Below are 144,179 nucleotides of genomic sequence, written 5' to 3'. Positions count from 1 at the left end.
TAGTAAATACCCGTGTTAAGATTATGTGAATACAAGATATTTCAATATAATGTCATTCTAACCTCAATAAATGAGAAACATATGCTTTGATAATTATAAATAAAAATACGATCATACATTTTAATTCTAGATTGTTCTACATACGAATAAATTAACTTTTAAATTTAATACATCATTTTAGCCTATAGACACCCACTGAAAAGCACATAGGCTTCCCCAAAGATATCTATGGGAAGATATAGTTATACATTCTATAATCGCAACTCTCGGCAGTCGTATTGGCGATCGCAGTATAATAATATGGTACACAGAAAACGCTGTTGACCATCCTTTGGAAATTTATTTCTGAGCAGTGGCATAACTATAGAATTAATGCACAGTGTGAATTATATAAGATTGTATTGTATTCCGGTAATCGAAACTATGACCTACGATCACAAATCTAACTCCTCTACCTACCTCTACCTCAGAGCTATGTTGTAGGTGGTGGGTAAGTAAATATTAAATACAATTAATAGAATTATAATTTTTAATTTATTTATTTAACAGTTTATTGTACACAATAAAAACACTAAAGTAACAATACAAATATAACTGACACAACAGGCACTACTTATTTCTAACCAGAAATTTCTTCCAGTAGGCCTACGGAAGGAGATTCATAAAATGTAAGGCAGACACAACGTGCACAATAATTAAATTAAAATATTTACAATAGATACGACTTTTGACCATAGTTACATACTTAACATGAACATAAATGTATACTTACATATTATATACTTACATAAATAAGCATAATAAATAATATATATACATAATATAAGCATAAATACATATATAACTAAAAAAATTATATATACTAGACAACTAGCGATAAATAGTGCTCTTAGACTCGCTTTTTAAATACAGGTAATGATGGACAATCACGTACTTCGTAGGGGAGAGCGTTCCATAATCTTGCGGCATGGACAGTGAAGGAATAGAAAAAGAAATCAGAGTGATGGGTGGGGATGGCCAGTGACGTCCTTACGTTCGAACGAAATATATATAATATCAAGACATACTATTTTTGATTCACCAATTGCCTCTTTTATATGAAGCAAATTAAATAAGTGACTTTTTGTGTAGCTTAAAGAAGGAAAGGAATGGGGTCTGCACCTTTATCATCTTATGATATGAAAATGAAAAAAATAGGAAAAAAAATTGCAAATTAGCTGTGATATGGTTGATTTCCTTATATCTACATGTCGCCACATTCCTTATTCATTTCGTATAGACAATAGAACAATACAGTACAAAAATAAAAAGTTATTATACCTTTGTAATGATTGTGAGAGATGAATGAAGACGTCTTTAAGTTATAAGTAAGTAAAAAATGTAGAGATTTGAAGCAAGAAAGATGAAGAATAGGAGAAAAAATTATGAGAATTGAAAAATGTAAAAAATATCACACATTTTTGTTGACAACAAAATCCATTTACACGCGATACAATCGCATTTACACTTTATTGTAGACTCTAAAAAAAATACGGTGTAAATATATTAAAGTGCATAAGTCAGAAAAAATATTCGGAGTGAAAATCCTGAAGCCGCAACGCGTGAATTATTATCACAAAATATCCTACATGAGTACATCCTGGTGTCCGGCAGTCAAGCGCTGTTTATGTTATTGTTTTACACCGTACGACTACGATCCGACTACGATTCGAAACTTCTAGAAGTAACTAGCCGATTCAACCGACGTTGTCCTGTCATCTTCTTCTTTTAGGCTCATGAACTACCGCTGAAAGCTGCCTCGCATCCAGCAACTCTGTGGTCTTAACTATTACACCTAGTGGGGGGGGGGGGCACCCACCATGTCTACCGGCTTGTGGTATATGAATATAACTATGAACAAACAAAACGTAATACGTATTCTATACGTATTAAAAACTTAATAAATCAAAAGGTGGTATTTACAAAATAAAATGTTTATCATAATATTTTTTGATACACAACATTGTTAGTTCTTTTTTATGGTGCTTATACAAATAGCTCATCGGATTAACGTTGAAGTGGCCGATTCTGGAGTAAAGACCACGGTCTGCCACAAAGTTGACCGCAAAGCATATTCATATATTAGTGATATTGATATATTCTCGTGATCTCTCGTATTTAAAAGACAATTTTGTTCGAAATTATTGAGTACATACAATACAATTTAAACCATAATATAAATATATAAACAAACATAATATAAATATAAAAACCATAATCTTTGACCCCTGTTTAGTAATGTTTTTATTTGTTTTGTCATTGTTTGACTATAAATCATTAAATGTCCTTAGTGAGATAGTTATAAGGTAACAACTGTAACTAATTTTATATTTCTAAGCTTCTAAGTTTGTACTTTTTTACTGCCTTTTGTTACTGTTTATCTCCAATAATGTAAATAAATAAATAAAAGGTGCTTCTTACCGGTCGTATTAGAAATCTACAAGGAATGCCTATGTCAGGCAGCCTGGACAGTAGATATCCTAGGGCTGAAATGTTGATGTTACGCCACTTTTTTAGTTCATTAGCTAATAATTAAGCCTAACCAAATCAATACAAGGGTTGTCTGAAAAATCTTTTGTCGATTCCTTATTATTTCCTTGTATGATAATAAATTAAAAATTCAATTTAAATTTGTCTCCTTTTTTATACTCTATGATCAAAAATCAAGGTAAAGTTGTCTTTTAAAACTTCCGGACATTAATAACAGGTAATTTTTTTTCGTACATTGTTAGGACTGTCTATAACATTTGGCACAGCCGAAACCATTTTGATTTTTGATCAAAGATATTTTGCGGCTCAAACTCGTCAAGTCTCGATTGATGCTAAAATCGCTCAATTTTTGGAAAAAGCGCCAAAACCTCAACACATACCGTTCCATAACCACCGTATTTAGTTCTGATTAAAGAGATAAAACCAAAAACTAAATGGAAAAAGCTCTTGAAGTCTATATCGATAATGGACTATTCCGACTGTTCAAAAAATAGAATCATTGTTGTCAAAAGTGCGTTTTATCAGACAGGGAAAACTTTAAAGGAGATAAAATTGATTTGGAAAAATAGATAAATAATTTACTAATTAACCTCAGTTTCTTGTCAAACTATTATGATACGTAGCATCGTCCTGATTAAAATAAACGATATTCATATGTATTGAATAATAAAAATCTTAGATATATTTTTGTCGTCGAATGTAAAGGAGCTTTTCTCCCTCTTTGTGCGGAATACATTTGGCTTAGTAGATTTTTATGTAGACCTGTGCATAAAATACGCTTTTGCCGCACATTCACACTGGAATTCTCCACGCTTACACATTTTTGACGGCCAACAACACACTTAACGTTGTGTTGCTGTTGACAATTTGTTTCAAATGGCTATCCAAGGAAGATATACGTCTGTTTATTTTCTTACCGGTATTTCCTTATATATTTATAAATAGTATACTTTATAGAAGAAATAAAAGACACTTTTTATATGAAAAGTATTACTGTGAACAATCTCCTTTAAATGACTAAAAACTTTTAGTTATAATATTACTGTATCACTCAAGTTTGTTAGAATATTCGACTTTTCGAAGATATCTATGGTAAGATATACCATAAACGCTACGCTTGGGTAGGTTGGCGATCGCAGTATGGTATTATGGGACGCAGAGGAAGCTGCTTTCTTTCCTCAGGAAACATGTGTGACCTTGAAAATTCTTTATAATTATTGCACAGTGCGTGAATAAAAATATTGTATCCCTGGAATCGAACTCGCGACCTACGATTGCAAGTCAACTTGTTAATATATTAATGAATCCTAATTTAATAATAACAGTTTATAAGAGCGCCTATCTTCGCAAACAAAAAAAAACTGGGTGTGCACTGGAATTTTTTTTTTGTAAATATTTTGATAAATATATAAGTATGTTGACAATTCCGCATTATGTAATCACATATTTATTGAAAATTTATATTTGCATGATCGGGATTAGGGCAGTGATTCCCAAAGTGGTCTATATCGACCCTTAGGGGTCTATGATAACCTGCAAGGGGTCTACGTCAGTGAAAAAAAATTTGGGGGTCCATGAAATGAAAATGGGGGTCCACGATAGTGGATTTCAACACATACTCTGATAGTACCTATTTACTTACATCATACTATCTTATAATATCAAAACATTTACATTATTTTTAAAAGTACCTATGAAGTAAAATCTTATTATATATATTTATAAAATTGTGTAAGTTGTAGGATGTTGGTATTCGCTAAGTGAGTGCAATACATTTTGAACTTGTAAAAACCTGAAAGTCTCAGTCTTGTGTTTATTTAATATACGAAATTTTGTATCTGTTACGTAAAATATACGTATATTTTACGTAACAGATACAAAATTTTGTTTTGAGTAGTTTTAATTTAAATTCAATTAATAAATGTATAAATTAACATGTGTTTTTACTTTAAGTTTTTAACACTAAACTTCACTACAGTTAGAAATTTACAGGAAATTAATATCAGGTAAGAAGGGAGTCTACCCAATACGGAAAAATAAGGCAAGGGTCTACGACACAAAAAAGTTTGGGGAACTCTGGATTAGGGTAAGCACCAAATAGTGGTGTCGAAAGATTTTCAAATAGCGACTACGTGCCGGTAGATCACCACCAGGTGAAGAGACAACATAGTTGAAGTCACCAGAAGTCATCTGGATGCGAGCAGCGCAGAACCGGTCATCGCGACGATCTTGAAGAAATGCATACGCCCTACAGTAGGCGTATATCGACTGAAAAGAAGGAGCGCCACACATACCTTGAGTATATGCTATGCTGCGTTTTCCAGACAGTGGTCACTATTATAAAAAACTCAAGCCCCTAGCGTGCATCTGTTCTGTACGTTTTGCTCCATGTAACCTGCCAACTGCCAATCCGATTTGCAAATTCGCTGTGATATGGTTGATTTCCTTATATCTACATGTCGCCACATTCCTTATTCATTTCGTATAGACAATAGAACAATACAGTACAAAAATAAAAAGCTATCATACTTCAGGAATGATTGTGAGAGATGAATGGAGACGTCTGAAGGTTATAAGTAAGTAAAAGATGTAGAGAATTGAAGCAAGAAAGATGAAGAATAGGAAAAAAAATTTGAAAATAGAAGGTGAAAATAGATTGAAAAATTTAACCTAAAAAAATTATTTAACCTCTATAAACCAAGTCCCTATTCCATATGTAAATGTGAACAAGAGGTCACCAAAAACGGTGGCAATAAAAAAGATACATTGTAGTCCAAAATATTTAAAGTATTCAAACTTATTTTACTAATTGGTTCATTGTTACCGTGGTAATTCAATATTATAAACCAAATAGATTGTACAATCGGTACAATATACAACATTTATAATAGTAACAAAAGAATAAATACCACTGACACTTATGAAATATTACCGTGTACACGTTTGTAATTCACTCGGTAAATAATTAAAAAAATATTCATGGCTGTTTTGTCGAAATTTATTCGAGAAGGTTCTAATTCGTTGGCACTGTAATTTCCCGGAGGATTTTCCGGTGTAAGTTAAAAGAGATACGCGATCATGCTACGTATTCTTTTATAATAAACTTCTAAATTCTTACCCAAGACTTTTCTTATTATTTTGAATCATTGTTTTTTTTTTTCATTGTTATTTTTCAACTCTGAAATACTAGGTAATAGGTAATAGTAGGCTTCACCCAAAGATATCTTCTCTCTCTCGTTTGGCGATCAGAGTCTGGTATTATGGTACACAAAGGACGCAGCTGCCCATCTGGAATCTTGGTTGTAAACAGTGGCAATTCTATATTAATGCACAAAGTGTGATTTATATAAGATTGTATCCCGATCGAACCCGAGCCTTATGATCGCAAAGTTACTATCTTCTACCGCTGTGCTACCGCTACTCAATTTTTTATTTAATGATTTTATACCAAATTAAGGTTAAAATACACATTGTTTTGCACAATATTTTCGATGTCCACTTGTAATAATAACTTGTGTATCCTTTTTCGGTAAACTTCAAAATAAAAATTAGGCTCTTGAGTCTTTGTTTATTTAAGATGAATAGAGGGTGAAGGTATAGTTTAGTTAAATCATTTGATGAATTGGAAAAACGACAAGATGATCACCGGTCAGTCATCACGGTGATATTTGTCGAAACCCTATGTCTTTTAGTGGGCGTTTGTGAGCTGATATAGTGATGATGAAGTTGCCTAAAATTGTTTTGTTACAAAATAATACATCTAAACAATAAACAGATATCACAACAATTATGTATATATCATACGTAATTGGCTTTTTACTCCTTGCAAGTCGACAATAAATTGCAACAACTGTAAATTCAAATCCTCTGCAGCGCAGTCGACGCTGTCAAAGACAGTTTACCCTCTCATACGTTTTACGTAACGTACGATTTCTCTCTCTTGTCTTTGGTTTGCCTCTAAATAATGAATTCTCTTTGTAATACAATCTAATAAAAGTAGAAGAAGAAAAGTACATTTTGTACATTTAATTTAATTTTTACTGTAATAATAATACCTTTTGTAAAGTCCACATAAAAATTGTTGCTACACTTAAATCGATTATATACTACATATGAAACTGACAAACATGTCGTATTAATTTTCCAAAAATACCGTTTTTTAAATCTTGTGTTACACATGTTCCATAGATTCTTGAAAACTCCTATCTATTGTTTAAAATTGTACTTTGTTATTGTAACTACTTGTGTTGTAATAGTCAAGTGATTTTTATTGTTAAGGGGATGCCTAATATTTCTGGCGAAGGCTTTATAAACAATTAACTGTCCCACGCTCGCGTTATATCCTAATTTACATTTTATTTTAAAATGTAAAATCGCATAAAACATTTATATGCACAAAAGCAAGTTCAGTATTTTAAATAAAAATTGATTTTAAAAATTAGCGCCTGTAAGAAAACTATAGCAATTATCCATAGAGGAGTATTTGCTCTGAAAACTGACTAAAAATTGTTATTCTAATTTTGTACATATACAAGCTTTCTTTTATTTCCCGGTAGTTCTGTATTTGTCTGTAGAATGTCTAAGTAGGCTTTATTTAGGCGCGCGAACTTACAAGGGCGTTCCACGTGTCTGAGGAACCGGGATCGTCTTAGGGAATAAATTTAAAATGTATGTAGTCTATACTTGCATTATATACAAGCAAGATATACAGATATTTAGACACGTAATATTTTATTTATACATTCATATTCTAGGTTTTAACACTAAAATGCTTATATATTGGATATATTAGAATCGTGCCTGAGAAAAGTCTTCGACCGATCTGTGATACCCGTTATGACTTACGGAACTGAAACGTCTTTCACTTCTTAACCAGCTGATATTTTTTCTACGAACCATAGAGGGTTATTCTCGAAATTTCTTTACGAGATTGATTCAGGAATGTAGAGATCCATAAGCAATTGAAAGTAAGCAACATTGCTATGGACCAAGCAAGCGCAACATACGTCTCTTTTCATCCACGTTTTGGCGAAAAATCTTGTTAGTCGTCGAAAGACGCTGAATGTAGACAAATAAAGATAATGAATAAAAATCAGCGAGATCCCGTTATAACATCTCTTGATTATTAAATATTAATAGAGGAAGTATAAATACCGCCTCAAAGTTTTGAAGTGGAGACCAAAGTCCGACAAGCGCAATCTATAACGTCTACCGATATGATGGACAGACGTCATCGTGAGTCTCACTCTTTGTTTGGCACTAATCGGTGTAACATAACTCCTGAAGATGCCCCGTGGAGGGGTGAAATACGTGTTGAGTGATTTAACGCTGGCAGTTGTGTAATTCGCATTGTTTGTCGCATGCGCGTTTATCAGTTTTAACCTGGTCTTTAAGAAATCTTTGAAAGAGATCTATGTCCAGCCGTGGACCTTCTACTGCTGAAATGATGTTGATGATTGTGACTATTTGTTACTCTTTTTCCTCCTTACGACTTATCATTCACTAGTGAGGATCGTGGCTATCTTTTTTAAACAAACGGGATTAAGAAATAAAATAAAAATATTAAAATAAACGACTTTTTTAATTTTATTTTAGATACTGAATTAACAACAACATTTTCTGTACAACACGGTTTAAATATACAGTAAATCCTTCACATTAATCTATAAAAACTTCAGAGTAGCGAAAACTTGTGTAAAATTAAAACTACCGTATCGGTGAAGTATTATCGAGAAATTCGCGAGTTGTTTCAAAGTTCGACGAAGCACCGTATCCGGCACTAATTAAAAACATCGTTCTTTACCCGGGTATACCCGGTTACCGGTTTCGCTCGGGCCGGGTGAATAACGATTTGTGATCCTGGGAATTACGCGGTTTACTTCGGCTACTTTTCGCGTAGAACTCCGGTTAAATTCCACTTTAATCTAAAATAAAAAGAACCGTAGGTAAAAATAGGTGCTAACTTTTCGATGAAAACCAATCATTAGTTTTTTAAAGAAGATAGCATCCGCGTTTTCTTATTCTTTTTATACTTATTATGGATAGACAATGAAATTTACAATATTACATGTAAAAACAAAGCGCCTATATTTTACAGGATGAATTTTAATTTCAGTGACAGATAATGTTAACATGCGTTAGTTTAACAATTTTATTTTTAATAACAAATAAATACATTTATAAAACTTTTAAGTTAAACGGTTTTTTGATACCCATATTGTGGTGGTTGTGGAAAAATATGTACCTAGTCCGCCATATTGGAACGGCGTCCATCTTGAATTTTAAATTTTGACATATTCATCGTGTTTCACTAGTGTAACCCTTTTATTTAATACCCATATTGAGAGGGTTAAGGAAAAATATGTAATCCGCCATTTTGTATCGGCGGCCATCTTAGATTTATAATGTTATCGATTTTATTATATTGTATTGTCAATTAAATTTCAATTTCTAATTTTGATCTAAATAAATACCGTACGGGTCGAAGCCCTAAAACTTTGTTACCAGAAAAGAGCTTTTGACTGGAAGTATATTCTCTAGTATCATTATTTATTCCTATGTCCCCAAAATGGGTCAGAGGGTGTCCACAGTACGTCGCCATCTCGAGCGGTCTTGAGCCTCGCTTTACTTCGCTCCACGTCATTTCAACTGCCTTCACTTCCGCAGTGATCGTTCGCCACCAGGTTTGCAGTGGGCGGCCACGTCTTCGCTTGAGGATTCGATTCTGGGGCTTGCCTCGGTATGTGGTCAGGGTCCCTTCGGACCTATCCAGTCCTATCGTTTGATGATGCGTTTGATCTCCTGGTCGAACGACATCCCACCGCAGCGGTTCCAAAGGTCTACATTAGAGGCTTTCTCAGGCCAATATATAACGAGAATACGTCGAAGGCAGTTGTTAACGAAGACTTGAAGCCGACGCGTGATATCTTTGGTAACCTTTTACGTCTCGCATTCATAAAGCAAAACGGTTTTGACATTGGACCGGAATATTTTGAGCTTATCTCTCCTAGTCAGCTTCTGTGATGCCATATAGAACGGAGCCGTGCGAAGGCTGCCTTTCCCTTGGGGATTCTCGAAACGGTGTCCTATTCTCTCCTGATTCCGATACTTCGGTACCGAGGTAAGAGAATGTGTTGACTCTCTCCGTTCGAACTTCTCCGTTGAACCTGTTGCTCAGCACCTCATTTCTTGGGTCTTCCGGGTGTTAATTTCTTTCTTTTCTCTGGGGTGTTGCTACTACAATTTCAATATCTTTTTCTTAATGAACGGTTACTGGTCTCAAACAGCACGTGACGTCACGCTTTTGTTGCCAGGCAACGCTTCTTGTATTATACGCCGCGGACTGCGACTGACAAGCAGCACACCTTCCTTGAACGGCCTCTAGACCTCTTTACGCGGTTTTAGTGAACTCAAGAGTTTTTGACTGAGAATTTTCTGTGCCCTAAAGATCTATAGAGAAAATCTATTGATCCAGTTAGAAAACTAGGTCGGGAATTATTAAAGAAAAATCTACATAGATAATAAAACAAAGTATAGATATAAATAATTAATTTTTACTAAATTATTTAGGCATAATCTAAACTATACACAATCGGAGAAGTTAACACATTTGTTCGTCTTCGTGTCCCGGACGGTGGGTGCATTGCAGAAACAATCAGGAATATCGCAGGCTGCTGCGGAACCTGAGGGTAGGTCATGGACAGCTGGATAGTCGCATGAAGGCTCCGCCTTTTGTGGGCAGTACAACACTGAGTGTTCCCCTGGTGGGCACTTAGCTGGAATATAAATAAAACAATATTGAAATAAATTATGACTAAATAGTGAATAAATTCTTTGGAGAACCAAACTTGGCTCTGTTAAATATCAGCTCGAAGCTCTTGATTCAGATAAAGGACTTGCTGTTCGACTTATAGGTGATAAAGAGTTAGTTTATGAGAAACTTCATGGTCTTAGGGTAACGCCTTGCGGAGTTTGACGACCTTATTCAGCCATTTCCGCTTCTCTATAGGACGAGTAGGAAGTCGGCCCACTACCGCCTTCACAATGTAAAGTTTCCTTGGAGGTGTATCAAGCATTTCGAGTCCGAGTATGGAACGATCTTCCGGCTTGCTTCAGGACATATTTTGTAATATTTTACCAGCATTATATTTTGTATAATGTCAAACTTAATGCGGAAAACATTCTCTACCTGTTAACCGTTTAGGTAATGAAGAAATAAATTGATAGATGAAACAAGTAAATATCATGAAAGACGAAAAAAAATCATTTTGAGAAGGAAAATAATCACTAAGACAAAAATAACTTATATAAATTTATTGTATACTACTTACTAAAATGATTAATAAATATGCCATAATATATATATTTAAACATAGAACCTTCTATCAGCTTGTGAAGCTTGCTTGCTTTATTATTTATTATATTTATATCAATAGTATATGTTGACATTTAAATATGTATATCTTGGCATATTTATGTAATCTTCGTTTTAAATGCGTAAAGACTTTTAATACTTAACTTTATACGTATTTTTTTATGATTTTTAAGGAGTATTTATATTAAAAAATATAGGCAAGAGTACGAAAGCTTTTACTTTTAAAATTAAATAATCCTGCACAGTTTCGTGATGGTTCAGTTTTAGGATGTACTTATAAAGACTTATTTATAACAAAGCGTACAATAATGATATATCAATAGAATTCCGATATTTTTTTCAAGTACGCACACGGCTTCAATCATGTTAACACAGATTATGATAATAACATACTTATAAACATTAATGTTCACAAAATGTTTAAGTACCGTTCCAAGTAGCGTACCGCCCAAGTACGTTTCAAGTAGCGTACCGTCAGAGTACGTTTCAAGTAGCGTACCGTCCAAGTACGTTCTAAGTAGCGTTCCATGCTGACTGTTTTTTTTTTGGTTTTGTGGGGGAAATCTTCCGAACGTTCAAGATGCCCCGCCTCTGAGAGGAGGACAGGGGTATGTAGGATTCCTAGCCACTAAAACCCCCTCGGTGATCCTCCTCTGCGCTATACGGGGCACCGCGCCCGGGTATCTCCTGGTCAGGGATCGCCACTAGGTCTTCCCTCGTGCCGTGCTATTTTAGATAGCCCATCCCGGGGTATGCGTGTATGGTTCATGCTACCTTCGCAACCCTCGTGGTGCTATCACGATGGTTCGAGACATATCACATCGTCCGCCTCAGAGTCGCCGAAGCTAGTGGGAGTTTAGGGCCCCCACTCTAAACTCTCGCGACTTCAAAGGCCCCGTTTATGGTAGGGGAACACCATTTACCCGGGGGCCGTCGCGTATCCTGATTTAATTCAAGTGTACAACAATTTTTTTTCTCTTGGATATTCTTACATGGGATTCCCCTGACATTAACGGATACAATACTTTTATTGTTACTGCCACACTAATTGCGCTTAACTTTCAATTGTCAAAATTAAGGATACATTACAGACCATATTTTTAACGACATTGATTTTGTACTTCGACGGCTAAGAAACGAAATGGTGCTCCCAATCAGCAAACTTTGACATATTTGTAGTGGATCCCCTCCAAAATTAAAACTATTGGACAAGGACATGGGCATTACAGGAGTTAGACACATCATTTTCATCACATCAGCTGGTCGTCACCAACTGTAAGGCAAAGGTCTCTCTAAAAATCTGCCTGCGATCTATTTCCGGCGATATTGACAATGCCTTAGTTCACCTAGTAACACCTATGCACGCGTTTACCTGATCTACATTTGGGTTAGGTGATATTTTTTTAGGTTCTGGCAAAATAAATGCATTTGCAAATATGTGATGTACATGTCTGTCCTTTCTCAATATTTATGCATGTAGAAACATGAAACAAAACGAAAGTATATCAAAAAGTAGATGCAATAGAATATATATAGCCGATCCTTTGAACTAAAATTCAATCCTTTGAATTTCGTTTACATCATAAAGAGAATATCATAAGTAATAGAAGCTTAATGTGGTATAAAATTTAAAAGGTAATACTTTTATCATCAACCGAGAATCGAACGCGTGACCTACGATCACAGGTCTTAGTTCTCTAACCACTAGCCTACCGCTGCTCTAAGTTTTGGATAGCCATTAAAAAAAAATAGATTTATTAGTTTCTGAATTGATCGTTTAGTTTAATAAGACATTATCTTTTAAACAATTAAAAAAAATATTTTTTCCTTTTTTGCAAAACACACTGGCAAGGGGGAGGAGATAGTACAAAAAATTATAAACTATTGAGAATTATTGTGGTCTCAAAAAAAGGTAATAAGAACCTTTGAAAATAGCTATATGTAATATTGTACAGGTCCTCTTGTTATAAATTAGTCCAGCCAAACTATCTGAGCCAAGCTCAAAAAGTAAAATAAATTACATCCTGATTAAGTAAAGCGTCATTAATTGAAGCATAATTAATTAGATGTTAAATACGTTAGCTTTAGTGTGTCCATACCTTAACCACAAGCTAAAAGTAAAGCCACAAGTAAAAATAAATAATTTTAAAAACAGGATAAAATGTATTCAAGACAGCCAAGTTTCAATAGGATAGCAACAGTTCAGAAATTTTGATTTCTCATCAAGGGACCTTGGAGGTTTTAGGCGCTTAATTTGATATAATTACACAAATACAAACAGATTACATACATATAAATGCCGAAGAGAGTATGACCCTTACCGTAAGGTATTCCTTGACCCTGAACCATTATAATGGTGGTGATCGCCAGCAATATCACAAATAAACACTTCATATTGGCTTTGGTGTCGATGACTTGAATGTCGTAGAGTTTCTATAACCAATATTTATATATGAATTTACAAATCGTTGCGTCAGATTTAAGGTTGAGTTTCATTAAGGCGAACGTTTAACAATTATAAAAATTTAGTATTTATTATACGCTTTTTGTTATTTTTACAAGATAAAACTATGACATATACATTAATATAATCTATAAATTAACGGAAGAAACATAATCAACTTTCATAATATTCGAGACAAATCGCAATTAAAGTCGCTTTGTATTTGTACAGATGTTATCGGTGTTCAAATACAAGTGTCATTATCAAGAAACATACCTACATATTTTCGAAAATACTTTAATACTAAATAACTAAAAAAATGTTTTTGGGAATTATTTTTTTGGATAAATTAAATTTGAGCATAGCCGCGTGTACATTCTGTCATTTCCATAAGCTAGCAATGCTGTAACTGTTACATCTCGATGCTAAATTAGTTACATTACATATTGTTAATGTTAATGCTGCTTTCCAGGAGGTTTTTGATGTTTCATCGGAACTGAGTTCGCAAAACTGAAATGTGAACTTAACAATAAAAAAACTAGCCATTTTTTTGTTTTGTACGAAGGCGTTCGCACTAAGGAGGACGATACGCGTGTAAGTTTATAGTGTTATGTGTAACTTAAGTTAGATAGTCTTAGAGACCGTGTTACAAATAAATTTTCAATTTTTAAATAATTTACGAAATACATATTTTGGTTTTTAATTTTAGCTATATTTATTTTAACTCTTTAGTTATAGCAATTAAAATAACAATTATACCGTTAACAAGTAACTATGTAAAGTTCTCCTATAATGTTAAATTATCGTAAAATAATAATCATTGTAGCGTTTAAATGCTATAAAAACAATGTTAAATTTACGTATACAGTGAAAATTTGTTTAAAAATGTGACGGGAAAAAAATCACCATTACCGTGTGGAGAAATTAACTAAGTATTTTTTTTTTAAATAGACAAATGGCTTAAAGATTTTTTTATTTATTTTAATATTTTGTTGTCAATACGTTTCATTTATACATATAATTATATTAAATAATCTTTAGTTAATATTATTTTGTGTTCAATCAGCACCTAACTGATCAGTAACATATATTTTAAATATTTCATAATCCGTCTAAATCTTCAAATACATGAAGAAGAGTTTTTTTGTTTTGTACTGAGATAAGATGTTTGAAAACGAAGTTCAACCGTTTATTATATGAACCAACGCACAGATCGAATATTAAATATATATTTAAAAAAATTATATACATTTTTCAATTTTATGTTAGAATGCGTCAATCATAAGCATAAAAAAATTCTATTTTTTTCAACAAACTATGTGTTCAGTTTGTCGATTTTTGTATTTGTTTCTTTAATACATATGACGTTTTATTGCCGAGTCATTTATTAATGTCGATTTCACCGCACGGTACTCCTTTTATACGTTTACGAACAACTAGCGCCATCTGTTGATACTAACTACGAAGATTTCTTTTAAAATAAAAATGAAAAAGCAAAAATTTAATTATCTATTAACTCATTGAAGCTGCTTCCATATTGTTTTAAATGTTATTATAAATTAACAACTTATTATTGTATGATTTATATATCTGTCAATAATAAGCATAAAAACAGTTTGTTGTATTTTTGAATTAATCATGTATTTATATTCGTTAAAAAACTATAATTAATAAAGAGTTGATTCGTTCGCACGAAGAAATTCATATCAACGGGGATTAACATTATACAGTGACGACTTTATACTAAAGTTTTTTCCTTATTCTCTAACCTTTGATTTTCTGAGAAACTATATCTGAGACAATATACTAGTAGTAAAGAAATTAGTTAAGGAAACTTGTAACTAAATAGTAAACTGTGACGTCACTAATTCACTATCTTTCACCGAATAAAACACAGCAATAATATATTGTTTTTCATGGTTGATTAGAACCTGTTGCTCGAAATAACCGCATAAACGAATTTGATCTTTCTATGAAGCCTTTTTAGAATTTATATTGAATATCGTACCGAAAACAAAATTGTGACCTTTAACCAATTCGATACGAGCGTCGACTATATTCGACGGCCACATGTGTACGCGCAGCCGACTATTACCTGCCGTTTTGCACTTTAACATACTTGTGATGAAAGTGTTTTACATTACAAGCGGATACAGATAAGCATTACGTTCATTTAATGTTATTATAATCACCTGTAATTGTAGAGATAGGGTAAATTTTCTTGGTTGACGACTAAAGTCAACGTTCATATCACGGCCGTCGACTAAAGTTCGACGCTCGGTTGTGCGTATGGTCTTATGGTCGTCATGCACCGTACCGAAAAGGTTAAACTGGCTTCGATTGCGAACTCACATTGTTGTAACGCCAAATTTAATATCATCATAACCCGCATATATTAAAAAGCTAATGCGGTCTCTTTTTTTCTTTTTTGCTCAACAATTACTTTAAAAAATTAAAAATAAAATCGAAATTCTGCCACCGGACATCTAGTTTTGCTGGCGGGGAAGTAACGAGTACCGATTTTTTAATTTAAAACAGTGATACAAAACTTTATATCTGTTCAAGTATAAATGTTTTGATAGTCTGCTATTAAAGATCATAACTCATGATGGCTATGAAACGTAGACGGCTATATTTGGAATTAACTGTAGATAAACGAAAGCCTACTTAACCCAGTGGATTGGCTTGTCGATGCGGCAATAGGCCACATAGCGCATAGAATACATAGCCGCTGGAGCCTTAATATTTTTGACTGAAAAACGCAGGCAAAGACAATAGAACGTCCGCCCATAAGGTGCATAGACAACCTTGTTAAAGTCATCGACAGACATTTAGGAAATCGCGTTGTAAGAAACTTCTACAGCGCGCTCAAATGATTCCAGATTAACTTAGATTATTAAGTTAGACCGAATATTACCAACCGAAAATTAATTAAAAAGTAATTATATTAAATAGGCAAGAACACGTTTAACCAAAATTATCTCCAAGAACGCAAGTACCTTATCGCAAAGGGCAATTTCTTCCACACATCAATTTTATCGACTTGTTTAATAGGTAAACAAAGAAAGTTTTTTTTTTAAATATTCGAATTAAGAACATGTTAAATAATAATGATTATACCTTTATAGCTGTTATTAAAAGTAAATTTTAAATAAATACATTTTTAAGACGTAAGCGAAATTGAATATAAATTTTACAAATCGCGTTATAAGGGGGATAACTCTTTTGTTTTTAGAGACATAAAATCATATTATATTAGTACTGTGTTTTTATCGTTTTACTGTATATGTTAATATATTCAGTAGTATTGTGAACACATTTGCATCTCATGCATGAACACGTTTCGACTATGTCATAAATACGCGCTTTTGCACGTGTTCGAAATTTTAAAAGATAGTTCTATAATTTCAATTTAGCCTACGATATTTTAAAACAAGGCTATCTATATGAATATCGAACTAAATTTCAGCGCTGTTTAACATATAATTACTTAGATAACAACTAAACTTTACAGGGTGATTAAAGTTCAGTGAAATTCTTTAAAAGAGGTGAATGTATGGCTCATTTGTCAGAAAAATCTTTAAAGTTTTTACAGCTATTTTGAATCACCCTGTGTAAAGTGATCGCTCTGAAATAAGTTGCGTTAATAGACTTTTTCAAAGTGACACGCTAGCTATCACTACAAAATCTACACGGACAGATAGAAAACAATAATTAATTTTAATACGTTGTAATCCGAAATTTCAAAATGTTTTTCAGTTACTATTAAGATACTTAATTATTTTGAATCCATTAATTTTGTGAGTGGTGTAATACATTCAACCCTTTAATGTTTTATATCTATTACAAATCGCTCTGTTATTTTATATTATTGCATTTTATTATGCAAAAATGTGTATCGATAATTATTTCATTGCAATAAAGCACCAAAAGCAATATTTGCTATCTTAAAATGAACAAAACTAAAGTTTTAAAATAAAAATCTATAAATCAGACAAGTTCCTCTTATTAAAACTTTCTTCGACCTTCTAACCAATTACCCCGTTTTTTTATATTTTTTCATTTTAGTATGCGCAAATGTGTATCGATAATTGTTCTGTATCGATAAAGCGTCAAAAGTAATATTTGTTATCTTAAAATGAACAAAACTAAAGTTTTAAAACAAAAATCTAGGAATCAGACAAGACTCCGCACGTCTTACTTAAACTTTCTTCAACATCATTGTCTCTGTTTCACGAACAGAATTCTGATTGTTCGTTGAAATGAGAAGCCTGGAAAGTTGTAATGGCAGAAGAGTTTAGCGGTATCTAACAATTACGCGTATAAACAGACGTTCGGTTAGTTTTACTCCAGGTAGCGCGATCCTTTTTAGTCCAAAGTTTGTACTTTATAATAGCCGACCTCTTTTATTTAGGATAAACAGTATTAGCACTATATGGTTTTGGTTTATTAGCCCGGAGGCTTTTAAAGCTTCATCGAAACTGAGTTCACGGAGCGGAAGAGTCCGTGAATTTAAAAATAAAAGAAGCTAAACAGACGCATCTCAGTTGTAAGATGTCATTCGCACGTAGAAAATCACTCTACCCGAGTAGAGATTTTTAGTGTTGATGTTGTGTATGGCTTGGGACGACGTCGTGGACCACAGGCGAGCCAAGTATGGATCCGGATCCAACCTCGTTTCGCCCACGCTGTTTGCGTTCAGGAAGCGGGCAGCCCTAATGTCGAGGAGTATTAACTAGGTAAAGTTTGTCGAGTGGGGACACCAGCAGACGTGAGATAGGCCTCTGTTAGAGGGACCTACGACATAGTAAAGGTCTACTTGCGGGCGCAAGAAGGTCATCGTGGCTATCTATGAGGCCTTACAGTAGGCGTATATCGGATGATATGAATGAAATCAATCATGTAAGTCCGTCAATCCGTGTAAGTGTCATTCGACATAGACTTCTGACGTCAATTAATATATGGTTATAGATTAAAAATAGTTGTAAAAATCTTTATTTAAAATACATGGTCTCAGAAAAAATAAATTGTTTTAAAATTCGAATTACTACTGTTAAATCAATACTAATGAACAATACTATCTATGTTTCACATCTATTATTCGCAGTTGCTTTTTCACTCTGTAATTTTGTGTCTTGTGTCAAGCCTTCATCATGGCTCGAGCTTAAATATACAAAATTATATCAATAAAATTACGTGTAATTAAAAATATTGTCGTAGTATTATTCCACTAACTACTTATAAAGATTAATTATTTTGTAATAAAATTATCAAATAAATAAAAATAATTACGAAAAGAATAAAATGATACTAGTTTTAACAGCTCTTAATAGATACCGGACTGTATGTATTTCGTGCGACAGAGATAACGCTCTACGAAGCCGAAATAAGCCGATTGTCTCTTTCCAAAGGTCGACGTGCAATATTAATCGCTGGGTACTATAGTTTTATAAATATATTTATATTGACATTCTATTCGACTAGTGAAACTCAACTCTACGGGGAATAACAATATACTACAAGTGATATTACCGAAACGCGCGAGTTTGCGTTTTCCTCAAACGTTTGTGAAAAAGGAAAAGTAAACAGTATTTTTCATTCAGCCAGTTTACAACTTCAATCGGAACGGAGAGTGACGTAATAGATACACATCATATTAAACTTCTTTGCGTGACAATCACGCGACAAATGACGAAACCAAATGAGAAAAAGTTTATTTACTTTTTTATTCATATCACGTGTTTTTTAAATGTATGACTGATATATATGTATTTGTAATTGTAAATTATTAAGTACCTTCACAATTACTTTGTAGCGTATAGGAAAAGTTGAGAAAATAGGTAAATTTACAAATATTACCTTGAGTGTAAAAATGATTTTTTTTTCATGTAAATAATTCTTATTTTACGTTTATTCCTAATTAAAATTAAGTTCACTGTTTTACTACAACATCTATCCAGTGGAACCTTGCTTCTCAAAATTATTTTACATGATGTAGATCGAAGAGACTATTTAAAATAAACAACATGTGAATGATAACTTAATACTTAAGAAGAAAGTTCACCATCAACGTGGGTTATCAGATATGATTCATGGCATTGAAATGCATTCTGAACATCATTGGCAAAGTGAAATGGCAATAGGCAAACCACATATTTTACAGAACAGAAAGTCCGTCTGAAATGTCCCCATTTGACTGTAGTTCTTCTGCAGATTTCGTCATATCTGATTCGTCATATCGCAGCGAAACTCCGAGCATAGATTTCACATTAAGCAAGAAAAGGACCAATATTTAGCCACTTCCGCACATGCAGTGGTAGTTGTGCAACAAAGTGCACCGCCCGCCAGCCCGCTGATAAATGTGCCTGCGGCAAACAATGCGAATTACACAACTACCACCGTTAAATCACTCAACACGTGTTTCACTCCTCCACGGAGCATCTTCAGGAGTAATGTTACACCGATATGTGCCAAACACCGAGTCACACATTAAGCGACCACTCTCGAATCCGTATGTTTTCCTCGGCAACACACATTGGTAAGACCTTCCTTCGTCTTCGGGCATTTTGTACTTTGATCAGATGTCTGGGAGCTTTCCGATTACTGCCCATTTGAGTTTGATTTGGTGATATATCTCTTTCTTGGTTTATCCCAGGTATATATAATCGTTTATAACTTTGAACGCTGCCTTTACGCTAAGAAAAACAATACATAAATATTAGACGTCAACTTCATGTGGTCTATATTCATTTTAAAGCCTAATAATCCGGAGGCACCACTGAGATCATCGAACATTATACCTATGTATTTTATGGCCTCAGCCATTACGACTATATCATCGGCAAACCAAAGGTTACTTGCCGTTTATTTTTATGCCGAACCTGTTCCAGTTCCTACTCTAATTTTTAATAAAAACACAGTGTTTATAAATATCACTAATGGTAGACATTGTATATGTACTAGTCGGGTAAACAAAAATTGTAAATAAAGAAAACAAGTAAATATATATGCGAAATAAAAACCAATTAAATTAGGAATATAGACGAGGAAAGAAAGGAAACATGTGAAGGAAGATCAGAACGTGAAGAATGAAAGAGTTAGCACAGAACGTCTGGAAAAGAGAGAATGAATTTGTGAGGAAAGAAGGAGAAATAGCAATAAATAAAAAATGGGAACAAATATAAAAAAAAACAGATTATGCTAATACTATTTATTCAAGGTTCATAAATGTTAGTACACGTTATTTATTGTTACCCCTATTGGAGGTCTTTATTTAGTAAAATTCATAATTAACATAAAAAAAAACTTACATTATATCTTGTACTTGTGTAAATTCACGACAACCGTAAAATTAAAATAAAAACAGTGAAATCATTTCATAGTCGTATAGCAAGATAAATTGATTTCACGCGTAACATTCTATTTACGGATTACGATCTTTTTGATCTATACTTCTTCTTCGGTAAGATAACAATCATCATTATATCCATGGAACGTCTAATGCTGGAAGCCTTTTCCATATATTTCTAAAAGGACCGGTTAAGAAGCTGTCAGCATGCAGCGTCTTTCGACGAACTCAATAAGATCGTCTCTCCATACTTACCATGCACCAGGTATAGTTTTTAATTTAAAATAAAATATATATTCATTTAAAGCAGGTTCGAACGTCTCTGTATATTAGGTTACTATTATATTTTTATGGCACATTAACAATATAAACACAAATATATAAAAAAATACATCAAATTTTTGCGCTACTATTTTATTCAAATTAGGTACAACAAAACATCATCTTAATTTAGATTATAAGCGAAATATAAAAAAATATAATAAATAAAAATTTTATGGCTAACATTCCGAAAGCTGAACGCACTTCCCAGTTTTCAAATCGCGGACTGTTGGTGTATCGCAGAAGCAGTCCGGAATATCGCAAGCTTTTTAGGAGATTTCCTTCGCGACGAATGGACTGTCACACGACGGTTCAGTCTCTCGTGGACAGTACAGCACCGAATGCTCGCCTACCGGACAATTCGCTGTTGGAAATATAATATTCCGATGTATAATTTTGGCATAACATATACAGAATCGGGGAAATGTTATTGTCTAATTTAACTGGTCGATTATCATAAAATTCATTTCATTGTTTTACCAGAATCAATAAAATTCGTTTCATTGTTTTACCAGAAAAGTTTCATGAAAGCATTGTCGTTATAATCACATTCAGCTCATTAAATAAGACATTGTTAAAAAAATTCTATTAAAGTGTGATGAATTTATTAACATTTAATCACTATGATGATGATGACTGTTAGGGCCAGAAGGTGCTCGAGTACCACTAGGTGAAACTTCTAAATAGTGAAATTCGCAAGAAGTCTATGCCTTGCAGTGGGCGTCCATCGGCTAAAAAGAAGAAGTAGAAGAAAAAAGAAAAGAAGAAGGACATTCTAAGTGTCCACAAAACAATCCTGTCTGAATTTATTGTAGATTATTCTCAGATCGAAGTGCGTTTGATGATAGATTTAATTTGAAGGCGGCCATTATAGAGATAAGAAAGGACCAATATCTAGCCACCTCCGCACATGCAGTGGTTGTCGTGTTTAGCACTAATCTGTGTAACAACTCCTCACTCGGTGTTTAGCACTAATCTGTGTAACAACTCCTGAAGATGCCCCGTGGAGGGGTGAAACACGTGTTGAGTGAATTTACGGTGGCGGTTGTGTAGTTGGCATTGTCTGTCGCATGCGCATTTACGAGCGGGCTGGCGGGCGGTGCACTTTCATGCACGACAACCACTGCATGTGCGGAGGTGGCTAGATATTGGTCCTTTCTTATTTAGGATGGACTTCCGCAATGTAACGCCTGAATCCATTAAACATTATAGGGATGTTTAATATCATTTTATTTTCTTCAAAAATGGTCACGTTTACCCTTCTTATAACGCATACACATAGATGTAAATATATAAAAATCAATAAGTGACAAAATTTTTATATATCAAATTTTATATGCGTTATTTTTCGTGCCACCCCCGACATGTATATGCTATAAAAATCATATTTTATAAACAATCAAAATATGGAACACAGTTATAAACAATGAAACGAATTTAACCTTTAACTATGGACGTCATTTTTTTGTCACACTACCACGGACGCGCGGTCTCTCGGACCGCTATGTTCTGAAGTCCAATTATTACATAAATATCAATTTTATTTGTACACTTTTGTATTTATTGTTTTTTAGGTATATTGAAATTAAATAATTTCGAGGCTTTTAATCAATCTTTCTTTATTTGTAAATAGAATAAAGCATATTAACCATTAAAGGCACTTTTTGGCATACATTTACTAGAGATCAATGTTAGGACGAAAAACTGAACTTTTTAGAAAAAATAACAATCAAAACTATAAATCTAAGGTTCAACCTTTTATATAAAAGAGTAAAAGTCAACTCAAATTAAATTACAAAATTTTTGACATTGGTCCAATTGTTTAAAATTATTGGCAGTCCTTGCACAAGGGTTTGGAACACTGTAAACATATGACCTGCCTACAACTTATACAAGTGTATTTATATGTATTATTGCTCGTCTTTGCATATGCGGAACGACTAAAGATCGTGCTATTTTTTTTAGGAATACTCCACTTTCTATTTTCTTTTTCTCTGGTGCTCATTGTGTAGTACATGGGCATTTATACCACACAAGTCAAGAATGCGATTTAAAATGAGCATAGGCCATCTCCTCGTTCAATATTCATTGACATTTTGAATGAAAATAACATAAAACAATAAAATTAACAAAATCACCGCTTATATTATTTACGCAGGAAACGGGGACGTGCGGTCCGACAGACCGCGGTTCAAGTATAAAGTAAAATAACTCAGCTAATTTGTGGTCGCCGACACAACTTCTCGTCTCAACATACGTTTCGGCGCTAAAACTAAAGCTACTGAGAGCATTAAACGCGGGGAGCAAAGGGAAAGGTAAACTCAAAAATTACAAACTGCAAGCGGTCTGTGAGACCGCGCGTCCACAGTTAAAGGTTCAAAATTCAGAACAGAATGTAGTTAATATATATTTTTTTGGTTCAAAATAATAATAATATATATATATATATATATATATATATATAAATTAACATTACATCTTAATAAAATTTATTGGAAAAATTTAAAACCAAACATTACTCTCTTTTTGGAAAGTCATTAATCACATTTTCAAAATCAATAGTGTCGACTAGTTCATGTTCTATTGACATTATTGCAAGATTATTTAATCTATTTATCATTAAATAATCTTGCAATAATGTATTAATTTTTTGTTTTGTGATTTAGGGCCCTTTTAAAAAAAACACTATGTGTTTTGCGAATGAAAGGCTTAAAAACACTGTGTATATTATAATTTGTAACTGTTTACTTTTTTTAATGGTTATATTATTTAACAACTTTTTTAGCACAACTACTAAACTACTAACTACTTTAAATTATGGTTTTCATTTTTCTTTTAACATTTCATTATTCATCATTCAAAAAAAAAATTAAAAAAAATTATTTTCAACTTTGGTGCCCCCCTGCTTGTGGTGCCTGGTGCGGCCGCCCCGCTCGCCAACCCCTAGCTACGCCACTGATGCATACGATTCAACAAAATAAACTATAAAGTATTAAAAAAAAATTACCCAAAGGAATGGATTGCCCTGACACTGAAGCCATGGCGACAGATAGCAGGAGTAACAGAATCACGTTCTTCATATTATTTAACTTGCAAACAACTCATTTATGTCCGGTGAAATTCAATACAGTCTATTATATTTGAAAAATTGACGTCATCATTTAAGGTACGCTTCCATGAATTGTAACAAGAAACAATTTTATTTAATTTTCGTAACTGGCGAATGCTTTTTAAATAAAGACTGTGAACATACAACCGAAGGACGCCCACTGCTCAACATGGGCTAGCTCATAGATTTCAACTAAAACCTTGTTGAGGACATTTATTCAGCTTGTCTGTGAACGTCCTACGCCAAGTTTGACGGTTCATGTTTTCAAGTCCAGAACTTTAAGGCTCAAACGGGTACCTGTTCTACGCACCATTTAGCCTTCCAACTGCCCCTTCAACCTGCGAATCCCCTGGGCTACATCTGTTACTTTAATTCTTCAACGGCACACCTTGTTTCTAACTAAAATTTAGAGAAGTCTCAAGATTAGCTCTCTCCGTGGGTCGACGAGCAATCGTAAGCCTGCCAACCAAGTATTTATTTATGTATTAAGTACAACAGAAAATTTAGCTTCTTAAATGTGAATAAATAGTTATTTATCTGCAGAATTATATTTAATTTTTAATTAGAAATAGAGATATTTAATAAACATACTTAAAAAAAATTACTTCATATAAGATACCATTAAAGAATGTATAATATAATAATATAATATAATATATCTTAAATATATATGAAATTGTTTCAGTTTTTTTACTTAACGTATTTTATTAAAATCTAAACAAGTCTATAAATAAAAGAAGTCATTTAAAATTTTATTTGTATATACAATACAAAACTAGTATGAAATATGAAATATTTCCAAAAAATACTTTTATCTGAAATATAAAAAAAAAATACTTTTATTTGTCGATCACGACGTAACATTCGTGTAGTGAAATGCAACTCTACGGGGAATAACAATATACTACATGCAATATTATGAAAACGCGCGCGTTCGCGTTTTCCTCAAATGTTTGTAAGCAAGGAAAATTGTATAGTGTATTTCATTTTGGCAATGAAAACGCAATGCAGCCATTTTAGAGCTTTAAATGGAATAGAGTGTGACGTCATAAGTTGAATTGTACGATTGCCTTTTGTTTTATTTTTACAAAAACTTATGTTATTGACATAAACTGTGCCGATGATGGCAACAAAAAGGCACACAAAGAAAAAAATATATGTATTTAATTAATTAAGGGTATTGGGCAAAAGGCCTGGTCTAATTTTACATCGCAGCTCGGTACTCCCCTGATGGTGGTGGTAGCCTCGACGTGATTTCCCAGGACTGATCAGGTGGCAGCAAGTCGAGAGCAGGGAGCGCCGGTAGGTTGCAGGATGTGATGGTTCCGGTGAAAGTTGATATGAATTCTACCTCGATGATAGTAGGTAATTTTAAGTAGAAAACTCGCAGTGTAAAACTTGCAATGTAAAACTTGCAGTCTAAAACTCGCAGTATAAAAGTCGCAGCATAAAAGTCCCAGTGTAAAAGTCGCAGTCTAAAACAGGCAGTGTAAACTTTGCACCTGTGAATAAATGTCACAGTTATGATATACATATATAAGTATATGTACATTTTGCTCCGCTGACAGTAAACCCGGAGATGGCTTGCGATGAAGGAAGGGCAGAAACCGAAAGCAGTTGATGTGATTGTTTACTGTCAGAACGGAGTTACAAAATGTAAAGCATGTAAAACAAAAATAGAAGAGATAAATAAATAAACAAATCGAATAGTAATAATGAATACATAATGATGGAACTATGGACACAGACAAAATGTTGAGCTCTAACTTATAGATGAACGCTACTTAATAATGATGTCTTTATAATATTTGTTCAACACTTACCCCTTTGGGGTGCGAGGCGATGTAAAGGTTGTGGCGTGAACTAAATGATGCCCAGAGAATGAATAGGACCAAGGCGTGAATTTATAACGTAAATTCTAATTGGCCCCGGCGCGTGTGAAGACACATAGCTGGTGTACGCAACCGACACAAAGAGTGTGCATCGGTGCGTGAGACGACACCTAGCTAGTGAACGCGACCGAGGCCAGGATCCTTCTGCCTGGCAAATGTGAACCGCTGTCGCTGGTGCGCGGGCGCATAGGAATTTTTGTTATAAAAAACAAAGATCCTCTGAACCAATAGCACGCTCCCACGACCCCTCGCCACTTGAGATGTACCGTTACCCGCTAAGGGTTGAACAATTTTTTGCTGTATTGCGATTTATGAGACGTTTCTCGTGATTATATTTTTTTGGTTAAAATTTTAACTAAGATTTATGGGACGTTAACTTGCAACGTTACAAAACTAATACGTGACTATTATATTTATGCAAAATAGAAAAGGGGATTTACTTTATAATGTGTGTGAATAATTGTAACATAACTATTTATTTTCCTCTCGTACTCCCTTGCCATGTGTATGCAGGGAAATTACTTATAAAAAAATTTTCACAGTTTTTTTATTGTTCTCACGCTTCTCTTTTATTCGTAAAATCTTTTATTCATTTCTATGCTATCCTTCTTCTTCCATACATCGCCTATTTTCCTTCCCTCCATAATAGTGTAACAATTCTAAATTTTTATTTTTATCTTTTTTATATATATATATATAAATATATATGTGTGTGTGTATGTATGTATGTATATCCTACATCACTCCAGAAAGATCTGCCATTCTCACTTTTGGCTAAGTAGTGAGGCGATGTACTCCCTTCTATCGTTTCTTGCAAACAATCCGTTCGTTCCGTGCTAAATACGGTACACCTGGTGACGATATGCATCACGGTTTGGTCTACTGCAGGGTGTACGAGTACTATCATATATATAATCTGGGACATGTTTCGAAATTTGAAATTTTTCGCGAGCCGCAATTGAAAACGCATTTAAAAGATGCAAAAGAGTATTACTATTTTTTTTTCAGAATTATTTATTCTAAGTATAAAATAGGAATAAAAAATACAAATATGTATTTTGAACTTCATTTAATTTAATCAAAAATTGACATAGTTAATTGTTTAGATTTTGATGAATTTTGACTACGTAGTGAATATTTCAGATGCCTGTTAGTTAATTGTGAGCGGTGTTTTGAATTCACAAATTTTATGGTGGTATAAAAATATTAACACTAGTACTTTGTTTCAATTTACCAGAAACTATGATATACGTAATATAAATTTAAATATTGAAATAATTCCACAATCAGTCGGAACCAAAAACATTCGCCACCCCTGGTATAAGCATCTCTTATACACAGGTCTGCATTTACTTGTCATTGCTACATCTTTGAACAAGTGCAACACCTATTAGTATATCTATGTAATATTTTATGTATGTAACATATATGTGTAGATTATTTATATATAACATAAAAAAACCCGAATCGCGGTATTGACTTATAAAATTATCGACTGACGTAATGCGTGATAGTTAAAAATTTGTGGTTTAAGAAATAATAAATTACGTAATGCAAAACATAGAAAGTAAACACTTTTCCAAAACTTAAAAAAAAAATTCTGTAATTCTCTGCAGACTTCGTACTACCGAAAGTTGTTAGTCTGTCGCATTCCAATAAAAAAATGATTCAACTCAGTTCAGAGTGATCACTTTAAATAGGCATGATCTCTCGAGCAATGGTAGCCTGGCAGCCTAGCCTGGCGGTTTTTTTTTATGGCCCCCGCTATTGGAGGCCTCTCGTACCCCTATTTTGGGACAGGGACTTTATTTACAAATAATTTTTTCATGGTTTTATCTTTATTCTACACTCACTTTCATTCTTCTCAATTTCTTTTATTCTTTCCTTTTATCCTTCACAATATCTTGCATTTTTTTTCTTTCATTCCTTCTTGCTTTCATCGCCTTCCTTTACTCATCTTTTTACTCTTAGGTGGCTAGATACAATTTTATTTCTAATCTTTATTACATTCTAACATTTTATATCCTTATCTTTTATTAACACAGGTTTGTTTAGATAAGACTTTTTAATACATTAGGGTCTTGTCTTACATTCTATTATTATTTAATAAGTTCTTTTACATGTGCATATTAGTCATTTTGGTTCAAGTTTTCCTATTTGGTTTTGTTATTTTTTTTTGCATTGCTTACCACCCTGTGAGCAAACGACAGAAATGATGGGCGAAGGTTGTCGTCGCCCATCATTAAGGCGATGCCTGGCGGTTTGATGTACAGCCTTTTATAATTCAAATTTTATGCTTTAATCATATAGGATTACCTCTGCTCATAAACAAGTCTTCAGCGGCTGAGCAGCATTCTATGTTAATACCACACTATGATCGCCAATCCACCTGTCAAGAGCTGCGATTATGGAATTTATATGTATATCCCCCACTAGTATCTTTGGGGAAAACCAATGCCTTTCTGTATGCGTCTGTGGGCTAAAACGATAAATTAAATATAGAAGTCAATTACTGTTCTGAAAAATGATCTAAAATATTTTAAACATATGTTCGTACTATTGTATATTATCATCAAAGGATGTATTTCTCATTTATTGAGGTTAGAATAAAATATATGAAACATAATTATCTCATATTCTTAACACTGATATCTATTAAAATACAATAAAATTATTTGACTTCACGCAATATATGGTACGCAGAGGATGCTGCTCCGGGTAGCAATAATACCACAATGCGATCGACAAGTCGCCTTCCAAGCGGGTATGGTATATACCACATTAAATATCTTTGGGTAGGCATTTGCTTTGCAATAGTCATCCATCGGTTAAAACGACTTTAAATAAGTTTGGAAATATATGCCAAAACTATAGAACTTTTGCCTGTCAAACTAGCTACAGGTATGAATATTATGAAGCTTTTGCACCTGAAACCAACCGTACTGTATAGGTTTCAGGTGTAAAACATTTTTTTTTATTTTAAGAAGCTTCTGAAATTATTAGAGAATTGATATATCAAAAACCTCTATAATACTACGATATAAATTATAATTTGTAATCATCAAGAATGTTGACTAACTGTCTTATGAATGTGTAAAATGTATGTTTGTTACACAACTGCGGAAGTAGACAGACGTTAACGGTTAAATGCAACGCGAGCTCGAACAAGAGCACTAATTACAGGCAACATCTTGGACTGAAAGCGAATTTAACTAGCGGTCGCTGATTCCGTATAATTTACGAGAGGGTAGATATTAAATTCTTAACGCTAGAGCAAACGGAAATTTCATTTCCTTAAAAAGAATCTTATATATATACGACGTAATGCCACATCTCGTTGAGACGTCATATCAAAAAGATGACTTACGTCATTAAAAAATGACTACAAACATCGGTATATACAGGGTGATTGCTTACAGGTATAAGCTTTGGATGAGAATGTAAAGCTCGTTTGTAATGAAATATATTTTATTTGAAGCGTTTACACCTATTTCTAATCACTCTGTACAAATTACAAAAATTCATCGTGTTGTTTAAGGTTATAGATGTAAGTTTGAAAAGTCTAAATTTACAGCTAATTTATAGGCAAAAGCCTTTAAGGCTTTTGCACCTATTTTCAATCAACTAATAACTATAAAATATATAATATGAATTTATATAATAAATAAATAATATTTAAAATATATCATTGAAAATTATATTCAACCACTCTGCAATATTAAACTGAACCCCCAATAAACATTGCAGTGTATTGCACGGATGTTCCTGATTATATTCGAAGTTCGAATGCAAATCCCCCATTTGTAATCTCATAAAATTGTTTCCGAAACACCCTCCAGTTCCCGGGGTGTTTAGTTTTCCGGGTATTAACTGTATTCCGGAAAATATTCATTTAAATTTCCCTTTAAGTGTAACTGAAACAAATACATTCGTATGCTGTATACATTGAGTAAATAGAAATGATGTAATAAATAATGCAAAATACAATTTATTTAATATAGATAATGAAATAAATGAGTGTTTTGTTTAGTATTTTAATTAAACAGTGCTAGAAATGCGCCGCCGTGGGAGGTCGTTGAATGGGGGCAAAGAAAAACAATCCAATGACCAGTTTTAGGCAGCTCGCAAGATTGTTTTTGGGACATCTATATCTTTCACTGAACGCATTTATATATATATAAATTAAGTACCTATGATGTAAATTAGAAAATAGTTTAAGAGACTTAGTATACACTGTGACATGCAGAAACGCGATTAAAAAATATCGTACAAACAGTAATTTTAAAAACATAGGCACGGATGCTTATGTAAGAAAATGTAGCAATAGTAGCAATATAAAGTATAATATATATTCTTCCAGAAAAGGATAAATATTTAGCCACATCCACATGTGTGTCATGATCAACAATGTGTGTGCCAAACAGTGCCAAACACAGAGCACTAATCGGTGTACCATAACTCCTGAAGATGCCCCGTGGAGGGATGAAACACATGTTGAGTGAATTAGCGGTGGCAGTTGTGTAATTCGTATTGTTTGCCGCATACGCATTTATCAGCGGGCTGGCGGGCGGTGCACTTTGTTGCACGACTACCACTGCATGTGCGGAAGTGGATAAATATTGGTCCTTTTCTTACTTAGGATGGACTTCCGCAAGGTAACGCCCGACCATTAAAGTTTTACATATTATTATTTTGTATTCAATATATATGACGGTACGTAACCGTGTTTTAAAATAGATAATGTTATTATTATATATACGGGGAGCGATAGGTTATAAGTGAAAAAACTTTAAATTGGCCACTGTATAGCTCATTTGTTTTTAACTATGATGAAGTACATCCTATTCAGAGTAATCAATGGCTTCAGAAATAATATACAACGTAATAATAATATAGTAAAATAATGTGCTTTCAAATTTCCGATTACTACATATTAAACTTACTTATTACTCACAAACTGTCCTTCCAAAATTTGTGATATTTATGTGGTTTAGATTATATTTTAGTTAAGAATATTTTTGATCATAGTAACTTTTGGTTCAGGGAGGACAACACAGTGTATAAAAGTCGAAGGAGGGTATATTTAATAAATATTTAAATGAGATTTTCTTCATATTTTGTTTTCAAACTACATCCCACATACATGTATATATATGTGTGTGTTGTGGTGTGTGTATGTGTGTGTATATATTAACACCACTTATGTATTTGTAACAGATTCAGGAGTCTTAAAATAAAAGATCGATGATTTACAAGGAATATTGAGTTGATAGGAGATGAAAATTCAAGTAAAGACACGACATAATAATTGTTAATAAAACCTTCATAACGAAAGAAAGTGACTGTGATTGTTCGATAAATCGTATTCTGGAAGCGTTTCACTGCCGTGTCGTTAATAAAGTCTGTCTATTCGTCTTATACTGTTATGAAAGGCTCGCCAAATAACTGTTTGTCAAACTGATAAAACAAAGTATGGCTTATTTATTTTATAGATATTCTTTCAATGTTTTCCTCTTTCAAATCGTGTCGATGGAATTTAAACCTTATCACATAGAGAATGAAGTATCAAATTAATTGCGTACAAAGCACTCGTCGAGAACACCTAATTTGATTCTCTTCAAGCGAAACGAAGTAAAAGGATTCTTTTAATGCATGATAAGCGCTTTACTGATTCAATTTCCCACAACATGCTTACCGCGCGGTATATTTAGAACTGTTTTTCCTTTTCCTGTATCCGATTTTTTTTTTCTCATTACTATCGCGTATTAAGGTTTTACAGTTTTTTCGAATATTGGAGCTTGGGATAATGCAGAATGTATTAGAACTTTCTGTAGTAAAGCCTTTTTTCATTAAGAAATAAGAATATACAGGCAAATTGAATCTATAGCTTGGTGTGTCATAGTATTAGAAACTTTAAAGAGGTGAATATTTTGCTGTCAATTATTCTACGTTACACCTATATAAAACCATTGGCTCCAAAATATAAATTACGTAATGATAATAAAGAAAGATTAAAATTAATTAATGTTAACTATATTTTTATGTTGACTTTGTACAAGGAATTATTGGCCAGGCATTTCAATAGAAAAAAATAAATGATATTTCAAACTGATTACATTGTACAGGGTGATTGTAAATAGGTATAAAAGTTTAAAAATTTTTGCCGTCACGTGAATTATACATTCACCCCTTTAAAACTTTTGCATCAATCAGCCTGTATATGAAAGGATTACAAAAACGTCACATTGACGATATATTATCCGATGGTAATTCTCTATAATCAATATATGTATATAATTGTAGAATGCAAAGTATAGGCCGCTTGGAAGGCGGGACGGTGAATGCAGTATTATGGCGGCAAGCGATGCCATCATCCTTTGGAAACTTGTTTGAGAGTAGTGACAATCTTTTATAATCATTGCACAAAGTGTGTATCGAACCCACGACATACAATCGCAAGTCTCATTCCTGCCACTAGCTACCACTGCTGTCAATATAATATATTCAATTACCTATTACTTACTATCTGTCCTTCCAAAATTTGTGATATTTATGTGATTTAGATTTTATTTTAGTTGAGAATATTTTGATAACTTTTGGTCGAAGATGACAACACAGTGGAAAAATGTCGAAGGAGGGTATTTTATAATTATTTAAATGAGATTTGCTTCGTATTTTGTTTTCGAACTACATCCCACATACATGTATATATATATATGTGTATGTATATATATAAAAAGATTTGCGTCTCCTATTACGAGTCTATATAACTTAAAAATAAAGACAATAATTAGAACTCAAATTTTTACGTATAAAATTCACAATATATTTTTAGATTGACTTATAACTGGTTTTACATTATAATGTTCTCATATTTTTGTATATTCACTATGTCTATATAGTGTTAAATTTATATGAATACTAATTGTTATCCAAATTTAAAATAATATATTGGATTTGATTATTTGTCTGAAAAACTCTAATGAGTTGATTAGTTCGTTCATAGCAACATTATAGCTAAGTTATATTTTAATCTCAAATCAGTCTTAGTTAAAGTTTTATGCCTAAGTGTTCTTTCTTTGCAATAAATATTATTTAATGGAATCAGGCGTTACCTTGCAGAAGTCCATCCTAAGTAAGAAAAGGACCAATATTTAGCCACTTCCGCACATGCAGTGGTAGTCGTGCAACAAACTGGCGGAAGTGGCTAAATATTGATCCTTTTCTTAAATAAATATTATATTTATTGTGACGCTGTGCGGTTTTTATTTTTAAAACCCCATTCTGACGTTCAAATATACATATAAAGGAGTAGAATCGTTAAAAGTCATTAAAACTGTTAATATAATACAATAACTAATGTTTATGTGTGATAGTCAGTGTTTCGAGACTCGAAAAGAATACGACTAACGTATTTTTCAACTCAACGAGAGTTGAATAGGTTATATATTTTATTAATTGTGTATATACTGTTTTAAAAATTTTTGTTTATTTAGTTCAAAGTTTAGTCATAAACATATTTATGATTAAAAAAAAATTCTGTTATTATAAATTTTATAAGTAATATTATCTATATAAACAATTTGTAACGTTTTAACTCTACAACGTACTGCTTTCTTTAAGTAAAAACTAGCTTTCTGGTATTATTGTTAATGAGTATATATCTTCTAGCTGTAAATTTTTTATTACAAATAAAAGTAATTTTTTAAAAAAATGTCTTGGCTGTTCGCATTATATATGTAGTAAAATATTTCAACTCCATCTTATCTTAAATGATATAAAAATATGTTCGCATCATAAAACTACAAGAATGAAAGTCGCGTGGTTTTATAAATGTATAATTTAAATTCCGTGAAAAGACGTTTTCACAAAAACAAGACAAGATGGCAAATCTCAAAATTTTGGTAAACGCTATAAAAACTTAAAAAGCATTATATTTCAACACTAGATCTTGTAAGAAATATCTGTCATGGAGATATATACTTTATTCGACTTCTAGGAAAGAGGGATTAAGAGACGATACGTAGCTATGTTACAAGCATATACTATCTTTATTATACAATAATCAGCCTATAGGAAGAAATATTAGTAGAATATTTTTTTAATTTATACATGTGCATAAATAAATAAAATAATTTAAAATTTAGGGTTTGATTGACTCACGATTTCAGCTAACGAATCCAATATTACTCAACAATGACGCCATATATAAAAGGAATCTATATATAATAAGAACTGCCTTTAACTGAAGCCGTAATTTGGAAATGACTTTACTGATTTTTTTCAAAGATTCCTTATACTTAACAGTGGATTTGTAGGAGTGGTCGTAGTACTGTAGCTTCTTGTTCTTCTGTAGCTTCTTGTTCTTCGGTAGCCTCTTGTCCTTCGGTAGCTTCTTGTTCTTCGGTAGCTTCTTGTTCTTCGGTAGCCTCTTGTCCTTAGGTAGCTTCTTGTTCTTCGGTAGCTTCTTGTTAATGTTGACCGCACCTCCGCTAGCACTTACAATGAGCGCGGAGACTCTCAACAGCGCGATGCAAACTTTTGTTGCGTCTACTGTGGCGCCGTCTGTCATTTATCGACGGTCATGTGGGTAAGAGCTCATTGCTAGGCAACGCGTGTTTAAGTGGCGCGCGATATGCACGCCACAGATTTTTCTAGTTTATAGACTGCGCATTTGACGGTTCGACGTGAACTACGCGACTTTGACGGTTCGCTTTGAAGTTCGCGCATTTGACAGTTGACTTGCTGCAAATTTATGTTGTCATTTAACAGCAGCACTGTAGCCATCGATTGCACTATTAATTTATTTATTTCACATTTATTACGTTACATTAATTTATATTATCTTATAGCTCGACACACGGTGAAACGCTTCCCGATTAAAAAGAGGATGATCATTGGAATGCGACACGACAATAACCTTTAGCAATACAAAGTCTGTCTAGACGGCAAGTAAATAATAAAATTATACGAATCATTTTTTAAATTAATTTGAGAATAAAATTTAAATATGTTAAATACTCGACTCTGGTATCATTGTATACCCAAAGGGCACTATTACGTTTCAAGTTCGTAATTATATTTCATCTCATTATTTATTTTTCATATCCCAAAACACACTTTACCTCAATGGTTTACTTGTTAAAGAGCATTTAAATGCATCTAAGCTACACGAGCTCTTATTACAAGCGACATCTTGCGGTTAAGGCGTATATAACAGAGGTTGCTGACATCGGAGAGGTTACACAAGGTAATATTAAGTTTCAAACTAGCGAAGGATATCACTTTAAAAAGCACTTCTATTTTTATAACTGCAGCAATAGCTGGATTGAACGCTAAATTTATAACATTGTTCATAGTATTTCAGAGGTGGCCAAACTCCTTAATATTATAGTCATTTCTTAAAATTTTTGGTAGTGCTGCAATTATTTATGTAAAAGGTAGGCAAAAAAAATTATTGCATATTATATTGCAATCGTAAATGAAAGTTTAAAACGTATGTATTTCTTGCAAAGTTGCAATAATTATTTCATACTTATTATCAGTAATTATAACACACGCGGAATATATAAATATATATATAAACAGAACAGTAAAATAGGAACTCTGATACCTTTGTAGACAGGCACAAATAAACCTTCAAAGAGTCGCATACGTCCTGCGAGCCGCAGGCTGGCCACCCCTGGTATATATTATAGCATTTTGTCTTACAGTATTTTATTACAAGACAGTGCACCTGAACTTAATTCTGTATATTCATTTTACAAAATTAAACTGTGCGGTATATTTATAACATAAGCAAGAGATTCCGTGGGAGATGTTTTTGAAGAATTTCGACTCCTTGTGATGGTTTTTTAAATACATATTTAATAACACATTATTTATACGAGAAAAATTATATACTTTCAGAAAATATAGTAATAGTCTTATGATAGATAATAAACATGTGAATTAAAAATGAACACGTAAAATATTGTATTCTATAATTTAACAAACTTTTCAGACGTCTGTATGTACATATGTATAATAAAGTTCCAAAATATACTTTATACCTTCCAGTACTTAGTTCGAAATCTAAAATTGGAAGTATTATTAAATGAATCTTTTAATTGAAAAAAAATTTTTCGATCGAAACGTGCGGAATTCGGTTTTTGTAGTCAAACTAATTATCAATAATAAATTTAGTTTAACTTTTAATTTTTTTTCTTTCTTTAGCCTTTGTTAAGTTTTAGCACATTGAGCTAGTGGTAGCGAATCAAAATGTAAACTTGTATAAAGATATTTTGAATTTGAATGGAATGAAGTTAAAGGACTTTTTAAGGACGTTATTAAAATGTCGCAGGACGCTAAAGACTGACAGAGAAACAGGAAACCACAAATGTAAATCACAAGATAATGTGTATACGCTATTAGCGAATGGAGGTGAGTTATCATTAGAACGTTGGCGAGGAAGATGATAACAAAGATTGAGCGAGATGGTGTATACACATATATTGTAAGTATTTACAATTTACACGACAAAAAAGCAGAGAACACATTACTCTGATTGTGGTCGAATTCAAATCGGAGTTCGAATTTCAATTCGAATGCCCTAGAATGACTAGAATGATTTTTCATAAAAGTATTGTGACCGCACTGGCCATCAATTTGGAACGTCAACGCTACATGTATCACAAAATCAAATAATGTTTCCACTAATAGATGATACAAATATGAAAAGTAAACAGGAGCGTTAAATATATTAGCATAAAGTGTACAATAATAAAACAAAACGTTACACAATATAAAATTAATGAGATAATATAATATTAATAAATAATAATAATATAATAAAATTAAATTAAATCTGACAGACGTAAAATGGATAGACAGAACATGTTTTAAAGGGATGATATTTATTAGTTTCATGCCTTGCTTCTTTTTCTTTCCAGCTGATGACGCACACTGCAAAGTATAGGCTTCCAAAGATCGCCTCGAAAACCTGTCTTAGCTCGTTGTATGAATGTATTTAAAATACAATTTGTTTAAATAGTCGCTATAACAAAATTCGTTATAACTCATGTGAGGGCAAATAATTAGAAAAACAATGTTTTCTATAAATCTAGAATTATACATATCAAACGAAACTATGGAAAAACTTATTCACTTAATAAACACTAATATTTAATGAAACCTGCTTTATTTCACTCGTAGAGACGCTATATGAGAATTTACTTGAACGATTTATATATGTACGCCAAAATAAACCATATGCTATGAGTGATACGGATAAATTTTGACCGCAAATTGCGACCGGAAGGCACTTTATTCGCCTATAAGTAACGAAGTAAAAAGATCCTTTGAATGCACGATATTTTCTTTTACTAATTCAATTTACTTACGTTATAGCGTACCTGACTGTACGAACGATGGTACAGTCAGGTACACATGCATTGATTTATACATTTTTTAATCACGAACGATATCGTCTGCCTGGTATATAAATTAAAATATAATTTATAAATTGTTTAACAATTAAATAATATATCCATTTTCTAATTTAACACCAGTATCATCAACTTTTACGTACATAGTTTATCATACATACATAGTTATGTTACTTGTTTCATATAGAAGTAAAATTAGATTTATTTGAACATATGCTTTTAATTATTGGTTCATATCATCATCATCATTTTAGATATAGGACGTCCACAGCTGGAAATAGGTTTCCTCGTAGATTTCATAAAAGAAAAGCCTGTATTCAGCATTTTCCGACAAATTTAACCTTCTTTAAATGACCTTCATTTGTCCACCTTGTAGGATATCCAACGCTGCCTACCTTAAGGTTCTAGAAACTCGAAGGCTTCTGGAGGATTCTCGGCTCTGGTCACTACATACTGCTATTTTACTGAATTGGGGGCCGTTAGTGGAAAACTAATTTTTACTGTCATAATTCATCACTGACTATCACCATTATCATCATGCTAGAAGATAGACAATCACTTGTAAAGCACAGGTAATATGATCGCCACGATTAGCTATCTCGTTTTTCCCGCTTCTAACATCTTGACCCTTGACTATGCTGTCGGTCCACTAGGTTGAGGGTCGATTTATGCCATGTTTTCTGGCTGGTCGCCATTTGAGAATTATTGACAACATTTCCTCCTGAAATCGAACCTGTCGCCTACTATCCCAAGACTCAAACTTTAATTACAAAGTAAGAACTCTGTATTTGGCACCAATCGGTGTAACATAGCTCTTGAAGATGCCCCGTGGAGGGATGAAACACGTGATTTAACGGTGGCAGTTGTGTAATTCGCATTGTTTGCCGCATACGCATTTATCAGCGGGCTGGCAGGCGATGCACTTTGTTGCACGACTACCACTGCGTGTGCGGAAGTGGCTAAATATTGGTCCTTTTATTACTTAGGATGGACTTCCGCAAGGTAACGCCTGATTACATTAAATATTTAATTACAAAGCTACTAATGAATATATACCTTACCATACAAAACACTTATTCTTATTCAATGATTTATTATATACACTGTCTTCAACTTTAAGTTTTCCGGGACACAATTGTGCCTTTGTTATTCTAAGAGTTGTGCTTGTTCGGTTCGCTTGAAACTTTTCATTGTTTTGAGATACCCTTCTCTCCGACGTTAAGTGTTTCTCTCTGAGACCATTTGTATGGTAATATTTCGACTACATTATTATTAGTCGCTCTTATATTTCAGAGTTTAACAATAAATTAATCTAAACAGTTTATTATAATATATGACAGTTATTTTATTGTTTGACACAAATATTGTGATTTTCAATAATTTCTTTAATAAGTATAAATAAGTATAAAACCATAAAACTACTTTATAAAATATCAATATTCTCGGATATGGAATTATAATATTATACTACTACTACTACTCCGCTGGCTCAGTGACCCAAAGTGGGTCTTGGCCTCCGAAGCGAGAGACTTCCACTTTCCTCTTTCTTGCGCCATCGTCTGCCATTGATTGACATTCAATTCGCGCAAGTCTGCCTCAACGCGATCGATCCAGCGATACCTGGGTCTATCCACTGGTCTTCAACCCCTCAGTTTTTCCAGGTACGCTAGCTTCACGCTCCGATCCGATCCCATTCGCTCCAAGTGACCAAGCCAGCGGATTCGTTGAGCTTTATATTCGCCAATGATATGATATTTAATTATAATATTATAATATAAAAAAATATTTTAATATTTATTGTCGTCGTTTCAGCTCAGAGACATCCATAAGTAGGCATATCTCTCCCTCAAAGAGATCTGTGGGAGGATATACCATAATCGCCACACTCGGCAGGCTATTATTGTACGCAAAGGACGCTACTGTTCATCTTCTTAAACTTGCTTATGAGCACTGACAAACGTATATAAGTAATGTATAAAGTGTGATATATTTAAGATTGTATCCGGGAATTGAACCAGTGACATACGATCGCAAATCTCAGTCCTCTGCCACTGGGCTATCACAGACAAGTTTTATATATAAATGTACAGGTTTTGACCTTCTGTGACTTTAACTGTGTCGTCAGTTTACCGAATAAGGACTGACGCAGAGATTACCTGCTCGTGGTCGCCAATAAAAGACCTGTGGCGACATCTAGTATAAAAAATCGAACCTACCTTACGCAAACGTTCATTGTTAACTATACTACTATTTACTTTGCTCGGGAGGTAAACGCATGCTTTTTTTTACCAACTCATTTGCAACGTCAAGTTAGTTTTTTAAGTTAGTAAACAAACGGACTTTAACTTTAAACCTTTAAGCCATCGTTTGTACAATGACTTTAATATGCATTAATATAGTAGATAAGTTCTTCATAAATTCAACGAAATACCTAAAGAAATCCATCCTTAGAATAGTATATAGAAAAATCCAATCAATACACGTGGATAAATCAATCACGTACTTCGAAGTGGCTGGAAATGACTCGACCGAACTTCGTTATAATATTTCAATCAGTTTCATATTCTGAACTTTACGCGCATTGATATTGAGGTGATATTATAATAGGCATGAGAAATAACAGGTGAGATCTCTACCAAGCCGACTGTCAAATACAATGACTGAATTGAGCTCCGGATTTGATTTATATGCGGGTTCGGGATCCGTGGATTTACGATTGCGTTTGGTTTATGTAATCCCTTGCATAGAAACGTTTACTATATACATTACATAACTTTGATAGTTTTTTTTTACTAATTTCAACATCATTTTAAATGCCTTGTATCTAACTCACACCTAAGCCAATAAACAAGTTCTCATTAACCAAGGTTACAATACAGAAGCTGGTTGATAAACGCTCAACATCCAGGCTCAAGGGCTAAAGGCGAGGCAGTCATCGTTGTCCACCAAACAGATACTTTCGGGCTATATAACAGTGTACATCATGCGGTGATAGCGATATCACGTCACACGAACTAGTGCGTGTGTTATACGGATGAGAGTCAAGATTCATGGGTGAGGCGAATAAAAAAACCACCGCACAAATACCGGCGTACAACCTGAGGATAAGGAAGTGGTGACCGAAACGTAACTAAAAACTGGACATTGTAAGGGCACATACAAAAATGTTTTGGTTACGTCGAATCAATATACACCTCCTTCCTTCCTGCCAAGAACGCCCGCACGGTTTCCTCCTGGGTTTCTGGGATTATGGGAGAAGGGGGAAGGAAGAGCCCTCCTCCTCCGCCTCCGGCTACATCAGCTTAGACTAAGCCTTTCCATTCGAAAGACAAGCCCATCACTCACGCTCCCGAATCTTCAGCGGTTCTCTCTAAGCAACAGAAATTTTCGAAGAACCATACCGGGGCTCCGTTTCCTGCCGAGGAACTTACATCCCTCGCGCAATACTTAGGTAATATACATCTCGACGAGGTCTTTATTTAGCCGCCAGACTCAAAGCCTTTGGACCATCGGAGAGCGGCGAATCTCTTAAAGCGAAATTGAAATAAATTCCCATCGACATCTCAATACTACACAACGCACATCGAGCCCCCGTCGAGCGCGATGCATCGAACACGAACCCCACTAGACATTCGGAAGGGGCTCATGTTGCTCACGACCGTCGAGTAATCCTTCGCAATACTTACATCACACTACTATCACAACACTATACACCTACACGGGTATAGTTTTTCTTCGTGCAAACGTCTTCGTTGAAACTGAGATACGATCATACAGTGTAAAATTTTTAGCTCGCGGACCTCCTGTTCACGCGGGCTTTCGATGAAGCTGCACAAAGCCTAAACCGGCTATTAGCATTACATCTATCACAGGACTTCCTGGTGCCATTACCTCTGTGACATACCGGCCCTAGTAAGAATCAAACAATTTCTCTATTTCTAATTGACTTATTTTATGCAGTAAATACTTTAAGGTTAATACATACAATCTGAAATACATTTATATCAAACAATACTATTAAATGTAAAATGAATTTAGGCATTTTGTCATCACATAAGCTCTATTTATATTACATAAAACACGGTTTACATTAATTTGTCCCGAATACGCGTCTCGGAGTACTCGTACCATGTTAATAAATTTGATATACCCTGATAGAAGTATGTTATTAAATTGTTTTCCGTTTCGGGGGAGGAACGAAAATTTATAAATACAGATCACTCGAGTGCCATTCCGGAGTGAACGAATGATTTGATTCCGTATGCGGAACGGAATGAATGGGAAAGAATGTGTATAATGAATTTTTCTGACTCGATTTTTATCGACTTGCCATACTCTATACGTTCAGATGATTTCGTTCGCTTTAAAGGTTTATTCAATGATATATATGCAGAGTTATTCAGAAATATTTTTCGATGATTTCTTTATACAAGGTGATTGGGTTTGAAGGGCGGTGAAGGTATAGCAAATTTGCTCTCTATCAATTTATGGTAAAACAATGTAAGAAAAAGCGTATTAAAAATTAGGATCATTGCTTATGAAAATTAATCGCTATTAAATTTCTTCGCAGACTTTGTTCCGCCAGAAGTATTTGGTTTATCGCATTTCAATAGAAATAATAAATTAATGTAACATATTAAAAGCTATTAATTTACACAGGTTGATTGGAAACAAGTACAAAATCTTTAATGCAGTATTTTCTAAGCTCTTTTGTGCTATGTCCTTAGTCTTCCGCTCCCCTATGTAACATACATAATTTTTATATTAAATCAAAAGAGTTCAACCCTGTCGAATACACTTTCGAACTGCCTACCTTAACAATCAAATTGCCTCCCTGTGGGGCGTGGACCCCACGTTGGGAAACACTGGTTTAAAGCTTTTTGCTCACAAATCAGTTATGTACTTAACCCTATAGAATTGTTAAGTGTAATCACCGTATGATTCAATTTTGAACAAATTCGAAAATTATCGATATATCGTCCAGTGAATGAACAATGAGACTTTGTAAATATCTTGACATTATTGATGCAATTATAGAGGTATAAAAACTTGCCAAGTGACCTGGTATAATAAAACAGTGACAGAAAAAAACGTATTTTAAAATGATCACTTTTTTAGTTATTCACAAAATAGGTTTTATATTGTTTACAACCTATATCATTATTATTAATTGATTATACTTTTGAAATATAATTTGTATTTTTTTAGTTTGAATAGAATCTAGCGTGTCTTTTTAATTGACGTAAAATCGCGACATAAACACACAACACACAAATATGCTTTGTGGTCTGTATAGGAAAAGCAGTGTTGTTTTCACTAATTTCCTCGCAATTCAAAGGACATTTTTCATATATATGAATCATTACAATTGAAGTTCAAACCTGCTAGTATAATGAAATAAGTCACCGGGATTAAAATACAAATATTGTTATTAAATTTCGATTGAACTAACATGAAGTGTAAAAGCTTAACCAAATTCAATAATTAATGTGTCAATTAAATCAACCGTTAGTCTAAACGCAGTCAACGTGTTTTGCGGTTCGTTACAATAACTAACCACGCGGTTGACAAAGCAATTACCACTCCAGAATATATTTCTAACCTTTCATACTCTCTTTATTTACTTTCAAATATTTTACTGCCTCCGGTAAACGTGGCATGGGTAGGCGGACAGCTAGCAGACCGACGACATAGGCAAGTTATTTATTGTAATCAGGCGTTACCTTGCGGGAGTCCAACCTAAGTAAGTAAAGAACCAATATTTAGCCACTTCCGCACATGCAGTGGTAGTCATGCAACAAAGTGCCGCCCGCCAGCCCGCTGATAAATGCGTATGCGGCAAACAATGCAAATTACACAACTGCCACCGTTAAACCACTTAACACATGTTTCACCCCTCCACGGGGCATCTTCAGGAATTATGTTACACCAATTAGTGCCAAACACAGAGTGAGCTCAGTCTCTCACCGCTTTGTTCGTCTTTGTTGTCGTTCGCCACATAAGCATTTATCAGCGGGCTGGCGGGCAGTGCACTTTGTTGCACGACTACTGCATATGCGGAAGTGCCTAAATGTTGGACCCTTACTTACATAGGCAAGTTAATTACAAGATATAACAATTTTAGAGTGTTTAACAAAAATTTTGTGATTTTTTTTTAATAAGTGTAAGTTAGAATTCAGAAGAAGTATTTATTGCTATCAGTCTGCAAAAAACGTTGATCTATTTTTAAAAATAAAATTTTGTTGCAAATGGTATTACAATTTAGAAAAATGTTTTATTATTCGTTATCGTTGCAGTTATAGACACCCACTAAAAGGCATATCACTTCATTAAAGATATTTATTGGTGATATACCATAACGGAAACGCTTGGATGGCGTGTTGTCGATCGCTATGTAATATTATGGTACGCGAGGACGACACTGTCCATCTTCTTAAACTTGTGTGCAGTGATAAACCTATATAATTGATGTACAAAGTGTGAATTATATAACATTGGAAATCGGGCATTGAACCTGCGACCTACAATCGCAAGACTTAGTCTTCTGATCTACAACTACACAGCTTTGAAACAAATTTAAATTAATTGTTCTTGTTTCATATTTATTTCTTTTTTACTTCATTTTTTTATTTTATAAGCAATGATTAATAACTAAGTAATACATTGTAAGTTAAAGTTATAGACTTTACTTATATATAGGTCGCGGTTATTCTCTGAATGTCATTGTGGCAATTTTCACGGAAGTATAAGCCTTGCAATTAGCGTTTAAGATGATGACGTTTTTACCATAGATACAAATACTATCACTTAGATACTAAAATATACTGATACATATCACAGAGATACAATAGATCTAACAGATAATGTATCACACAGATACTTATAAGTCAAGAAAAGTCGTCAGATTATTATGGCTCCTAATAAAATCTTGAAAAGTTAACAACTCAATTGCTAGCCCGCGAGTTCTGGCTAACGACACACTTCAAATAAAGAGAGAATAAATCTCTTGTTGATAAACAAAAGACTTCGTGTAACGCCTAAAATGCAACAGGACATGGTTTATCAAACGAAGCCAAAATAGGCCTTTTTACATCTCGCAATTGTGTGATATTATTTCTGCAGGCATATAGCGATGAATCTTTTCTTTTTACAAGTGTTCAGTAATAGCGTTCCGTATGGTACAGTCCAATGGTTTACCTCAAAAAGGACCAATGTCTACTCTTAAGGTATTTAATGGAATCAGGCGTTACCTCGCGGAAGTCCATCCTAAGTAAGAAAAGGACCAATATTTAGCCACTTCCGCACATGCAGTGGTAGTCGTGCAATAAAATGCACCGCCCGCCAGCCCGCAGAGTTACTCTGTGTTTGGCACTACTCGGTGTAACATAACTCCTGAAAATGCCCCGTGGAGGGGTGAAACACGTGTTGAGTAATTTGGCGGTGGCGGTTGTGTGATTCGCATTGTTTGCTGCATACGCATTTATGAGCGGGCTGGCGGGAGGTGCATTTTATTACACGACTACCACTGCATGTGCGGAAGTGGCTAAATATTGGTCCTTTTCTTACCTACTCTTAAGGCTTTCAATACGTAATACGTTATCGTTACAATTATCAGGAATTGCCTATAAAATCTATAATTAATCATTTTATTGGAACATATAAATTGCTTTATTTCCAAACATTTGGAACGGGTCGAATGAGCAGGTAATTAAAAAATGATAAGCGCATTGGTCCCGGCGTCCCGTGTGTAGCAGACGGAAGTGATTGCTCTCAATTAAAATTTCAGTGTCTCGTATCGATGAGATGTTACATTTAATTAAACAATGTAGTGTCGTCTCTGATTTTATGTGAGTAAATTCAATTTGGTTCTTAATTAAAATATTGGAATTGTCATTTTGGGTATTTTTATTCAATGTATTCTTTATTTATTAGTGATTAGTGAAGCAATCTGGTAGAACACCCGAATATAATAATAACTGCTATTTGATGTCCATTATTATACATAATAAAATACCCTTGCATAGAATAAATACGTATTGTAAGTTAGAAGTAATAAGTAGAATTGTTTTAAAACAGGTATAAACCTAATTACTTTTGCTTGTCGATACTGGTTAAACATTGTGATATTTTTCATAAAATTGTACTAACCTCTTACATGCTTACGCAAATAAAAATATTTCATTTCATTTCGTTTCATTTCAGTTCATTCCATTTCATTCCATGTCATTCCATTTCATTCCATGTCATTCCATTTCATTCCAGTTCATTGCGTTCTGTTTCGTTCCATATCATTCCATGTCATTCCGTTTAATTCCATTTAATTATATTTCATTCTAATTCATTCCATTTCAATTCATACCATTTCATTCCAATTCGTTCCAATTCATTTTATTTAATTTCATTTAATTCCATTTCTTTCCATTTCATTCCATTTCGTTTCATGTTTTGGACCATAATTTTTAATTCAAGTTCAAAAAAGCCTTATTCGTATAGATATTTATAATCGCTTTTGGAACGTCAATTATTCTTAACATTATAAAAAGTAAGCGTAGTCAATTCGTAACATCAGTTCGGAATGCTATTTTACTGATAATAATGTTCAGAAACTAAATAGTCGCTCTCTTTTAATCAAATTTAAAAATCAACTCTGGAAATTATTCAACAAACCATGTTTAACAGATTTCAATTAAATAGAAACTCTTGAATGCTATAATAAGTTACATTTAGAGGAGTTGAACCCGCCACCTATGACTGCGAGTCCCCGTTGTCTACCGGCTACCACTGCTCATTACATATATTATATTTATGGCCTATATAGGACATAGTTGTAAAAGCTTGACAGGGAGAATGTATATTCATTCGAGAATTGAATTTTTCAAAAATAATAATTAACTTAATGATACGATACTAAGAAAAAGCGTTTTCGAAATTTGAAATTTTAATAGCTGTTCTGTTCTGTTCTCTGTTCTGATCTGAATCTGTTCCTCCGGACTTTGTACTGCCAGAAGTAATTGGGTTGTCGCATTTGAATACAGTTTCAGACTGGTCATTTTATGTTGGTTGATTAGAAATATGTAGTACATCTAAATTAACCTTTCCTATTGTATATATTTTACTAATTGTTTCCTATCACTCTTTACTTAGTTTAAAAAACATTATCAACGGTTCAATTTTAACAGAACCATTTTATAAAATCTAAATTGAAGAAAGATTTTTCTGCTTTTGTAATATCACAAGGAAATCAATGTAAGGCCTTTCATGTATCAAAGAGGAGCTCAATTCTGTTATTGCATTTGACAGGTGACTTATAATGTAGCCAGCACAATGATATTCGAAAATCAAAATTCTTTTCTAATATTCACATCATAAAAAGAAAATGTATTTTCATTTACACAATGATTGATTCGCATTCGATTCGTTATACTTTTTAATTACTTATTTTCTTTTTTAACAATTTAGTTAGTTCGTGATTTAGAGCATTTTATTATCTTAAACAATTTATGTGATAACACCTTTCTTTTTAATAAAAATTCCAAAAATTATAAAAATTTAAAATTATGTGACCAAAGAAGTTCTACAGTGAGATCCTAGGGTACATAAATAGTCAAATGTGTCATTGACTGCATAAAAATTACTTTAAATTAATGATATATTTAAATATTTTAGTTTTAAAAAGTATTTATTGAGGATAGACAAATATAGATTATATAAATAGTACGAACAAAGACGCACCGATGACACAAAAAATAGAAAATTGTAACATAAACCGCTAGAGCGTTGAGATCATTTTTTATTTCATAGCTTGAGATCTAGTTAAACCATGACAAATTTGATTAAGATAGGAAGTTTCTTCACTAAGAGCGATCAAATTTGTAGCATTTTGAATCCTTCATCACCTTCCATGAATACGGTGAATCACCAGTAACCCTGCATAGAATTAAATTTAAATGAACAAAATTTGATTCTATCAAATTTAAACAGAACATCGATATAAAGCAGACTCTGTTTATTATTTCCGCGTGGCGAATTTAAAGAGGGTGAATATGAAATGTCATTCAAAAGCATTCAATTATCGAAACGTCATACACAAAGCGATCGACGTAATTACTTGAGGTTTGCCTTTGCACGCGGCGCGGTTCTTCGACTTGGATGGATTTAATTAAGTTACTTTCAACGTTTGACGATGTTATTAATGGAATTACAATGCAATTCAAAATGACTTCACTGGAACTGACGTATGTCTTTCACTGAGAAGAACTAAAAATTTAATCTAGATTAGATATTTGTCTCAGCTCCTATGATAGCTTACATTGGTTCTACCACGAACTTATCTATGCCTCTTCGTTTATTGGAAACAAGACAGAAAATAGATAGAGCAGAAGAGAATATAGATAAGAACTTAAAAGAAGTTGACGTGATTGTAAAAGAATAGTATTGCCCAAAAATCACTCACAGTAGAAATCGCTTGTGTGAAGAAAGAAGTGAAGTTTTGTCTTTGAATATCGTTGACGAAAAAAGCTTCTGTAAAATGTAATCGTCTGTACCATCACAAGGTGAACAAACAAACTCAATAAGATCCAAGAAGACGAAGGTTGCAGACCGCTTCTTACCGTTCCTATAACAAGTCTCTAAAGAAGGCTTTTCCAAGTCCAACTGTGAATGTCTTGCGATGTAATGAAAGATATGAGTATCCACAGAGCACCTTAGTAACTTTCAAGTTATTAATGATTTTTTTTCATTCAAATACATTTGTAACACATTTTAGAAACCGTGTAAATCTCTGGCTAAATTAAATCAACAGACGATGGGAAGATAGATTTAGTATGAATTATACAAAATTACCTTCGCTCCCGACAGTAATGACATAAAGGGTTTTAACATTTCTGCTACGTAAAACTATGCAGTGGATCAATCAAAGACTTCAGTTGCATATTGAGGCGAAAAACCTTGAGTCACGTCACAAACATAAAGCATAGTGTAACGATGGCCACTTCAAAAGAACAAAGTAACAAATTCGATCGATTACCGATCTGCACTGTGAACGTTATTTTATCTCTGTTCGGCTATTTTATACGTTGCTGGCGAAGAATCAATTACCCATTAATATTCATGCAGCGCACCGCTCGTCGGCTGGCTGTGGCAATAAATCGAGCACCTACCACAGCTTCGCTACCAATGTATTCTGGATAACAGAAAACCTTTTGAAATTTTCGAAATATCTGAAAATCATGGATATATGCGGGACATTTCTCTTCCACGATTTGTGCAGAAACTAACAATTGTATTGCTATAAACGGTGGAACGGTGTGTAACGAACTAGTGGGAAAAAGTATAGAAAGAAGATGAGGAATTGATAGAGTAATTAGTACAAATCACTCCAACTCTTAATAATGGAAGGCTAGAGCATTGTCATGAACAGTGCAAACATATGTGAGAAGAAGAAGTCGTAAAAGGTGTACTAAGATTTGTTAAAACTGTGATTAGTGCAAACTCGTAATCAGAAGTAGTAAACATTAGCGATAAGAGATTTTTAAAAAAAATGATTCGATTGATTATGATGGCGAAGATAAAAAGAAAGAAGACGATAATGTCGGCACAAATAAGTAAAGCCAATCTGAGATGGTATATGGATAAAATATGGTAAGACGTGTATTAAAATTCGTTGACAAGTATAAATTGCGTACAAAAACTAATAAGGTAAGGTAAATCATTGTATCGCCAGAATCAGTGCAAGAATTTTTGAGAAGATTGTGTGAAAGGAAAGGTTGGGTAGTTTATAACATATGAAATGAAAAATATTCTAATGCCAACTTGAAAGTGGTAAGAGAAAAGATTCCAAGAAAAGTCACATCAGATAGGGATGGTATTGAGTGACCACTATGAAGTCCAGAATTGTCGCCATGTAACTACAGGACATTTACAAGAACAAGTCAAGAGCAGTCTTCTGCGACTCTCTTTACTTAATTGCTGAATTAAAGCAAAATATTCGGGAAGTTCTCTTTAGTGCAGTTTGGAATGTTCCCGGTGGTCTGGAGGACGACTTGACGATGTAATTAAAAAAAATTAGATTGGCGAATTTTTGTACATGTTTTTCACGTGAACTTGGTATAACCCACCCTATATTATTGTGGTATTGGAGTGTCAAGACAACTCAACCTGCTTCGAAGAATTTTATCTGAGTTATGTCATCAAAGATATCACTTGCTGAATCCGACAAAGATGGGTAGAATTTGGGCAGCACCAAAACATCTCGTCAAAAATACCGTAATTCTAGAAGACGAAGGTGGGACTAGTGTGTTTTACCGGTGATGACTTACGGATCTGAGACGTGTTTGTTTACAATAGGCCTTATAAGAAGGCTAAAGATCACCAAGAGAGACACGGAGAGAGCTATTATAGGAGCTGCGAGATCGAATTAGAAACGAAGAAATTTGCAGAAGAAGCAATGTCACCGATGTAGCTTGAAGTATTGCATGTCTAAAGTGGCAGTAGGAGGTCCAAATCGGTCGTGCAACTAATGGCCGCAAGATTCTCGACTGTCAACCACGAGTTGGCAGACGTGGTGAGAAAGAAGAAGAAGAACAGAGAAAGAGAAAGAAGAAATCAACTATGTCATCGTTATAGTTGATTTCGCCAGACGTTACTGGATGCGGGTTGCCTTTTGGGAGGGCCTGTGCATTGTAGTGGGTATATCGATGCGAGCGGAACTTCCTTAAATGGTAGTAGAACTTTTTTGATAGTTTTTGTTTATATGTGTTATACCGCTTCGTTCGCTTTGTCTGCAAGATTTTAATGTGAAATATACCGCGTAGCATCACACTGTTATGAAATCGATACTACCTGTGATGACCTTCTAGAAATGTTACTAATTAATTAGTATCATGAAGTAACATTTATACTCATACAAAAGTAGCAGCTAGAACGGCTATGAATATTAACATCGTCTTTTCCATATAATCTTGTCTAATTTGAAAGACTTTTTCCTTTCCGTCTTTAATAATGTCAACTTTAAATAAATGAATGTCTTTATTAATCTTTTTAAATCATAGTATTCAAGTACAATTCACAGTGGAATACTGTTTCATAGTATTAAAAATCATACCTCGTGTTAGCAATGTACATATAGATTGAATATAAAACAAAGTTTTTGCTTGATTTAAAATATCAAATTTATCAACTCGATTTCTAAACAACTTATTAGGCATAATTGTAATCAAGTATCAAAAATTGTATATTTTTGATACTTGAATGCATTTGCAAAATTTTCGAATTTTAAATTATGTAAGTTATTTTAAAAATAAAATTTCGATTAGAGATGCGATTCCATGATAGAAACAGGCATCTGCAGAAAATTTATGCGTCTCCTGCAGATATCCGATTGAATTCTGCATCAGACCGATGCAAATTTCTCTCATTTTCATTAATATTTATGCAAGCGTCATTATCCGAAAGTTTTACGTAGAGTTTAAGATAATCGATAATTATTTCGACAACAGACACATCGTCTGCGCTTGCCAAAATTTTAAATTCGGGGTTTAACATCAGGTTTTTCTACCATCCATAATAAATTAAAGAATGAATAATACATCAGAAATTTGTTTAAAAATTTTTATTTTTTGGTATAAAGTTCACTACAAATAAATTTTAAAGTTACAAAATATTGCTTTTTGATATACATTCAAAATTTTATTTTTTAACATATATTAAAATTCCATATTAAGCACGTGACCATCTGATTGTAAATGTATAAAAAAATATGGAGAGCGTTTTTTTTTTCGACAGTATAATTTGAAATAGTACGTCAATTATGCTATTGGTGACAGTGTCTTTTGCTTCCTCGGTACCCTTGAGACAAATTAATTACGTTAATTGAATGATATATATAAATTATTGCTTTCATTTTAATTTATTTGAAGTAAAAAAGCGACAGTAGCCAATAAATAACGCAAAATGTAAAAAATTAAATTTATCACTCATTACGATCATAGTCAAATCAAAATTAAAATTATGATTCACCATAACGCCAATGTTAGCTTAAGCCAATGCAAGCTTATAGCGATCACACTCTATATTGCTGTCCACAATGACTATTATTTCAAATAATTCCTTCGCCTTCGAATCGAACGCCGATTTGAATTTGGACGCCATCAGTGATGTGGTCGTAGTGTTAAGTCGTGTATATATCTTAATACTTCCTTTTTTACTTTTAAATCTATAATCAGAAGTATATTATCAAATATATATTTCTTATAACAATTAAGACTTTTTTTGTTGATCGAAAAGCAAGGAAATTGGTTTGCTGTCTCATCATGTATACATATATATAGATACTCTGTACATACATGAATACACCTTCTTCGATCACATTTTGGTTATCACATAAGTTTTAAAGGCGTGAATGTATAGCTCATTGGTCAGCAAAAAGTTTTCAACATTTTTACACATACTTTAATTGACCCTGTATAAAGCGATTCCTCTGATATAAGTTACATTGATTTTATAATAAAATCTGCAAGGATAAACAGTTAACAATTATTAATTTTAATTTGTACGAATTATTACAATTCCAATTATGAAAACACTCTACATGCATCACGTCGTTTATTAATTTACCTTTAAGTTTTGGATAGGATGTACCATATATTAATTATATATATTTTATATTAATTGAAAGCAAATGATCTGTATATTCATCTCATTAATGCAAATATATCTATAGGTAATTACCTTGTAGATTATTAAGCATTAAGTTTTTTTTACGGCACTCAGTTGTTAATTTTAGTATGCAGTCTATATTTTTAAAAGCTACCAATACGTCATATTCAATGAATAACTTTAACTAGTTTCACGTTATCTCCTGTTCCTCCTATTCCTGGTTTCTGATATCCCTTGCCAATGTGAAGAGCCAGCTCCTCAATATCCTGTGTTCTTATCTACCTTAGAACATGAGCTACTATGGTTCTTATAAACTCTTGGAACATATCAGACCACCTATTAGATTATCAGCTTCTAGCTCTTTCCTATCAACTATGCTAGCTAATCAAGTTTATAGAATTTCTTCCTTATCATCTTGTCATCCGATAGATATTCGATCAAAATAGATGATCAATCTTGCGCTACCCGCATCTAGTGACTTCCACCGACCATGTATGGGTTGTTGGTCCAACTAGTGGAGGGCCTGTCCATGCTGAATCTACCGGCTTGTGGTGGCCACCAGAGAATCTATAGGCCCCAACGGACCCTCTTTTGCCAGATCCATGTGCGAGAGATAAAGAAAGAGAGAGAGAGAGTAGAGTTGATCGATTTTAATCGTGTAATGTAACTTAAGTAGGAATTCCTCGCTTGTTGCAAGAAAATAGTTAAAAATGTTATACAAAAAAATAAAAATCCAAATATACAATAAGAAATGTGATAAAATAAAACTCAAAAGTGACATATAATGTATTATAGAAAATAAGTAAAAATGTAAAATAAAAATGTAAAATGAAAAAATGTAAAAAGAAAAGAGGAAAGAATGATAGATGAACAGAGCAAAAGGGTAAGAAAGTAGAAATGTAGCATGAAAGATGGATAATAGACCGAAAGAGAAAGTAAAATATGAAAGAAAAGAGAGAAAATAAAAAATCATGTAAAAAATTAAATTGAAAATAAAGTCCCTGTCCCACCATAAATAGGGGTACGAGAGGCCCCCAATAGCGGAGGTCATTTAAAAAAAAACTTAAGTAGGAGCGTTTTCAAAATCATTTAATTGTAAACTAACAATTGTCTTTACTCGATCAACAAAGTTAATTTATGATAACATAACTAAAATTTGATATACAATCGCCATTAGTAAGAAACTTGGAACATCACCTCGTACGTTTATGAGGTGACTTAATTTGTTTCAAGAACAATTGTTAGTTTTGGAGGCTCTGAACTTAGATAATTATTCGACTACTAGATGTGTGTGTCGAACTGTAAATAATATTACGTCAAGTTAGTCGTAATTGGCTTTACCGGAATTTTAACTTTTTAAGTTAATTTATGTTTTATTTCATATATTACTGTATCTTAGTCTATTGAGACTGTAAACAGTATTTTTTAAATCTAATTGTTTATAACATGACCAATAAAATAAATATTGTAAAATAGCAAATCCAGGAGGTATGGTGATGTATAAGAGGCGATGTTTGAAAGGAGACACGATGTAAGATATAAATGAAAGAGAATGTGATGGAACAAAAAACTAGTGAAAAATATTGACGTATAAAAAGTACTACAAAATGAAAATTACCATGCGAATATCTTAGTAAGAAAGCATTGTCCATGTCCACCCAAGACAAGGAAGCTACAAAATATCCCAAAAACAGAGTCATAAAAAAACATATAGAAACACACACAAGCACACACACACACACACACACACATATATATGATATATATATATATCAGAATGCAGTAACTTATATATAATTTTAGTGTTAACGTCTTTCAGTGGTAGTAAAGTTAGTCCGGCAATAAGAACCTACTTACAAGATACAGACCTCACAGGCCCCTTGAAATCGAAATATTATAATAATATATAGATATAGAGTGAAGAACTTAGCAAACGTCACTCTATAGTGATCCAGAGAGATATTAAGGGCTCGCTGGCCGCTAAGTCTAGTAATACAATATGTAACAGCCACAATATTTGAACCCCATGATGAGAAACTCAACATAATAGCTACTCTGCAACTTACAAGGTAAGATTCACGGAATGCTAAGTGTTAGAAAAATAATATCCTGACCGAAAAACTTACGACAGTGGTTTGGATAGAACATTCTTTCGATCTTCAGAGTAGCGACGTCAATTATAAAGATACCTTAATGGTCCTTTCCAAGAACGCAGTTTAAGAAGAAGAAGCGGCCAGAGCCAAGGCTTTTAAGGTTCTCGCGCTTCACTACCTTTAAAATAGGTTTAGATTAAGAAGCTTTAACATCAAAATGGAATGTTTTAGTTATAACGGAGTAAACCTACTACTATCTATGATTAAAACAAGTCTTCGATACTAGTTTGTAAGATAAAACCTTATAAAATTTTAAATAACATTTATAATATATTATTTTTGTTACTACGATTTTAAATTGAAGGAAACGTAAATGAAAATTAATTGTATATAAGACATTAATTAAACCCGTATTATTCACAGTTAAACTCATCTCGTTTTATATTAAGACCATTTAAATTTCAATCAAGGACTAATTTGTCTTCAACACGCGTCACACGTGAGTTGCTATGAATATTGTAGATCTTTAATATCGTATATATTAATAATATATTGCTTCTCCTTGCGTCGTTTCCCGAATACAGGGAGTCGTGACCTAATGAGTTCTTATCTTTAAAGATTTTCCTCACAGCGAAGTGTATGACCACAGAAATATTTATAATAAAAGTGATAAAACCCAGCGAAAAGGAATATACCCCCAATGTGTCCATCTTTTGTTGTTGTTGACTTTTCCGGTGGCAATAACCTTTGTTAAGAAATTGAAGAAAGTCCGTAGGCAAATGTATGAAAGCTAAGGTATCATATCAATTTTCAGTTTGTCAACATGTGACAATATACAATAGATAAAATGTACCTCTAACATCACTGAGTTTATTCACTTCACCTTTGCAATATGATTTATTTTATCTGGAACGCCTAATTACATAAATATATGTAATATATCTAACACCAGTTGTACCTTGCCCGCTTCGCATGTGATGCCTTTTTGTGAGTAACTTTTAACATACCAAAAAAATTTCCTAGCCAAAATTTATATAATACTATAAAAGCTATAGATAGAAAACGTGCATTTTTAATGAACATTTCCTCAACGCCTTACTGGTAGAATTTTATAAAATCAGTTTTTAAATGACTTCTACCTGGCAAACTGAATATTTTTACCAAATTTTTAGATTCTAAGCTTTATATATATATATATATATATATATATATATATATATATATAATTTATGGTATATTTCATATATAATTGTATTTTAGTCAATTGGGACTGTAAGCAGTAATTTTAAATGTAATTGTTTATAACGTGACCAATGAAATAAAAATTGTACAACACCAATATCCAAGAGGAATGACGATGCATGAGAGGCGATGTTTGAAAGGTGACACGATGTAAAATATAAATGAAAGAGAATGTGATAAAACAAAGACGAATTAGTGAAAGATATTAACGTTTAAAAAAGTATTAGAAAATTACCATGCGAATACATTATTAAGAAAGAATTCCCTGTCTACCCAAGAGAGGGGAGCTAGAAAATATCCTAAAAACAGAGCCATAAAAAGATGACACCTATACGAAACATATATATGATTGCAAAAGTACTGTTAACGCTGATGCACTAAATTATCGTCACCAACATTTCAGCCAGAAGATTCCACTGTTAGACTGTTCCATAGATTTTTTATTAGATTGATAGTAAGCCTGTACTTCGTTTCCGACGAAGTTAACAAAGTCATCTGTCTACCTCGTAGCTGGGTTTTACCCCGCGCTTGCCACTCTGTGATCTCCACACCAGAATCCTAAAGAATCAGCTGCCACCGAGAAGATTAATAAGAACAAAAACATAATTCAATCTTAACCATCTCATCTTATTACATCGGCTTTATTTGTAGATGTACGTATAAGGCGAAGATGGTGTGAAGTTATTTTATCTCATAAGTTACGAGTCATATAAAACTAGACCTTAACGTTTGAGGAGAATCAGACTGAAAACGTAATGATAGCGTTTAACTAAATTACTGGTAATTCCGTTGTTTTACTTTGAGTTTGCGACTCGAGGGAAATCATCGTCGTAGCTAACATACAATCTCGGACATTGTAGCACTCGTAAAATTTTCCCGAACACCAATCATATCTCTTGTGAGTTTTGGGCAAAAGTAATAATCATATTTATTTTATTCAAGGACGCATTAGTGTTTTACATATATTATTCAATAGAATTTCACTAAAAATCATTTAAAAAATATTTAATTTTTTTTATTCATGTAGATATTTACAGGCGATTTTGAATCGTTAATTATTTTAACATTATAAGTAGGACTAGAGAACATGGTCTTGTATCCTTAACACGTTCACTGCGGGCCCAATTTTGAAGAACTTTCAGCTGGTGCGGCTGAGGTCGAATCAGCTTCAAGCTGAACTTCCTAGTAGTGCGGTTGAGGCCCTTTCTGCCTCATGTTCATCAATATTTTTTACAATATTGAGTCAATGCTTCGCAGACATAAAGAAAGCTATATTTGTCTTTGTCATATCTCATACGGTTGAGTGTAAACAGCCGCCGCACTAGAGAGAAAACACGAGTTTTACGCACCGCACCAGTGCAAAGTCTACCATGAGGCTGAATCGACCTCAAGCCGCAGTGAACGTGTTAAAAATGAACTGATTAAGGTCGCCGTAAAGAATAGAATGCAAGCCACTTCCAACAGGTCTTAATGAAAATCTGTGAGATATCCTGTGTTCAGCGGTGGACATACTATGGCTGACCATAAAAATGATTATGATAGCAATAAATAAATAAATATTGTAAAAAGTAATAATGCTAATGTACACAGCCTAAACGAAGGTGTAAATCTGGCTACTTCCAACATTCATAGATTAAAGAAAACAGCTGTTGAAAATTACCACCTAAGTCTAATTTAAAACGCGCCCTAGCGTATTTCTCGCAAATGTACGAAAGGAAAAAAAAAACCTTCGCATTCCTAAATTGCATCCGCACCCTCGAGATAACAAGAGGGGCGTTCCCCGCTCAGCTATTACGACGTTTCGGAATAAGCTCGCATTAAATTTACTGCCTCTCGGAACGTTGAACCCGCATGCCCTGCCGTTAAAGATCTAGCTGAAAACGTTACTGCACTAAACTCTTACGTTTCCCGTTTAAAAATCCAATTCATATTGAGTACTCACAAATATTTAATGGAATCAATCGTAATTTGCGGAAGTCCATTCTAAGTAAGAAAAGGACCAATATTTAGCCACTTCCGCACATGCAGTGGTAGTCGTGCAACAAAGTGCACCGCTAGCCAGCCCGCTGATAAATGCGCGTGCGGCAAACAATGCGAATTACACAACTACCACCGTTAAATCACTCAACACGTGTTTAAACCCTCTACGGGGCATCTTCAGGAGTTATGTTACACCGATTAGTGCCAAACACAGAGTGTCACTCGCACGACTACTACTGCATGTGCGGAAGTGGCTAAATATTGGTCCTTTTCTTACTTGTTAACTCTTGTTACTGACGGAAAAACACACGGCGTCTCCCATGAGTTGTATGGAAACTAACACTTATAGACTTTTTAAATGGTAATCACTTTCATTGTTGCATCTGTAGAATGTCTACTAGACATAAACCTCTCCTGTAAGGGAGGATTATTTAAATTTTTGATAAGACTGTTTAATAGCAACATCCAGCGTTCTCCTACGATCTTAACTAGCTGTCTGTCTAATTCCTTAGTGGGTTTGCTACTCTATGCTACCTCCGTTACCTAAAGATCCCAATGTTCATGTGTTCACGTGATAAAAGTAACTAGAGTTCAGCTAAAATTAAAAATTGTTAATAAAAGTGTAAGAATAGGCAATTAAATAAATAAGTAAATAAAATAATACATATGAAAATGTATACCTAGAATAGATCAAAATGTGGTTTGGAAACAATAAGAAATTGTAATAGTTAAAGTATGAGAAGAAAGAATGGTATCGGATGAAAGGAAAAATGGATTTGAAATGGAAAGAAAGAAGAATTGCAGAAAGAAAGGAAATAAAGGAATGATAGATCAAAGGAGGAACAGTAGAAGAGCGTGAAAAAATTATAAAATAAAAACAAAGTCCCTGTCCCACAATAGATAGGGATACGAGGGGTCCCCATAGAAAAGAACATGTGTAATAAAAAAATTGTTCGTCTGTTCTGCACGCTTATTATATGTCCACTGCGACTTCAACTTGTTAATCCGATACATCGATTATTTTTGTTCGTCTTCGGATCTTCGTAAATCTAATTCGATCGCATAGAATTTTTCTAATATAACCCTGTAAATAGTATATGATATGAATTAAAAAGCGTGGATTTGCCTCCCTTTAGGTGATCGTGGGATGTTGAATGCAGACAGCGTAAGGCTGGTCAGCGTATCGATCTTTGGGGAGACCTAAGTCTTGCAGTGGGTGTCTATCATCTTATATGATTATTTTGAAATTAAAAAGCTATATCAATTCATTCGATTGTTATTCGATATTTAAACCGATTTTTATATATAAAAATACTTGTGAATGATTACAAAAAATACACGATATATGTATATATTATAAATAAAGACATCCTTGTAAATATGTAATACGTTAATGAAAAATAAAATTTTAAAGTAGGTATATAATTAAGACTTTGACCTGTAGAGGTACGCGGGAGCATTCCGCTTGCGCACGCGCATTCATCGGTCATTCTGGTTAGGATCTTTCCGTGAAACACTAGTGCCAATTGCTGCTTTAGAATCAGTCGCCACGTAGATATACTTTGAAAGACACGCCCATTAATTTCGATTCATCTTTAATAAATGTTGCATTTCGTTAACATTTTTAGTGACCCTTAAACCTTATTAGGGTCCAAATTACAAGCTCGAGGATGTGCTAATTATCATGTTCGGACTCTACGCCTTCCTGTACCATGTACTTAACATTGATCTACGGAATGCGGAAAGTACCACGCCAGGGCTGAAGGAAAGTTTTGCACTCTCTATTAAATAATATATTTAATGACTTGGCCTCTCATATAGACGTAAAACATCACGACCTTTACCTTTTTTGTTGTGTTTATATCTATTTCTAGGCTATAAAAATTTTGTAATTCTTTCGTACAATTACACAATTTGCAAGGCAATCTAATTTTAAGCAGTTTCAGCTGAAAATAAAACAGTTACATTAACATGAACGCTGTTTATGCAAATCATACGTAAAGCACGAAACAGAACCGTATTTTGTTCGGTTTAATTATAATAATTGATTATACGTGATCGGATTAATTGTATTCCGCAATTAATAGTTAATTATTATTTAATTAAGGATTAGATTATTTAAATTAAAATACATTTTAAACAGAATTATTCAAACTACATTATTACGGCAGGTCACATTAATCGTAGAAATATGAGACATATTTTTTTTTAATTACTTGCATTGCCTACCCTGCTTTTTTTCATTATTTAAGTTTTATTCATCCTCCTTTCGTCATTCTCAATGTCGTACATACTTTCCTTCTGTACTTCACGATCTCTTTCGTCCCTTCTCTTGCAAATCTTCTTTCATACATCGCTTTCTCCCCTCTCTCTCTCATCATCATTTTAAGATCGCAGATTATAACAGTATCACAGTTTATTTGACTCGTATATAAGTATTATTTACATTTTATTTTATTTCTAATAATCATTTTCTTACCTGTTTTGGCTTGCGGGCAATGCCGTGGGTCTTACCTGACCCTTTTGTTTCATACCTGGGTCTTATTTTAAAATGGATTATTAAGTTTCTTGAGTGGAGACCAGGGATATATCCCACAGGCTGGATAAAGATTTATGTACTCGGAAGGCATTGGATATAGGCCGCTTCAAGATGGTGCTGTTGGAAGTCTATGTCCAGCTGTGGACTTTCTATGGCTGCAATAATGACACTATTATGAAGGAAAACTGTAGTAGTCCTAGTGCTGTAGAATTCTTTGAATGAAGGATCCGCTTGCACACACAAACACGCACACACTGTTTCGTCAGTAACAAAGCTAAATAACAAAATACTAAAACTATTTACTTTGTAACCTCTTTTTTAATATAGCGTGTAGTAATTGTAAATCTAGTTTTTGTTCTAATTGTAAATACTTAATGCATGTCAGATATTTCAATTCAATTTTATTTATTTTCTAATTATGTTTCTGTTGAACGTATTCTGTGCAAAGAACATGTTGTTATTAATTTTAAATATAGGCATAAATAGGGCAAGGTTTATTTTTACAAAATATAAAATATAATTTATATAGATATCGCAAATGTGAAGGTCATTAAAATCATATGAATTATGAAAATAATTACACCATAAACGCTCTGCTCTTCGGCGTTCAGTCGTAGCGCCTTAATCTGCAGAGTCTTGCATAAATTGTCTGCAGAGACGCCGAAGTTTCTGCAGCGACAGATCAGAAGGTACATTAATCCAAGTTAGATAAGAACAGGTTCCAATTTACATAATAGGTATGCTATGTTACGTGATTTCGAAATATTTGTTATAAATACAAATTATGTTTCTTTTCTAAAATTATTACCTTACGTCTATCAAATAAACTTTATTGTACACTTAACGTAATATAGAAAACAAAAGGTTATGGTACTCGAAATAGTCGGATAGTCAATAATAAATGTGTACAGAAAGATAAAGTACAATGAACATATACTTATATACACGCTTGGCCTGTACTACCGTTGCAGTTTCAAAATATCCATCCATAGTAATTTTTACATCTCAAAATTTTAATTTAAAATATCGTCGATAATCGATTATATCGATCGTAAATCGGGTTTAATTCTCAAGACACAATCTTATATAATTCACACTTTGTGCATTCATTATATATAAGATTGCTATTGCTTACAAATAATTTTACAAAAGAATGTTAAATGGTGTCCTCTGCGTACCATAATACCAGTGATCGTCAAGCCGCCTGTCAATCGTGGTGATAATGGTATATCACCCAATAGATTTTTTTAAAGAGTATGCCTTGTTATGGGCGCCGTGTGAGACTGAAACGAAGAACATTGTAAATATAACATAAAAAGAAAAACAAAGAGAAGTTACTTGAAAAATAAAAAAAAATATTTAATGGATTCAGGCGTTACCTTGCGGAAGTCCATCTTAAGTAAGAAAAGGACCAATATTTAGCCACTTCCGCACATGCAGTGGTAGTCGTGCAACAAAGTGCACCGCCCGCTGATACGTATGCGGCAAACAACGCGAATGCAACTGCAACCGCCACCGCCAAATTACTCAACACGTGTTTTACCCCTCCACGGGGCATCTTCAGGAGTTATGTCACACCGATTAGTGCTAAACACTCAGATCACGACTACCACTGCATGTGCGGAAGTGGCTAAATATTGGTCCTTTTCTTACATAAAAAATAGGCGGTGTTATCACTGGAAACAATATTTTTACAGACAGAGAGACCTTTGAAAAATGTCTATGAGCATTTACGGGCTAAAACAACGACGACGCTAGTAGAACTTTTGAATACTCTTAATATTACTACATCTTCTTCTTTTCTTTGTAAGATCGCCCCGAAGACACGTTTTGCGGCGGTCCAACTGGTGTGGGGTTTTTCCATGCCGCGTCTACCGGCTTCTGGTCGCCACTCGAGATCCTTTCTGCCCCAAAGAAAATTGCACGACCGTTGCGCCCGCTGCCACTTTAGATGTGCTACTCTTCGAGCTGCGTTAGTGATCTTGATTACTACCACACTATAAATAATTAATGCTGGTAACAGGATATAAGGATCTCCCACCAAAGTTTTCCTTCTCTCTTTTGTAACAGTGTCCATATAAATATTTGTATATAAAATTAACCAAATTATTTACAATGCAAAGTATATCATCCCTGGTCAATGTTGAAGCTTATTTTTATGATATTTAACTGAATTAAAAATGAAGAAATAGTTTAAGATTTAGGTTAGTTTATGAGGTGAGAGTAACTTGACTTAGTAAATACTATGACATGCGATAACGTGAGCAAGAAATATGTAGAAATATTAATTGTAATCGTAAAAACAAAGCAAGTTTATGTCTGTATAATATATGTAATTTCAATTTTTTTTTAATTTGTGGGCAAAAGTCAACTATATAACGCGGTTTATTCAAAAAAAGCTTTATTAAAATCATCATGCAATTAGACAGGTTTACGATTAAAGTTAACCAAACAGTTGTGACATGGTGTTCAATTGGTTCACCATTGAATGGTTTCGGATCGTCTTGCCTTTTATATTAGTTGTCAACCGGACTTATTGGATTGTAACCGAGAGAAAGGACAGCTGTCAAAATTTGTCGATTCATGGGTACCTCTGTCAGTTGGAATACTTGTCAGGATATGGCTCGACGATTACGAGCTTGGTCCAAGTCATAAGCGTTTGACGAAATTTAAATTTGCACCATTCTAAATCAAACATTTTTCGATAGTGTAAATGATTAATATAAAATATCTAGCATCTTCGTTGTGGAGACAATCACCGCCTATTTCTTGATTACGTGAATTAAAACACCCACGATATTCCTCCTCCGTCATCATATGTCGGAGCCCCGAAAACTTTTCTACGTATTCACAGCCCCACTACCGATAGAGTCTGAAAAATCCCCCTTTTGTTACCATAGGTAAATCTTCGCAGAAACCTTGTGGTTCTTCCTTCTCAGCCACTTCACCTCCCAGGCAACGGACTTCCCTCAGTCCATCACCTAGAAGCCAAAGGGATCAAAAGAATGGGTTTCATTGTAAAACTCAATGCCATATTATCATCACCACATTCATCCTGTTCTGGTATATCGGAAAAGGCGATAAACTATTAAGACAATGTTATCCAACGTGTCAATTTAATGTTGAACGCAAAATTATTTTTGATCAAGGAGAGACTAAATTCTGACGGGGCAACTTTACAACTTTGTACCTATTTTAATCAAAACGACTACTGGACCCTAAAGGTCTGAAAGTGAAAGGACGATGGAACTCACCACTTAATTTACCAAGAAAAATCTCCCTCTATTTTCTTTTTTTCTTTTGTCTTTGTAATTTGCTTTCTTTTTTAGTTTAATTAATATGCGTTGTAGTATTTTTGGATATTTAATCCCATTTTCTAGATGTGAACATAAAGAACGACATTGTTGTGCTTATGTGTTTGTAAAAAATTTTAGGTAAGTTATAATTATTAAATATATAAGTGGATGAATCCTCTATCACAAGAAGAAAATCTTGAAAGACTAACGAATTAAAAATAAGTTATTCAATCTTATCTAGGATTATTTAAAATCATTTTCATTCTTGTCAGCCTTAGGACGCTAAGATGATCTTATTGCTATAGCGCTCCGGTGGAGATCTTGGCTAAGACTGTCATTCAATACGAGTTTTCTATTTCTAATTATGTAAAGTGAACACGCCACAATAACCTCATAATAATAATAGAATATAAGAAAATGTAAAAGTAATGAGGAATGAATGAAAGATGATACAGAGCGAATGGTAAAGACAGTAGAATTGTGGAAAGAAAGAAACGAAGGAAAGATAATGTGACGTGTAAAAATTAAATAAATGTTATCTAGTCCCTGTCCCGTACAAGATAGGGGGTACGAGAGGCTCCCAATAGCGAGGGCCATAAAAAAAAAAACAATAAACAACTTCATATAAGTAGTCGTTGACAGTCTGAAGGTTAATGTTTATTAGGTTGGTGTTTTTAGGCTTGGCTTTATCCATTTCATTAGCTAAGAACCAACGGTGAACTTTTTGTCTTTGATTGTTTATCGTAAAAAAAGATAAAAGGGGTGCCCTGTGAGGGCATGCTGGAGGCTCTTTCACACCTCCGGGAGAGTGGGCTTGCATACTACTTTCATGACCGGATTAGCCTGGGGAAAGGCGAATTTGGAACCGCTAGCTTGAGGTTGGAAGGATGCCGCTCACAGAGGCCTCTTCCTTTTCACAGTTACGAGAGTGTAGCCTTCAACCCCGGGTCAGTCGGAGTTGGGACCCTTAACTTCCATCTCCGAGTCCGAGCCTAAGTATTAGGAACATAAAAATTTGGAAACTTCGGATAAGACTGTAAAACAGTAATTTATGAAGTAAACATTATAATGAAGTACTAGAAGAAAATAATCAAAAATATAAGAAATAAAAAATAGAAAAAATGAGTGTGTATCTTAAAAGGAGTAAAATAAATACAATTCATAAAACTTCTGTGATTAAGAAGTCACTTACTGTACTATTATAGGAGCGGAAGAGAAGTAAGTAAGGTGGTGATGAATGAAATAAATTGTGAAGAATGTAAGGAGAGGGAAGAAAATAAAACTAGAAACGTGAAAAATAAATTATTTAACACAATAAAAAGACCCTGTTTCTCCCTAAATAGGAGTGTACGAGAAACCTCCAATAGCAAGGCTCACGAAAAAAGTAGAAGCCTGAGGTGTAGTCAGAGAAGCCGTCGCTCAACTCCGGGTCTTCGGTGAGGGAGGGTTTGGGTGCTGCGCATTACACCAGGGTGTCTTAGGACTGCGGTGAGTCCACCAGAAAGTGGATGATGATGTTGCCAGCTTCTCAAAAAGATCCATTATTATCATATCAAATTTATATATAATACATTTAATTTAAATATCTGTTCTGGTTATGTTTTGAACAATATAAAACGTCTTGTGTTAGATTTAAATATATCATTTCTTCTAAAATGTACTCCAGTGAAATGTACACCTGAACCATTCGGAATTCTAATAAAGTTTTTGCGCACACCCTTTTAAATCCGAATGGATTCATCTTGTCACTCTCACCCTTTACGTATTAATTTCTCTTTTGATATTGTATTTATAATATTCTTGATGTATACATACAAACTTTTTTTCGTAATTATTATTTCATCCGTAAGATGTTCACTGCTGGGAAAGAGCCTCCCTATTCCCAACTAGACCGGTTCTAAGCGGCGCAGTTTTCCGTCGACCTTAATAAGGTCATTTATCTAACTAGTGAATGGACCTCCTGCGCTGTGCTTGCTGGACCATGGTCTCCAATCCAGAACTTAAGGTACCAGTGGGCATTTATTCTGCACACTGTATCACTGCCGCTTGAACCCATCAATCCACAAGGTTCATTTTCATAATTGGATTTTATCAATTTTTTTCGTATTTTTTCATTTTCCATCTTAAATCCTTTTTCTCAAACACACTATTCAGTTCATCCTTTTCTTTCCTGCCCAAAGAAACTTACTGGAATAAATTCCCTCTCAGAATCAAATTAAGAAAAATTTTAATTATTCCAAAAAAATGTTTGTGATCTATGAAAAAAATAATTTATGTAAATATATGTGGGATAGCTCAATGGACGACATTTACATATTACTAGTTTATTGACGTATATCATGGTTGCACAGACTTATTAAGACTAGGGGGCCACTCGGGCAAATCATGAACTGATGGCGGGCCGGCCGCCAGAAGTATAGGTAATTATTTTTTGATTTTATTCTGGAATAGAATTCAATATTTTTCGAGTGCACAAGAGTAGTGTTTTTGCTGTCGGCGGGCCTCCAGTATTCGACCGGCGGGCCGCGGTTTATATTTATACATATATAACTAATATATAAAATTCTCGTGTCACGGTGTTCGAACTTGAACTCCTCTGAAACGGACTGACTGATTTTTACCAAATCTAATATGCGTATTCAGTAGGTCTGAGAATCGGCTACTATCTATTTTCTATACCCCTAAGTGATAAAGGTTGTTCACACTTAAAAAAAAAATTATTTTTTTAACGAAATTTTTTGTTTTTATTTTTTTATGATACAGCATACAAGAATACATACAACCATAAATTTTCACCCCTCTACGATCAACCCTTATTTTTTATTTGTAAATTAAAATATCAATTTTTTTTTGCAAAACAACGTTTGCGGTATCAGCTAGTATATGTATGTATAAATCATGTACGTCATGGATATATATATACATAAAGTATGGTATTTCAAACGTTCTGCATTTTTTCTGAACCGCTTAAGGGTTGACTGATAGAGAGATAAATCAATAAAATTCGAAATCACCAAAGACATTCTATCTTCATTTATTTATTACATATTGTGTGACAATGTATGTAATAATTAAACATTTTCTGCGGCTTCGGTTCTATTCGCGGAGCTTGTCGACACATGACGGCGACGCCTACCCCGTTAGATCAGTTTGCGTAGCACTCCATCGATGAAATGTCGGTATGCCTTGCTTGAATACTTTACACAGGGTGTTTCTTTATAATAAAATTTTTGTTTTGTTTTAATCTAAAAACTAAAATTATTTTTCGACGTGCTTTATCAAACTTTGTCTTTACTAGCGGTATATTGAAATTTTAATAAAATTTAAACAAAACTTTGTATCGTTTTTAATTTGTTATTATTATATTTTCCAAAGACTGTCTTTAATTTTTGCGATATTAGTTGATAATCAATTATTAAAATATTTATTACATGTATCTAAGAAGATAAAATCTTTGAAATTTGAAATAAACATTGTTTTATAACATGTTTAAATGGAATCAATTACTTCTTGTATTATATTTTTGAGAGAACTTATTATTAAATAAACGAAATTTAAATAGCGATTTATTTATTTTTTAATTATCGACTTTTCGTGTGCATAAGAATATGTTTTATAACTCAATTATATGAAATAAGGTCTTGTAGTTAGGTTTAATGTTTTATTCTATATATTTATATAAACAGGGCTGCATCTCAGCGTATGACGTCCAATAAAGAGGACAGAAAACCTTGTTAAGGCAGTCAGAAGAAACTAGATGAGAGTAGTTTCCAAATGGTTTTATTTGAAACTCATCGGTGATGTCTATGTTCAGTAAAGACGTCCTAAATCGATGAAGACAGTGATGATTTATGTAAGAAAATATATTTTCTAAGCGAAAAACTCAGGGACAACTAGACCAATGCTGAAATATTTCCTATAATAACACCAAGTAGCAAAGGTATGCAAATTACAATATAATGTAATTATCTTTTAACCCCTTGCCGTGCTTTAGCACGTTCACTGCGGGCCCAATTTTGAAGAACTTTCAGCTGGTGCGGCTGAGGTCGAATCAGCCTCAAGCTGAACTTCCTAGTAGTGCGGTTGAGGCCTTTTCTGCCTCATGTTCATCAATATTTTTTTACAATATTGAGTCAATGTTTCGCAGACATAAAGAAAGCTATATTTGTCTTTGTCATACCTCATACGGTTGAGTGTAAACAGCCGCCGCACTAGAGAGAAAACACGAGTTTTACGCGCCGCACCAGTGCAAAGTCTACCATGAGGCTGAATCGACCTCAAGCCGCAGGGAACGTGTTAACGAGTCTGATTCGTGATGAAAATTTTGGCCCAAGCATTAATATGACCCCAGGTTCGTGAACAGAGAGACGGACCAAAGTAAACATTACGCGCCGAGGTCGTGTATTAGATTAGATGTATTAGAGTTTATCTCCACAACAGTAGTATCTTTATCATAGGCTTTTATATTTAGGCTTGTATTGTAACCTTCCATGCGCAAGTCTGATCTGTTTACCACGCGTTGAAGAGTAATATTTAGGCCAGAGATTCGTAGAGCTAAATGGCACGACATGACGTTTATTAATAAATTAAACTAACTAATAAACGAAACTACCAATATTCGATTATTACCATTATATCAATATAATTATATTTAAGGTTCGTACAAACTCGTAATTTTCCTCCAAATTTAACAACGGATTTTCTGCCAGAAATGCCTTAACATCGATTACAATTCTCTAAGGTTACAAAAATTTCTTATTTCTAACGGCAGTATGTTATATGATATTTTAAAATTATCATAATTCGTCGGAGGCTGTATCGGCTTTCCACACTGTAATTGACGTTTGCGAGATTGTACTGGTTGCAGATACTTGGTTATGCTTTTATACATTCTCAAAAGATATTAAATAAATATATATTGGGATGTTACTGTCAAAACGATAGTTAAATTTGAGGGGTTTTCTTATGATAGAATAAAATTATAAAATTTCGTAAAAATTATTAAAAATAATACTTTTCCATTATTTTTATCGACTAAGTTTAAATTTATTCCGTAGGGATACATTTAAACTCCTTTACCTAGCTGTCAAACATGAGATATCAATAGAAATTAAGTAAAAGTGTGTTAAGTTGTAATCAAATAAAAAATATAATTTACCGTAACGCATTACAACAAATAAAATTGATCAATATCTAGCACTAAACGTCAAGCAGCTTAAATTATAATCAATTTTTAAATTTATATATATTGATTATATTTTTATTTTTCCTAGATATAAATTTACCTTTATTTGACTACTTCATAAATTATTTTGCACATTTAAACATTTTTGTTTTTTATATATTGTTAATTTACATAGTGTTAATAAAAAATGTTTATATCGTGAGCTAATTGAAACTGTATCGTTTCTATATAATAATTTTAAATGTGCGTACATTAAATTTATAAACTAAATTGGAACACGCTGTATATGCAACGGAATGTACGGTTATATCGCATGCCGGGAAATGTTGAGCTGCCAGAGATGACGTCTGGTTTGGCATTCCCGATTGCTTCGATCTATCTTCTACGAACGGCAAATACTAATCCGTCTCACAATAACTATGGCTGCAATATGATATAAATTTATTCATCTGTATAAATATCTATTTATATTAATACCAATATAAGTATCTTTATAATGTTCATCTGTTAATCATCATCATTTTATCACCAAATAGACGCCAACTACAAGGCCTAGGCCTCCCTCAAAGACCATCACTATGACCAGTCATGCGCTGCACGCATTCAACGACTCCTCGCGACCATAACTATGTCTTCGGTCAACTTAGTAGAGTATTTAATGGAATCAGGCGTTAGCTTGCGGAAGTCTATCCTAAGTAAGAAAAGGACCAATATTTAGCCACTTTCGCACATGCAGTGGTAGTCGTGCAACAAAGTGCACCGCCCGCTGATAAATGCGTATGCGGTAAACAATGCGAATTACATAACCGCCACCGTCAAATCACCCAACACGTGTTTCGCCCCTCCATGGGGCATCTTCAAGAGTCATGTTTCACCAATTAGTGCCAAAAACAGTCTTTGTTGTACGACTACCACTGCATGTGCGGAAGTGGCTAAATATTGGTCCTTTTCTTACTTAACCTAGTAGAGTGCCTAAACACGCCATATCTACTGGCACGTGGTCGACACTAGAGAATCTCTAGTCCACAACGAACCGACATAATATGCCAGAGCAAAGAATGTCATCGTTTCAGCTCATAGACGCCCACTGTAAGTTATAGGCCTGCCCCAAACATATGTATGTGGGGACTTAATATCCACGCTTGGCAGGCAGGTTGTTACGCAGAGTTTTCCTCTGCCCATCCTCTGGAAACTTATTTGTAAGCAGTGACAGTCCTATATAATTAATGTAAAATGAGTGAATTATACAAAATTGTATCCAAAGAATCTAACCCGCGAAAATACGCTGGTTTTATTCCTCTACTGAGCTACGATTTCCGTAAATATAGCGATAAGTGAGCTCGTTAATAACCTTTTCTATTATTAAAAAGCATCACAATTCTGTATAATTAATACACAGTGTGAATAATACAGGTTTGCAACCCCGAAATCGAATCTGCGATCTACGATCGCGAGTGTCAGTCCTTTACCGGTGTGCCACTACTACCACTCCTCGACTATCACGAGGTTTGAGGATTAAATTTGTATAATTACTTAAGTATGTATTTCTATGTATGTTTATGTTCATTTATTTGTGAATATGTATTTTTTGTACACGTAAACTACCCTTTATTAGTACTTTTACCTTTTCCATACTATGTTGTCTGTAAGAGATTGCCTTGTGTGATAAGACCGCCCATTGTACTTTTTTGTATATTATTGTAAAACTTATTAAATGTTTCTTAACGTGTACAATGAAGAATATTAAATATTTAAAATAAATAATTTAAATAGGAAAGTTAGAAATTGCATTACATAAACAGAATAAATAATCTCTTAGTCACAAATCTGTGGTATAATATCAAAAGAATACTTTGTTGTAATCATAAGATAATTGTTTTGATTAATTGATATGAATAAAAAATTTCTTATCGTCCAGACATTTTATATAATATATATATACAGATAAATCTTTTTGCGATAAAAACAAATCCTCAGTCACATTGTCTTCGTACTAATTTTTTGGTGTTTATATTCCGAGAACTTACATTGTGTTCCTTCACTTACATTGTATTACGTTTTGAATAATTTCAAACGAACAATCATAAATTTTTAAATTTAATATTTACTTATGAAAATGAAAAGGTTACTACTGCTCTGTTTTATTTGTGTTTTGCCAATTTATTGCAGAGTTGGTACGTATATGCAATCAATTGTATTTACAATTATTTTATAAAGTGAATATACTCCAACATCGCAGTATGTTATTAACTTTGGTCTACATAATTTTGTCGATTTGAGAGCAATAGTTAACAATAAAATTGGTTACGTGCCATGACATTATGCTGTTCAACCATATATTCCTGAACTAGCACAAAATGTATAATGGAATCAGGCGTTACCTTGCGGAAGTCCATCCTAAGTAAGAAAAGGACCAATATTTAGCTAGTTCCTGAACTGAGAGTGATTTCGCGGTGGCAGTTGTGTGATTCGCATTGTTGGCCGCATACGCATTTATCAGCGGGCTGGCGGGCGGTGCACTTTGTTGCACGACTACTACTGCATGTGCGGAGGTGGCTAAATATTGGTCGTTTTCTTACTTAGCACAAAATGTATTTGAATGATTGCTTATATAACATATGTATCCCAGTGTAACGAAAGCAATTGTTAAATAATAAACTTTGTTTAGGTACGAACAGTAATTTAAATACGTCTAAATTGCACTTACATACAATTGATAAAAAATATATAATGAATAGCATTTGGCCTATAACCACGAGTCAGACTTGTGACTTTCGTTTATGGAACAAATTTTTCACCACAAGTGAGACTCATAATTCTACGCTAAAGGGTTAACCTCTTTTTATTGTTTATTATAATTTTATATATCTCATTTATATTTTGAACTATAACTTTGACCATAGAGTCAACAATAAATTTTTATCCTGACGTAGTGTTTTAAGTTAGCTAATTATATGTACTAATGTATCTGTTTATTGTCTTTTATATACAAGAGAATTATAAAATATACAGTAATTAGGAACATAGCCTCCTCCAAGACTGAGAATAGACCCACCTCAGGGCTTCCACTCACTTTCCTCAGTCACTCAGAACACAGCAAACGCATGCCTCACCTCAACAACAACCACTCCACGAGAAATTACACCAAAACACGCTTACGATGCAACAAAAACAGGCACTGTATTTCTCACAATCAGCTTCGCTTCCCAGGACCCCTAGTACTCCTCGCTGCTATCCCAGATCACACACATACAACCACTATACTGTACACTCACACGTGTATAATATATATCCATCGTAAGATCGACATTGTTCAACTGGAATGTGATCGGATCGGTAAATTTTGTTAACTTCTCGGACCCTTCAGTTCCGCGAACTTAATTTCGAAAGCTCCTAAAGCCTAGCTGTAAAGGTTAGCTGTATCTACATCAATAGAAACAATAGATAGATGTGCTTTATTTATATTTATTTATTCATACTGTTACATTCATGGTCATTTAATATATAACTCGTGCACGTATTAAAAACAATATCACAGAAGCCCAATTTCATAGAAGTTACAATCAAAATGATCTCTCCTATAATGGCATTACGATTCGATTTCAAAATCCGGGCGTTGTACTATATGCCTATAGGAATATAGGAGTTTTTCAGCGCTATACCCAGGAAGGTCAAACATGAATCTTGAATAAGAAAAAGACCAATATTTAGCCACTTCCGCACATACAGTGGTAGTCGTGCAACAAAGTGCACCGCCCGTCAGCCCGCTGATAAATGCGTATGCGGCAAACAATGCGAATTACACAACCGCCACCGTCGGTGGCGCGAAATCACTCAACACGTGTTTCGCCCCTCCACGGGGCATTTTCAGGAGGTATGTTACAGCGGTTAGTGCCAAACACAGAGTCAATGGCACTAAGGCGGGCGGTGCACTTTGTTGCACGACTACCACTGCATGTGCGGAATTGGCTAAATATTGGTCCTTTTCTTACTTAGGATGGACTTCCGCAAGGTAACGCCTGATTCCATTAAATATGAATCTTGAATTACTGATGCTGAATAGAAAAGTAGAGGTTGTAGTCCTTGGATAGACTAAACCTTCTCATCACCTGACACTGTTTTGGACAAATAGGACAGCATAATGAAGATGAGGATCCCTAGTCCAGGTCATCACAGAGCTTAGCCACGCTCTATACCTTTATCTTTGTTAATATAGATTCTAATTGAATTAACTGTTTTAATTTCCAGTAAACCATGTACGCCTGGTCGATCCAAATCCATACATGATGAATGTAATAACTGAAACAGTTCACAGAATCGAAGACTTTGAATGGTGCAATTTAAAAATTCAAGATCACACTGTGAATGTGAAGTAAGATATTTATCTGTTAACCTTGTAATTTTCTGTTGCAATTCAAAAGTTTTGAGACTAAGAGACATATAGTAAACGTGGATGTATACTTGGTGAATGCAAGATATGTTTTCGGTATATTGTATATGTTTTTCAGACATAATAATTACAAAGTAGACCGTCAAATAACAGACGACAAGAAACACGATATTCTTAAAACAATAAAGGGTAGAGACATATCGAAATAATTCTTTATAAGGAAGGTGAATTTTAATTATTGTTTAGTAGTAATAAAAACTTGAGCAAATTGTTCTAGAAGAAATGGAAGCGTTTCTAATAGATTAAACTTGCAAGTGTGTTTTAGAAAAAAAAATCTGTGTCGTTCGGAATAATGTTCGAAACGATCTGGAACATTCTTATACTACGATATTATTTTCAAAAAATTAATCACATTCCTTTTATAGTTTAATAAAAATATATATTCGTTAAATCACAACATTTATTATTTTGTATTTTTTAATAATTAACTATATTATTTCCGAAGAGAAATATCATATAATTAAAATCTGTTCTCCTTGGTCGTTTCTTCATTTTTGATGGTTGTGTAAAATAAATAAATAAATTTATTTACAGAGAGACCGTATACGGAAAGGAAGTAGTAGCGAAGGTTTCTTATAAAAACGGTTTCGTTGTGGCAGTCAATCAAGTAAACGTTGTCGAAAATACTCTCGGTCAAAACTGGAGGCATAATACAACAACCAACACAACGACAGTTGCAATAACAGGTACATTGCAAATGAATGACGTCACCATTGGTATGGATGTGGAAGTATTGATAGAAGGTTCTGTTCAACACTACACCGTTGAATTTGTATTACAGCTGATCACCTTTAATATGGGGGTATGTAATTTTGATATGTCCTTGACTTATACCTTCATTATTTTTTTGAGAAAGAAGTAAATATTACCATAAATCTGATTAACAAATTTTGTACCTTATTCTATACTAATATAATCGATTTTTGCTTATCTATTTCGATGATCTATTCAATCCAGTGCATTCACATAACGAATGATAGATATGTTTAATGCTTTAGATAATAAAGTCATTATTTATATCAACGTCAAAACGATATATAATATTACAGGTGGTGAGAGATATGTTTACAGATATAATCGACGTAACAATCGCTGCAAATGCGAACTCGAAGTTTACACAGATAAACTTTATGCCTTCAAATGACCTGACAGACTTATTATCTAGTTTGGTAAGAGATATGTATATTAATTTAAAATATAAGCCTCATTCACAAAAGTTTAAACGGACAACATGTAAACTATAAAATATTAATGTAGATATTGCCTGTTATAATATAATCCCAGGCGTTCAATAATAACACCTAATTTCATGAATATCTTGTTCTGCTTCTTTTCAGCCGATGAATGCTCACTAACTTCCTCAAAATATCACCTTCAGCGACCTCCGGCGACCTTAGCTATGTCGTCGGTCAGTCACCGCTCGAGAACCTTTCGGCTTTAACAGCCGTCGGTTGCACGAGGAATATTCCTCCCCTTCCCCACTGCCTCTTCAGACAAACTATTCTTCGATCTACTTCGATGACATTGGTTCTCCGTGGAATCCCCTCATTTCTAATACGATCTCCCATCGAAACTTCCAGAATATACAACAGTTATAATCAATTTAATTCAGAAATGTCTGAGTTGGACATTTTTGTGGATGATATAATGTTTAACCAATTTCTTAAAACTTAAACTTTACTTTGGTTTCTTTCACATAATATCACTGTATGTGATATATAAAATCTGGTCTATAATTTATATAGCATACAATAGACTATTCGTGTGATGTTATATTAATATCTAAAGAGCTGTTTGCCATTATTTTAGGATATCTAAACTAGTCTAGCCTATGATATAAGAGTACGTGTGCTGTAAGTAGCTTGCATCTAAAAATTGTAAGCATTTTAATTCATATCATCTAAGTCAGAGCCAATACTTGTAGTTCCTAGAATACTAAGCAATAAGTAGCTTACATCTAAAACTCCACGCACTGTAAATTAAGTTAATTAAGTTACCTGAAAGTTTAAATCAGTAATTGACTTTTCATAAAATACATTAAAATAATCTATATTTTAGTTACACGTTCAAATGTTAATTCCACGGAATTTATTTTCGGTTCTAATTTTTTTATAATTTTAGTTTGTAAATTTTTATTTTTAATGCTTGATCTAACTAAATTTCTATATACAACTGTAAAAAAGTTTTTTTTTGATGTGATACCAGTTTTAATAGACTGCGAAGTAATAATTTATTTTTATTTTTGTTACAGTACGATAATAGCGCTATAGTTAGCGCTGCAAATGAGTGGACTTCGAACATCATACGCCCTTTCGCCGTGTATGCTGTCGAGAATGTGATTCCATACCCTACGATATGTTATGACTGTCCTATAGTACGATAATTTCTATAATATTATAATTAATTTATTCAAATACGTTTGTTTGATTTTCCCGTAAAAACCTTAACACAAATATTTTTCTTTATGCCCACTACAAAGCAAGAGCTTCTCCTCAAGATGTCTATGGGGGTATATACTATAATCGCTACTCTTATTTTTTTTTTTTGGTCCTGCTGTTATGGACCTCTCGTTCCCCTATCTCGTGTTGGACAGGGACTTTTAATTCTAGTAATTTATTCATATTTTTTATTATTATCATTCTTCTCTTTCATGTATCATTTCATGTATCGTACTGTTTCTTTCATTCTACAATTTTCCCAGTCTTTCTCTTTCATTCCATTAGCCATACATCCATCCTCAACCACTACATTCTAGGTTTCCTTACTATTTTATTTTGCAACATTATTTATTGTTCAAATATTTAACACGTATTTTCTTTGTAATTATCATCTTATACTATTTATTGCACTATTTTTGGTACTACTATTATTCCTTTTATTTCTATATTTTAGTGTTTGTTTTATTTTTACCTATTGCATTTATTACCTCCTTCCTGCAGTAGCAGAGGAAGCATTCTCTCTCCCCTTCGTCTAATCGCTACTCTTAGCAGGCAGATTGGCGATCATAGTGTGGTATTATGGTACGCAAAGGAAGCTGCTGCCCATCATCTGAAACTTGTTTGTGAGCAGTGACAATCTTACAAGCATATTATTAATTCAGAATGTGTGAATTGTTTGACATTGTATCCCGGGAATCTGGTCCTCGACCTAACACAACTCTTATCCCTCTAATTGTTGGATGCCACTGCTGTATGGTGATAAATGAGCTTCGGGATGACTTGCTCTACTACAGTTAATTATTACTATATAATATCATTTAGTATTTATAAATTAACTTACAATAAACTTTAAGAGTAATTTTATTAAAAATAAAATTATTTCGTGTACTATATTTAAAGTGACAATAATGCTTGAGACTAAATTGCACTACTAGTGGTGGGATATTGTAAAATTGACCACAGAAATAGAAACCCATATGTGTTTTTTGTGGGTTATTCTCAGATCACAGCGCTTTTGGAACTCTGGCAGCTTTAAACAGAAGGATGTAATTACAGAGGAGTTAAATATTATTCTAGTTTCTTTCTAAGAATTCTTCTCATGATGTACAAACTGTAATATTAAGAAGTATATGAGCACACAGTGCGAAGCGGTCATCGCTGTCCATCGAACAACAGACACTCTCGGACTGTATTAAGCAGTGATTCCCAAAGTGGTCTATATCGACCCCTGGGAGTCTATGACAACCTGCTAAGGGTCTAAGTCAGCGAAAAAAAATTTGGGGGTCCATGAAATGAAAATTGGGGTCCACATACTGGACATCATTAGCCGAGGAGATTTAAGATTAACCCTTACAAAATTGACGCCAAATGTTGATAATTTATTATTAAAGCATCAGGTTCATCCTTCTCACTAAAAATTTTGACTTATTGCTTATGTTTTTATTTAATGTTACGTATATTTTACATAACAGATACAAAATTTTATTTTGAATAGTTTTAATTTAAATTCAATTAATAAATGTATAAATTAACATGCATTTTTACTTTAAGTTTTTAACACTAAACTTCACTACAGCTAGAAATTTACAGGAAATCAATATCATGTAAGTAGGGGGTCTACCCGACACGGAAAAACATGGCAAGGGGTCTACGACACAAAAAAGTTTGGGGAACTCTGGTATAAGTGTCCATCATACGGTGGCAGAAATATCACGTCATAAGACCTCGTGCGGGTATCACACGGACGAGAATCAATGCAATCGCAAGATTCATCAATGTCGCGAATACGGCAACCGTACATATACTGGCGTGCAACCTGAGAATAGCAATATGGAGTAGAAGTGAGTAAGCGATCGCTCGTAATGTAACCTTAAAATCTGGGCATTGTTAGGGCGTTGTTAAAATAGATTAAAGAGACTTTATTTGTTATTTTAACATGCAAAAAGTTGAACAAAAAAAATTGGAAATTATACACGTAAATGTGAAACAAAGGCACATACGCTAACGTCTGTGGAACATAAATTCTAATATAAAAAAAAAAGTTTATGAATTAAATCAAGGTAAGTTAGTCAATATTGCCAAAAATCCTCTAAAATGGATTATTTTACAATTCATAAACACGACATTGTAACATTTGAAGAATCAAAAAGTAAGTAATTAAAGATAAACGCAAGAAGATATTAATCTTATCAAATATTTTAATGCTTTAATTATCGTTCACAACAATTTGCACTGGATCATTACCGAGCATTACTTAACAGGTTAACATTAAATAAATTTGGTTAGGATGAAATTATGGGTAACTTTGTGTATTGTGGCTGCATTCACTGTGATCATCAGCGCCGTGGAGAGATCATGTAAGTTTATTTTCCTTACAAAAAATTTACTTAATGCATTTTGAAAAATAAGTTGTGACGTCACTGGCCAGCAATCTCATCTTTTTCATTTCTTATGGATCTCACATTCAGAGAGAACTTTGCGGTAGATATAGACATATGATAAATTTCAACCTGTGTCCTGTCTCATCACGATATCTTTGGAACCATAAGGCTTAGACTTGAAATTTAGAACTTCTTCTGCCCGGTAGAGGTCATCTATGAACAAATTTTACAAAATTCCTTTCTGACTTGGGGATGAGAAGCATCAGGGGTGGCTCTAGCTCAGTGATTCCCAAAGTTGTGTATATCGACCTCTATAGGGGTCTATGACAACCTGCAAGGGGTCTACGTCAGCGAAAAAAAAATTGGGGGTCAATGAAATGAAAATGGGGGTCCACCGACTAGACATCTTTAGCCGAGGAGATTTAAGATTAACCCTTACAAAATTGACGTCAAATGTTGATAATTTATTATTAAAGCATCAGGTTCATCCTTCTCACTAAAAATATTGACTTATTGCTTATGTTATTTTATTTATAGTTAATTTTATGTTTATTAATTTTTAATACAATAAGTATTTCTAGTTTATTTAATGTTACGTATATTTTACATAACAGATACAAAATTTTATTTTGAGTAGTTTTAATTTAAATTCAATTAATAAATGTATAAATTAACATGTGTTTTTACTTTAAATTTTTAACACTAAACTTCACTACAATTAGAAATTTACAGGAAATCAATATCAGGGTCTACGACACAAAAAAGTTTGGGAAACTCTGTTCTAGCTCGTGTAGTGCCCGTGTTCAATGAAATCCTAGTGCCCCTAGGTCTAACGCACAGCTATAAATACTAAATTTGCCGTCATAACAAGAAAGTTTTTTCATATTCCATCAGCGACATAGTAGTAGTTTCGCTGCCCATAGAACTTGTCTTAGAGAGTGCCGCGGCGCGCCCAGAGACAGCGGCGCTCGTGTATTGCACACCTTGCCCTATAGGTTAAGCCGCCCCTGAGAAGCATGCATTTATTTCGCGAAGCAGACAGGGGTCTGTTATAAGCATTAAAGTCATGAACTTATTTGTACATAAGTGATCAAGTCAAATGTCAAGATTGTGAGAAATTATTTTTCAAAAAGAACTTTACTTAATTTTCACTATGAAACAATATGACATGACATAGGGTAGATATCCGCCTACATGATGAACAGACGACCTTAAATAAGATTCTAGATGCAAGTCGTTTGCTATCAGTCCTATTCTTCATCAGGCAGTGAATGTTCTATGGCGCAAATGATGATGATAATGAAGATAATAATAAAATAAGCGACATCACAAAATTTATACGAATTGGTGCGTTACATCTCTAGTCAATTTTTGTGCTAGCTTATTAAGGAACACTTTCTAGTGAATGGAAATTGGGATAATTGTCTTCATACGATGTTTTTAACATCGCTTCGTGTTATTCTGTTATATAAGATCAGAGAACGTCAGACGTCAGTATAATTGTCACAAAACAATGAGTTAATACACAGGATGATTGTAATTATTTTTAGTTAAGAAAAAACTTTAGATCTTTTGTATCTATTTCTAATCATCCTGTATATAGTGATTAAAAAGAAATGTTACGTTTATTAAAATTTCGTATTGAACTGCGATATAATTATTCCGGGCAATACAAAGTCTGCAGATAGTAAACAATGTTTAATTTAAATTTATTGTAATACGAAATTTGAAAACAGTTTTTCTGACTATATTTTATTTCAATTATTTATTATTTCTGAAATCATTGATTATTGTTTAAAATGTATCATAAATTAATAGACAGCAAATGAGCTATGTATTTAACTTCCAGAACATTTTATACCTATAACTAATCGCCCTGTATGTATAATTCTAATAATATTTATCTTATATGTAAATATATTAGAACAGCGACTCTTATCTGTTGCTTAGTATGTGAATTAATTTATAATCTGTATATCTGTCTATAGATATAGACTGTATCATAAATATTTATTTCTTTTGCCTATCTGTCTAGTTTGATTTTTGTTATGGCTATCGTTATCGCTGTGAAGATTTATTTATACTAATGATATCACAGGTGTCCGGTGGCGGAATTATAATGTTAACTTCAAATTAATAAAAAATCAAGTAGAATAAACATTTATTATAATAAAAATTAAGTAGTTGAAATATGCGGATTATGTTATTAAAACATAATTTTATCTAAATGCTTACTGTTTTGTGGGGTACACTAATGTGGTGTAACTGCGATGTTTAGTGCCATATAATACTAGCGCTACTACTCCTCCGCTCTCTCGCCGAACGGTTAAGGAGAAATTTGAATTTGAAATTCGAATTCTTCTATCAGACAGTTTTTATGAAATTGGTTAACGAATACTTAATTGTCGCGTTCACTCGCCTCTTTTCGACTAACCGGGTAGCGGGTTTAACCCTTAAATGCATAAGGATGTAAAACTACAACATACCACTTAAACGTAAAATGAGAGAATGAATGCATAGTGTATATATGCAACTTAAGGTTTTTTTAAAAAGTAAGTTTAAAAAATATTATTTTAATTTTATTTTTTTTTGCCCTGCATTTTAGTGTACTTATCTGCAAGATAAATATTTTTTTAAAAGTATAAATAAAAGTCATGCATTTAAGGGTTAAGGAGGCATCTTTGCAATCCATTAGCGTTCACCTTTACTCGTCTTATCAGACTCGTCTCCAAGACCAATACTGCTTCTATTTGATTCAAGGCTAGCCAGCTACATTCATCGCGTACAAATTGACCATAAAATATTTCCGTGTAATTGCTTCGACTAGATTTTAGTACTTTTTCACCTTGGATGTGAAGTCTAGCCAAAACAAAAAAGCATAAAACGATATTTGTATATATATATATATATATATATATATTGGTCTATAGAAAATCAGCGTTCGACGGTTCTACCGCGGTCCCATACTATGCACGAAAACAATGCACACATCCATATGTACACGGATAGCATTCCGTTCGGAACTGCTAAGGAACATTTACCTGTGTGTTTACATATATAGGTATAATTATAATAGTTTCTTTTATGTATCTATTTTCATAATTTATATTACTGTAATTATTTTGTGTGTATTATTTTAGTACATATCATATAACACTGTCCTGTATTTAAATTGCGTGTCATAACAAAGACATAAAGTGAATTTTTTTCTATATATAACGTCCAACGTCAAAAGTAAAAATCCGACAAAAATTATATTAATTTATTTCATTTCAAAGTTTCATATTTTATTTATGAAGTACCTATCCACACTTTGTCATCGTGTTGAATTAGGGCGTATATTACAAAGTTTATTGAAGTCTTATACTTGTTTCAGCACTTACACCGCGTTTGGTGGGAGCAAATGATTATTTTGCGAAAATTATACAAGAAATGATTTTAGAACTGGAGGAATATGGATGGTCAAACTTAAAAATGGTGGACAACTCGCAAACACTTAAGTAAGTATAAGATAAGTAACGACTAAAGGTTGTACGCTTTGCTTATTATTTATTTACGATTTTTTTTATTTGTTAAAACATTTGTCATAGAAATTACTACGGTAATCATATATACGGAACCCAATCTCAAATGCCAGGTTTTTGCAAGAAATGTACAAGTGTCGCTGTACATTTTTTTTTGATTTTGTACACGCACGCACACACATACACACACACGCTTGTGTATGTAAATATATATATATATATATATAAATATATATATGTGTATATATTTATTTATATCGCCACCCCTACTGAATAAAGTGATAAGTCTGAAAAAGCATCTGTTCAGGTAAGACGAAAAACTAAAAACTGGTTATATCTCAAAAATTTTGCTTCATGAAACTGTGAAAATAATTATAAGAACATAATTGTATCTATTCTTAGCATGCCGAATAGGGGTAAAGTTTTTACTTATGTCGTGTCTTGTCTGTACTTTACTTTGATTATTTTAGAAAAAAAAAGGTATCATTGTATGTAAAAAATTGACAAGATGTACAGAAACTCGTAAATTTCAAATATTAAAAAGATCAATGAAAATTATAACGGCTATTGATACTATTCGGTGCGGGCGGCGATATCTTTGTAACAGATATTTATATCAAATTTGTCTTTTTCGGCTTACTTCGCATTCGATGAATCTTGATCATTTAAAATATATTTTTTTTCTATGGCTTCATTCTTTGACTGCGTGTAGTTCCATTCGAATAATTTTGTATGTATGCAAATGCCAATATAAAAATAAGATAGTTTTATTTAATATCTTGTAAATGGCTAGTTATTCTCCAATAAGGTTTTATATTTCAATTTAGTTGCATTAATACTCAAAATACTTGTACACTTAACAGCGAACATCTGTACCGCTGGCACGTAACCGGTACAGTCAACTACACAAACGGTTTCGTCGTGTCCATAGAGAAAATAGACCTTAGAGACATTAAAAACAACATGATGAGCTTGCCTGTTAACGGAACGGAAGAGTGGCACGGCTCAGTACACGGTGACCTCATGCTTTGGGATTTAAAAGCTGGATTCGAAGTAATTGTTAATCTCGACAATCAACCTGAACAGAGATTCACCGGTGTTTTTACGTATGAACATGTAACAATTCGATGCATAGTAAGTGTTAATATAGTATATATTATAAATAATTTACTTTCATCACCATAATCATCACATCAACCGATAGACGCCCTCTGCAAGGTAGAGGCCTTCCCCAAAGATTGCTACCATGACCTTGCTACTATGCCCGCATCCAGAGTCTTTTTTTTTGGTTTCGAGGGGGAAAACTCCCGGACGTTCTAGATGCCCCCCCTCTGGGGGGAGGACGGGGGTATGTGGGATACCTACCCACTAAAACCTCCCAGTGATCGCCCTCTGCGCTATACGGGGGATCGCGGTATCTACCGGTCAGGGATCGCTACGCGGTCTTCCGTGTAGATAGCCCGTCCTGGGGTATGCGTGTATGGTTCATACTACCCCCGACACCATCGTGGAGCTATCATGATGATTCGAGACCACGTCGAATCATCGTCCGCCTCAGAGTCACCGAAGCTAGTGAAAGTTTAGGGCCCCTACCTATACTCCCGCGACTCCGTTCATGGTAAGGCCGTCGCGAGGCACGTCCCTACGCTGACGGTGTCGTCTCCAAGCGGGATTTATCCTCTGCTGATCCTGTTCGGCCTCCTCCTTCGCATCCAGAGTCTTCCCGCATCCTTACCTATGCCGTCTTTCCTTCTAGTGGAGGCTTACCCACGCCGCTTCTACATTAACTTAGACTATATTGCTGTTGGCTTGCATATTTGAATTGAATATACGAATAAGATGTAAATGAAAAGGAATCCGATTACTTGCTTTTATTTAAGGCCCCCTTTTTTGGGAATTGTTCACCCCTGCATGTGGGATAGGCCCTTAGTGTACCGAGGTTTAATCATTTTTTCAGGTTATATTGTTCACATTTCTTGCTTCATAAATTCTTACATCCTTTACATTTTTACATTTTGTTCATACATCTTCATTCATCACCCATCACCTTGTCTAGTTTATCATTATTGTATTTCAAGGTCACTATTTGTTAAAACATTAAAAGTATTCGTACATAGTAGATTACAACTCAATGAAGGCAGTCGCCTTAAGCCTCGTCATTGGTGACTAATTTGAATGGCTCTTTAGAAAACTTGGACTCAGGCAGCTAAATAGATTTTTGGGCAGAAGTTTACTGGAGTAATCGGAAGCAAGGCTAAATTTCGGCTTGGGATGTCACTTAATACGAACTTAAAATTCCGATTACAGGCCCACGAAGACTGAAACATGACTTGATTTCATGATAAAAAGTTCCGCGTGCACGGAACAAAACTTTATAATAGATATGAAAGAAGACTTACAATAATTCTGTGTGTGTCGTTGCCATGTTAGCAAATATTATCATGATTATATCAGAAGAACGACAGCACTGCTCCCGCCCTTCCAAGACATAGGCTTCCCTAGCGTTTTCCACGACGACCGCCCTTCACTACTTACAACCAGCGCTTTCCTGTAAACGTAACTAGTTATATTCTAGTAATAGTACATAGTATCTGTGACATTCAGAGAACGAGGCGAAGGGAGTGAGGCGATGAATGAACGGAAATAATTATGAAAAGGAGTGTAATATTGTAGATGTACGATGAATGTAAAATGAAAAAAGTAGAAAGATAGATCATATAAAGAATGGTAGAAGAGTACAGAAATAAAAGAAAAATAAAGTGAAAAAATTATTACAGAATGTCAAACCTTATCCCACAACAAGATGTGGCAGTACAAGAGGTACCTAATAACGGTGGCGATAAAAAAATAACTAGTACGTGCAATGATCAGACGAGAAATTCTATAAACTACGTCTGTTATTTTGGTTCCTTTGCGTATTCCCCATTATTATTTTGACTCCAGTATAATTCAAAATAATAAAATTACATATTACAATTACAGATCAGTAAGAATATGAATACAAATGAATACACTGTTACCGCTCAATGGATAGATTTCAAACCATGGCCGTTAAGTAGAATGATCTACCTTCCAAGTTCCCATGTGACGCAAGCTCTCTCTAGACGGGTAAGAATTTATATAATCATCATATCGTTTTGGCCCATAGACTCATCCTACAGAGAAAAAAGATACAAGTGAGGTTGGCGAACTCGCTGTGGTATTAAGCTACGCTAAAGACGCTGCTATGCATCCTCCAGAAACTTACAGACCTCTAGAGACTCAAAGGTATAGGCCTCCCCTAAAAGATATCTATCGTACAATAATCGCCACGGTTGACAGGTGGGTTGGCGATCGCAGTTTGGTATTATGCTAGGCTAAAAACGCTGCTATGCATCCTCTAGAAACTTACAGACCTCTATAGACTCAAATATATAGGCCTCCCTTAAAAGATATCTATGGGACAATAATCGCCACGGTTGGCAGGTGGGTTGGCGATCGCAGTTTGGTATTATGCTAGGCTAAAAACGCTGCTATGCATCCTCTAGAAACTTACAGACCTCTATAGACTCAAATATATAGGCCTCCCTTAAAAGATATCTATGGGACAATAATCGCCACGGTTGGCAGGTGGGTTGGCGATCGCAGTTTGGTATTATGCTAGGCTAAAAACGCTGCTATGCATCCTCTAGAAACTTACAGACCTCTATAGACTCAAATATATAGGCCTCCCTTAAAAGATATCTATGGGACAATAATCGCCACGGTTGGCAGGTGGGTTGGCGATCGCAGTTTGGTATTATGCTAGGCTAAAAACGCTGCTATGCATCCTCTAGAAACTTACAGACCTCTATAGACTCAAATATATAGGCCTCCCTTAAAAGATATCTATGGGACAATAATCGCCACGGTTGACAGGTGGGTTGGCGATCGCAGTGTGGTATTATGGTACGCAAGCGACGCTGCGCCTACCCTCTGGAAGCTTGTTTTTAAGCAGTTATAATTCTATATAATGAATGCATAAAGTTTGAATTATATAAAATTGTATCCCGAGAATATAACCTGCGATCGTAGATCCAAGAGAAAAAAGATCCATATCAAATTGCTGTAACCTTTTACCCAACTGTCTATGTTTAGTAAACGCATTGTTAACAAAACACCCTAGCGATGCAAATTAGAATTAATAATAAAATGCACTTCGGCCGGTCAAAGTCAGTGGTCACTATGCGTCTATTACTTTGAAGTTGTAGGAACCCGCAGTTTAACAAGCGACCGATAAAATATAAGTACTATGGTAGTAGATACAAATATAAATTTCTTTAGTTGCGTAACATATATTTAAAATCACAAGAAGTACGTTTTTCCATGCAAGTTCACACTTTGTAATCCAGTGCCTTCACAATTTTCTTTTTATTTCATTTACTCTCCATCTTTAGACAAGCATGATAAAGCTGGTCATCATTAAAATTTGAAATAACTTGTAAAACTTGAACGCAGCAAAACTGCAGTTATCAAAATAAGAGAATCAAAAAATAAAATTGAACTTACATCAATTTACTCTAAACTACTGAAACGCCAGGATATTTAAAACTTAGCCATAGATGGTGAAAGATGTGGTGGATATACCTCATTTTCTTCCCTGCTGAGGAGCGCCTTTAACTAGAAATAGGAGAAGAAGAGAAGGAACAAATCTGCTTATAATCTTAAACTGATTGCATTGCATCAATTTTAAAACCACATTGTTTTTTGTTCTTTCAGTTCTCCGCACACAATTACAGTCCGAGCGCCACAGTCTGGTGTAGAGATATAATACAACCTATACTTGAAAAATTGGTCGAAAAAACAGAATTTCCTAAAGCATGTTTCGCTTGTTAGAAAAAAAATTATAATACGAAGGTGAACGAGCATGTATCAAAATGATAGTTGCAAGTTTATTATATACAGGCTGACCCATAAATTCGTGATTGGACACATAGATATTAACTCCATTTAATTAACCCATATCTAACATACTGTATAGAAAATGTTTAGTACATGGTTTGTTCAAAAATCCAGAATTTCTTATAAAATCAAATCATTGCAGTATAAATTTTTGTCTGTTGTTTGCTGAAGGATTTTTAGATTTGTTGTAATAGTAATAATTAATAACACAGGTTGCATAAAAACAATTTATATTTTAAAATGTCAATAATTTGAAATACGCGATAAAGATTATTTTTAAATAATTTTCTGGAGTTAGCGAATACCCACGCCTTCACTCGTTTGCGTTGATTTATGGGACGAATTGTATGAAATATGATTTGAAGTATTTTTCAAGCGAAATCATCAAGAAAATAATTCTCAACGAAGTAGCATGTTTTAATATTACCTTACAATAATGAAACTGATGAAAACATCCAAGAAATCAACGCATTGGAGGATTCCGGATTAGGGAAAATGTTTTTTTTTTAAATTATTAATGCATACAAATGTCACTGATATGTAATAAAGATATAAAATAAATGTTCACTATTTTTTTTATTAACACTAGATTTTACGAAGAAGTAAATTTGATAGCTTTCTTCTTTGCAAGATTATATTTTATTAGAAATACTATTTTTTATTCTTAACATTTATATATTAAAGCGCCATGTATCGTTTTCAATGTAATCTATTTTCACCTTCACTTAATGACAGACAACATAATAGTTTAATTTTATTACAATAGATGGCATTGTAAGCAACAATTCTAAGTTATCTGCCTAGTAATATTTTAACACAAATTTTGAAAAAAATTTTATATAGTATATATTCTTAAGGCTTTTCAAATAGGCTTTGGAAATGGTGGTATGAATACGTGTTAATATTATGTAAACTTATCGGGAGCCATCTACTTGCATGGCAACTCTTATAATGGAATAAATCGGGTACCTCATATCCATGAAGTCATTTTTAGATAGTGAGTATTTGTTTCGCTAGATGTCACTATAATCAATTTTGCTAAACTCTTAGCGACTATAGGTTGCTGTCGCCCTTTTTGCATTCTAAGCTAAGCTTCAAGATTCTCATAGAAGCCTCAACTCGGGACGCTACGTGCTACGTTATGTTGAACTATGATGGATTTGGAGTTCGCCGAACTTTATATCAGATGATTGATGGAGTGACTTGCGCAAGTGACCCCGGATATGATTTGTCACTCGGTATGTTTAGAAATGCGATACAGTGGCGTCCTAGAGGACTAAACCTCTACTTGGTTAGTTCCTGCCTGGCTTATACCACTACTACTACTTCGGAAAGGCTTAGAGCTAGGAGTAACGGAAGAAACTCCAGCAATACTTCTTTCTGTAATAAATGGGGTTTATTCTCCTCTGTAGATTACAAGCTGAGACTATCTCAAAGGAGGTTTGTACTTAATTTGCGACTTACGGAAGCTCTAATTTATTAAAAAAAAAAAAAACAAAAGTTCAAAATAATTTCAGCGGCACTTTATTACAACGATCACATCCCGCGTCATGTTTACAACCTTTACAATAATACATTCGCATCGGATAATCTCTCAATAAAACATTCAAAAAAAAATTATTACACTCTTTAACATTATTTACAAAAAAATACATATTTACACCGACATTTCACTAACACAATAAATTAATTAGAGACTCGGCCGGTCCCTCTTTAAGGTCCATAAACTATTTAGACCTAGCTGGCTGCGTGTGGCAACACTGTGACAATAAAAATGTATATTCTATACTTTTAAAGACATCGAACTCTTACAGCAATTAGGTCTATGCTTAATTATAACTCGACTTTTAAACCAGAGAGGCTTTAAATGCCAAACGGCAAAACGTATTTCTCCATGCCAAAAAAAAAATACTACAAGCTGTCAAAGCCTGTCAACGTACATTACACAACAACGTATTTAGATCTGTTGTCAAATATATTATAGATAATAGATATTTATTAATTCCAAAACATTGCTTGTAATATTAATAAGAAAATAAAATTTTAATTTACAGAATTAGGCTCGTTATTAAATATATTCGTTTATTAACTAAATATCTTCAGGCAACATATTAGCCCACATTCAACGTGGTGTGAGAGAGTTGATGATTGAATAAACAAAGATATAAATCTGTTGATAACCGGAAGGATTTGACATCATCTGGTTGCAATTTAATCTTTACTTGTATCTGTGGTAATTTTTTAACCAATAAACGTGATTTTTTGACCAACCAGGACGCTCTGGTTATTGTTCGCCAATTCTATGTTTTGAATTCTCTACAATATGTTCAGATTTCACTGCCTTATAGTTAACCTATAGTATGTCATACAACTATATTGATTTAATTATATTCTTATAAACCATTTTCGATCTTGATTATTTCAGACGTAGAACATCCACTAGAAAAAGGTTTAGCTGAGAATAGTTTCCACTCTTTTCATCCGTGGTCGCTATAAGAGCTAGTTGAGAGGAAAATATTCACGTACATATCATTTGCTTTAACATACCATTCGTGTCTGCCAAAAGACACCTACTGCAAAATAAAAAGATTGCCACGAAAACCGGCATCTTGTGGCATTATCTATGTCGTCAATCCCTACTAGGTTCAGTGGGGGACCTACCTTTCATCTATCAAGTCGTGGTAGTAACTCAAGAATCTTTTGTCTTGAACTGCCTCTTTCTGACAATATAATAATCATTTGAATGAATGGTTTTGTTAAAGCGCAACCAAGACGAACCTTAAATTGAGTGTTATTTAAATAAAAAAGATGAAACGGATCCTGAATTTTAGTGCAATTGTTTCTTGATGAATCTTTTTATATCAATGTAAGAATGATGCGGTAACAATTTTAATTTTCAGGTGTCGCCGTACACTTAGTGGCGACTCGAGAATCTTTCGGTCCTAACAACGGTCGGTTGTGATGATTAATAAAAAAGTTTGATTTTGTACAAATTTAGAGAAGGTAAGTCTCTGTTCGGTGGACCGATGATGTATTTAAGTTCGCGGGAAGACCGGTGATCGTGACGATGTTTGGGGGAGACCGGCGGACAAAGATAAATGATTAAATTTTTAACGCGAATGGACTTGACGTCACCGCGTTCCCACACGAGCCGGACTAAACTAGTATCACACGGCGCACTCACACTAGCACGGTGAGGCGCTCGGGCGGCGGGTGTCGCGCGGGCGGCGGCTCGGGCGGAGGTAACGCGCGTTTCGTCAGCTCCTTATCACGCGGCGGTGTGTGATTCCTTGCATCCGCATTCTGAGCCTTATACAGCGAGTGAGCTCGTGGAAGTTCATCCGACGGCCTATCTTCCCGGAGCGGGTTTGCGTATCGACGCAGATTCTCTTCATTCTGCAGGTTATTGGACTTCTCTTCGTCGTGACGACGAAGACGTTCTGCAGTATCCGCTGCAGCTGACGCGCGTCTCCGACAAAAGAAAAGCGCTGTTGCCGCTCCGACACCAACTAGAAGCAGCGACACGACCGCAGCAAGAGCGATCAACGTAGCCGACGGTGATGAACTCGCTTCCGCAACTGGAGGCGGTGAAGCATGAACCACCCGCAGTCGCAACGCAGCACCTAATAGCGCGTGTTGCGCTAAACGCCTTCTCGATACTAGTTCACTTAAAGCCCTAACAGCCGCTGCTAGAGCACCGGCATCTGTCTCGCCTGTATTGATGTCGCCTTCAACGCCCTCTTCTTCTCCGACCCACTGTGGATATAACAAAATTAGCATTAATAATTTTTTCGTTACAGGAGAGACATCTAAATTAAAAAAGCGATCTACGTTTTATCACTAAGGCGTAACTATAATTAATAATTAATATTCATTACATCATTTCAGCTATATGAGGTTCACCACCGGATATTGGCCTATCTTCTAGATTATAAACTGTCGCTTAACGAGCCATGAGATGAGCCAATCGGGACTTATCTAGTAGATCAAAGCAAAAATAAATACATGAGTGAAAAGAAAGTTCTGTGTTATGAGGCCTGCCCTCTGTTACATCAATTTGTCATTAGTATTTTTTGTGTTACGTCTTCTTCTGTGTAGCGCCTTCCAACGGCCTTAACAAGGTAATTTGATACTTTAATAATAGAAAAATAATTACCAAGGCAAGGTCCAAAGCGTCGTCATCATCAGGTGCGAGGTCGCAGAGAAGGGCAAGAGGAGGTGCAGGAGGAGTTCGAGCTGCAAGCGCAGCTGCTAACGCACGTCTAAGTGCTGCACAGGCGCGCTCAACGTGTGCCCCGCGCGACAGCCGTTCTCGGGCTAAGCGAAGCTCCGCTCTTGCGCAGCCCGCAGGCGGGGCACCTCTGGCGCCGGGCCAACATGCCGCTGGAGCTGGTAGAGCCGGTGGTTCAACCCGCCGGCCAGCAACGCGTCTACACTCGCCGAGGGGAGCGCAAGGTGCGCGGAGGCAAAGTGCGGGAGCAGCAGGAACGCACACCTATTTTGTTAATTATTTTATTGTAAATAGTTTATAGTGATTACTTATGTACTACATGAATAACTAACCAAGCTCCTCAAAGACATATTACATTAGATAGAAAGAAGATAAAGCTGTGAGGATCTTCGACCAGGATTTTTTTTAAAAGAAAACTTTTACAGGCATCATTTCACAAAAGTATGTAGAGGAATTCACTACATGCCGCATTCTCATTAAAAATACTGGTATCATTACATTGCACAGTAATAAGTTCATATAGTTCGATAAACTTTTTAATTTATTGTATGATTATTTTAGAATGTATAAAAACTGTAGAAGGTTGGTTCTAGAAAAACTGTAGTATTTCTAGAACCAACCTTCCGGATTTTTTTCTTATACAATTTTTGACAGGTTTCAAAGTAAAAAAGATTTATGGTTTCCAATAATAATGTTTTTTATTTAGGATCATAAATGCTAATCAATTGTGTATGCCATAAAAAGATGACCTAAAGTTTCAATTTGAAACTATCTAGTTAGTTATAAACATACGTATATTTTTTTAAGCTACAGGAATTTCGTTGACCATTCAAAATTAAAAAAAAATCTGTTTTCGCTCTGAAATTTGTAACAGAAATTTATACACGAAGATCAAGAAAATGGTATGCGATAAGAAGCAGTACCTCATCAGTTCGGCAGGGTTGGGCTCCTGGAGCCAAGCAATCGGGCAGTCCGCACCACAACCGCGTACAGGCCGGAGCCCCGGCGACACAGCGACACGCATTACAGCCCCACCACCAAGTACCGTTATCAGCACCACACACTGCCGGTGCTGACTCCACGTCTGTACCCTCTATACCCAGGCCGGCGATCACTGGAAACAATATTTTTCTTGTGTATTCATTCACTTTGGTTCTTTTAAATAATTATTCATTACCTAAGATTTAATACAATGCAATTGACAAATATTGCCTCAGCTGATGTTTCACTAACTAGTTCAAATAGGAAAGCGACGAAATGAATTATTATATATGGAATTTTTTTAAGGGAAATAATAGTATTAAAACAAATGACAATTATCATCGTCATTTCCGTCGTACAATGTTCCCTTCTGATAGAAGATCACCATAGATTTAAAACAGCACCAGACGGAAGCGACTAGCATTCAGCGTTTTTCGACGACTTTAATAAAGCCTTCCGTACACCTTGATAGAAGACGGTCCGTGGTCTACCCTCCAGAACATTACAGCCCAACGGCCATCTTTTCTGCGTGCTGAATGGTCCGCCTATTGCCACTTTTACTTGCCAATGTGCTGGACTGTGACGTGCTACTTTCGTTCGTCAACAGATCGCCTCATTCGATTAAAATTTTTATATAATGAGACTAGAGAGATATTTCAAATAAATAAAAATGAATCAAGTGATGCTGAATTTTAATAATTGCAATTGGTGCATATTATTTGCTTTGTACAATTAAGAGACAATAAATACGCAAAAACAAATTCTACCAAATTGCAATGAACACCCTAGGTTGAGTGTAGCTAAGTCTCTTTACGCTATGTAGTATTATGAGAGGTGCTTACGTTCGAGGCAATGTCGGGCGAGACGCGCTGGTGGCGGAGGACAGACGCACCTCGCACCACGTTCTGCGTCTGACGCACACGTGGCAGGCGCAGGGCAAGCAGGCTCGCATGCAGCATCAGCGCAGTCCGCACCAGTCCAGCCCGCTGTACACTCACACGTCCACCATCCAGGTCCTCCCACACAGCGTCCTCCGTTACGACAAGGTCCAGATGCGCAACCGTCTGTCGCTCGCTCACACCTCGGTCCACCCCATCCTTCTCTACACACGCACGCCCAACCTGGTGATAACCCTGTTTGGATACAAGACCCCCCGTGTGCACAAGCACAACTCGTGGCTGTAGGAACAATTTGAGGCGCCACCGTCACCGGTGCAAGAGGTACAAGGGGCGTGTCGCAAGAATGCCCTGCCCACCCGGCTGCGCAAACGCATCGCCAAGAACCACCTTCGCGAAGACACGTGCCGCCGTTAGCGCAGATCTCGCAGCGACCCGGCTCTTCAATACGAATCGAGCATGTTTCACCTAGAAAGTATATATTATTCAATATTTCATCACTTTACAAGTAAAGCGATAAAAATCCACATATAGTAGTTTTCACGGTTTATAGTTAAATATGAGGACGGGGGAGGTACATAAATAACAAGCCGTCTGTTCTTTAATACCTCGTGTGCATCTTGTGAAATACATACAGTCAACTCGTGTTAAAAACAGTGAATAATCTTTTTTTCCAACTCCATGTAAAAAAACAAATTGTTACTATTATTACATTCCAATTAGGATAGAAAAACTATCTACTTAAGGGAGGAACGAAAACCTTTCTAGTCCCTAGGTTATTTAATTCTAAACTAATAATGCGTTCATATTTAATATACTATCAAACTTCGCATTTCACAGAAGACAATTAATATTTAACATATTATATAGGTATTTTAATTAAGTTCTAGACACGTGACCAATATTTTTAATAAAATAAGTATATATTCGTCGCCATCGTTTCTGCCTATTGACACCGACTACAAGGCATATACCTCCTCCAAAGATATCTATGGCGGGATATACCATAATCGCCACACTTGGCAGGCGGGTTGGCGATTGTGTGGTAGTACGCAGATAACGCTGCTGCTCATCCTTTTATAACTTTCTTATGAGCAGTGACAATTGTATATAATTAATGCACAAATTGTGAATTATATAAGATTGTATCACGGGAATAAAACTCGCGACCCATGATCGCATGTCCCTCAACCGCTAGGTTACCAATGCTCAATAAGTATATATTATATATAATATATGTATAAATAAAATAGTATACCTGTCCATCCTTCGCGACAAACGCATGTGTAGCCGTTGGTTTTGGTGATGCAAGTGGCGTTATTCCTGCAAGGGTTCAAAGAGCACTCGTCCACTTCTGAAAAGGTACGAAGTTCTGGTATTGATAACGAAATCGTTAATTAAAATAACACTAAAAAAATTCTAAATTGTATTAACTACAATAAGCCAGAAACATATTGTACATCAAAAGAGATTTGATTTCAAAATTTATTTAATAAGGTAATCTGTTCAACTGTGGACATATTAACACAATACATACATTATAAAAATAACCACGTAATATTTATAATGCATGTTTTGTATTTATTGTATTAATTGTAATATTTGCATTGTATTTAGTTAAAATTTTGGTTCAGAATAAGTATATTAATTCATGCGTGTTTTAAATAGATCGATTTATGAATTTACCAGTGCAGTACAACAGTGTATTACTTATGCGTGTACTCATGAGAAGATTAATACTTACGATCTCTAGCTACTCGTTGTGTGCAGTTCTTCCCAGTCCAACCCGGAGCACAATGGCAGTAGTAATCGCTTTGTGCGGTGTAGCAAGGCGCACCATTTGCACAAGGCGCCCCAGCGCAGTGGTCACGGTCATCCTACGAAGACATAGTACCAGTATAACATACAGTATAACAACGATATATCCAGTTGATTCATCGGCTAGCTCAAAGTTACTCAACGAGCCATGGTCCATTAGAATTTCAAATCGAAATAATCTTTTATAAGATCATGGTTTTTGTGGTCGTAGTCCCGTAGTAGAATCAATATATAAGCTACTTTTCAGTTAGTTAAAGCGTCATAAAGCTAAGTTGATGGTAAATAAGTTATCTTAAGTTAGCCAATAGTCTATAGAACAAAGAACGATAATAGAACAGTAAGACAACGCTGTACCAAATGGAAAAGCTAAGCTAGGTTTTTTCAACGAAATTAAAATAAGTAGATTTATAGGCACATGCAGATATACATAACCCAGAGAATTGGCAAGTTGAAATATCAGTGGTCAGATCACATTGCGTGAAAAACCTAGTGCCTTTGTGGCAATGGTTTTATGATAAAGACCACGGACCTTCAAGGTGTAAAATATTCACCCATTGGAAAACGCGGGATGCAGGTTGATTCCAGCAGGTCTTATCGGAACATCCAGGAAGGTGATGATGATGTAATCTTATTGAAAGAACTATGATGTGATCCCACATTGCACAATAATATGTTATGTAAATAATATAGCATGGCATATATCAGAAACAAAATTAACATATATGATTATATTTACAAATTATCAAAGTATCGTGATTAGGTTATTTAGACAAATCTATCTCAGATGAAATGATATGCTACGAAATATCATCACAATATATGTACGACTTTTTGTAATTGCACTCTGTGTTTGGCACTAATGGGTGTAACATAACTCCTAAAGATGCCCCGTGGAGGGGTGGAATACGTTTTGAGTCATTTAACGGTGGTAGTTGTCTAATTCGCATTGTTTGCCGCATGCCGTTGCACGACTACGACTGCATGTGCGGAAGTGGCTAAATATTGGTCCTTTTCTTACTTAGGATGGACTTCCGCAAAATAACGCCTGATTCCATTAAATAAAGAATTTTTAAATGATAATATAAGTCAATTGATTTTTATAAAGTGTCCCCGAAAAAAACACCGAATGTCTGACCGTGCTGTTTATGTTAGACTACGAAAACTGTAAGATGATGCATGATTTAAGTTCTATTTTTAAATATGTATTCTATGGTTTTGCTATAGATGGCAAGAAACATAGCTTAAGCTTCCTTTTAAAAAGCTTTATTTTAGTGAAACGGTAAGACTGTTGCATGAATGTGTGATGCTCGAAATGAAAAATAAGTATGTATTAATTAATGTAGATGAAAGAAGTTAATATTAGGGGGACCGGAAAGTCAACATTACAGAAATATCGATTGATTTTTACCGTTCCAGCTTTGAAAATTTGTAAACATAAAAGTTGTCGATAACGAAAGTGAATATATTGTTGATAAGAAATAAACTCTTGTTAAAAATGCTGTCGTGTGAATTTAACTTAACAAAGCGACATTAATTTCCGGTCCTCCAATATATGTGAGACTTCACAAATGTTAACACACTGTAAACATGTGACAGTATAAGTGAAAAGATAACATTTCTTATAACAAAAAAACAGCTTACATTTAAAACTCACCGGGCAGTAGCGTCCAAGACAGGAAGACAGCTAGAAGCATAATTTTATTAGTGTGTTAGTGCTGTTTAAAATTAGTATAGTTTAAGTTATTATAAAGAAGTCAGAAATAATGATTATTGAAAAAGAAGCATGAAGAACGAGACGATAAACAGAGAAATAAACATAGTTTTACCTCACAGTCAGTCCCGGAGAATCCTACTGGACATATGCAACGATATGCGTCGAGTAGATCAACGCATTCGCCGCCATTTCGGCATGGTCGTGATAAGCAGTCGTCGATGTCTCTAGCGCATGTTCGACCTGCATATCCAGCTGCGCAAGCGCAGTGAAAATCATCCACTAAGTCAATACAAGTGGCACCGTTCATACACTGGTTGTTACAGTCGTCGACATTGGCCTCGCAGTCCCTCCCAGTCCATCCAGCTAGGCATGTACATGAGTAACTGCCTGCTGTATTGTTACATGCGGCTGCGTTTACGCAAGGTCCAAGGTTGCCTTCTGCGCTGTTGCTCTCACCACCCTCCGCGCATTCGTCGACATCTAAATGAAATAAAAAATGTTATTGTTATATTTTATCAAGTGCCACTACAATCGACAAAACTTTATATATAATGACTAACTAACACATATAAATCCAAGAATAAGGATTTGAATCAATCAATTCAAAATCAGAACGTATATCAAACCTCTTGGCTTTATTTCAAGAGGATTTTCTTAATTCATTCAAAATATATGGATTGAAGCAGGAATATATATTATGCACTTTTGAATCGTAAAATGTTTTAAATTTATAAGCAGAAAGCTACTACTGCTTCCCAACATAAGTCTGATGAGAAGAACCAACTAGAAACTCAACAGTTGCTCTTTTAAACGAAATTTAACTATTTTTCGTATGTACCAATATTTTTAATCAACAAAAACCTCTTGAATGCTCTTGAATAAGATTTATTTAATAATATACTTTATTTGTAAACGTACACCAGACGCAGATAAATTAAAACATTACAATAAAAGATTCCAACAAAACGAAAACAAATGTGTTACGAAACAAAACAAAAATATCAGATATATGGATAGACAATATTGGTTTTGATCAAATTTTACTCTGCAATAGTTACGCTTAATACTTTTTGGTATTTTATTCTTTTAATTTTAAAAATGGAACGTCTGTTATACTAATTATTCATTGTACTAAATATGCGTAAAATGTAATACACTTATTGCCAAATTGTTGTGCAATCAACTTATTAAAGTTAAATGTGTGTTTACATTATAAGCATTTCCGCAATTTTAGAAAAAAAAAGAGAAAAAAAAATACCAAAAAGTATAATGCAGGTCATATAAATAAATCAGAGTAAATGTATGAATATACTATGGATACTTTACAAATAGACAGCGTCGGATAAAAAAGCAAAAACCTGCGTGGAGCAAGCCAAACTGAGGGCTACAGATATAAAAAAAATTAAGATGTTTTTATTAAAATTGATAATTTCTCATAAGGCATCAACTATTTTAATATTGTCGAATTTAAATTCATTTTGTCAATTTTTTTTAAAACGTTTATTTTTTTTGTGTAACATTGAGATTTCGCCTTTTTTTAACATATTGCTAGAATGGGCGCTGAATTTTGTTTTTCCTGGGGCGTTAAAAACCCTAGAACCAGCCCTGCAATGATCAAATGGCCCGATCCATGTGTCCAAACTATGAAACGATAACAACGGAAATAAATAAACTCGCCTTCACCGCAAGTTGTTCCAGTCCATCCTGAGCTGCATTCACACGAGAACCCGTTGAGTCGATCACGACAGAGTGCGTTGTTTCTGCAGGGTGAGCTAGCGCAGTCGTCCACATCTGCGTCGCACAGGGATCCCGTCCAGCCCGGCTCACAATCACAGATGAATCCAGGTGTGGTCGACGCTAATGAGCAGATGCCATGTGCACAGGGCTGTGGCGCGCATGGGTTGTCCACGCGCTCGCAGTCCACTCCAGAGAAGCCTTCAGCACAGGTGCACAGGTATTGGTCCGGGGCTGTATTCTCGCAGGTGCCGCCATGTTGACAAGGCTCATGGGTACCACAGTAGTTGAGATCTGTTCATGACAAATCAAAATTATCATCATTTTACGTGACATAGGCCTCCCTTATAATTATCCAACAATATAGGTTGTAAGCGGCCTGCATTGCAAGTATTTATTATATTGTCGATTTAAGAAACATCAGAACATTGAACTGACTGAAAATATAGAATATCATTCATACGATATAAGTAGTTAGAAGATCCTTAAACACAAAACAAATCCGACATAGCATTACATAAAACTTGAACAACATTTGTTAATCCAAAAATTATGAACTGTATAAACACTCCAAAAATTAATTCGATGGACTTCAAAGAAGTAAATATAAACAAACTATTGACTGTTTGTTAAGATCTGTAATTTATTTAGGCTGTATTTTCATGGTCCCTGCTATCGGTGACCACTCGTATCTCTTTTTTTCTAGACAGTCTATTTTTTTTTCTTTATTTTTTTTTCACATTATGTTTATATTTTTATGCTCTTCTATCATTCATCATAAAGTCTATTTTTCCTCTTCTTTCATTCTCCAGTTTCATATCATTCTTTTTCATACAATTACCGTTCATTCATCGCCTCGTTCCTCAATATCCAAAGTTTATGGTCACCACATTTCTTTACTTGCACTTATTTACTATTTTACATTATACTAATTTGCTTATTTTAAAATTTTATCATAGAATATTGTTAGTTTTTACTTTCTTATTTTAGACTCTTTTGTATATGTAGATGAGAACATATACATTGTGTGCAGAACATACGACGAAGGTCGTACTGCAGAGAGACTTGGTTTTTCACTTCGAGCCTCATTGCTAAGCCTTCAGTCACTTAACGAGTCACGAATAAGGTTGTACTCTGGATATATTTACGAAATCAATATATCTTAGCAGTATTGGTTTTAGCTGGAAATCGCGTGAATCTTGTAAAGAATTAACGGAGAATTTTGTAGAAATTTATCCGATATTTTCCGTGTAACAGTTTATGTTCAGTTTGCTAAATGAAAAATAAATGATGATAAATAAACAAAACATGCACAGTGCATTAGAAATTGTAGAACTACGGGTCTGTTGATTAGAATAAGTAAACAAAAGTTTGAATAAACGTATCAAACGGGGTAATATGTGTATTACCTTGGTCACAAAGTATTCCTCCCCAGTTAGTATCGCATGTACAGTCCCATGACGATCCGTTGCAGTAGCCGTGTTTGCATCCGGGGTAAGGTTGGCATTGGGAACACAAATCACCACGCCATCCCGGCCGGCAACTGTTCAAAATAAACGAACGTAAAAGTCAAGTCACAAATAAATATGACGAGTTAAAAGTGCTAAAATTTGAAATAAAATGCCGGTTTAATGCTAAAAAAAGCAATACAAAAACATATGTCTTAAAATGGTACAACAGGCATAATAACAATTAAAAAGTCTGATACAATTTCATATTGAAAGGTGCGTACAACATTAACAGGTAATATGATATATAAAACAGAATAAGCTATAAAAATAGGTTACGATATAATAATTATAAACCACTGGTGGCCAAACTGCGGCTCGGAAGCCATATGCGGCTGTTTGATATTTGTGGCTTTTTATACATTTTCTTTTTATACAATTTAAATATTTTATTTTTTCTTCTAAATAAATAAATTAAACACCGATCAATATATACTAACCAGTACCTAAATAATTATTGAGAAACTGAAGAATTTAATTTTGATATATATATATTTTGTACTTTTTAATATATGTTATAGAAGTTAATATATTTTCAAAAAAATAATTTCTGATAAAATTTATATCTTATTGCATATATTTTAATTTAGTGTACTCTTTATTGGGGCACGCGAAAAATAAAAAAATATGAAAAATGGTTCAGAATATAAAAGAGCGTGGCCACACCTAATATTTACCATAAATTATGTCGGCACGACGACTCTACGTTATGTATATTCTATAATAGAATTTAGATCGATATTGATAAAGGTTGATGTAAAAGTTTTTTAGGAAAAGGATAGAAAGATTTATTTACGGATATCAGTTTGTATAGTTGTATCGGATTCCAAATTCCAAATACGAATTTAAAATTTCACTATAACACAAATAGATACAAAAATAATCCTAGTTTGGATATTAATTATTTGTTTTATTTTAATAACTTTTAATAAATTTTCGTATGACTGAACTTAATGCTGAAGGCCGTTAACCGTTTGGGCGGTGCAGAGATTAAGTGATAAGGTAGGTGAAACTTCTTTTCATTATATCATAAAATCCTAGAAATAGAATATAAAAGAAAAATCGAATTGAGAGGGAAGAGAATCACATAAAAACACATGTGTATGCTAATGGCTACTATATAATATTATTATACATTAATATACCATAATATTTATGTATAAATACTATTAATATACTGCTATATATAAATAGTATGTGTAGATTTTACTAGCAAGCTAGGATGAATGTCGTAAATTGTTAATACAGTCACAGAATAATTAGATGCTTATGTAACTTTTATTTATTAAAGTAGCTCATCAAATTAAAAAAAAAAACATCTTCAGCAAAATTTGTACATGAAATTTTTGAAACTTTTGTGTAATATATTAGGGAAACCGAAAAAAATTAATGTCATTTTCTCAAGTTAAATTCACACGACTAGATTTTTAACAAGTTTTTATTTCTAATCAACGATATATTCACCTTCGTTATCAACAACCTTTTGCCGTTTAGTATACATATTTTCAATGCCAGAGCGGTAAAAATCAATAGATTTTTCTGTTAATTATGTCGACAGAAACAATATTACTTTCCGGTCTCTCTAAAATTTAGTCAAAAAACTTAATTGTTTTTATGTGATGAGACAATTAGTGAATCTTATTTATGTATCTAAGGTAAACTAGTTTAGACATTCCACTAAATTGAAATCAAAATATAAATCATCTTTCCAATACAGTTTAAGCGGTAATAAATCCATCAGTACTTAGTTGGAGAGTATCGTGTAGAATAAACCTTGTAATCGATTAGGTAAACATTGGTATAACACTCACTCGCAATCACCAGGTCGATCACACCTCCCGTGTGTTGGATGACATCCCTCCTTGCAGACAGCTGTAGACAATATTTAAACAGATATTAAGATATGCAAATGTAAAAACACAGGGCATGTGAGATGTCTCAAAAGAAAGTTTATGTTACCAGGTAGTACACACCTGGTAAGTTTTCATTTTTTTTATGAAATCAAGCGATCAATTTAAAGTTTAAAGTAAAAACAAAATAATCTAAGTACCATCACTTTCTTTTGAACCTCTTTTCAGATAATTTGAGAATACCTTTCCGGATAAAGTTTTCTTTTTGTAGAACGAAGTAATCAGAGACAAAACTTTTTAAAAACACTTCTTAGACGTATGTTATAGAAGCTATCTGATGATCCCCTAACCCTATTTTTGGAGGAAAATATGTGTGTAGGGCTGGTAGGAAACGCAGCAACCTGGCTGCACTGTGTTGGGAGTCCAACTTGGCTCCGCTTATCACTTAAACCTTAACATTACCTCCTGTATTTTAACGGCTACATATCACGGTAGAGTTTGTGTTATTTATAAAATAATTCTATTAGTATATACGTTTATTTAGATCGGTGATTCTCAAAGTGGACTATATCGACCCCTAGGGGTCTATGATAACTTGCAAGGGGTCTACGTCAGCTCAAAAAAATTTGTAAGTCCATGAAATAAAAATGAGGGTCCACGATAGGGACCACATACACTGATAGTACCTATTTACTTACATCGTACTATCTTATAATATCAAAACGTATATTTTACATAACAGATACAAAATTTTATTTTGAGTAGTTTTAATTTAAATTCAATTAACCAATGTATAAATTAACATGCGTTTTTACTTAAAGTTTTTAACACTAAACTTCACTACAGTTAAAAATTTACAGGAAATCAATATCACGTAAGTAGGGGGTCTACCCAACACGGAAAAACATGGCAAGGGCGAACACAAGGAAGAACAAAAGTTTGGAGAACTCTGATTTAGATCGACGTCATGTCTATTTAAATTAAAGAAAATTGAAACTTACGTTTCTCGCAATTATCGCCTTGCCAGCCGGGTAGGCATCTTTTATCGCCTTCAGAAGAACAGGAGTAATGACCAAACTTGTCATCTCTCGGACGACAGAAGGTAGTACAAGTTGTGTTGTAGTAATTAGGCTGGCAGGTCACACGCACGCGGTAGGCTACTGCGGCAGCTGCACCTGCATGACGTAGTGCGTGCCATTCTTCTCCAGGCTCCACTATCCCTGACCACCACGCTTCTTCTATAAGTCCTGTTTCTTCTTAATATAAGATATTTAAATATATTAATTCTAGAAGTATTTGTCACCATTTCATTTCCTTAAAGTTAATTAAGATGGGAATATAATTAACTTTTGTTAAATTTATTTTTACAGCGAAGAAAACTAAATCAACTCCAAAACGACATTTTCATCATATCAGTCTATTGAAACCCACTGCAAGGCACAAGTCTTCCCCAAAGATCGCCCGGATCTTGCGCTGCTAGCATCCAGAAACTTCCCACGACATTGTCTAAGTCATTCTCGAATAGTAAAAAAATCATTAATATAATAGTTTGTTTCTTAATTCGCAACTTTATATATTTTTGCTTAAAAATTTCTCTGGATATATTCGCTGATATACAGCATATATTTCATAAATACCTGATCTATCTTAATTATTTTTTTTATTGTATTTGTAATATGTCCAATTAAATGAACATTCCTAATATAATAAATACGATAAAAAAATTCGTCAAACTCTGTTCTATCAGGATCTATGCTAAATGACGGAAAATGTTTATTACATATCAACATAATGTTTTTATGTTAGCATATTGCTATATGTTAAAAGGCATATAACTTACCCGGATCCGTATAATTGAAGTCATCGTATGCTTGCAGTATCAAAGTGAAAGATCGCTGAAAAGAAAATATACAATATTACATATTGTAGGTATGTAAACACAGTTTAAGTTCAAGCGTTTGATCATTCATTAAAATTATAAAGAACCTAACATAAAGTTTTTTTTTTAATTTATTAATAGCATTATTTTAGCCGTAGAGCATCCATAGCTCGACAGAGGCCTCAAGTGGTTTTGTCGAGTAATTTACTACCTAACAATTAAAACTGCATTTCTTAATTAAGTTAAATAAATAAAATATTTTTTATAATATTGACTAAATAAAAAAACATTCTCAGAAATCTTTAAAAATTAAATATTTATTTGTAATTTTGAAAAAGATTCTAAAATTGAAGATAGTAAATGAAAAAGTACATACCGTCCATCTAAATGAGAAAGGCAAAGACAGGGTGTACAGAGGATCGGCGAGGGTGAAGGAATCCGTGCCAAGGACCGGGGAGGCAGCTCTGCCGAAGGAGCAGGCGCCGGGCGCAGCCGCCGACTGATACTCCTTGAGGCATAGGGCGAAGCGCGTGCGACAGGCGCGTGCACAGCCTGCGGCGCCCGGCGCTCCGCCCCCACAGCACCCGCCAGACGCCAGCTGTAGCCGGTAGTTAGAGAACTCGAGGATCTGCAGCTCGAACACGCCCGCCCCCGCCGCGCACTGTTCACAAATGAACAACCTCCATTACTACGTCAATATTATTATCATTTCTATCTCAGGACATCCGCGAATAGACCTCCCAAATACATTTCAAAAAACAACGGTTATAAATGCAAGTCATTCAGTGACTCTCAGTACACAAGCTTAATCAGTTCAATCTTAGAAAGTCTACTAATATGTCTACCAGATTTGCAGGAAGACCGATGTTTTATGGCCCCCGTTATGGGGCACCTTTCGTTCACCCTATCTTGAGAGTGACAGGGATTTTTGCAATTTATTTTTAATTTTATTTTAATTTCTTACTCTCCATTTTTCTGTTAAAATTTCAGTTATACATTCCGCTATTTTCAAAATTTTGAAAAAGATCGTTTTGGAGCGGCCTTCATCCACTATCTTCCAGCTTGTGGGTTGTGATATCCCACGCTGCACTAGCCTGTCTTCCCTACTACAAAATATAAAGGCTCCAGCGGTAATCTATTACCCTCTGTAGCTTGCCCACTGCTTTTTTTTGTTTCGGTGAGGGAAATCTTTTGGTGTTCAAGATGCCCTGCTTCTGGGGGGAGGATCGCCCTATGGGGGAGGGGGGGACCGCGGTATCTCCAGGTCAGGGATCGCCACGCGGTCTTCCCTCGCGCCGTGCTAATTTCCGATAGCCTATCCCGGGGTATGCGTGTATATGTATGCCCACTGCTACTTCAACTTGTAAATCTGTTGGATTATGTTACTATAGATCGTCTACGGATCTCCTCAGTCTTGATTCGTCCCGAGTTTCGCGATGGTGAAGAATAATGAATATTTGTTAAAATTCAATTTTTTTTTAATATTTTGTGTAAATTAACATATCGTCGTCAAGGCACGACAAAGTCAGATCTCCATAACAATCGAGAAAATAATGGAAAAATTAGCGAGAAAATAATAAGTAATAAAGTTTATTTCATTTAATATATTAAAATACTTAAACCTATCCTTTCGCAAAACCATAAAGAAGTACTCCAGAATATAATTTGTTTATTTATTATCATCTATTGAACTACGACAAACCAATAAATTTTGACAATGAACTCTGTCTGGAAAGCTATATTAATACTAGAGTAAAGCGGGTTTGATTTTTTTTTTTTAATTTAACTGAACATAATACAGAAGTCAGAGAAATTTGTATCCAAGCATTATTTTCACTTAGATATATTTTTACTACTATATAATTTTCAGCAGTTTTTCTTTAATAAATTTAAAAAAACAAATAATTATAAATCTTCACAAAAGTTACTAATTTCGTATATTCCGAAAAGATGTAACATCCTTAAATCTAATGATTTTCTTATAAACTTCATTATTTTTCTTACATTTATTTTTTTATTGCCACAAATTCAAATGTTTAAAAAGTTATATTAAGAACAAGAAACTATCAAAGATTTGTACAATATCATATTTTACATACAAAATTATTAAATACATATCGATTGATATATTAAAATAACATCTCCATTACAATGCATATATTTGCATTGTAATTGACTCTTGTTTTATTATAAACATATCTATTATATCGACGCAATATTTGTTATTAAATATAAACAATGAAATCGAAGATTTATTTGTTAATCACTATAGGTTTTAGCTAGATCGATTTCTCTATAATAGCGTGTGAAATCTAACTTTTAGCACACGCTATTAAATTACGTTCGTGACAGTGCAGTTTTTTAAATTTAGAATTAAAAAATTAATAAAAATTCGAAAATAGAACTCGTATGTATTATTTTCACGTCTTTGTCGTTTCATTCTATAGATGTCCAATACGAGGCTTAAGCCATGCCCAAAAATATCTATGTGGGGATATACTATATTGCCACTCTAGGCAGTCTAGTTTTGTATTATGGTTCGCAATGGAAGCTGGATCCAAATTCCTGGTATCGAACCCGCGAACTACTATCGTTAGTTTCAGTCCTCACAGGCTGCTAATGCTTTTTTTCAGGTATTTCAATTTTAATCATTAAAAATTATGTTTCGTGTCCTAATGATTTCACAAGAAAACTTTCAGTGTGCGATTCTTAAAGAATTTCTTTGTTTCTGTTAAGAATCAATTTACTATAGACTTCGATTAGCTTTTGGTAATGATATATATATATATATATATATTTACTTAACGAGTTTAAACGTAATACTTCTAAACCGTTTCAGATTGACAAGAGAGTTACTAACCAGAAAATATACGAAAATGGTCATTACTACGAATCTTGAATATCGTCATTTTAACAAGCTTTTAGTGCTTTTTGATTATGTTAAATATGTACATATCTAATAATTTTAATAAACAGTTTACTGTAAATTAGTAATAAAATGAATTTGATGTCTCATCTTCTAATCTTAATGTATCAATTAAGATAATATTAAAACTCGATTCAAGTTTTTAAGTTATTTTATCTTTTAATTCGGTATTATTCAAATTTAAAATAGACGTAAATGTTGACATGAATGTAATAATATAAGTAATAATGCAGGCAAAATAATTTTAATAAAAGCAATCTAGATAGATTGACTGCTATATCTAATAGCAGATTACGATATGGAGATTTTACGAGATTGGTAATTAACATCGCATAAAGAGGCTCCAGGAGACTTCCGAGCTCCATAGAGTGATTAGACTCTAGGGTCCCCTCGAAGGGACCCTGGCTTTGGCTGTCATCATCATTCGGTTAATGGATAGGTCACTGCAAGACCCTCAAACAAAGCGACAATGACCGCTTTTGCAGAGCCCACAACCAGCTTGGAATGTCACTCGCCGAAAATATATTTTTAGCATTCCGACTTAAGGAAGACCAAGGCGGCTAAACTTCGACTTAGCTGATGTAATTACCTGGCTAACATTACCAACAATTCGGTACACATTAGCTCTAGGAAAAGTGGAGAAAGAAACCCATCATCATATCTCAAGATAAATTCAGGTATAGCTTCTTTGTAATACTGATATTTACAGTTCAATCCTATCATAGGACAGTGTCTATATTTACATTATGATTATTCAAATACTTTAATCAATATCCACACACATCTTTGGTTCTTCTCTTTGTTTTTCATTCTTTCCTCTAATTTCCTTCACAACACCTTTCATTCCTTTACATACTTTCCTTTCATACATCGCCTTCCGTCCAGAGATTTACAATTTTTACGTCTATTGTTTTTATCATTTGTTTAACAATTTATTTATTAATAATTCCTTGTAGTTAAATAAGGCTCTGAAACATCAATTTAAATAAAATTATACTCGTTATAGGTGTACAAATTGTCACACTGTTTAGTCATATGAAAGTAAGGATGTGTTTATATCTATCTATATAGGTAGTCCTTGTGGGGAGTTATTTGAAGTGTTTCTGGACTGATTTTTATTTACATTATAATTAGATATATCCTGGCAATGTTTTTTCTATGATTTGGTTACATAAGAAATCTTATTAACTAAAATTTTGGAACGGCATTGTTAACCAAATCTACGACGAAACGTTTTAATACTATCATTTTCTTCGGTCTCCTTAGGGCATTAGTAAAAAAGAATACAATTTTTGACATAGTTATTTTAATCAGATCGATTAAAAAACAGGTGAGGATTAGATACGGTTAAATAACTTAAAAATAATTAATTTTCAACAAGGTAACGTCGACAATTTGGAATGAAATATAAAGCATTAAAATATAATTTTTTCAATTTCATTAATTCGATTCCTATTAAAAAATACGAGATGTGATTGGTATAAAAGTTTTAAAGGGATGAATGCATACTCTATTTGCTCTCAATTAATGTATGGTACATACTATCCAAAAATAAACGATTTCAGAAGTAATAAATAACGAAATGATAATATAGGAAGAAAATGCGTTTTTAAAATTCGAAACACTACGTATTTTAATTATTGATTGTTCACTACTTGTCTTTGTAGACTGTACTACTACTGTAATAAAAATATATTACATTTCAGAGTAATCACCATAAGGAGGTTGAATAAATTTTGCTGAAAAAACAACTTTACATTCAACTCTGTAAAGTTTTTACACTTATAAAAAATCATAGTGTATATTTCGTCGGATGTTTATTTAAAAAAAAAGTCCTCGCCGTTTCTTTCTGTCCACAAATTACTTGTTGTACTTAACATAGACTATTACTTACGCCCGCAAACATTTTTAACCAGTCCCAACCTAGCAATGTAATAGGCGGCAAATTCTCTAACACAAAGCCTGAGAAGCTAGTAACGGTGAATGTACAGTCGCGTACAATGTACACCGTGAGCTTTACGGCGCCGTGATAAAGATCGAAATAACGAATTGTACTCGAATGTACTGCGAGGAGAATGGTACGTTCCTCTCGGACTCCGCCTTGTAAACGACACGCCTACAGACCAGCGTAGCACGCCTATATTTCAGTGCCTTTCAAGCGTCCGATGCGGAAGTTACATGAGCAGTGAAGCGAAAATACCACTCGGTGCGGACCATTGCGCGCTCTGCAACGCGGTGTTACCTCGTACTGTTTATCAAAGCGTACATGTATTTTAAAATAATTACTTACGACTAATCAAATGAGTTATAATAGTACAAGTTTATTAGCTACGATATCAGCTATTCATATCTTCTAAGTGTGAAATAAAAAAATTGTCACTAATTTTATTTAGATTTTTCTTCATATACAAGCTTGTATTATGTATATCTGATGTAATATAGGTCATATAATCATATAACATCAAAAAATCTGACTAATGAACACATTCATCAAGTTTCATTCAAAATCATCACACCATCATTAAGTGATCGAGTAGAAATTAATCATCATGTTAGCTGATAGAGATACACTACAAGGCAGAAGCCTCCTTCAAAGACATCTATCGGAAGATATAGCATAATCGCCTAGCTTCACAGGCGGGTTGGCGATTGCAGTGTGGGATTATTGTACGCAGAGGACGATTCTGCCCATACTCTGGAAACTTGTTTACGAGTCGTAGCAGCCCTATATAATTAACACACAAAGTGAGAATTATGTTTGCGAAGCTGTAACAGCAACCTATAAGCGGGAATTGAACCCGCGACCTACGATCGTAAGTCTTAGTACTTTTTTGTAGAAATTTCTAGAAGACTCTGGAACGAATGGAGATGATAAAACTTAACGGAATATTTATAATCAGTATAATAGATATATAGAAAAAATGACTAAAGAAATGAAACTTGAAAGAAAGTTTGAACAGCCTCCAAGATATCATCAGACACAAGGCTGGATCTAGGAGTCAGTTGTACCTTACTCTAGACTCCATTAAATTAGTAATTCTTATAATTATCATATAATAATTATTATTATTTACTCTTTATACACAAAAAAATGTACAATGGCGGACTTAACGGCATAAGCGTTCTCTACCAGTCTACCTTAGGGCAGAGGGGAAATAAACAAGACAGGTGCTTAAACTATAATAAAACAGAACATATATTCTAATGATACAATAACAATACTTACATATATACCTCGTACAAATATTTATGTACATATAACATATACTTCGTGTAGATAAATACGCATATGTTCCCGAAGTTTCCGCTTGAAACTGTAACGGCTTTTTGCCATTCAGACTTCCAAAGGCAGTTTAAAGTTGCAGTGAAGGAGACGATTATTTGAAGAACGCAGAACGCGTGTATGTTAAGCACTTAAGTACTCGAAATGAGGTTTTAAATAATAAGACGCAGTAGGGGTAAATATAAGGAATTGATTAAATAAAACTTGTAAAAAAAAATCCTTTTATGAAAAATTTTGAATAAATTGGTCTACCGTTGTTTAAAAATCAAGAAAGTAGTCACAAAATAAAAATTCGTCTTAGTTTATCCTAGACTATTGTCAGATCAGCGTGTTTGGAACCCTAGTTTTAGGTAAAAGGATGTCAGTATATAGAAGTCGATTTCTAACAAATTCAAATGTCAAATATTGAAGAATTATGGCATTCTTCTCACGGCGTACATATATTGTCAATGCGAATGGTCCTAAGTGTATATACGAATAAATAAATAAATATTGTTATGTATTATACAAAGGAATCATACGTATCACATACTTTCGGTTTTCACCTAGAAGTCATCGTAAAAATTTCGATCGAGAAACACTTGCAAATGTCACTGCCAACGACTCATCGTCTGACTCAGACAACTCGTTATCGATTTCACTGTGAATATTAATCGACAATATATCGAACGAAATCCGTTCGCTAGATGCCGATTTTCCCACGGATCGGGTGATAAAACATTTATTCAGCACTAAAGATTTTATGACGAAACGTACAAGCGATTTTGTTAAAAGAATACACGTAGCGTTGGATATTAAACCGTAAATTGTAACGCCGATGATACATTTTACAATGGTAAGAGTTTTTCATTTATCTGACGGTTGTATCCGAAGTCAGCTGTCGCCTAGTGACCTATACTTTTAAGACTGCCCTTTGTATTGTCTCGCGTCCCTACCTTTTGACAAGGAGCAGATGTGAAATGAATAAACATATAGATAGGGGTCCGAAATATTATCATAAATAAAATAATACTTACAGACAGTATTGTATTTAATAATATGAAACTTATATTCCCTTTGGGCCTTTCAGTTCTACACAAAGACAAAAATCCGGTCACCACGTCCACAGACTTCCAATAAGATAAAAAAGACCTCTTCTGAAAATATAAACAAAGATGACAGTCCGCTATCTGTGAATGTACATCCTACGTTGTAATTTCCGATCCGTGGTATCCATTCCAAAACTTTAAGACCCCAGCTACTATCTTCACACTACGTAGCCTCCCCACTTCGATTTTAACTTACCAATCCGCTTTGTTGGTTACCTTCGTCTGTCTATGGATTCTCTTATACTTAACTCCGAGAAAAATTCCGAGTATAGAGCTCTCCACGGCTAGTTGAACTGCCGAGATTGCCGATAAGATCCGAAGTAAGATACCACGTTTCAGTGCAGTATATCATCAATAATCATACAGGATGATTCATTATAGGTGCAAACGCTTTAAGGGGTGAATGTATAACTAATTTAATATCAATGTTTAGTATATCCTATCCAAAAATCAATAGTTTCAGAAATAATAAATAGCGTAAATATAGTATTAATTACTATGATAAGAAAAAGCATTTTCAAAATTCTTATTTCTCTATATTAAAATTAATTATTGTTTATTATCAGTGTCCGCAAATATTGTACAATCCGAAGTTATTGATCTTAGTTATTTATTTCTAAGTAGCCTCAGATCTTTAAAGCTTTGCTCCTATAATCAGTCACCCTGTATAATATTAATAATTATCAATCGATTTGCATTTATTTTTGTAATAAATTTTGTAACTACACTTAACCGTTTTAATAGTAATTGTCATGCAACACTAGATGGCGCTAGAAGTTAACGGTCACTTGTCTTCGAACATCTTTTGAATTATTCATTTTATTTCAAATCCACGAATGGTCTGATACATTTAAGTTTAATATACGGATCGTATTATGTCCTGACAAATTTAAATTTGGAATCAATATTTTCTATTTTTTATGTTTGTTTTAAAGTTAATAAAATCTATGATTAATTTATGTTTTCAAACATTCGCCGTAAACGCCAAAGAATATATTAAATTTCAATTTCATTATATCATCTATATCATTAAAATGTTAGCTCCTATTTTGTTAACGAAATGTATTAGTAAATATCAATGAGTAAGAAAAGGACTAATATATAGTTACTTCCGCTATATAGCATACCTACATAGCGGAAGCAGCTATATATTAGTCCTTTTCTTACTTAGGATGGACTTTCGCAAAGTAAAGCCGGAATCTATTAGATATTTAAATATCAATGGTATAAAAAATATCAAGTTTCACTTAATATGTTATGTCGTATTTTAAATTAACTAAAGAGAGAAAAAGATAAACAGAAAGGATAAGATTACATCTAGTTATGTATATATGAGAGAGACAATAAAATATGACATATCCACTTTTTTTTTTAAATAAAGTTAGCAAATGACATTTGACAGAGTACCATAAAATATGTCAAATATGTAGTAATCCTGTAGCTAATAGGTTTTATAAAATTTTAATTTTGGAGCAAATCACGATATTTATATGATTAAAAATATTAATAAACGAAATCGGAACAAAACATGATACATTTGGTACGCAGTTTTCTTAAAAACATGATATATGCAAATAGTTTGGATCAAATCAAGATAATTTCGTTAAATCTCATAGGAAGCTAATATATCCATTTTTAACATAAGAATAGTTACACGATTTGAAGTAAAAAAAAAAAAAAACAGTAGGCATCAGCAGTTATCTATTCATTACAGCCAATATTTTTTTAATTGCACAAAGGATAAGTAGTTGCCGGTTTTTGAGTTTTTGTTAAAAAAATTATACAATATAGAATTATTATGTTTCTTTCTGTCACTAGTCATAAGAAGTCGGATCTTAAAGAAAGATGGCTGGAAATATTAAATAAAAAGTGCTCTATAAATAAAAGAGTTGTAAATAAAAAATATATAGATTAAATAATTATTGTATTTTGAACGAAATAAGATAAGTTAAAATAATATATAGCAGCGGCAGTAATAGACTAGCGGTCATACGCCGCGGGGTTCGATTCACGGATTAAAATCATCAAAAAATACTGCACACTTTATGTATTAATTATATAGAATGGCTAATGCTCAAACTATTTTCCAGAGGATGAACAGCAGCGTTCTCTGCAAACAATAATACCACACTGCGATCGACAACCCACCTATCCCGCATTTAGTGTCTATGGGCTGAAATGCCGACGTGAATAAAATATTTACGAGTTCTGTTTTCAAATTTTAATTTTTTAAAGTGGCCAGTTTTATAAACTTTCAATGTCGTCAACTTAAATCTATAGTATTCATTCTTCATTTTACTACTTTTTTAATATTATTACTGGTATCATTAGAAAGAAAAATAAAAATTAAAAAGCGGTCCTATCGTTCGAGTCAATATCAGAGAAACCAGAGAAAGAGAGAATAAAGACAAATAGCGGAGAGCAATAGACTTCTCGCAGTCGATATCTTTATTATATGAGATAGATAAGAATACGATTATTAAATAAAATTTATTTATTCATCACTGGAACTTTTAACAAAGCTTGTTATTGATGATCAACTTATTATTATTTTTTTAATCTATTTCATACTCGACTCTACTCTGATTCGCAAGTTATACTTGTGGAGACGAAGCAGGAAGAAACACCACAAAAACAAATCTTTAACACAGATTTATACAAATACACTATAATATATAGCCTTAATAAAGAAAATAATTAGGCGAAAAGCACAGTATTCTTGTTACTTAGGTACTCGTTCATTAATCGATAAGCATTTTTGGTCAATTTATTTTTATTATCGCTTTGAATTTTGTAAATGGCAGTCCAATAATGTTTTGCGGAATTTTATATAAAAAATCTGATTGAACTGAATCTTTGGTACAGCCAGTTTTTCATGTGAGTAAACACACTGTGGACGTCTCCTATCTTTTGTAAATTTAATATTTACATAAAATATTTTAAACACACATATATTGTTTTATATATACATATATGTGGAGTTGTATAAATATAGGCTTTGTTTAAATATATGAATGAAATCGTGTTTAATTTTAATGAAATAATCAAATAAAAACATTTTATTTTTATAAAACAATTCAACTCAGTATTACAATATTAACAAATGCAAGTAATGACTACTGTATGTTGTTTTAAAAAATCTAGAGTAATTAAATTCGTGTTTTCCCACATATTTTTATATGTATTAATAATAAATACAAAAATAGTTAGTTGAAGGATGACCAGAAAAAACAAAGCATGAAAACAAGATACCAACTTTGATGAAGAGAAAAAAAACTTGATAAATAAAGAATCAATTTTTAAGAAAATACTCGTTTGTATTTTTTTTAAAAGTGTAAGCGATTTAGTAGTGGTATTTTATTGTTACCAGTGACATATTCCACAATGGAACACCTTAAATTAACTATATACATGGTGTTTTGAAAAAGGTTTTTAGTTTTTAATGCATAAATTGATTTAATTCGTCAATATTCACGATAGACGAAAGAACATGTTTTGTTTAAATATCTTTATTATATTTATGAATCTGGACTTTATCTAGAATTGATTGATTGATATCATTTTACCAATAATTAGTTTAGTCGTTTAATGATTTATTTAATATCTCTTTCGAGAGATAACTCCGCATATAACTTAGCCATTTTTAAGACACATTTAATTTTTTTTTCATATTCGGTGACATTTATTCATATTATATTAAACTTGAATTATTTACAGTTACCAGAAGGGCTAAGTTTGAAAGACTATAATCAGATTGTGCTTCTCATTAATCGCTTTTAACTTAAACTTAAACCGGACTGAGACGCACAATATTCTGAGAAGCCTTTACAAACGCAGACGGGTTGTTCAATTTGTATGATCACTTTCAACATTCGGAGGTTCGATAAATTAAAAGAAAAAGAGGTTTATATACGGAAAGTCTCTTAAAAAAGTCGAAACATTTATTTGTTAATTTATCATCTAACATAAGCTAGATATATGTATATGCTTTATCTGTTATTAATTGTACTGTTTGTAATACCTTTTTACGTATATAAAATGTGATAGTTTCATATGAAAAGGCATCGCGGCTGCGGTCTGCGTGTATACCCTATCTAAATTCGAATAACAATGAGCAGTTATTTACATAACGCTCGTCTACACTATCGGAATAATTTCTGTTGCTACAAGCTTTTAGACTGAAGCATGATCAAGGTTTAATACTGTCTATCAATCTCTTCATCTTTGTGGAAAAGTATAGTAAGTGTCAACTGAATACAAAATGTTTTTTTTTGTTTAATTTTAATACGTTCTGCTCCGTGAACTTAATGTTGATGATGCTGTAAAATCCCCTGGGCTAATAGCGCCTACTTCAACAGAAACAACGTGTTAACTTTGTTACAGATGTTAGCTATGTAGAATAGAATGTATATATATCTTATTTTGCATCTTAAATGACTATGTTCCTTGGCTATTTTTAATTCAACCTTAAAATTATTAAATATAGCTAAGAGTATTATTAAACAAGAGCGGAATGTAAATATATAAAGATAGACTATAAATTTAGATCCTAAAATAGAATTATAACAAAAAGTATAAAATTAACAAATCCTGAAATAGTTCAGTGCCATCATAAATTTTAATTTAGGGTATAAATAATTTAAATATGTTATGTCAAATTATAGAAAAAGTCATATAAATTAAAAAGGAAGATTATTTTATTTTGTAATTGAATGAATAACTTTGTTTATCGAACTGTGTACATAATTGTCAAAGACATATACAAAACTCCGAAGTTGTTACTATCAAAAATCTTCGAGAGCAATTTACTTTAAAATAATTAGAGATAGTATCATTTTTATTTCTCCCACAAAGTCATAGTATTTTAAGTTATGAAACAAAGTCGACACAGGTTTTGATATTTTATTAAAAGCTCACGAAGCGGTAAAGATAATAGCTAAGTACTTAAACTCATTTTAAATTACAAGAACGTAACATAATAATCAGTTCAATGTAAATGCAAATATAATTTAGGATTAAACTCACAAACAACATCCTGCTATATAAACTATATTGAAAGACGAATCTATTCGATAAACACATCTAAAATAACGAGGAAGAAAGAAAAATCTAGGCAACATGATAAATGAGATAAGATTTTAAATCCCAGTATAGAAGAATAAAATAAAAAGTTAAATAAATCTAAGAAGGTGGAAAAAAAAACTTTAATATGCAAATGAGACTTAAAAATTAAACATCCCAAAAATATCTTATTAAAATTTGACTCAATGTAGTTTTTAAAAAACGCGTGGTATCCGGACGCACATGAGAAAGAACGTCAGAACATGATCGTTGCAAGACCGAAAAGAAAATATATTTAATTGTATTAAAAAATCAATAAATAAAAAAATACGAAGTCATCTAAATAGTAATAAACTGAACTTTTTTTGAAAAATTTGAACAATTGATAAAACCGTTCAAAATCATTTACATTTGTTATGCAATACAAAAACAGAGGTAATAATATCATCATAGCCAAGGTCTGCCAAGTGCCAGAGAAATCTTGTTAGAGATCTAAGACCTTGAAAGGGAGATGGGACGCAACACCACACGGACCTAACTATGAACGCAATAATAGAAAACAAATAAGTGCACATTTAGCCATGAAAACTAGGAGCAGCCTAAGAACTGTATCCTAACTAGAATTATTAAGAAGTAATTGAAGCCTTAATTGAAGAAAAAATAAACATACAAACTCTATAACTTAGTATATACAGTTAACTAACTAAACTTAATGATGCTTGTAAGACTGAAACCTTTGTAAGGGTTAATAAATAAATAATAACAAAAAGTGAACTTATTGAACTTGAGATATAAATAAAAGACGAGTTACATTATAACAGAGATCCCGGAGATAATCAATAGGAAATTCAAATTCAAAATCAGAATATCAAGTAGGCATTTATTTACACGCGCTTATGAATCGTCGATTATTTTAACATTATAAGTAGTAAGCTACCAAACGCTCGGAATGCTGATCTTCTGAGAACCGTCCAGAAACTGAACAGTTGTTCTTTTTAAAATAAATTTAAAAATGTTTTATGTATACATTATAATATAAATCATGTATTTTCAACAAATCATGTTTCACACATTTCGATTATTTAAAAACTGTGGAAAGCTATAATAAGATATTTTAAATAAAATACTTTTCATATTAGATTTATAACTAATTAAAGAAAGGTCTAAGATATTTTAAGGCCAAACATACTACATATTTTTAAGAACTCAATGTAGCTATTAATAATGCAAAAGATATACTCGATATAATAACGAGGAACGTGAAACTATATCCTGAAATAATCGTATCTGATAATAAATAAATACAATTTAATAATTCTGCAGAAAAATAAGTACTAACTCAAATGCGACATGTAAGTAGGAGAAATGTTATACTAGACTAACATAGAACAATAGACAATCAACACAAGGATGTTAAACTATAAGAGATATCAGTATGTGAGATGAAAGGAATCTAACTATAGATAGGAAATAACACCATATTGATAATATAATCCATCAGATGTTAAATGAATATTTTTAAGAAGGCGAATATATATTCAAAAAGCTTCAAATCTTTTGTATATATTTCTAATCACCCAACATAGTAAAGTCATCACTCTGAAAGGTGATAAATTAATTATTACTTTTTATTGAAATCCGATAGACTGAGAGAATAATAATCATTATTTTATTTTAATATTCCGTAAACTTTATTTGATATTTCCGAAACGGTTGATTTTTGAATAGAGAGTACCATATATTGAATGCAAATAAACTAGTTATTCACTCCTCTAAATCTCAACCACTAACTAAATATCCTGTATATTAAAAGAAAATAAATTATATGCTACATTCTAACATAGATCTACCGGGGTAAACAGTATATCATCATCAGCAATCAGTCAGCCTCAAAGATAGCAATGATCACCAGTCTTATGCTGCTATCATCAAGTAATTAGACTTTGCAGCGAAGCTCTAAGCATGGAGATATTCATTGTTCTCTGACTGACTTTGATCCTTTTTATAAGGTTCATTGTAAATATCATATCACCAGATCCATATGTCATCACCTACGACACAATCTGATCAAACTCCTTAATCTTCAGACTGCAGAATTTTAGACGAGAAGAAAAAAAATAAATAAATAGAGACTTGAATATTATGATTGAATTATTAATACTGTAAGAAGTATAAATGTGGTACAGCAAGATACAACTTACAAAGATTGATGCTACCAATGTAAATGAGGATAGTTAAATGGATGTTTCATGTAGTATATCTATTGGAGCGGGAATTATACTGAACAATGTCCTAGAGTTCAAGTGTCTCGAGTCAAGTCCGTCCAGCCAAGCTGATCCAATAATTATTAAGTTGGTGTGATGTTACTACAAAATGCATCCCACAATTGAGATCTACTCTACTCGATGGTGTTTAGTAAATGGTTAGACGTACACGCAGCATGCAGGCGAGGGCGAGTGCGAGCAGCAGCGGCGCCGGCCGCGGTGGCAGCGCTCGGCGCATCGGGTCAGCGGGGCGCGGGGCGCCGCTGGGCGCGCGCCTCACGCATGCCGCCGGGCGCCGCTCCGCCTGCCCAGCAAGGCGCAATATGTTGACTTCACTGCACGCACTGCACTCACGACACCACTGCGCACGTGCGCTCGCCGCGGGGCCCGGGCTGCGACTGGCGCGCCTCGCCGCCCCGCCCTCAGAGCTTTTGGTCCCCGAACTCTCGCGCACACTTTGTTGCCGCGTACATGAGGGACGGCGGACTTCGTAGCGGAGACGGTAAGTCGACCAAACTCTATTTATCCTAATCATCACTGGCTAGTTCCGCTTGCCAAGCGATATTTTCGTTGTGGTGTTATGTCTCCATCATCATGCCAGCGGATAAACAGTAGAGAATGCATTAATGAAATTAATTCTTCTCCTCAGCCGTTTTGGAATTGTTGGAATTGATAACTGGCTATATCTACGCAGTTCTAACTTTACTTGATCAAACCAGCAGGTTTATGATCCTTACGTGTTTATACCGACATCGTCTCCTTCAATAAATAGATGGTTGAAGTTAACTGATGTACCGGTGATTTGGAAAAACAACTTAGGACTTTTTGATAACATATTAAAAAGAAATGAACCATTATCATCATATTAGCTTATAGACATCCGCTTCAAGGCGCAGGCGTCACTCATAGTCTGTATCATAGCTTTCCCGCACACTTTTTTGCCGCCTATGTAACGGCGAACTACGTCGCGGAGACGGTAAGTCGTTCAAACTATTTACCGTCTTCATCATTGCCACTTCAACCTTATGTATCTATCATCACTACATCAGCCGACTGAAGCTCACTGCGTAGACGGGATTACTATACCTTTCAGGAAGATCGTGGTTCCTTCTAAATCTTTCAACCAGCTATTGCAACTCTAATTAGTAATTCCGACACTAGCGATATTTAATCTGGCTATTGTTTTGGACTTCTTTCTTCTTTCCTTCTAATTTTCTACAAGGGATCCCAAGCTATATGTCATACATTGAATATAACTACAGTCGTTTCGCGTATAAATTGCAGATAATTACTTTCCATGGGCCTAACGATGATCTGATAGTAAACATACCGTACCTTTATTTATCCATTTACTTTTATTTTTATTATTTATTTATACTATTATTTAACAATGGTCAATTTGATAGAAACTAGAATCAAGTTAAGCTCATTTAAAGTGAAACTCTTCTATCAAAGTTACATGGGTTACTTACATACCATCTGAGAAACTCACGACAAATTAGAAGAGTTTTTGTCACCTTCACAATACTTACTGCAGTAGTAGAGAAATCACTTAGCTTTATATTAACTTAATAAAACCTACATACTGTAAATAAATGCTATATTTACTTACAAGTTTTTGTCATACAAATTTTTCAAATTCATTGTATGGGAATTTTTTTTACCGTGTAGTTGCAGAGAAAGGTATAACATATCTTTATTTTTAGAGTCCTTGTCAAGCTTTCGGAGGAGTTCAGGGTATACTTTTAAATTCATATAATTTATTATCTTAACTACAACCTATTTTAAAGCCAAAAATGTGACAAACGAACAAACATTGCTTATGAACTGTGAAATAGTTCTTATTTATAAATTGAAAATGTAATGAAAAACTTAAATTATTTTCGTTAATTTTCAACACTCTCTAACGCTTCACGGCAGTCCAATGCTATTTCAAATGTACTCTACGAGTCGAGCTGTGACCAGTGTAGGCATTTAATGTCGGTATTATTGTAATTTTAGATTTATCTGAATTAAAAAAAAACGTATATTGTTATTAAATAAGCCATTATAAATAATTTAGAGCCGTATGTAATATCCGAACGCGTCGGAATTCATAACGCACCTGAAACAAAAGCAGGATATGATCACTGACATACTTTTCTCACCAAGACAATACCCGCTACTGAGATGCGATAGTAGACGCCGACCTGTGACGTATTGCCGGAGTAACGTCCGCCCGTGTCATCAGTATGCGAGTTGAGTATGCGCATGCGCATAGTCCAATGTAACGCCCGCTCGGATAGGTATCGTACACGATATACCCATTTAACTATACGCATTTACATTGGTCTCATGGATCTGGGTTATTTGAATGTCTCGTTTCGGTCTTTTTATCTTTTTTCGTATTACCAATCTATCCTCTAAGTTATTTATAGTTACATTCTAATTTTCAAATCTATACACTTATACAATATGTTCCTATAAAGCCTTTTATTGGATACATTACTCATATCTCAAATATCTCCGAAAAAACTTCTGCTTTTATGAAAAGTTGATAGTAAAACACCACATGAACGATCACCTAACTAGATTAAGTCAATAACCAAATAAAAAAATAACTTATCCATCTTAGATACGCTGCAAGATCGAATCAGAAGGTGGACGACGACGTAGCCAAGATCCACCTTCTGATTGGAACTCTCAAAGATGATAATAATTGATGTATGTAAGTTACGAACAAACCTTAAGTTATCTGATGACTTATCTGTTCTCTGGTCTGATCAAATCAAGACAATAACTGAACTCTCTATTACTACAATGGTGATGAAAGGATAGGATAGGATAGTATGGAAAGAGTTAATCAGAAAATCTATTTCAGGACGGATACTACTTTGAGAAATAAAAAAAACCGACTTGGAAGATTTATTTATTTATTTATAATGGAAAAACAATTTTTCAAATTTTCCTCACGTAATTATATCATAAATTATTAATTTATATTTCTGCACGCAATGATTTATTTGTAAATGAATGTATAATAATCGATAATATAATATATAATGTTCGATATCTAAATAAATTAATTATGTCCAATTTTAAATAGGTTATATAAAATTTATAATGTTAAAAATCTGTGTATATTATCTGTTGTAATATATACAGCTTTATTGATTTTTATAGTAGATACAGAAGAAGTCGTTGGAATAAAATATACTTGTTAATATGTGCGTATATTTTTATTACATACTTCATAATAGTTACGAATATGTTTATAGGAACACATATAATACTGACACTTGATTTTTAAATCAAAAAGCAATTGTCTCTAGGAAATTTAAAAGTGGCAAAAGTAGCGAAGAAGTTACTCGAATGTAAAGCAATTATTAATAGACACTTTACGAAGCCTGATACATATTACAAATTAGAATTTTATTTATATCTATCACATAGGACATCTATTGATGGAATTATTCCTTTCGCGTACATTTCCAAAGGATTGTTTATATACACGTATGTGTAGAATGATTTATATATGCATTATGTTTATGTATGTATAGTAGAAAGAATTATAATCGACCGCATCGGCATATCGGAGCGTAAAAATGCACGTGAGGTAGAACTGTGAAGGCGCAAGTACTAGAGAGTGGCGGATGCCCATGCGTTCCCACGGCGCGCACATTCTCCGACGTCGACCGGCGCCTCGCACGCTAGCTGGCGTCCGGTGATCTTTTGCTGCTTTTGGCAGACCTACGTGGTAGCATGCTGTAGCTAAAACCAACCAACACTTCATCCGGCGAACAAGAATAAGTCAAATAACAACGGAAAATTGTCGCAGGATTTTTCGCAAAAAGATTTAAATATACAAAAAAACTAAATGAAATATCCTATGTTATCTGTTAAATTACTTTTGGTTTAACGAACAAAAAATTAGACACAAATTAATGTTAAGTCTAATTATCCAGAAAAAATTCGTCCCAAAAAATTTTTGGTAATAATTCATATGGATGATGAAAATAATGTCGTTAGTACGAGTTTTGAACAAGAACGATGAAGACGAAAGTTTTTCAGGTAGACGACACAAGGCGTATCGACAATACAGTCAAGGCTGTTGTAAAGTTACCGAAAAGTCTAGTAAAGTATGTCGTGGAGATCTTTAGGGGAATTCTAAGCCCGAAACGGTAATGACGACATATGTTAAAATAAAAAGTATGAAACGTTTTTTAGAAAAGCTTTATTTGATAAAAATTAGAATCAAATTGAGCTACCTCATAGAAGCCTCCTTTAACTCAAATTTACGATAGTTCTGATAAGCCTCTGATCGTAGAAGTGCCCACAATAAAGATAGATGTTCTTTATTTGTAGTCATATTTACAAAATCGCTCATAAATAACAACGAAACATTTTTGCCGAATTTTTCGTACATAGTTTTAAAGAAATTATTGAACAAAAAAAATGCTTAATGATATGTGATTAATATTCCTGATAAATCTAGTATAGCTAGTATGATTTATGAAGATTGCCCTTGAGGAGGTTCTAAAAGCGATCATGTGCTGGTAGACAGGACGTGCGCTACCTCCTCCCTCCATGGAACGACGACAGCCAAGGTCGCGGAAGGTCGTTGGACTCGGACAGCGAAAAACAAATACTTTAATTTCAAAATCTACAATTTTTAATGTTTTTTTGAGCAGTGGTAGCCCTGGACTTGCGATTATAGACCACAAGTTCGATTCACGGGGTACAATCTTATATAATCGACACTTTGTGCATTGTTTATATAATTTTCCACTCTTCACTAATAAATATTCCAGAGGATGGACAACAGCGTCCTTTGCGTACCATAATATCACACTGGCTATAAGGGTATATTCTCATATATATCTTTGATAGAAGCCTACGCCTTACTTATAAATAAGAAAAGGACCAATATTTAGCCACTTCCGCACATGCAGTAGTAGTCGTGCAACAAGTGTACCGCCCGCCAGCCCGCTGATAAATGCGTATGCGGCTAACAATGCGAATCACACAACTGCCAACGCCAAATCGCTCAACACGTGTTTCACCCCTCTAAGGGGCATCTTCAGGAGTTATGTTACATCGATTAGTGCCAAACACAGAGTGAGTACTTATAGATATAAAGATATTTTCAATATAGACTTTTTACTTCTATTCAGTCTTGTAATTTGTTTAATTATATTATTTTAACAGTGTGACTCGTAGAGACTTCAAATGCAGTGCTATACAGAATTGCGCATTTATATATAGGATTGTTAAAAGATGAGTATGTTATTTCCCTTCAAGAAAACTAATATTTTTAAACATTAATTTATAAAAATAGAGCCTATTTTGTACATAAAAATATTTATTATAGACCATAGAATTAATAATTAATTCTTAAAAATATGTTCTAAAAGAAAATGTGATAAATCAATATAAAGGTGTTATAAGACTAAAGCACTTGATTACTCTGTATTGTAGTGAATGATCTGGAATGCTGTCGTTCCTAATACAGATCTAGTCTGTATGAAGCTTTCCTTTTTGTGCGAATTCCTTTCCTTTAGCGATGTTAATTTCGCTTAGTTTAACACGTGTCGACTTATTCGAAATTCGATTTTTACACGAATAATTTTTTGAATAACAACAGTTGTAACCTAGTGGTAAAGGATTGGGACTTGCGATTGTAGGTCGTGGGTTCAAATCCCAGAATACAATGTTATATATTCGGGCGTTAATTATATACGATTGCTTCTGCTCACAAACATGTTTTGAAAAGGAAGAAGCATTGTCATCTGTATCTATAATACGACACTTTGATACCCAATCCGCCTGGTCACCGTGGCGATTATGGTCATATCCCCCCTTTTGGGGGAAGCCTATGCCTTGAAGTGGATCTCTATGGCCTAAAACGACTATATATATATATATATATATATATATGTATATATATATATATATGTATATATGTATATATATATATATATATATAAATATATATATATATATATACTCTATGTAATTTAAAGTGACTGCTTATTTACGTAAAAAAAGGATGCCTAAAGAGCCTAATTTGATAAAAACAAGATATGAATACCGCTTCCGTGTATAAGAGAATAGTTAAACTAGGTAGTATTCTTAAAAGAAGAATGTACAATGTCAACCTTATATACACTCTACTTTCTATACTATAAAATTATATACATTCCCTTATTTTCGACTGAAAACGTAAAAATAAATTGAAAGAACTCACAGATAACACGTGTAATGACATGCTTTGATTTTAAATAAAGCTTTCGTGATTGTAAAAGCATCCTGATATGGGAGAAATTCACAATAAAGTTCAGGATAGGAAGGTGGATAGTTCCCTTGCATATAAACACACAGAAAAACACAACCACATCTTCTAAATAATTAAGGAATATATACATTATTAAAAAAAAATAGTGTTTGTATTATAAAGTAATGTCGCTTTCTTAAGTTAAATTAACACGACTACATCTTTAACAAGTTTTTATTTCTAATTAACAATATATTCACCTGAATTATCAACAACCTTTTGCCATCTAGTATACAAATTTTCAATGCCGTAGCGATAAAAATTAATCTGTTTTTTTATATGTCGACAGAAACGACTTTACTTTCCGGTTCCCCTAATATTTTTATAATTAGTGTACTTTTTCGTATATTTTAATTAGCAAAATAATTATAAAAGCATAATCTGCAATAGATACCTTATTATAAATATCACTTGTGCGTCTTGTCAATAGCGCCTTTCTTTGTCTCATCGTTTAAATACCTCAGGCGATGACTACCAATTTCGCGCTACCGTGTGGTATTTTTTTGTTACTTTACATAATTACTCTATTTTTGACTACGAAAGCTATAAGACCATTTATACACAGCTGGCTTTCACAACGAGGTTAATGACACGGATTCCTAGAATTAAAAAAGCAAATCACCGTTTCGTACGGTGTCCTAAACAAGGGTCGACGTCAACGCAAAAGCTTTCGAATGCTTAAATCGTCACGAACTTGATGTCCGTCGAGTATTCATAACGGAAATTATTTGTCATTGATTGCTCAATATTCTCTGTTTCTCTTGCAGTTTTTTTTTTTATTTATTAGATATCGGATGTAACATTAAAACGGTATTTTTATACAATTTATACGCCATGCGCTTTTATATAAGCAAAATGGTTAAACTCGTGTTAAGTCCACTTTCAAATTGCCCCGCTATGGACCATGGGCCCCATGTTTTTTTTTATTTTTAGTTTCTTTGATAGCCCCCCTTTTTTGGGACCTTTCGTACTTCCTCAATCTTGGGTACACATATTATAACAATAATTTTTTTCACATAATTATATTAATTACATTCACATATTTCTTCTATCTTTATGTCAATTATTCTTTCTTTTATGCCTAAGATATTTTTTCATTCCTTTTTATTCTTATTCCATGCATACCTCACCTCACTTTCGTCGCCTTCACTGAATTTTATTGATTATCACATATATTGTATTATTTTACTTTTGTCGTTTTACTTACTTACATTTATGCTTTTTATTTTAGGACCACACTTTGGGAAACACTGATAAAATCTTACAAGGAAAGCTTGAAATTGTATAACAAAATTAATATATATAATATAACCTATTCGTCCTTGTAGCATTCATACCGTATGAAATATTTTGCCTGTCGAAAAATAAATTAATTTAATCAATTTAAGAATGATTATGCAGAATGTTTTATTTATTGCTAACAAATTTGCTATACATTGACTTCCTAAAACCTTTTACACTTTTAACCATACCGTATATATATATAAATATATATATATATGATTTTGTAAAAAATAATGAAATCTTATTTCAGGTATTATTTTTATTTATTTTATTATAATAACAAAATAAAATTATCTAAGACTATATTAGTAATTTCTCTTATAGGGAATTGAATTCGCGATCTGTTTTTAAAACAGTCCACTTCGTAGTTTCATCCTATAGACCTGCAAAGCCTATCTCAAAGATATTTCGGTTGTTGATCGAAGTGTCGTATTATGGTAAACAGAAGCTCATGCTCGCCATCTTCTGGAAATCGATGTGTGAGAAGAGACTATGCATTATAATTAAAGCACATAGTGTGAATTATATAGAATTATATTCCGAGAATCAAACCCGTGACCTATGATCAGAAGTCTCAGTCCTCCTCCGCTGAGCTACGACAGTTCCTCAATAAATCATAACATGTTACAGCTTATTCTATATGTAACACGCTCCGCTTATTTCGCGTGGTAGCAGTGGTCACATCACAATGCCCGCTAATTGTGTGGCCGAACATTTATCAAGGGGTGTGAAGTGCACGCAATTAATTTCAGTCGGTTTTAACAACTGTGAACACGTGTTTACAATTTTTTTTTAATTAATGTTCACAGTAATAACATCTGACATGTTACAAGTGTGAACTATTTATTAAATCATTTATGTAAATGTCAATAAATACACTGTATAAAGTTGGCGTAACTTCAAGGTTGTCTCTCGACGGGTGTCGATCTCAAGCCTAGATCCCCCTTAAGGGGGCTTTTAAGCCTATTCAGTTCATAAAGCGCCCGCTTAAGCGATCTTAGATATATTCTACGAAACAATCGGATCTTTAAGGGAATCCTTATTGATCTTATTATTTATCTATTTTATTTTAGACTATACTCTGCTTGTGGAAGAAGGAGTAGAAATAAACTCCACAACAACACTTTTTTTAATAAAATTTAATACAGATATATACATATACACTTTGTCAGATATAGCCTAAATGTAATCAAAATAATCAAGCTATATAACTGCCAAGGATTCTTATCATTTAATTTTAAATAATTTTTTTACATCAATATACCTTTTATAAAGGTAAATAAAATTCATAAAAGGATACATTTAAAATTTAAAATGCAGTGCAGTGTGATTGTGGTGAGGGATGAGGCAATGCATGGAAAGTATATATACATATTTACATCTATTTACAATCATCCTGTACATAGTGATGACTTTGAAACATATATTTCTACTATTGTAATACTATAGGCCATTAACTACTAATAATAAATTTTAACATTAAGTAGTTCGTATTTTTAAAAAGGTTTTCGATTACATAGTAATATTATCATTACGTTATTTTTTCTGAAACCTTAAATTTTGGTTAAGATGTACCAAATATTAAATGAAATCAATCGAGCTATGCACCCCTAAAAGCCTTTGCACCCATAATCAATCAACCTGTACTACTGGCCATTTTTGCGTAAATATATAAAAACTATTTTCTGCAACCTTTTAGATCTATAATTAAATAAGAAAAAGAGCAGAAGTTTTTATGTAATATGACCTTATAACATTTGTGTGGTTAGATTCGTAATGAAGTGTATTGTATATCCAATCGCACGCATCAAAAGATCTTTTGATTTTGACGTCAAGGTCTGAACCTTGACAGCGTAGACCTCTCGGCTTTAATTGCACCATGTGCGCTATAATGATTTTTACCTTGATTGTTTGGTTAAAGGAGAGATAAACAATGTATTGGTGCAGTATTGCAGGTGACTTCTTTCATCGACATCACCATGCGAGCCTATAAGTGGTCGCCTCAATATAATAATTCAGATATTTAATGGAATTTGGATCTCTGTGTTTGGCACTAATCGGTGTAACATATCTCTTGAAGATGCCCCGTGGAGGGGTGAAACACGTGTTGAGTAATTTGGCGGTGGCGGTTGTGTGATTCGCATTGTTTGCCGCATACTCATTTATCAGCGGGCTGGCGGGCGGTGCACTTTATTGCACGACTACCACTGCTTGTGCGGAAGTGGCTAAATATTGGTCCTTTTCTTACTTAATAATTCAGAAACAGAATACGAAGGTGAGTATAATAAAACCGTGTAGTTACGAAAGAGTTAAGAAATTCACAAGCTTTGAACAAGTGAATGCATAGCTTATTTACTGTAAAGTAATACGTGGTGGACACTATTGCTGTCCAATATGCTGCAGATCCATCTGTTTAAAGCAACACCCATAACCAATCACTACGAACATCGACCAACACTGTTAAAGTAACATAAGAGTATATGTTGTTTCATTCTGTATGCGAAACCCAGTGCTGACATTACATTTATTTAATGGAATCAGGCGTTATTTTGTGGAAGTCCATCCTAAGTAAGTCCATCCTAAGTTCGAAGTTATAATCAGAACGGTAAATTTGTCCTATGTGTCGTTGCTTGAAGAATAGCTCGCCTGAAGTGGCAGATGGTGTGGCACATCGCTCGTGAACCCGAGGGCCGTTAGTGCCGAAAGTTTCTCGAGTGAGTAGACACCACTAAGTTGACCGTTGTCATAGCTTAGGTCACAAGGAAGTCATTGGATACGGGCAACGCAGGACCAGTCATCGTAGCGATCTTTGGGGGGGGAGTTCGCCTGAAGTGGCAGATGGTGTGGCACATCGCTCGTGAACCCAAGGGCCGTTGGTGCCGAAAGTGTTTCGAGTGAGTAGACACCACTAAGTTGGCCGAAGTCATAGTTAAGCTCATAAGGAAGTCACTGGATACGGGCAGCGAGGGAGCAGTCATCGTAGCGGTCTTTGGGGGGGGGGGGGAGCCTAGTAATGGGCGTGCATCGGAAAAAAAGAAGAATAGTGTCCGATGATTTTTGTACATGGTAACTATATTAAAAATCCGGCAAGCCATGCATCATCAGATGCCCGTTGTGATGACGGTTCATGTCGATCGTCTACCACTACCATCGAACATATGCCTAAAGAGGATAGCGAGAGGGGGACACGGAGACTGGCAGATAAATGGGCGGAAGCGACGAGATGCTATCCCGAGACACATCCGTCGGTTACAGATAGCGCATCGAACGACCGCGGCCACCGCACGGCGCTTGTCACAGTGTATCAAAAGCGGTGCAGTCATTTGAATAGCTTGACTGGCGTTTATAACTTGATACTGTACATCCAATGATGTAACTGACTATCATTTGATATACTGTGACATTTATCGCACGACCTGTAGGATGTACAAAACAGTCGAAGACTGAACATATCGTATACAACATAGTAAATAATACTTGTTGTTTCACTTCACGTATTTTTGTTATTAAATAGATAAAAGCAATATAACAACACCAAAAGCGCTAATAATCGTAATTTAAGTAATTAAAAAACGCTCTAATTCTACAGATTCTAATTCTCAAGACGATAGAGATATCGATCGATGCAGATATCATTAACTTTCAAATGAAATTATTACTTTTATGCACTCTATTGCCGTAGTTGTTTCACCCCGTAAACACCCACTGCAAGACATAGGCCGCGTAAAGATATTTATGGAGGGATATATCATAATCGACACGCTTTGCAGGCGAATCGCGGTGTGGTATTATAGTACATGGAGGTCGCTGCTGCCCATCATCAGGTAACTTATTTATGGGCATTAGCAATCCTATATAATAAATGCAAAAAATGTAAATTATAATCCTTGTGAATTAGAACCGAATCCGTGTCATAGGATCGCAATTCTCAGTCATCTACCTCTGTGCTACTACCGCATACACTCAATATGACTCAATTAAAAAAATAATCAAGAATAATTATTTAAAGTTTTATTTATTTTATCTTATTAGAATCATGGGCGTTTGTACGTTTATAATTTCTTCAGGGCTGGGATACAAGATTGAAAATTCTCGCACGAAAAGGATTGGTTAAGTTATTTAATGGAATCAGGCCTTATTTTGCGGAAGTCCATCCTAAGTAAGAAAAGGACCAATATTTAGCCACTTCCCCACATGTAGCACTCTGTGTTTGCCACTAATCGATGTAACGTAACTCCTGAAGATGCCTCGTGGAGGGGTGAAACACGTGTTGAGTGTTTTAACAGTGGTGTAATTCGCATTGTTTGCCGCATGCGCATTTATCAGCAGGCTGGCGGGCGGTGCACTTTGTTGCACGACTACCTCTGCATGTGTGGAAGTGACTAAATATTGGTCCTTTTCTTACTTGGTCAAATAAGTGCGAATTGACGGATAGATTAGTTTTATTACTTAATTCTATTTTATGTTTACCGGACTTATCCCTGCCCTACACATGGCAGGGTGGAACGAGGACCCCAAAAAGGGGAGTAATTAAAAAAAAACAGAATAAAAAAATTGATTAGTCTAGTACGTATAGTGATATTACGTAATTACTATGAATCAAGTTAATATTTTGAAGTAGTATAGGAAGTAACTTGGGGATAGTAGTTCCGCAAATTCAAATTCTTTGACGCTGTAAGAATCTTGAAAGATTCGCTAGTAGCAACAACGAACCGGTTGACTTTACGTGGGAAAGCCCCACCAATAGGTGGATCGAGGACATGGTCAAGATCGGAATCTGTCAAGATATGAGAAGTCAAGTCTCTGGACGCACGCAGCACAAGACGAAGTTATTGTAGTGAAATTTGAGGAAGGCCTATGCATGGCAACAGGCGCATCTTGACTGACATGATGATTGAAGAACCTTTAGGCTAACAGCACTGACCTTCAATAATATTAATAAAGGATTATCAAACAATAATAAGTACGAAAGTTACATTTGATATAATAAGTATGCAATAAAGGAAGAAAAAAAAAGATAAAACTGAAAACGAGGTAGTATAAGGTTTCTGCCATTTCAGGTGCCATTCAAGATGGATGGCGACAATAATTATTTTTTTATAAAATATTTAAATAAAAATTTATGTTACAGATTTGTTCAACTGTGTTGCACTACACTGTGTCTCACAAATCGACCAAAACTATGTTATAGAAGAGTAAATTGAAATTAATTTGATGCGTAATTAATACACGATACCAGTTACATTTTAATGTTTAATTAGCTTTTACGATATAGCCAGGTGTTGGGGCTATTCAACACTTGGTGGTAAAAGATGTTTAATCAGGACGCAGTATATTTTGCCTATTCTTTATGAGATATATGATAACGTAGTCTTTTACACAAAGTATTGATGCAACTTAATAATTACAATCATCACCATTTCAACAATAACAGGTCCACTGTTGGACATTGGCCGCCATTTTATATTTTTTTGTAATCTCCCATTTTCAGAGACCTCTCGTTCACTCCTACATGTGAGATAGGGACAGTGTACAGAGGCTTAATAATTTTTACAAGTTAAATTTTTTATTTTATTTTCTCCTTCCATTCTTACAATTTATCCCTTTATTCTTCATTTTTCTTACGTCACAAATTCTTACAAACATTTCCATTCATTCTTTTCCATCATTCTCGAAGTTTCACAGCTATACTGAGACTAAGCTACCTACACTACTATAATAAAGCTACACAATAGCTAATCTACCGGTATAGTACGGGTGCTATACATATAATTACTACAGCTATACCAAAGCTTTATACTATAGCTGTATTACAGGAAGTACATTCGGGATATTTTACAGATGTTATAAAGTTATACTACAATCATACTATAGTAAACCTGCAGATATACTAAGGTTAAGCTACCTACGCTACGGCTATAATAAAGCTACACTATAGCTAAACTACGGGTATAGTACGGTAGCTATACTATATATGTACTACAGTTATACTAAAGCTTTGTACTATAGCCGTATTACAGGAAGTACTTTAGGGATATATTACAGATGTTATAAAGTTATACTACAATCATACTATAGTAAAGCTGCAGGTATACTAAGTTTAAGCTACCTACGCTACGGCTATAATAAAGCTACACTATAGCTAAACTACGGGTATAGTACGGTAGCTGTACTATATATGTACTACAGCTATACTATAGCTGTACTAATAGAAGTACATTACGGATATATTACATATGTAATAAAGTTATACTACAATTATACTAAAGTAAAGCTGCAGGTGTACCACAGCTATAGTAAGGCTAAGCTACTTACACTACTATAATAAAGCTACACTATAGCTAAACTACGGGTATAGTACGGTAGCTATACTATATATGTACTACAGCTATACTATAGCTGTACTAATAGAAGTACATTACGAATATATTACATATGTAATAAAGTTATACTACAATTATACGAAAGTAAAGCTGCAGATGTACCACAGCTATACTAAAGCTAAGCTGCTTATACTACGGCTATAATAAAGCTACACTATAGCTAAACTACGGGTATAATACGGTAGCTGTACTATATATGTACTACAGCTATACTATAGCTGTACTAAAAGAAGTACATTACGGATATATTACATATGTCACAAAGTTATACTACAATTATACTAAAGTAAAGCTGCAGGTGTACCACAGCTATACTAAAGCTAAGCTGCCTATACTACGGCTATAATAAAGCTACACTATAGCTAAACTATGGGTGTAGTTTAAAAATAAATTCTAATTGAGTGTATCTTACGTGAGCACAAAATGCTTAACTCCCAATGTCGTTAGTTATGGCTAAATGTTTGAACACTCGACAACGCGGCTCGCTTCCACCAACAGCGTAACCGTGTCGCTTTAATGGCCTACCATACAAATTTACAATCCATATTTGTAGATGCCGCGTTAATACTCTGCGTTTTAAATTCAACTTTAATAGTTAACATTTAAAGTATATTTTACAGCAAACTAGCAAATGTTAGTTGTCTCATTTAGTTGTAATTTATCGCACCGAAATCTTATGAAATGCCGATATATGTAGAAAAAAAAATGCCTCAATCGTTTTATGATTCGGATTCGACACATATCGGTTCGAGTTAACAGAAACTGAATTGTAGAGAAATGCAGTTTAAGATAAAACTTGCGAGGTTGTATTTGAAATAATAGACTTACTTCGAATATGGTTGAACAAAAAAAAAAACTATCTAATAAACTAGGTGTATCGGATTATAAATCTTAAATTTCTATAATTGAATTGAAACTTATATCACGAAAAAGTTAGGTTAGGTTAGGTTAGGTTAGTGCAAATAGATAGACATATCAGTTTTTTTTAATTCATTATATTTTAAGACACTAGGTAAACACATAGATATAACAAAAACATTACAACAAATGCATACATCTATTACAGATGTGCACAACATTTTTATTTAAGAACTTGAAAATATTTAATCAATGTATAACGGAAAAACACAAAATAAAGTAAAACCAATAATCAAACCAAAAATAAATAATAGAAAAAAGTCTTAAAGTAATACTAAAGGATGTCCACGGTTGGACGTAGGCATTCTATTTTAGATTTTTAATAAGACTGATAATTAAATATTTAATATAAGATATCTTAATAATTAAAACCGATTTAAATACCGCGGTAATAAGTGCAGACTTAAAAAATAGTAAATTTGTAAATTTTTAGAAACAAAAAAAAAGGTAAAAATTTGCCATTTGTTTCAGTAAGGTTGAGAGAGTTTGGTATATCCCACATAGAAGGCTTGGGTGCATGGGTATGAGATGCAATTTACACATTTAGCGCTCCGTTTATGCATGTTGCTGCTAACACAGCGGTAGTCGAAGCCTCAAGGCGACATTATAGCACCTTAAAACTCTCACGCGTTGCAACCAGATCGAAAGATGCTGCGAACTGGAATGGGAAATGTAAATACGATCCAAGCCTTTGTGAGTCATTTTGTAATGAACGATGTTTTCATTTAAACGCTTCCACGTATATACGGGCTGTTTTAATTTGTTACATTATTAATCTATATTTTAATTTATAATGTATTTATAATATAAGGCAGTTTTGGGGATTCGATAATGTGCTTCTGTTTACAACAATGTCTGTTTAGCCATTATTCATATACAGGATGTTTTAGGTTGCTACTGTATTGATCTATATTTAAAAAAAGCATGTACCAACGCTCGTTATTAATACATATAACGCTTATACAGGGTGTTTTAATTTGATATTTTAGTGATCTATATTTTGTTTGGTGATTTATTTACAGTTCGTAGAGATTGTATCTCACGAAAGGCAGTAGAGGGCATTAGTTACTGTGTTCTTGTTTGCAATAATGACAGTTTAGTTTTGATGCATATATAGGGTGTTTTAATTTTTCACTGTAATAATCTATATTTAAAAAAAATTAATTTGAATTTTTTTTTACCGATGGTAGAGACGCCTTGCATTTGTGTCGTAAATCAGTGATACACATACGTTATAGTGTTCTAGTATACCGCAATGCCAGTTACTACTGTCCATGATGCATATACAGGATGTTTAAATTTATTACTTTTTTTTAACTATATATTTTTTTTTACCGGTGGTAGAGACCATTTATGACGTAACCAATGGTGCGCAATGTTGTGGTATTCTAGTATGCAGCAAAACTATTGCTAGCTATGGCGCATAAACAGGTTGTTTAAATTGGTACCTTATATTTTATTTTTTAAATTAAAATTTATTTACAGGAATAAATTACTTTTTTAAATTTATTTATTTCCTCTCTCTTTTACATCTACCGCCTATAAGTTCACTATGATTTATTAATTATTTCTGGTCTATGTCTGGATCGTAGTTCTTGTTTTTTGTGATCTTCAGGAATTAACTTTAGTATTTGTTTCTTTCCTTGGGAACAGTATTTTTTATTCATATTTAATACCACCTGTATACACCATGGAAAGAATGCCCAATGGGTCTTATTTGGAAGAAACTAGAATCATTGATAGCCATATTTGAGCAGAGACCACAATAATCTTAGATGAGTTTTTTATGGTCCCTTTTACAAATTATTTTAAATCCAAAACTTTATACAACGATATGTTAAAAACAAGTTTTTAGGTAGGAACAACGTCTGTCTCTGGGACTTGAATGAAAAAGAAGACTGTTATTTATATAAAATATTTACATTAGTTTTAAATTCATAATTCTCTCCGTTACTAGCATATAAATCAAGTGAAAAAAATTCGTACGTTCCGTAAAATCTATGAAAGAGTAAATTGTCTTCGACAGCACTTAAATCGCTGAAATAGATTTGAATTTAGAACGCCGAGATAAATTCCGTTGAAATTTTGATTTCGCTTTAGTCAGTGAGTACCTTTATGGCCAGATGACATATCGGCACAGTCTGAACGTAAGACATGATTCATACAACAGTCATAGTCCTTCTGGACGGTCGCTTGGCCGCGTCCAGTTCTCACGCGAATGAGGTCGCCCGGGTCAGCTCTGCACTAGATCGTGGTCACGTGGTACGGGTATGTATGACTGATAACAATTAGACCAATCATTGCTCGTGTGAAATCGGGCATGCGAGATTTTGTTACTATTTATCGCTGAACGAATGTAAACGCAAGTCTTTCTCTGACACTGCAATACGATGAATGTGCTTACGATAATTTTGCACATTAGTGGTATTGATATATTATATTCTTTTATTACGTACATAATATTAAAACTCAAAATTTTTGGCAGTAGCCCTTTCAGAAAAAAACATGTTTTCAAGTTCATCGGAAGATAAGACGCAGACCGCTTTCAACCGGACCTTTTGGAAAATTTTGGAAAAGGGCCATTTTCACTACAGGACTTATTACGGCTGAAATGATGTCGATAGAAAATTCAAATTGAAATCCAAAACATCTTTATTTGTTTACGCATTTTTATGCGCTTTAAAATCGTCGATTCTGTGTGCAAAAACTTGTTAAATAAATAAATGAAAAAAAAATATCATCTCATACGCTATGAACAATAATACATTTTCATCAGAATATAAAAAACTTATTAGAAAAGAAAACCAAAACGCTCGCTTTAAGCGATAATAAAGCTTAGAAACGAGTTAAAATCAAAATCAAATAATAATCAAAATAATTTTTATTGATATAGACAATTACAAGCTCTTTCGAATCTTCAATCATAATTTTATTATTTATTGATAACATAGTAAGATGGAGGGTCTTTAAAATTTTCTATCGATCCCTGCAGTTTTTGTACTGCCAGTCAAATTGCAATTGATAACATAAATTAATATAATATATTTCAGAATAATCATTTTATACAGGTGACTAGAAATAATCATTAAAGCCTTTTGCTGTAAAACGAGCTGTAAATTCGCTCGTTTAAAGTTTTTACACCTATTTAATGTAAAACAAATATGGTTTAGTTTAAATCAGCTGTTATTACTTTAAAAGCAACAGTGAGGTCAAACAAAGATAAAAGTAAATTCATAATTGCGCTTTAATTGTTGCAAAGAAATAAATCGTCATTCTTTTTAAAAAATCTTACGTAATAAATCTCCTAATTAAAGTGATAATGTTCGATTTTCGAATTCACGAAGCGGTTTGGCCACAGAGAATGATAAAATTTGAAATTGTGATAAACAAAAAAGTATGCAGTCCGCATGTTTCGTTCTCTCACTGGCCGAACGCTTGTTAAATCTAAAACGAAAATAATAATCTGACAATGCAGGCTGGAACCTGTTCGCAGAGTCCGTGGATCTCTTACCCTATGCAAATAAACAATACATAATACGAAACAAATTCCACCTTCATTACAAATATAAATAACATTTTATATGCTGTAGCATATTTTATTTAAATATTTTAAAATGCTATTTTTTTAAATTTAGCTTAACGTCCTTGATAAATATGTGCTATATGCGATTTTGGGACTTAACATTTTTAAATATATGTTTAGTATTCTTTTAAATTTTCGGATAGAATTCTATTTTATTACAAGCATTATACCGTAAATGTTATCTCTATTAATATGCTATTGTCTGTTATATCTCCACATAGCAGATCGTATCACAATAATTGAACCGTTCTGTGGAAAAATTAAATAGCTATATTATTAAATATCGAATATTAAACCTTTTTTGATATTAAGTGATTGGTTGCATATATACGTCATTATATGTCTGAAACATTGATTTTCGGACATAGTACAACTATATTAATTAGATAGCTAATAAGCTATATATTACACATATAACGGAATAACCCTGTACCGGTATTCTTTTTTTTAAATCATTCTATTTTGAAACGTAATTCATCTGTTATTTAGCAACTGTCATTTAGATATTTTTTCCGTATCCGTTAGACGTTCTATAGTTCTTTTCGGCACAATCTTTGGGTGAACATCTAGTATTCATACCAATCGCTTTCTTCTAGAAGCTTCTAAAGAATGATTGATTATTTTAGTACAAGCTTCAAAAGTGAGAATATAGTATATTTGTTGTCAATTACTATTTGTTATCCCCAATCTGAAAACTAATGACTTCAGCAATAACATTTATAGTAATGTTATATAGAAAAAGCGTTTACGTTTTTCATTCGTATTACTACATATTAAAATGAATTCTTGTTTACTTATTGTCTCTGGCTATGTACTGCCAGAAGTTAGAAAAATATTGTTACATGTTTAGTAGTAGAGTGATAGCTTTAGGGGTGACTGGAAGTAGGTAATGAAATTAAACAAAATCGTAAAAAACTAAAATGTGACAAAATGTGTAAATTTAAACTAAACTGTGATACATCAAAGGGATGTGGCGAAGGTAGAAAGATAAGGTGTGAATGGAATGTAAATAAACGATAAGAGAATGAAAGAAAATTGTAAAAAACAAAAGAGGAGAGTGATAAAAAAACATAAACTGAAAATATTCGAAATAAAAAAGACACTGTCTTCAATTGTAGGAAATAAACAATTTTTAAATAGCAACACTGTTGTTAATACGTCGACATGAATTGTCAAACTATCTCTCTTCCGTAATATACTGGGACGAGAAGGTTGTGTTTTTATTTAAATACACCAGTTCCTGAGGAAATACAACTTTCTATTTGTTCATGGTCCTTCGAGTCGTGATACGGGGTACGAAAGGCCCTAAAAATGAGGTGACAAAAAAAAGCTTTTTGCTTTGACAAATAAGCTAAACATATAACACCTTCAACGACTCATCCTGTATAATTATATAGAATTGTGACCGAATTTCACTGATATTTCGTTTATAAAACAATCGACGAACATTTCAAAAGGCATTTTAAGAAAAGGAATAAGAAGTTTAATATTAATATAATGTCGCCTTGTTTTGCCAACACTTTGCAGTCTCACGCATCGCGCTGGGGAAAAAACGAAATACTTGTATGAGTCTGCTCACAGGTAAGGAGTCTAGAGCCAATGAGAGGTAGCGTATTGAGTTTGAAATTCGAAAACAATAGGAACCGATCCAGTGGGAACGGCTGTGGCGGGAATAAGCCGGGAACATAATGCGTTATGTATAGGCCGACCATAGATTTTAACGCACAAACATGGATAGTTTAGACGACCACAAATCACTGACGAGTTAAATAAGTTTTTTTTTTATTATTTATAATATCTTGTTTACATTTAAATTATATGTAAATTCGTTATTTTGCAAAACCTAACTAAATGTCGGGCTTAAAATGGCGAGAAAATTACATTTCACAGACACACTCATTACGTCATTCACACATTTTATTTGGGAACAATTTTACTCTATTATGTGACATTTTCATAGCTATATATATGTATATTGTTTAGTAATATTGAATATATTATAAATAAAAAATCATTTGAAACAGATGAGGTTATTGATTCAATATACCGAGTCAAAATTTTTCGAGAAGGTAAAATATGGTCAACATTCGGAACTATCCGGGATAGGTGGGAAGTGTGGTAAACCTATCGGTCTGGGTGCGGGAGCGGTGGCGGGAGTGGACTTAATTAAAATACCTGGGCCCTGGCCCGCGAGGGAAGGCTTTCTTCGGGCCGCTTCGTTTTTAATTAAATTAAATACCGGAGCACCGTGACGTCACTCCGTCTAGTAGTGTGACGCCGCTGACACGTGGCGTCTAACAAGGAATAAATTAAACTAGCGTCTTTATTCATCTCGAAATTAATTAATTTTGAAATGCCATTTCACTGAATAATTGATTTGTCGTTTTATAAATTAAACTTGTTCTATGAAATGACAGTTATTATGATTAAGTGCTGCCTTATATATATATCTTTGGATTCTTCTCACTTATATATACATATAAGCCCTTTTCCTTAGTCACTGCAAGTTCACAGAACCTTCCGCTCCGTGAACTCATAACAGACGAAACCGTAAAAGCCTCCGGACTAAGAACATTAACATAATTAGAAACAATACCGTTATCACACCATGAATTTTCAAAGCACAAAGATTTTATTCATCCTTCTATAAGTTTCTTTATACTTTAACAAAAAATAAAAATTTCGAAAATATTTCATTTGATTTTATATTATTTATTGTACACGCTAGAATACATATAAAAGTTTCAGATTAATAAGTGAAAAAGTACAATAGGCGGTCTTATCACACGAGGCAATTACTAAAGACAACCATATAATAGAAATAGAAGTATAATTAATGGGTAGTTATCGTGTACAAGACATACGTATATATAAACATACACACATATATATATGGCATATAAACTTATAATAAACAAGGAATATATATCGGTATAATACGTGTCATAAATATAGTACAATAATAAATAAAAACATCAAACTGACTTGATATTTTTATTTATTATTATCGATATTACAATAACTTCAGAATAAAACTTGGTTTCTCGTTTCATTTCTTTTCTTACTTCTCTAAAAATTTTATTCTGTTATAAAATAAAATAGTCTGTTAGCAATAGTTTGATCTAAACATAACGACGGCAACACTACTAGCTTCGAAATTCAAATCGGCGTTCGAGTTTCAAATTTAGAGAGCAATAATATTTTACTCTTAAGTATATGGCTGTAGTGGCCAGTATTATGGAGCGTTCTATTAAAAACACATGCGTGTCCTTGAAAACCCTCACGGGCAGGTCATCAGATGGTCGATCGGGAGTACAGTGAACCTCCGTTCCACAGCCACAGGGCAATCGTGTACCACTTCGCTTATTATTCGCTTTTGCAGCACAATCATCTTTTCTTTTTATTATGTGTCGAATAAAGACTCCAGTATCTTTTTGTTTCGTTTCCTTATCTATCATTTTAAGATATACCTCCATTTGAAGAAAGATACTGTTATTTATTGGTAATGAACAAGTAAGATGCACTTTTATTTACTAAGTCCCTCTGAAATCGTTTTTAGAACTTAAATAAAGCCTCCGGATTCATTATCAAAAGCTAAGTTGCCTTTCGGATCTGCTTATAGTACAAGGTAAACGTATGTACAATAAAATTCAACAATCAATTTCGGATCTGCCACTGGAGAGATTTAAAACCAATATTAAAAAATATTATTAAAAAAGGTTTATTATAGTATCCACGAATACTATACCGATGTTAATGTGCGGAATTAAATATTGTCGATGTTCATTTAGGAAGCTAATTATTGTAAAACTATATTTGTAAAGAGCAACTGTTGAGTTTCTCTCTGGCTCTCAGCAGAACTGCCTCTCTAGCCGGTGGTAGCATCCTGTAAGGAAAACAATGCCGACATTTTATTTTAATTGACGACTTCAAAGTGTTTGTAACAGCTCATTTCAAAAAAGATTATTTTAATTTAATTTCACGTGTTCCTTGGTTTTCTGGGAAGACATTTGAAACTTCTAATCTGCTATGACAATTTTTAAAATATTTCCAATAATTAATGTCTTTGAAATTGATGTAAGCGAAGAACGAATATAATTTATTTAGACATTTAATATAAAAATTATGCACTTGGTACGATTTTACTACTATAAGAATTGAAATGATATATGTATGGGTTAGTTATTGAAACAATTGACTGACTTGCGATCATAGGTCGCGGGTTCAATTCCCGAGATACATTCTTAAATAATTTACACTTTTTCACTTTGCATTAATTAACATAGGATTGCCACTGCTCAGAAACAACTTTCCAGAGGATGAGCAGCAGTGTTCATAATAACACATTACGATCGCCAACCCTCTCGCCAAGCGTGGCGATTATCATAGGTCATATTATCTCAGGTAATATCACAGGTCATGTTATCTCATTTATTTATATAGTATATACTTATTTACCATTTTACTTTTTTAATTTACTCACTATTACTATATATCACAGAATTATTTGTTATTTATTAAATTTATAACTTTTTATTTATTTTCTATCGACTTGTATCTATTTCGTTCATTTTCATTATCTTCTCAACTATCCTCTTGCAACATTAGGGGAACGTTGGCCTGTCGTTGTTATCTGCCGTAAGTGAAGCGATGTTGCCCTCACTTGTATTTTTACTTAACCTGCTTTCGGAAATGTATCTAAGTCCTCCGAATGCGGGACGGTTGGCCACCAGGTACACCACGGTCTGGTCCATGCCTGGTTCACAGACACACGAGGAGCTCTACCTGAGCCTAAACCGGTGAAGGTACTCGAAGAAACCCTCGTGCCCCGTGAAGAGTTAGAACAAGACTGCATCAAGTCCCTTAGTCCGGGAGGGTAGATCACAGTTGTTTGACAAGCTTTCGAATCAGGAATGAATAAATGAGTAGACGAACGAAAGTGACCTAGTGTCGAGCAAATTGGTAATGGGTAGACCATATGTTCCGCATAAGAAATAACAGTTGGATTTTTAAGGTTCTAAAACTGAGACCATGAACAACATTACGGTAAGCGCAGAGTAGGATGCACAAGGTTGACAGGCTACCTTGTTAATGTCGTCAGAAGATGTTGGAAGTAGGGCGGTTTCAACAGGTACTATTGTAAGTTTAAAGCTACTGTACATAGGCAGTACTAAGGATGTAACATTGATAACGATGATTCAACCTTTTTTTACAGCTTCATTCATCTTAGTCTCAATTCTAAAACCACAAGCTAAATAAAAAAAAAAACAATAAAAGAGTTAGCTTAAATATATGTATTAAGATAAGTGAAGCTAAGTATGATTTGTTTTTAATTGTTACCTTCAAGCCTCCGCGGCGAATCTCCGAGTTCGTTGAACAGACGAAGCGCTGGCCCATAGCCCTCGGCGAGGCAACGATCGGCTTCTTCGTTACTCGCCACTGCCTTACTTGGTTCACATAAAGCAAAAATCATCGATCAACTTTAACTAACATCATATAGTACATTTTTTGTTTATTTATTTAAATGTACAAAGTAACTAGTTCTAGGGGTAAAAGTATACATTTCTCAAGAAAAATCTTTAAAGTTTTTACAACTATTTCCTAAGTGATTACTTAGATATATTTGTTTTTTCACTTGGTATAGGATAAGCCAATCACTTCAGGCAGTACAAACTCTGCAAGGATAGATAGTTAATAACAATTATTTTATTTTGTCATCTGTTTAGATCATAGACTGCCACTACAAGGCCTCCCCCAAAGATATCTATGGGGAATATATCATAATCGCCACGCTTAGCAGGCGGGTTGGCGATAGCAGTGTGATAAAATTGTACGCAGATGTCGCTGCTGTCGATACTGTGGAAACTTTTTATGAGCATTGGCAATCCTGTACAATTAATTCACAAAGTGTTAATTATATAACACTATCCCTGGAATCGAACTTGAGATCTACGATAGCAATTCTTAATCTTCTACCGTCGGGCTTCCATTTCACGGCTTTATATGTAAAAATATCTAAATTTGAAAACGCATTTCGTTATTTATTGTTTCTGAAACCACTAATTATTGTATAAGACGTACTATACATTAATTGGCTGCTAATATGTTTTGCTATAACTCCTTAAAGCTGTCATACCAATAACCAATCACCCTGTATACATAAATAACAAATAACAATGTTTATGCACACACAAACATTACAGCAAATATTAATATCCTGTACCTGTCCCATTTTCAACAATTCTTCTAGAAATTAGTAAAATTAATGAGGGAGGTAAAAGTCAAAATCTTTTAGTATTTATTCGAGTGAAAGCTACATCAGGAGCCCCTAATATTAAAGGAACTAATCAATTACCAAATCCTCCGATTATAATTCGTATAACTATGAAAAAAATTATAATGAAAGCATGAGCTGTAACAATAGTATTATAAATTTGATCATCTCCAATTAAAAAGTCAGAATTTCCTAATTCAGTTCGAATTAATAAACTTAAAGAAGTACCTAAAATCCAGCTCAAATTCCAAAAATAAAATATAATGTGCCAATATCTTTATGATTAGTAGAATAAAGTCATTTTCGCTAATAAAATGGCTGAAATATAAGCAATAAATTGTAAATTTATTTATGAGAAATAATCTCTTTTATTAATTAAGTCTTTGTTCTTGAGTAATTTTTTTTTACTAAGGCTTAAAGAATTTCTTTTTTTATAATTTTTAAGATGACTCGATTTAGAGTGGAAAATAATGTAGATAAACCAAAAGGTACGTCACTACGAAAGAAAAAAAAAATAAAAATTTCCGTCCGGCGTTATCCCTGTAGATTCCGGTACGCGTTCAGCGGCCGCCGACATGTCGTGATGATAAACATTGCATTCTATGGTATGCTAGACAAATTGAATGAGTCTGTCGGTGGTCGAAGCCTCGGGGAACCGGTCGGGGCAAGTGCACACGCACACTCGTGCACGCGCGCACATACACACGCACACACCCGCACCCGACACACTGGCAAGGGCGAGCACAGATCTCGTCAAACGGAAGGTCTGTCCTATAGTTCACGGGATAATCGAAGCTTTTGTTTTACATCATAAACACACATTTTAAAAAGTAACTATTCGAAATTTAAACAATTTTTTTTTGTTTCATAACTCGATTGTTTTGCCATATTCACTTTATTCAATCGATTTTAATATACAGGGTGATCATAGCAATAAAAACTTTAAAGGATTGAACTTATAGTTCATTTGTTAGTGGTTGAAGCTTTTACACAAATTTCTAATCCCTTTGTATAAAGCTATCACTCCGCAATATGTATTTTATCCATTGGAATGCGACTGCTCAATAGCTTCTCGTAAAAAAGTGTACCGGGACATATAGTAAGCAATAATTACCTTTAATATATATATTAATTCTAATTTTAAAGAACAATAAAATATATATATATATATATTATATCTAATATATAAAATTCTCGTGTCACGGTGTTCGAACTTGAACTCCTCCTAAACGGCTTGACCGACTTTTACCAAATTTTATATGCGTATTCAGTAGATCTGAGAATTGGCTACTATCTATTTTTCATACCCCTAAGTGATAAGGGTGGTCCACCCCTAAATTATTTTTTTTATTTTTTAGACAATTTTTTTGGTTTTTATTATGATACAGCATATAAAAATACATACAACCTTAAATTTTCACCCGTCTACGATCAACCCTTATTTTTTTTGTTAATTAAAACCCTTTTTTGCAAAACAAGGTTTGCGGGAACAGCTAGTATATATATATATATATATATATATATACTTTAAAGCTTTAACTTCTAATTCATATTTTCAATCAACATGTATATGATTTATTTACTCTTTTTTATATATATTAAATTACTCTTTCATTACGGGGTAGTGCTGGCTTGGTGGTCAATAGCTGCGACTAAGTTGCAAGTTCAATTTATAAGAGGTTCATAGTTCAAATTTATAGCATCGCTATTGTCTTCAAAAGAAGCAGTAAAACGTCATGAAGCCAGTTTACCTATGGCTTGTGCTGGATTACGTACACGTTTTGTACAGAAGAATATTACAATAGAACCTTTGATTTATTTGTTTCTTTTTTATTTATAACATAAATAATTTATATTATTCTATTAACTTTTATGTTTAACTAAATACCTAGTCCTGATTGTCTATTTCTCAAGTTACTGGCCGGTCGTGATGGAAGAAAAAAATGTATAATTTTTTTTATCAACGTGTCACTCTATTTTTCGATTTTATCATTATCCTTATTAATCTTTCTTTTGAAGCCAGCAGGATTTTAATAATAATTTTAT

The 144,179-nt window shown here is 33.7% G+C and overlaps 3 protein-coding genes across 4 annotated transcripts; 2 read left to right on the top strand and 1 right to left on the bottom strand.

Moving 5' to 3' along the window:
- The first annotated feature begins 70,420 nt into the window (after positions 1 to 70,420).
- LOC137919961 (uncharacterized) lies at positions 70,421 to 75,271 on the top strand. The gene is made up of 5 exons (XM_068763186.1): positions 70,421 to 70,606; positions 72,681 to 72,804; positions 73,417 to 73,684; positions 73,932 to 74,051; positions 75,134 to 75,271. The coding sequence occupies exons 1-5, from the start codon at positions 70,543 to 70,545 to the stop codon at positions 75,263 to 75,265; spliced, it is 708 nt and encodes a 235-aa protein (XP_068619287.1). The 5' UTR covers positions 70,421 to 70,542; the 3' UTR covers positions 75,266 to 75,271.
- A 2,287-nt stretch (positions 75,272 to 77,558) lies between these two features.
- Positions 77,559 to 86,369, top strand: LOC137919957 (uncharacterized). Its single transcript, XM_068763181.1, has 5 exons — positions 77,559 to 77,677; positions 81,078 to 81,201; positions 82,089 to 82,359; positions 84,208 to 84,333; positions 85,963 to 86,369. The coding sequence occupies exons 1-5, from the start codon at positions 77,608 to 77,610 to the stop codon at positions 86,077 to 86,079; spliced, it is 708 nt and encodes a 235-aa protein (XP_068619282.1). The 5' UTR covers positions 77,559 to 77,607; the 3' UTR covers positions 86,080 to 86,369.
- Positions 86,370 to 89,113: 2,744 nt separating this feature from the next.
- Positions 89,114 to 117,601, bottom strand: Ser (Serrate). 2 transcript variants are annotated; one of them, XM_068762793.1, is made up of 14 exons: positions 117,548 to 117,601; positions 103,133 to 103,417; positions 102,718 to 102,772; positions 101,879 to 102,133; positions 100,839 to 100,899; positions 98,929 to 99,062; positions 97,463 to 97,813; positions 95,898 to 96,265; positions 93,998 to 94,130; positions 93,512 to 93,607; positions 92,200 to 92,721; positions 91,300 to 91,490; positions 90,302 to 90,640; positions 89,114 to 89,901 (listed from the first exon to the last, which is right to left on the bottom strand). In XM_068762793.1, the coding sequence occupies exons 1-14, from the start codon at positions 117,554 to 117,556 to the stop codon at positions 89,326 to 89,328; spliced, it is 3,375 nt and encodes a 1,124-aa protein (XP_068618894.1). In that variant the 5' UTR covers positions 117,557 to 117,601; the 3' UTR covers positions 89,114 to 89,325. The 2 variants fall into 2 exon arrangements, with proteins under 2 accessions (XP_068618894.1, XP_068618895.1); XM_068762794.1 differs by having other exon boundaries at positions 101,879 to 102,130.
- Positions 117,602 to 144,179: the final 26,578 nt, after the last annotated feature.

This window comes from Battus philenor, unplaced genomic scaffold, assembly GCF_028537555.1.
Source record: "Battus philenor isolate CCGP_79_NKW_IND1 unplaced genomic scaffold, ilBatPhil1.0.hap1 SCAF_17, whole genome shotgun sequence".
Lineage (NCBI taxonomy): Eukaryota > Metazoa > Arthropoda > Insecta > Lepidoptera > Papilionidae > Battus > Battus philenor.
The sequence above is the reverse complement of the archived record's forward strand: the minus strand, read 5'-3'. Positions and strand labels throughout refer to the sequence as shown.

Bases quoted from the DNA above. Each gene is read 5' to 3' on its own strand.
- LOC137919961 (XM_068763186.1), top strand. From the start codon at position 70,543: ATGAAAATGAAAAGGTTACTACTGCTCTGTTTTATTTGTGTTTTGCCA. The intron at 70,607-72,680 runs GTACGTATATGC...TTTAATTTCCAG, and splicing joins GCCAATTTATTGCAGAGTTG to TAAACCATGTACGCCTGGTC. The intron at 74,052-75,133 runs GTAAGAGATATG...TTTTTGTTACAG, and splicing joins CAGACTTATTATCTAGTTTG to TACGATAATAGCGCTATAGT.
- LOC137919957 (XM_068763181.1), top strand. From the start codon at position 77,608: ATGAAATTATGGGTAACTTTGTGTATTGTGGCTGCATTCACTGTGATC. The intron at 81,202-82,088 runs GTAAGTATAAGA...TACACTTAACAG, and splicing joins GACAACTCGCAAACACTTAA to CGAACATCTGTACCGCTGGC. The intron at 84,334-85,962 runs GTAAGAATTTAT...TTGTTCTTTCAG, and splicing joins CGCAAGCTCTCTCTAGACGG to TTCTCCGCACACAATTACAG.
- Ser (XM_068762793.1), bottom strand. The intron at 100,900-101,878 runs GTAAGTTTCAAT...TATTGTCTACAG, and splicing joins AGGCGATAATTGCGAGAAAC to CTGTCTGCAAGGAGGGATGT. The intron at 94,131-95,897 runs GTAAAACTATGT...ATGTCTTCGTAG, and splicing joins TCTCCGGGACTGACTGTGAG to GATGACCGTGACCACTGCGC.